The sequence below is a fragment of the Mesoplodon densirostris genome, chromosome 3, assembly GCF_025265405.1.
Source record: "Mesoplodon densirostris isolate mMesDen1 chromosome 3, mMesDen1 primary haplotype, whole genome shotgun sequence".
In the NCBI taxonomy this organism is placed as follows: Eukaryota; Metazoa; Chordata; class Mammalia; order Artiodactyla; family Ziphiidae; genus Mesoplodon; species Mesoplodon densirostris.
Window position 1 is genome coordinate 29,406,201 of NC_082663.1, and position 135,642 is coordinate 29,541,842.

A 135,642-nucleotide genomic window follows, 5' to 3' on the forward strand; every position below is an offset into this window, starting at 1 on the left:
CCCAGATCAACTGTCCCACATACAAATTTTAATAAACGTTCATTAGCAAGCATGCAAAGTTTATGCAACCTGTTTCATAAGCTCAGTGAAGCCTTACTTCTCTGTTTCGGCAGTTTACCCACCACTTTCCATGAAAGGTCCACTTAGGGCAAACCTGACAATATTCCAGAGATGGGATTGTCCTAATCCATTCAGTAACAAGCAACCGGAAATCTTTGGACAAAATGGCAGGAAGTAAGACCATTTAGGGGGGTCAAGCCTTATACACCAGGCCTAAGGGTACAGGCCACAGGCCTCACTAGATTATTGTATCCTTTCCATGCAAGGATGGGGAACTACTCTGAAATAATTTAGTTCACATATCCTGAATACCTCTAGTTTTACCAATGAGAGCCACTACTATTAGCTATTACACTGATCAATGAGCTATTAATTTCCAAAAGAAAACCTACTTCAAACATTTACTCTGCTAATTACCGAAACTTCTGGCCATGACTAAGATGTGGATGCCAGAAACACCTGTAACAGCCGCCTGTGGCATTTCTGATTAGAGCACGAGCTGTCCACTGCTGGAGTGAGAAACCCACAGTACAACTGCCAACTGCCTGGCGCAGGGGTGAACGTAGCCTGACACGTGGATAAAAACGCTACTAATACATACTTGGGAAAAGAGAAAATCCTATACAATTTCCCTAATTTCTCAGGACCCAACAGCTTTTGTTTCACGTGGGGACAAGGGCCAGCAGTGTGAAGACAGGAAGGGGAGAAGGGAGTCTACACTGTTCTGAAAACCCCTCACCCTAAGCTACAGGGAACGCCAAATGCTGCCCTTTCAGCAACTGTAACTAATTCTTAGCAGGACTACTCGATAGCACCACAGAAATTCTGTGGCTTCTTGTAAAAATGATTATGTTACAAGACTTATTTTTATTAGAACAATAGAATTTAACAAATCATTTTATTTTTATTGTTTTGAATCATTCATTCTAGGTGGAAACACATCAAGTAGGGAATAAACGAATTAAAAAATGGAAAAAATAGGGGCTTCCCTGGTGGCGCAGTGGTTGAGAGTCCGCCTGCCGATGCAGGGGACACGGGTTCGTGCCCCGGTCTGGGAAGATCCCACATGCCGCGGAGCGGCTGGGCCCGTGAGCCATGGCCGTTGAGCCTGCGTGTCCGGAGCCTGTGCTCCGCAACGGGAGAGGCCACAACAGGGAGAGGCCAGCATACCGCAAAAAAAATAATAAATAAAAAAATGGAAAAAATATTACCTACCTATTCCTGGTAAGCACAATTTTACTGGAAAGAATATGAGATAAACTTCAAACAGGCAAAGATAATCTTAAAAATAAGATTACAGTCTTCTATATGTGACACATGAACTGAATTTGTAGTCACCAAAGCATCCTGCTCTACCTGAGGAAGTGCTCCTCCTAGTGGTCTTTCATAGGAACTTGAACAAAGTTAAACTAGACAAATAGAGCATGCATAAAAAGAAAATTCTTTATTAAGTCACACCTTGATGTCAGGGTGATTTAGAAAGAATTAAATTCATTAGTTTCTGAATTCTAAATAACTCCAGATACGTGCAGCTAAAATAATAGTCTTAAATGTGCAAAAAAGTCTTATTAAGTTGATACATGTTTTAAATTCTTTATAGGTTCAACTTGAAAAAAATACATTAGGTCAAAATAAATTCAAACCGAAATAATGGAATTAAATAGTGACTAATAATCTGAAAGTGGAGGTTCTTTCACCTAACAAATATTATTGCATCCTAGGAACTGTTCTAGGTACTAGACGTGCCAATGAAAAAAAGAACCGCCCTATTTTAAATTTAAAGGAAAACTGTAGTCCTTGAAGTGTTTACTGATTAAATATTTTCATAATTATGTTTTAGACTTGTTTGATCTTGTGTTTATCCAGACAAAAAATATTTGGACATTTAGTAGATTTAATCATTTCCTTCTCAAACATATACTATACTTCACAAAACTCCAACTTCTTTTGTACCAGCTGGGCACCCTGAGATTGCCTGGAAGATTTATTAGTTATCAGGTACTCACCCTGGACTAGACACCCAGAATTGCACAAATTGTACACGTGCCTGGAAGCAGTGCCTACATAATGTTCTGGAGGAGCTTTTCCCTGAAGTGCTTTGCTGAAACACTCTCCAAAGGCCAAAAGTGCCTGGCCACTGAGAGACACTGAGCTGTTTTCACATGGTGCAGAAACTTCATTTTAGTTATATACTTTTTCTAATAGAAAACAAGTTAGATAATTTAGTGTTATATTTTCTTAACCTACATACCACGAAATTATTTCATTGAAAACTACCTAAGAAAGTATAAAATCACTTAATAAATGGTTTTGTACACCTTGGTTTGATTGAGAAACTCTTATAGGCAAACAGAAGGTATCTAATAAGTACTTACTACACTGAACAGTTTTCAGAACAAGATGAAAATCTGTAACTTTTAAGACTATTTTATAGCCTGTTCACAGATGTCTTCAAAATGTACACTTGGAAAATAAATCATATAATTATTCAGACTTGTTTGACGAAGCCTAAATTTCAGAACATTTGTGAAGAAATCACAGTTAAAAGCAGTCACTTTGATGCAATTAAAGACTATTTTTAAAAAAGTATCCTTTAAAACAGTGATTCTCAAACTTGAGCACTTGTCAGAATCTCCTGGGGGGAAGCTTTTTAAACTACAGATTGCCCACCCCCAGAGTTACTGACAAGTTTCCAGGTGATCTAGGCACAACACTCTGAGAACCGTTGCTTTAAGACAGATTAGCCAGAATTCCAACTAGGGAGTGATGCCCGTATGCCATTGCTTTTTCTAACAGTAAATAAATAAAAGAACATTTCAGATATGGCTTCACCAAACTTTAAATTTTTAGACACTTGGAATGCCCTGCTTAAGTAGAATAAAACATAAAACTTACTCATCTTGGCTCATAACGATTCCCATGAGTTCGAAAGACAGAACCACAGGCTAGTCCAGTATTGGATAATCTGTGACTACGTGAAAACATTACTTATAAAATATACAGCAACTATTAGGGGGCAGGGACTTAGCTCCTATCTCTTCCAGGCTTCTTCCCCTTAGAAAATCCAATAAGAAATCACAAAGAGTGCTACACTCAGAATGAGAACATGACCAATCATGAATGTGTACATAAATAGTACAGTGGATTGCCATACTTAAGACTAAGATTCAGGAACTTCTTCATTAGGACAGCAGTAATATTCCACAAAACATATTTGTCCATCTTCATTTCTAATCATATACTGTAATGAGAGGAACCCTCGGTTATCTGTTCGAATAGATACCTTACAAGATAGGACTAATGCCTTTGTAGAGGGTTTCAGTAAAGAAATCTTGTATCTGTAGAAAAATAAATAAAAAGCTGTTATTTGGACACACTTAAAGCAGTGCTCATAATTCCAAGTAAAGGACAAAAAATAGCCAAGAACTACCAAGTAGCAAATATAAGAATAAAATCAAATACTTGTCCAATTTGCTAGTATTTTCTCTTCATTTTAAAAATTTCATCCACTATTGCAATCCAAAATCCCCAAGTAAACCCAGCAACCTACTATTTATTTTTCTTAATGCTATACTTTTATCTACACATTGAAAGTTTTAAAAAATTTATTTAATAGAAACGTGGTATTTAACCTCAGCTTCATCACCAGTGGCAACCTCTATATTAAGAACTGACCTGTTGACCTGGGTCTGATTACAGTGAAATGATTCCATCAAATCAGAATCTTTGGGATAGTCAAGGTGGGAGCTTCCTGCATTCCCAAAAGTAGATAACCTATAGTAGAAAATGAGCAACTCGTTTATTCATTGGTCCAACAATAAGCCACATTAGGATCCAAATAAGAAGACACTTCCTTAAGAAAGCTCATTCTGGTGAGTGAAACAGGTATGTAAACACTTGTTGACAAGACACTATAACAATTACATAATAAAGATTCCCGTAGGATGCTGTGGGAATACAGGAGAGCTAGCAACTAATACATGGCTTTGAAGAAAGCCAGTCACAAAAGGAATCCATAGAGGTTTGCCTCCATTTCATTACCTGAATTCTACTCTGATACTGTCCTTTCCTCCTCCTGAAATCAGAACCATATAACAGGAGAGAGCTGGGGAGTGACAGAAGACCCTGGTCTTCATCGGCTGCAAGCCTGGGGTCCTGTTCCCTGTCTCTACTGCCCCACCAAGCAATTAGGGCTTTTCTGTACCCCAGACTGTTCTTCAGGCTGTTTTATGGTTTTCTTTGTTTTTCTTTGTCTACAAACTGCTGATTTGTCTACAAGTCAGCAGTTTGTAGACAATTTATGAGTGTTTATATGTTTACTTAATCTGCATGAACGTATTGATCATTTGCTTTGGGGTTAACATGTGGATGGATGAGCACTATATGAGCACAGTGATAAAGACCTAGATGCTGGCTTTCCCCAGGATCCACCTTTTCTCTCGTCTAACATCACCTCTTTCTCTCAGCTATGTTGTCCATGCCCAGCCATGCTGGTGGCCCCCAAATCTAAATTTCCAGTCTAGCCCGATCTCCTGAGCTCTAGATCTATATATCCAACTACTCCCTAGTGTTACAGGCTCCTCAAGTTCAACGTATCCAAAAAAAAATATTTCAACTTCCAGATCCCCACCATCAAATAATTTCCTATATGGGAGATGAGAGATATCATGATCCATCTAGTTACTCATGCTGAGAGATCATTTAGATGGGGAGCCTCTGGAATACTGTTTAAGTGCCTGGAATTTTAATTCATATCACTGCTTAAGTAGGGTTCCACTGATTTCCATTTTGATTTAACATTTTAACCAATCTTGAGCCAAATTTTTAACTGCCTAACCTATGAGAAAGGCCTGCAGTTCTTCTAAAGTAGATACAAAAAGAACAATGACACCTCTCATACTATATGTATTTAACTCCTTTACTCTTTAATATTCTGAAATATTTCAAAAGAGAAGACATTTAAATTCTCTCTCTAAATTGATTCTAATCATGAAAAGAGTTTTGCCATTTCATAATCTGTTGGGTCAAAACATGAGAAGCAGCTTGATAGTTTTTGACACTGTATTCCTGATGAAAATTGCCCTCTCTTAGGAAGCTCACCTCTACCATTCCTGCCTAAGTGCTGGTTCCCTAAGTATTTATGTATACTACTTTGGAACTTAATGGCATGTAATTTTGTTCCCTCTGAGCTGTTTCACATATATCCTTGTCACCTTGATTTTAAGCTGTTCCTTCCTGTAGTGCTTAATAAGGCAAATGTGCACACAGTAGGTGATCAATAGATACTTAGAGTGAATGAACCATGTATGGAAAACACCTATTTCCTTTTGCATCCTGTACTAACTTGAAATGAAAGAAAAAGAGATGCCGTATACTACAAACACCTTTTCCAAAAGTTTAAGCCCAATTTTCCTCACAATGCAACCTATCTCCAACAGTTAAGTAGTACAACAATGAAAGGACCACTAGGTTATGAACTAGGAGACTGGGCTACTCTTCTAGAAACCAACACTACCTATGAAGCTTTAAATAGTGAGTTCATCTTTCTGGGTCTTCCTAGTGTCCTGACCTAAAAAAGTATGAAGTAAGAGTAAAAGCTCTCTGAAGTTCTGAAAATTCTAGTAACCTGGATAATAAAAATTCTGCATCCTAAGCAAATGTGTAAGTAGGGAGATGGAGTAAACTACATTAACTATCACTGTACTGCTTTCAAGTACCTGAAATACGGTTTATCTGGAGACATCGTGATCTGTAGGACCTCACTTGTCATATCCAATTCGGAAAACGCTTCACGGAGTCCCTCTGACTGCAGAATAATTTTATTAATGACATTGGTGCTGCAGAAATCAAAATCCAGAGTCTCCTCGGGCTCCTGAGTATTGATTTTACAGACTGTCACCACGCCTCCTTCTTCCAGAAACAGCATCAAAGGGTAACCATAACCTTGGTAACACATCCTAAGTGCAGTTAAAGTCCCTGCAATGGAAACAAATCATACTTGGGGCTTAGCTTTTTACCTCTGGGTTCAGCTTCTCCTCAAATGATGCCTAAAACTCCTCAAGAATATCTTATCCTGTCCATTTCTAGCATATATGTATGTATATCCTTATAAGAAGGGATCACATCTTCCCTGATGATAGCTGTCTGTAGACAATTCCAAAAATAACTGTAAAAAATTGGGAACAAAATGTAATGGAACTCTTTGAAATCGTTTTCCAGGTTGCCAAAAAACACCTCAGAAATAGTTAGCTGATTATATATATACAACTTCAGGATGGAGAATCTATATGGTCCAATACTTCATGTAATAACTGTTGTGGAACAGGCTATGCTATTAGTGAACGTTCAATTTGTGCAACGATGGATTGCTTTGATATTGTTTTACTATAACATCAGTGTATTCACTGTTATAAGGACCCTTCCAACCTTTTCTTTTGGGAGATAGTCTTTACATTTCCTCAAATTTTAAGGTCTAATTGGGAGAAAAAGGATGGTTACTGGTGGTTAGGGTTTTACCTCTGCAAACCACTAGAGAGAAGGAGGAATATGACAGGACACTCCAGTTCCTCTTCCTTACTGGGTGGAGAACCACAGTGAGGAATGGGGGAAGGCAGATGCTTTTATGGAAAACTAGCTGGGGAACACTGCATTAGAAAATATAATTTTAACCAGTTCCAATAATAATGGAATTGTCATTACAAAATCAAAATATATTTTCTAGAAGACCATAACTGAATTTTCCCTAGCAAATATCCAGATTCCTTTCCTATGAAATAAAAAATCATTCTTCTAGGGATTCCTTGTTGTTTTATATCTAGAGCAACCAAATTCACTATTCCTAAAAATATATAAATATTTTAAAGGAAAGCATTTAAGAAAATAAACATAATGTATAAATAGAGATTAAAGAAAAAAAGCAAACAAATTTTGAACACAGTAAACTGGGAGTCAGGACAATTGGTATCTATTCTGCCACTAACTGTAATTCTAGACAAGTTAGAAAAAAGCAATTAAAACATATTTCTCAATGTTAAAGATATTTAAGACATGTTCAAAGTCTTCTTTTGATTAGTTCAAATTTAAAATCCTAAAATCTTCATAAATTAAAAAAAAAGATGAATGTAAATACTTTTGCAAATATGAAAAGAACCGTAAGCACACTTTCTATTAACACTGTGAAAAATCAGAATCCATGATTGTGGCAAATGAAAAATAAATTGGCAGTTAATTTTCTAAACAAATGTTTATATTACTTATATTCTAATAACTTTGCCTGTATTTTTCTAACCATTCTATATAATGCTTTTATGTTATAATGATAATAAAATAGTTCACCTGGCATAGGGCTTGATCCAAAAATAGATAAACAGTCTAAAAGGATGGTTAAATTAATTCGAAAAGTAACAGACTCTTCTTGAACTCTAAACTCTTGAAATATTCCAGCCTATGAAAAAAAGTAAATGTGAAAATGTATATATATTAAAGAATGAGAACTCACATATAAGGTTCTAGATTTCACTTTATATGTTTTTAAAATAACAATATTGTGCTAACCCCATGAAAATAATTTCTGATTATCAATCAAAACATCTTAAACTTTTTCAATTGTGATCCATTAGAATACTGCTACTCAACAGTTGAAAGTGTAACTGATTTCAGTACCGTGAGAAACTTTATGAAAGGTCCTTCATCTAGCTTCTTGGAGCTAAACTATCCTCCACATGACTCTCCCTTGTCTCCATTTTGTGCCCATCAGTTCGGCGAAGGTCATTTGGAAAACAGCCAATTAGATACCGCATGAGTCATACTGGTTTTCAATTTCTTTTGAGGACAGGAACCATGTCTTATTTATCCCTCTGTACCTGAGGTCATAATGTGCACTTAGGTGTTCTAAAAAAATGCTGAATTAAATCTGAAATCCTATCTGAACCATACAAATATTACTTTGTAAGAACAAATAGATTATTACCACTACAAGGAAAAAAATTAATAATAGGAAGGTAGTGCAAAAGAGCATATACTATGGAAACAAATGTTCTGGGTTCTCATCCCAACTATGCCACTTGCCAGCTGCAGGACAGTTGGCAACATAAAACACTCAGAAAAGTGCTCGCCTATAGTTTAGCTTAATATATTTTACACATTATTATTATTAACCATTATCTCTGTAAAACACGATGGGGAAAGAATTTGTTACCAGAAGAGAAAAATAATTCAAATAATGATATTTTGTTCTCTAACTTAAATGATGTCTATTAAGACTCTCGGAATTCACTGAGCTGGGTGAAGAATATCATATGTCACAGGCTTAAAGGTGCCTACTTCCATACCTGAATAAAAGCATTTGCTTGTACACACTTTGCGTTTTCCACTGTAACCTTGATTCCATTTTTAGTAGCGAAACACGTGGCATGTTCTCGGAAATGAATGGCCTTCAAGACAGTGGAGAGATTTCTGACGTTGTCAAGGCTAGCCACTAAGCTGTAATCATTCTCATCTGGGATCTGCTGGGTTAGGAGGGGCATTGTCCACGGCGCATTCGGCCCCGAGGGATGTTCCAGGTGCCAACACCCGCTCCCGCGGGGTCACGAAACACCTGATGAGATGCGACAGATAAAACTCCGCGTCAGTGCTGACGAGGCCCGCGATTTCAACGGGCGCTGAGCCGAGTGCAAGATGTCTAGACGTTGGACTCGGCGGAGCAGGGACTGAACCCCACCTCTCTGCCACTTAACTGTCTCTAACTTGGGGGGAAATTACTGTCTGTAAGCTACGGTTTCGTCGTCCTTACTAAGGAGACAGTAACACACGAAAAGTTAAGAAAGATAAAAATAGGCCAACTAACACGGTCATTCGGGGCCAGCTTCAACCAAACTGGGGCTACGTATCCCCAGGATCGGTTTTGAGGTGTCCCGCACCTCCAACCTTACTCCTAACAGAACAGGCGATAGAGGGGCGGCCTTGAGTCCTCGGAAGGTCCTCGAAGAGTCCTAGACAGGGCGGCTCACCAGCCCACGGCACCCGCTTACTAGTCTCGGGATCCCGAGCACCCAAACCTTACCTTTGCGCCGGGACAGGACGCAGCTCCCGGAACACTGGGGAAGTGGAGCGTCTCCCGCCACTCTTTTCAGATGGGCCGACCAGCTCGGCCACCGTCACCATAGAGATAGACGAGGCCTAGAGAGCCGAGCGAGCCGTACCACAGAGACGGGAAAGAGGCACCATAGAGCAGGAGGAGGGCAGCCGAGACCGAGCCGTACCACAGAGACGGGAAAGAGGCACCATAGAGCAGGAGGAGGACTGCCGAGCCCGAGCCCCGGGACCATAGAGATGGGAAAGCGGAGCGAGCGGCTGAGCCGGAAGGAAGGCCTAGAGTGAAGGCGGAGAGTAAGATGGCGGTGGCCAAGAGGAAACGGCGTGGAGGCCCGGCGTTTCAGGCGAAAAAGCTAAAAAGAAACGAAAAAGATGCTAAGACGCCTGCTAAGCCGAGCGACGTAGCAGAGGAGGCGGAGGAGGAAGAGAGAGATCGTATTCCAGGCCCGGTTTGCAAGGTTAGAGGAGGCTCTACGGCCGTGGCTTCACGCGCCTTCGTTGGAGCTGCTTACCACCTGATGGCTCTGCGGGTTTCCGAGTTGCACGGGTGTTTCGGGAGCTCGGTCCCATGTCTCCCGGCGGGACTCCCTACAGCGTTTACATTTAACTCTCGTGCACGTGGCCGCAGTCTTGGAGGCTGCGGGCTGAGCAACAGGGCGGACTTCTGAGCTCTTACCCGGCTCACAGGAAGCGACTTACGGGGACTCAGTTACAGTGTTTGGTCTTCCAGTTACTCCAGTTTTTGTTGTCGTTGGAGGATAGTACTTTTTCCCTAAAGTTGTTTCTCGCTCTCGAGTATATCCCTTCCAGTGATGAATTCCAGTGAATCCCTTCCAGAATTCCACATTCTGCCATAATGAGCTGCGGTCAGTTAGGGATCCTGAAGCTTGTTATGCGGTCGTTTAAAAGTTGCTCTTCTTGGGCCTCCCTGGTGGCGCAGTGGTTGAGAGTCCGCCTGCCGATGCAGGGGATACGGGTTCGTGCCCCGGTCTGGGAGGATCCCATATGCCGCGGAGCGGCTGGGCCCGTGAGCCATGGCCGCTGAGCCTGCGCGTCCAGAGCCTGTGCTCCGCAACGGGAGAGGCCACAACAGTGAGAGGCCCGCGTACCGAAAAAAAAAAAAAAAGTTGCTCTTCTTTGGGACTATGATTTTGACTTGTTTGATCTTTAACTCTCAAGGGGTAACGAAAACTGGAGTAGATAGTATGACCTTTACGTATATTCAACAGAGTTTTAACGTGCCAGGCACGTAAGCTGTTAGGTTTCCCCTGCTTTGGGATTGCAAAACTAGAACATGACCACTTCCTTCTAACATGTTGGAGTTTAGAAGAAAACTAAGAACTCATATGAGTTGATGGTTTTTATTCAAAAGAAGGCGAACACAAGTTGTTGGACTTAACTTTCAGTCAACTGAGAGCTCTGTAAGCTAGATCAGATACTGTGGAGACAAGAATTGTGTTTGATTTATTAATTTCTGTCTCCCCCCGCTCCCAAGCGTAAACCTCTTGTCTACCACGTAGTGAGTGATAGATCAGTGACCCTTTGTGGTGGAGTGGCAAGCACTGGGAAAGGAGTTAGCTTTTAGTAATGAAAGCTGAGCTTGACTTCTAGCTCTGGTATTAATTATCAGGGACGTTTTGAACTCTTTGCTCACCTGCAAATTAAGAGCAAGGAAATGTGATTTACTGTTTGTGAAGAATAAGCTGGACTTCTTGTAGATTTTCTGTAAATGTTCGCGTTCTCACTCTTCCCTTTAAGAGCTAGAAAGAAATATGATAGTAGCAATGATCTGAGTCACAATATAAAAAATATTTCTGAAGTGCAAGAGATAAAGATTACTTTAGGATAACCAGGTAAGGGATCATGAAGGATTTAGCCTTTGAGCTGGATCCCAAGGTAAGGGCAAAATTCTGATATTCAAAAACGAGAGGGAACAATATAAGAGGGAGAGAGCGAGAGAGAGAAAAAAACTAATCAAAGGTGTTGAAGTGGACGAAATGCTGACAGTTTAAAAAGTACAGCCAAATTGGCTAAAGTGTAGGGTTTATTTGGGGCAATAGTGAGGTAGAAATATAGATGTATTTTAGAACCCAGTGTTAAAGCTGTGTCATTTTGGACTTTGTTTAGAAAACCCTGGAAGGTAAAGATGTGATTGGAGCATGTAGGCGGTAGTCTGCCTTGTCTGTTGGAGGAGCTTCTGGCTGGAAAGACCAGCATTTAGAAGATGTGCAATTGATATGAGATTAAGAATATGAAGCTTGAAGGCAGTATCACTAGGAGAGGACTAAGCTGTTGCAAAGAGAGATTGATAGCATTTACTAGTGCTTATGATATGAGAGAACAAGGGCAAACAGAAGAGTCAAAGCGTGGGGGACTGAAATGATGGTGACATCATCAGAAAAATAAATAGCAAGGAAATTTACCGGATTTTAAGGGTTGGTATTCTAGAATTGAATTTGAGGTAAGCCAAATACTTGGATTATTAGGGCTAGCAATAGACAGAGTTCCTTACCTTTCTGTAGAGTTAGTTGACAGTCAAAGCTGTGAGAATGATTGTGAGAACTCTGTCTTGGAGAGATCAGAAATAAAAAAGAGGGCTAAGAAAGAATCTTTCGAGTCAGGAGGAGGAATTGGAGAGATTGAAGAAAAAAAAACAAAAAGGGAAGCCAAGGAGATTTCTGGGTAGCAGCTGGGGTCAATGAGTGCTACAGAGATATTGGATTAAAGATTAAGGTCAGGGGCCTCCCTGGTGGCGCAGTGGTTGAGAGTCCGCCTGCCGATGCAGGGGATACGGGTTCGTGCCCCGGTCTGGGAGGATCCCATATGCCGCGGAGCGGCTGGGCCCGTGAGCCATGGCCGCTGGGCCTGTGCATCCGGAGCCTGTGCTCCGCAACGGGAGAGGCCACAACAGTGAGAGGCCCACATACCGCAAAAAGAAAAAAAAAAAAAAAAAAAAGATTAAGGTCAGGATTGTTTGGCTTGCTGCTTGGATGCTTAATCTGTAAACAAACAAGATAGACTCACTATGAAATGTTAAAATTCATCTCACTTTTTTTCTTTAGGGCAAGTGGAAAAATAAGGAACGGATTCTCATCTTTTCTTCTAGAGGAATAAATTTCAGAACAAGACATTTAATGCAAGACTTGAGAATGTTGATGCCTCATTCTAAAGCAGGTACCTTTATATCATATACTTTAAAATTTTGTATTTGTAAACTTGCCTGTTTATATGTTTTCACTTCGAGTCACACTTTGTTCGTTCACCATGTCAGGTAAAGAACCATGACTTCTCAGAAGTGTATGTTCAGTGCCAAGATTTTTCCAATTAATATTTTGTTAGAAATTCTTTGCAAAATTCATTAAACATTCTCTTCACTTTCTTAAACAGATATCCCAACTAGCAAAACATTTCTTAAAGGTCCAGGAATGCGTTCAGTGTAATGTTCTCAGAGGTCATAAGCTGGTTTGTCCTTCTAAATGATTTGGGACTGCCATGTATTGCTTTCTGTATTTAAAAAAACTTTTTATTAAAAACCTTGATGCGCCAGGAGTAGGATTTCAAGCACCTTCAAGTTGGGACTCAGTCTGGTCCTAAGTGCCAAGCTTTTCTTTTTAGTAATGGGGTATCTTACAGGCAAGTGAAGAACACCTAGTTTGGGCTTTATAACTGTGACAGCGCCCTCATGCAGGTGTTTTTGTGCCTGTGTTGGGAGGTGCTTTTGATTTTAATTCTAGGTAATAACTTCGTTCTTTAGTTCTTCAGTGTTTCTCAAACTGAGGTCTGCTGTTAATCTTCAGGACTCTGAAACTAATGAGAGAATTTTAATTTATGAGCTCTAAATGTGGTTTGTGAGAATTTTCCCATTTTTGAAAGGGATTCATAGAATTCAGGCATACCTCTTTTTATTGCGCTTCGCTTTATTGCAATTTTTTCCCCTATTTGAAGGTTTGTGGCAACCCTGCGTCGAGCGAGTTTCTTGGTGCCATTTTTTCAGTGGCATTTATTTGCTCACTTTGTGTCTGTGTCACATTTTGGTAATTCTTGCAATATTTCAAACTTTTTCATTGTTAGCATTTTTTAGCACTAAAATATTTTTAAATTAAGGTATGTACATTGTTTTTTTAGACATAATGCTATTGTATACTTAACAGACTACAGTATAGTATAAACGTAACATTTATATGCACTGGGAAACCAAAAAAATTTGTGTGACTCACTTTATTGCGATACTCGCTTTGTTACGGTAGTCTGGAACTGAACCGGCAGCATCTCTGAGGTATGTCTGTACACAGGTAAGAGACACTGCTTAGAGCTTTATAATTCTTGAGGACTATTTTTAATCACTCATGTTTACATTTCTAAAGAACAAGATTTTTAAAGAGGTCATGTGTTTTCAGATCTAATTATTTTGAAGATTAATAAAATCTCATTTAAACTGAAGATTATAAAAATACTTAATATTTGATTTCCTAGAAAGTATGTGTGACTTGATTGAAGTAGCTTTGAAATTTTTTGTTTACTTACCTTTTTTTCTTTTTATAGATACTAAAATGGATCGTAAAGATAAGTTATTTGTGATTAATGAGGTAATTTTAGTTAATTTTAATTAAAGTAAAATATTCTAGCAACATTGTATTTAGGAACACAATATTTGGAACACTAGAAATAGTTCATTTAAAAAATAAGTCATTCAGTGACGTTTAAGTTTTGTATAAGATACGCAAATTTTATGAACTTTAATTATCTGCCTTTTAAATTTTTATAGTACTCGTTGTCTATTTCACACAGTTTAGTGCTTCAGTATATATTATTTCTTGATCATTCTTATATTTGTCTTCTCTCAACAAGCATACTGAAATTTCCTGAGGACAAGGATTATCTCATTCTTTTTTTTCTCATTATGTCTAGTACAGTAGTGCTAAATTCATAGTAGGTACTCATAAAAATTATCAACGTAAATAAAATAAAAAGCCCATTAAATATTTTTTAAAACTCATTGAAAAGTATTTTGCCAGTTTTAAAAGTGGTGCATGTGATATTTGCTCTTGAGATATTACAAACTAGTAATATGTTAAATTTTCAAAATATTGTTGAAGACTAAACTTGGGTTTTTAGAGCAGATTTTCTTTTAAAACTTAGAAGAATTGTTTTAAGTTAATTCTCTTTAGCTATTAGAAAGGCGTTATTTATTTAGCACAAATGTTTGAAGTGCTGCTCTATCATGGCATTATTCTATAGAAACAGTGTTTTTAAAAATGCCCCTGTCATCATGGAGCTTACATTCTAATGGGGGAGACAGGCCGTAAACAAGTAGTATAATTTCAAGTGAAGGTAGGAGAAATAAACAGGATATAGGTTGCCAGCAACTAAAGCTCACAACTTAGTGTGTAGTTGTGTTTATTGAAAGACCAGTAAGGAACAAAAGCATTGGACTAAAGAATTCTTAAACCTCAGGTAGTGTATATGTATTAGTTTTTGAACACTACAATAATATAGGACTTCATTCCTTTTGTGTATTTCTCAATTGTGACTTTGTAAATCTTTAAGATGTTGAAGTTTAATTCAACTTGAAATGGGTTTTGTATACTTGCCTTTCACCAGCTCCTTAGTGAGTTTACAGAACCAAATCACAGAAATGGTAGTACAGATGAGGAAGAAAAAACAGATTTCTTGAGCTTAAAATCAAAAAGCTAAAGAGTTAAAAATCAAAGTAACCATTATAAAGGATGTTTTTGGTTCTGTAAGGACTGTATTTTTCTACAGTTGGTGAGGCTAATTGTAATGTGCTTTATCCCTGGGGCATTTGTTTTAAATCTTTGTAGTTTGTACACAGGACCATGGTCAGAACAAGAGGTTCCCCAGGGGAGGCCAGTAAAAATGCTAGGCCAGAAAGAGTAGCTCCTTCCACCAAAGAGGTGGGCAGAGCACAGTTTACCCTGGACAGAACACCTAAGAGGAACCTTAAACGTTTCCCTGAATAAATTTACCTTGATTTAGACCTTTGTAGCCTATTAACCTGCTTAAGTATTTTTGAAGGCATCTAAATATTCATTGCATTGAATTGCTTTAGATCTTATTTTTATTATCCACTTCATTTTTCTATACTTTGCTCCTTTCAGGTTTGTGAAATGAAAAACTGCAATAAATGTATCTATTTTGAAGCTAAGAAAAAACAAGATCTCTATATGTGGTAAGAGAATGTATTAAATAAGATTAGAGAATATGTGAATATTATTAGCACATTATGGTGTCTCCTAAACTGAATTGGTAGTAAGCTTTTACTACGTTCTAAATTTTAATTAGTTGAAAAAGCTTTTATATTTTTTAGGCTTTCAAATTCACCTCATGGACCGTCTGCTAAATTCCTTGTTCAAAATAGTAAGTTGACTCAATTTAAAAGTTTTTGTGAGAAAATTGAAAATAATCTTTTGGGATAATCATGCCAGAGTTATAACTATTTTTGTTGCTGTTGTAATTTTTCTAGTTCATACCCTAGCTGAGCTAAAGATGACTGGAAACTGTTTGAAAGGTTCTCGGCCCCTCTTGTCTTTTGATCCTGTAAGTTTCTCATTTAGTGTATGAGGTCTAATTTTCTTACTGTGCGTGGTTGCTTTTTGGTGGATAGAGTTGTATAATTCAATTTAGTTAATATAAAAACACAAACAATTTTAAACGAAACTAATGTTGTCAAGTAATATGTTCACTCTATTTTTATAGGCTTTTGATGAATTACCACATTTTGCTTTGTTAAAAGAACTCTTAATTCAGGTAAATATCTTTACTAGAAACTATTTTTAGTGAAATATTATAAATGAGTGTCTTCCTTTTAATTTAGCTATCTAAAGCACAGATGGTATGTCATAGAATACGGAACTAATGTGTCCTTTTTCCCACTAGATCTTTAGTACACCACGGTATCATCCCAAAAGTCAACCATTTGTGGACCATGTGTTTACGTTCACTATTTTGGATAATAGGATATGGTTTCGGAACTTTCAGGTTAGCTTTAATTAACTTTTAATTATACTTTGAAATAAATTAGGATATATTGCTTTTATAGACATGGAAAATGCAAATGATAAATTCAATTCTTTTCTTTTCCGTCGCTTTCTTTTCCCCACAGACTTGTAGTAAATAACCTTTATCTCATAACTTAGGTTCATGGCTATCAGCTAATATGGTGTATGGATTTTCTAACAAGCCACTATATATTGAGTAAAATATAAGTTTCTGTTCCAAGAGGTTAGAATCTACCAGGGGTGAGGTGGGGTTTAAGACTTTGAAAAACATAACCCCTGTAGGAAGCATTCAATGAGAACTATTAGATGAGTCAGTCATACAGTGATTCATCCAGGAGGAGAGAGGTGATTCTGGAAATCTGTGGAGAGGTGGAAGAGAGCAGCAAGGCAAAATTTCAGACAGCTTATGAAGTAAACTGGGCTCTTTCCTGCACGTTGTTGTTATATTGGATACTTTGCAGTGTGAGTTAAACATATCCCCTTCTTAACCCCTGAGGGCAGGCATACCTTAACCAACTATAGTAATATTTGTAGTTCAGAAGTTGTCTCTTAATTCCACAGTCAGTAACCATTCAAAAATAAATTTTGCCAATGTCTTTTTATCTGCCTTTTAATCTAATTTGAATTAAATTTATAAAAACAATTTAGGGGTTGATTTAAATTTTGAAAGGGTGCCCCATAGGGTGCTTTAATCCATTTTGTTATCATGGTTGCAGTTTTTATTTATTTATTTATTTATTATTGATTGATTGATTGATTGATTGCGGTCCGCGGGCGTCTCATTGCTGTGGCCTTTCCTGTTGCGGAGCACAGGCTCCGGACGTGCAGGCTCAGCGGCCATGGCTCACGGGCCCAGCCGCTCCGCGGCACGTGGGATCTTCCCGGACTGGGGCACGAACCCGTGTCCCCTGCATCAGCAGGCGGACTCACAACCACTGCGCCACCAGGGAAGCCCATGGTTGCAGTTTTAAATATTCATTTAACCACAATTTTTCAAGAAGATGCACATTGTGAGAAGCAAGATACAGACCAAATTGAAGCGACTCAATTTTAAAAACACGCTGAAAAAACATTTATATTTTCCTATGACAACTATCTGTAACCAGTAATGTATTTCAGAAAGTATCGATGATTTGGCACTTGTCAAGTTTCACTTCCACCTTAACTTCATTGGTTATCAGTTCTTTTAGGCACATTTGTAATGAGGATATAGCCTGTATACGTTTTAGGAGTAGTATATCCAAACCAAAATGAAATGTTTCCTTTTTATTAAAGATCATAGAAGAAGATGCTGCTCTTGTAGAAATAGGACCCCGTTTTGTCTTAAATCTCATAAAGATTTTCCAGGGAAGTTTTGGAGGACCAACTTTGTATGAAAATCCTCACTACCAGTCACCAAACATGGTAAGCTGTTTTTGTTCAGTGGTCCTTGATGTCCCAGAACTCTTGGGCCAAAATAATTCTGTCAAGTAACTATTCTGTTAACTGTGAAACTGAATTTGGTTTTTGCTGCATACAGTCTTACAAATTGCCTTTTTTTTGATGACACAGGGTGAAGGGAAGTAGGGTTCATAAGTGAATGTCTTTGCCATATATAAAATGTTTATTTTTATTTCAAAAGCACCTTTAATATTTTTTTGTTTCTAGCATCGGCGTGTCATAAGATCCATCACAGCTGCAAAATACAGAGAGAAACAGCAAGTGAAAGATGTGCAGAAGCTGAGAAAGAAAGAACCAAAGACTATTCTTCCCCATGATCCCACTGCAGATGTTTTTGTTACACCAGCTGAGGAAAAGCCGATAGAAATACAGTGGGTAAAACCAGAGCCAAAAGTCGACTTGAAAGCAAGAAAGAAAAGGATTTATAAAAGGCAAAGGAAAATGAAACAGAAGATGAACAGTGGGAATGCAAAATGAATCAATGGATAACTAATTTGTTCTCATTTGTTTTATATTTATTTTATGTTCAATGTGTAAGTACTTTTATTGTTCGGGACGACCTTATATCTAATTAGTGTGACATTTAAAAGAGAAAAATTAAGATTTTGTGGCTTCGGGGGGTCGGGTCCTATGTTTTTCTAAATAAAAGATCACCAGAACTCTTCACTTAATTTCTGTTTTTCTTTTCAAAGCTTGTTTGTATTATTAAAAACTTAGCACACTTAAGGTTTAGGCCTGCTCTCTTGGATTAAAATTTTGAGTTTAGCAAAGCTGAAATTCAAACATTTATCGGATCATTATTACATGTAAAACAGCATTAGGCACTTGGAGAGCATACTTTCAGGTGGTAAAGTTGGGGTAGACTGCTAGAAGGGAAAGCATCTTACTGAGGTTTGAGTCCCTGAGTCACAAATCAGTGAGGCCCCAGAAAAGCCAACCTCTCATCTTGTTTTCTTACCTTGAAAAGGTATGCTAAAAATACTTAGGTTTTGGGCTTCCCTGGTGGCGCAGTGGTTGAGAGTCCGCCTGCCGATGCAGGGGACACGGGTTCGTGCCCCGGTCCGGGAAGATCCCACATGCCGCGGAGCGGCTGGGCCCGTGAACCATGGCCGCTGAGCCTGCGCGTCCAGAGCCTGTGCTCCGCAACGGGAGAGGCCACAACGGTGAGAGGCCCGCGTACTGCAAAAACAAAACAAAACAAACAAAAAAAACCTTAAGTTTTGCAAATCAAATGAGTTAATATATGTGTTGAAAGCTTTTTGTAGATTACAAATTTAATTTAGAAGCAGTGCCTGTAAATTACTTATCAAATTAACAGTAAAAGGAAGAAAAACAGGACAGTTGTTAAGAGGGCACCAGAAGATTTGAATTTCTCCTGTTACGAAAGAACTTTACTTGAAGTAAAGAGCACTGGGCTTACCACCCTGGAAGTCGATTAGTAATGGAAAGACAAGATTCTGAGTGCAAGTGGCCAGGGATAGGGGTCATGCATGTGGTGTTTTGTCACCCACTAATTTCATGCTAATCATTTTCTCCTGTCTTTCTGCAGCGTGATTAGTAATTCCATAGTACTCCACTCTGTCACAGCTATCTAAGCAGTCCCTTGTTGGATATTTGCGTATTTCACTTTTATCTTTTTCTGGTATAGATGCTTGCAGCAAACTTTCTATAGATAGTTTTTACAATATTTGTGGTTTCCTATAAGTAGAACTCTGGTCAAAAATTATGAACCTGTTCCCGTAAATATTGTACCTCACCAGAGGTTAGTGTTCATTTCCTTACACCCTTGCTGAGATAATCTTTGTCAATTTGATAGGTAAAAAATGAATACTGTTTTTTGGCTATGTACTGGGTTTTCTTTTGTGACTAGTCTTTTGTGTGGTAGTTACATGAATTTGTAAGGGCTCTTTTATATACTGAGGTTTTTCTAGGCATCTTTCCTAGTTTGTCACTTGGGTTTTGATTTTGTCTTTATTTTAGATCTGTGTAGGTAGAATGATCAGTTTTTCCATTTCACTTTTTCCTAATTTTCTGCTAAGAAAGGCCTTCTTGAGTGTATAATTAGGCTACTTTATCTTGAAATGGTCTAAGTTAAGCTACTAACCTTGAAATTTAAGTAAGTCAGAGGTTCACTTGAAATATTCAATACTTGTATGTGGCTAATGAAAGGCAAATCTGGTTAAGTGCAGGGGAAAAAAGGCCATTATTTAAGCGATAGAATATAGGCTGAAAATTAGCTGTATATTTCCCTTTCGTAATCATTTATATGGATAACTCATTTGAATGAGAATTCCTCATCTCCCAAGTCCATGTTCATTGAGAAGTCAGCCTGTTTAATGAAGATCATCTTTAGACTGAAATTTATATGCAGTGTAATTGCCTTTAAAGTTTGATACAATGTTATAAGTAAAAATAGATCCCTTTTTCCCTCAGGAGGAAAAAAAGAGGTAGCAAAACCAGATGGAGTTGGAGGAAGAAAAAAGTACTTTGTTTTTTCATTTTTTGTCCAACCCCCCCTTGCCTAATTCCATTCTCAGATGGGGAAAGGTCCTGTTTTTCATTGCACTCAAACTTCTCAATCCCTACCTATTACCAATTTACAATCCAAGACCATATAGTATCTTCCTTCTTTGGAAAAGAGGCAAGTATGAATTTTGAGTAGTGCGTTGGACAGTGTTGTGCCTAGAAACTTGATGAGGTTTAGAGTTGGTTGGTTTTGATTGTGCAGGGGGCAGGGTATTAGGGAAGAAAGGGACAGCTTCCTAAACTTTGGATACCCAACCCTGTACAATAGATATTTGTTAGCAACAGAGCCAACCCTTCTCTCTAACCGTACGTGGTTGACAAAGACAACCTACATCTAACAACTGATATATGTAAACATTCCACATTACAGTGAAATATTATGGTGTACTGAGGCATTTAAAAAACTTTATTTATTTTTGGCTGTGTTGGGTCTTTGTTGCTGTGTGTGGGCTTTCTCTAGTTCCAATGAGCGGGGGCTACTCTTCATTGTGGTGCGTGGGCTTCTCATTGCGGTGGCTTCTCTGTTGCAGAGCACAGGCTCTGGAGTGCAGGCTCACTAGTTGTGGCGCACGGGCTTAGTTGTTCCGCAGCATGTGGGATCTTCCCGGATCAGGGCTCGAACCCGTGTCCTCTGCATTGGCAGGAGGACTCTTTAACTACTGTGCCACCAGGGAAGTCCTATACTGAGGCATTTTAACGACAATTAGGATAGTATTTTGACATCTTATCAAATTGCTTGCTTGGAACCGTTGTTCAGATCTTACATCCCATAATACAGTGTATCAGTTAGATCAACCAAAACCTATTGGTTAAATACTATTTCTTGACTGCACTTTTTTCTTTTCTTTTTTTTTTGGCGGCCCGCTGGTCTTGTGGGATCTTAGTTCCCCTGACCAGGATGGAACCCGGGCCCTTGGCAGTGAAAGCGCCATGTCCTAACCACTGGACTGTCAGGGAATTCCCTTAACTTCATTCTTAAAGTAAACCAATCTTGGAAATGTAGGTTCAGAGGCCAGAAAGTTAGGATTAAAGAGTGATGGATGGGTGGATCAGCACAATTTCATTCACATTGGTGGTAAAACATTTAGTACTATGTTACTTCAAAACGTGTTGATGCTCCCCTCTTAAATTGTTTCAGTTTAAGTCATTTACTCTTATTTCTCATGCACATTGGTCAGGACAAGCAATATTAGAGATCTCATTAAGTGGTAACCGAAGACACCTGAAAAGAGTTAAAAAACCTGGATCCGATCCAACCGAATCCTGCCACTGATTGGTTGGGGAGGCTTGAGCAAACCACTTGCCTGAGTGTCGTCCTCATCTGTAAAAGCGGGGCTCACATTAAAGAACCAGATGTTTTCCAGAATATCATCCCATGAGACTCCTATCTCAGCTCTCAGGTCGGCTGTCAAGTTGGTGTCACTCTGACTGCCCCCTGTGTCCCTCACAATAACACCCACCGTGGCCCCGCCTCCCTCCCGCCGCGGCTCCGCCTCCCTCCTGCGCGGCTATTTCCGGGACAGGGTCCTCCCCCAGCCCATGCGGAGCCGCGGCCTCCGGCAACGCCCCCTCCGCGCTCCCGCGTGCCGCAACCGGCGCCGCCTTTCGCCGCCGCGCGCCGCCGTCGCTGCTGCCGCGCTCGCTGGCTGGCCCGGTGCGGGCGCCGGGCTCCTGCCACAGGATCTGAGAACCACCAGCGCCACCACCACCACTTCGGCCCGGGCCCGGGCACCGGTCCCGCCCCGGGCCCCGGCCTGAGCCCCCCGCCCGGCCGGGCGATGGAGTGTCTCTACGAGGCGCTGGGGGTGCGGCGCGACGCCAGCGAGGAGGAGCTCAAGAAGGCCTATCGGAAGCTGGCTCTGAAATGGCACCCGGGTAACTACTCCGCAACCGCCTTGGCCCCTCGCAGAAGCCTTGGCCCTCGCGACCTTTCTCACCCCTCTCCCTAGGGTAACTCCAGGAACCTAGCTGTGCCCGAAGCTGCCCGCTCGGTAACTCCCCTCGCCCTGGAAATCGGGCCAGCGCCCACCCGGCGCCCGGCTAGGTGGCCCCTGCGCAGTCCTGGCGATGAGCGTCCTCGGCTCCTCTGTGGACGCAGCCCTCCACCCCCAGGCTTCACTCGAGCCCCGAGCACCTCGTCCCTTCCTAGACGCCCCCCACCCCCGGTTCCCGCGTGGCCACTGGCTGGGGAAAGATAAAGTCCTAGAGACTTCCCTGCCCCTCCCACTCCTTCGCAGACGGCCCCGAGCGGGGAGGAGTCGCGAGCTCTTAACCCAGTCCTGCCTCAGGCTTGTCCCTTGCTGGACTCCCCTGCAGCTCGGCTTCCCCGGGCTTCTCGGCGGCCCTTAGCTTCATCAAGGAATCCCAGCTGCTTAAGTGTAATTAAGACAAAGGAGCTAGTGAAATGTCTTCTAAATGGCTATGCCTTTTTTTCCCTCTCTTTTGGTAGGCTGAGTGACCCTGTAGTTCACTTCGGATGTTCTGCAGATTAAGAATTTTGAGTGTCTTCCCTAGTGAAGTTCACGTGTTTACTTAGAAGTATGCTTCCTTTGGATGTTTTATTTGGTTGTAGTCCAGGCCTTTGTGACTGTCTTGAAGTAATTTGATCTTCTAGACTGGGGAACTAAGACAGAATTTGAATCTCAGCTTTTTGAGGTTTATAAGAAGCTTTCGTATTAGTACTAGTCCATAAGCATGTTTCTAGAGTCTCTGAAATGCTAAGATGGAAACCTCAGAGTCTTGTTTGGAAAACATGCCTTACACACACGAAAAGTTAAATACAAATGCAAAGAAAATAGCGTAGCATATATAATTGGTAGCTGTGTTGATAGAACAACTAATAACTGCCCCAGGAATTCAGGGCAGGGAGTTTTCAGTATGTACTGAAAGGCAGTGAGGCTCCCCCTTGGCAGAGGAGTCTAGCCATTAGCTGTATCCTGGAGGAATGGGATTGAGAGAAGTGAATATAACAGTATGGGAAAGAGCACTGAGTGGCCCAAAGATGGCCTAGGGGACAGTTCGACCGAAGGCAGTGTTTATCGGAATTCTGAAAATATGGGTTGAGAGGAGAGCTGAAGGAAGGGCTCGGGACCCAAAGTCAGAAGGTAATGTTTATAGTTGATGGAACAGGAGGTATGGGTTTGTTGCTTAAAGTTGTAATGATGACCAACAGAGGAACTAAAAAAAATCTGATGTATATTGGAAGGGAAGAGGTAAATGAGCTAAATGTTCATTAAGAAGTCATTAGCTATATCCAAAATTAATAGGTCCAAAATTAATGTCGAAGCATATTCTTAGAGTAATAGGGGTTACCGTTAGAAACTGAGTTAAGAATTTGTTGACTCTGGGTGGGAAAGGGTGGGAAAGAGGATTACTGCTTGTCACTAAGTGCATATATCATTTTGATGACAGTATTAAAACGTTTTTGAGTAGTAGTTTGAGATTAGATTGTAAAGGGCTTTGAATGTTAGGCGAAGGACTGTGAAATTTGTTTATCCAATAGTGGAGAGTTGAGGCTGGTTTTATTAAGATGTCTTGGGAAGGTGCTATGAAGGCAGCTTAGTAGTATGAGGCGGGGTGGAGACAGAAGTCAGGTAGAGTCCGCCTTGGGCACTGATGGGCCAAAACTAGGCTTGGGGTCAGTGGGAGGGGTAAGGCCTGGGATGAAGAGAAGTTGCAAAAGAAAAATTACCAGATTTGGTGACTAGTTGGAAGTCAGTGCAAAGAAGAAGGCAAATGTTACTAAAATATCAGTTAACTACTTTGAAACCAAATGTGTTAGTAACTAAATGTGAATAGCTTCTTTGAATGTCATCAGAATTCATAACATCCTAAATATCTTGGTTTGAAAATGCCTATACATATGAGGGATAAATACTGTCCCAGGAGATGCATGATTTTGATATGCTTTGCTTTGCTGGCTCATTAATTTGTTAAGTCTGACACTTGTTTAATTTAAGTGTTAAGTCTGACAAATGTTCAATTTCATTCTGTGTGTAAGGTACTGTGTTAGATGTTAGAAGACATATGGGCTGTGCTTCAAAGACTAATATGTACCTCATATAGAAAGGCTGCCCATTTTCATTGTTAAAAAAGAAAGAGATTACCTTTATTTCTGTTATTGAGGAGCTGAGAATGATTTCCAGTAGGGTCAATAGCACTGCGTAGTGAGGTCACTCCTTGTGAAAGCCAGGCTTTCAGTAATGCATCTGATGAGTGTTCCCTGAACACCTTACTGTGGAACGAGACAGGAGTGGTCCCTGCCCTGCTGGCCCTGCTGTCTTCTGGGAGACACAGAGGAAAGCAGTCACTTTTCATCCGGTGAGATAAGGGCAGTATGAGGGCAAATACAAGGTGCTTATGAGCACATGTACCAATCTGGACTGGGTTTTCTAGTGGGTGGGATAGATGTGCATCCCTGAAGAACTGACATCTAGGTCGAGACCTAAAGCGGGAACACAGGGAATACAGGAGGTGGAAGGCACGAGAGGGCACGGCAGAGTCTAGGAAGGGAAAGAGGTGAGCCTGCCCAGGTGAGCAGCGGCCCGGTCTTGAAGGTTGTGGTAACCTGCACTAGGCAGATTGGGTTTTAACCTAAGGGTGTTGGGAAGCCATTGAAGGGCTGGAAGCAGGGGAAATGATAGGTTTGTATTTTTCTAGTATCTCTCTGGCTGTAGTGGGGAGAATGGATTGGAGAGGGCAAGGCTGGAGGTAGGGAGACCAGTAGGTCCAGGGACACTGACATGACTAGGATGACGATAGGACCTGGGGGTGGAGACTGAGTCACGTGCTAAAATCCTCAGTGAGTAGGGGGAGTAGTTGGGAGGCGAGTGGACAGTGAGAAGGAGGGGAAGACGGAGAGATGGCCAAATGGTCTGAATCTCGACGGAATGCTGGTTTGTCCTCAGGGGTGAATAGAGAATCAGTGACCAGGAGGATGTCAGCTTTACCATCAGACCTGCTGTATGACAGCTGTGCTGGAGCCCGAGAGGCCTGTAGGGAAGTGGTGTTCTCAGGGAACCTGGCTTCAGTCAAAGCAGGACTTAAAAGGCACAGTCCATGAAACGTTCTAGAACGTAGTGTAAAAACATTTGGGACAAAGTGGAAGACGGTGTGAATGGATCAAGAGAAAAGCACAGAGGATAGTATGAGAATGCCTTTTAAACTTTAATGACTGGATTTGCACTACCTGTGGCTTTTGCATTTGGCTAATAATTAAGGCGGACTTCCCATTTTTTATGATTGCTTGTTAACTCAATTACAGTCATGTTCAACATCCTAGTCAACCAGTTACAAGTATATTTAAGTGAAATAAAAAGCCATATGACAGATTGAAAAAACTAGTCAAAAAAGAAGCTCCAGCAAGTGATTAGATCTTACTTTGAGATGGTACATTGGTGGGTTTTTAGGTTTAAAAGCTTTAGCTCTTACCAGACTTCTTTGAGGGAGGAAGGAAGGGAGTGGGAAGAAACAGGACAACAAAGTACAGATGAAAAGGGGAAGGCAACCACCATGTACCACCCCAAACGGCCGCCTTTTTTGTCTCATGTCAGGAGATTCAGTTGCTGTCTTTCTCTGCCTTTCTGCTTTAATTTTTTTTTTTAATTTCACATCTTCATTGGAGTATAATTGCTTTACAGTGGTGTGTTAGTTTCTGCTGTATAACAAAGTAAATCAGCCATACATATACATATATCCCCGTATCTCCTCCCTCTTGTGTCTCCCTCCCTCCCACCCTCCCTATCCCACCCCTCTAGGTGGTCACAGAGCACCAAGCGGATCTCCCTGTGCTATGCGGCTGCTTCCCACTAGCTAGCTATTTGAACTATGCTTTTTTTTTGTTTATCTGACCAAAATGTTATTGATGATTTGACGAAGACACAGAAATCATGAGCTGGACTGTCACCCTGGAGGCATATCAGGATTTTGTTCAGCTGCACGTGACAGGAAACTGGCAATTGTGGTCAAAACAAATAGTCATTTTATTTTCTTCATGTAGCAAGAAATCCAGAGGTGGCCCATCTTGGTAGCCCCAGCTGCTTGATGAAGCCACCGAAGACCTGGTCCATCATCCTGACCATAAGACTTGAGTCCTTGCATCAAGTGTAAGCAATTAAGCCTCAAAGAAGTTCATTACTCATGTGGAGGTGCAGAGAGAGGCAGGTGAGCCCCAGTGTAGCAGGTCTCCTCCATGAGGTCCTTGGACTGTGCTCAGCAGCTGTCAGATGAGGCCTCACTCACCATCTGAAACGGCAGCAGGGGATCCCAGGCAGCAGTGTGGAGGAGGAAAGATTAAAGCAGGGACAGTGTGTGTGCTGGTTGCCTTTCAAGGAAGTCTTAAAAGCCACCATAGAATACTTTTATAGATTTTATTGACCGGAGCTTAGTCACATGGTCATGCCAAGCTTCAAGGGAGACTGGAAATGGAGTCTTTATTTGGGGGATCAGGTGCCCCCATAAAATCAGGATTCAGTTGTTACCGGAAGAGGGGGATGAACTAGCAGTCTCTGCCTCAGGCCTCATAATCTGCCTGCAGGCAGTATACCTGGGCTTTGGGCAGGACACAGGGGATGAGTTAAGGGCATAAGGTGAGTGCCAGCCAGGCCCATCCCTTTCATCAGGAGAAACAATCTTCTCCTAGGAGCTTCACTTAGTAGATTTGTGTTTGTATCTGATTGGCTAAAACTGGGTCACCTGACAACCCCCAGAAAGTCTGGGGAGGTGAATTTTTTAAGTGTGTATATTACCACTGTGATCAAAATCAGGTTTTGTTAGGAGAAAGAGGGGAATGGATATCGAGTAGGCAGCTAGTAGTATTTGCCACAGAGTAGTAATAAAAATCTAAAAGAATTAAATCTAAAATTATCAAAACAGGATACTGGGTGTCCTATGTTTAGAATCTAATTGCAGCAGGGCCACAACAAGGTGGAATTTGATAGTATGCATTGGAAATAATGGAAAACCTAGCCACAGTGGCTTAGTAAGTTAAGAATTTATTTTTCTCACCACAAGGAGTTTTGGAGGTAGGTGCCTGCTGGCATTGTTTCAGTGGCTAAGTAATGTCACTGTGAATCTCTTGACTTTTCCTTCATGGTCTCAAGATGGCTGCTGAAGCTCCAGCTCTCATGTCCATGTACAAGACAAAAAGAGGAAGGAAAGAAAATACACTAACAGACTTCTGCTTTCATCTCACTGGTCAGAACTGTGTCACGACCCTTCCTAGCAGCAAGGGAGGCTGGATAAGCCAAAATACTTGCTTACTTTTTAGCTTATCCAGCCTCCACAGTAAAGGCTGCAAAGAGAGAAAGGAGGGGGAGGTGTTGGATGATCTAACCTTTAGTATCTCCCACAGAATGGATTGAGTACTATGTTTAAGTTAAAAAAATATTTGTTATACAGTTATATTGGCTTGTCAGGAATTTTTTTTTAAAATATTTATTTATTTATTTAGCTGCATCAGGTCTTAGTTGTGGCAGGAAACTCTTAGTTGCGGCACGCATGTGGGATCTAGGTCCTGACTGGGGATCGAACCCCAGCTTCCTGTATTGGGAGCATGGAGTCTTAACCACTGTGCCACCAAGGAAGTCCCTCTTGTCAGTAATTAATATGAAAAATACTTGAAAGTTTGTCACCTATAAATTCAGTATGACTTACTGTGATATTGTTGCTAAAAGCTAATATAATTAGCCATAGTGATTAGAGTAGAATGTTAAGGGATTAATGAATGGCTCCTTGATGATCACTGTCTTTGACTGCATTTGAAGTAGAGGGTATTATAGTGTGCATAAGAAATGGGAGATTCAGTCCAGAGAAGAGCTAGGCTAGGAGCTGACCCGTGGGCTGCTCTGTGGAAGGGGAGTTAGACCAGCATTGTGTTACTTATACAGCTAGGCTCCTGAGATGGAGTGGTTTTTGTTTCTGTTTCTTACTTTTTTTTTAATTCCAGGGGAGCATGATTCTATATCTAAAGCTTTTTGTGTTAAAGCATCTTAGTAAAAAGAGCTATGGCAAATTGCTGCACTTGAGAAAGTGTTGTCCGTGTCAGTTGTTGAGCAGAAGGCCGCTTGAAGGACTTGCGACTGTGTAATGGTATCTGAAAAGAGGAGGTAGGGTACCCTTGAGGGCCTTGTTTTAAGACTACTTCTGTCATATTTTTTTTCTTCGAGGCAAATATTGAGTTGTAGCTTAAAGAACATTGACGTACTCCATAGTAGGTTCAAAATATTTTGCTTTCTGAGTGTATTAGTTATCTATTGCTGTGTAACAAATTACCGAAAACTTAGGGTTTAAAAACAACAAACAGCAAATTTTTAGCAAATATTTTCATAATACGGACTCACACAGTTTCTGGGGATCAGAATCAGAATGGTGTCGCTGGGTGGTTTGGCTCAAACTTTCTCACCAGGTTGAATCACCATTGTCTGGGAAAACTCACTTTCAAGCTCACCCCCACAGTAATGGCGGGCCTCAGTTCCTTGTTGGCTGTGGGCTGGAGGCCTCCATTCTTCACCACGTGGGCTTCTCATGGACCACTGGAGTGTCTATGGCAGCTGGCTACTCCCAGCAATCCAAGACAGAGCGAGCGCCCAAGATGCAAACTGCAGTCTTTCATGATCTAATCTTGGAAGTAATGTCCTGTACCGTCACCACTCCTGCCACCTGCTTTCGGTCACAGAGACCAACCCCGGTGACATGGGAGGGGACCACACAGGGCGTGAATGCCAGGAGATGGGGGTCCTTGGGGGCCATCTTGGAAGCTGGCTACCACCCTGAGGCAAAGATGCTTTCTGAATTCCACGGTTAAGGAAGCACAACTAAGGGAAAAGTAATTAGTTAGCACATATTTTTTAAACTTTATAAGATTTATTTTGGTATATGCTGGTAAGAAAGAAAACCTTAAGGATGGTGGTAAAGATGGATTAAACATAATCTAGCACTGAATAGTAACAGCCTTTCTATAAATGATTGATTTATGTATTTTACTCCTTCTAGAAATAAAATGTGTAATACTCAGCATTTTCTATTTGTGGATATCCAGGTTGAGTGCTGCTCAGTGACGCACTGAGATTTAGAGAAAAGCATGAAATTTCTACTCAAGTTGACACTTATAACAGATCCTGATTATCAGCTGTCATCCGTTTTCTGTTTTTCCTTATTTGTTTTTCTTCGTTTTTGTACACTCATCTATTTATGGCATTTCTGATGTAAGAGGTCCCTTTTAGAGTCTGTCCTTTACTTTTTTGATGACTGAATTTCTATGCCTTTATTTTAACAGATAAAAATCTGGATAATGCTGCAGAAGCAGCTGAACAATTTAAACTAATCCAAGCAGCGTATGATGTGCTGAGCGACCCTCAGGAAAGAGCATGGTGAGCATCACGCTGTCCCTCCTTGTGTATCTTGTTGGGAAGAATGGTCAACAGAGGGTTTTTAAAAAATTTAATACGTTAAATGGTTTGGGGTGTTTTCTAAAGCACCAGTCACCTATTCATTATATAAAATGCAGTGTGTTGGTAGGAAGGAACCTTAGAGATGATTACTCCAACTCTGATATTATAAATGATGAAACACAAAGCTTGGCAATCGTAGATAGTTATAATTTTGATACTTATGAAGTGCCTTCTCTTGGAATAAGGTCTTTTTGATGTCTGACAAATTTACTGATGTCAGAAAAGGAAGAATGTTGACTTTTCCTTAAAAAGCAGATACAGTGTTTTCATCAAGCATTGTAATATTTTCCCAAGAACTACTTTATATAAGAAATTGAGTTAAACTTCTGCATCTATGACAGATTCTTTTAACTCATGATGACCTGATCATTTAATGTCATTTCCAAACAAAAATTTCTACGTTTGAAGTTCTGGGTTTCCAGATTCTCAGTGAACTTTTTGCTACAAAGCCCTGACGTAACTGTGCAAGATCCCACAGAGCAGGTGGGTGTTCAGTTCACCTGTGCAAGTCTTCTGTGTGATAGCATACAAGCACGGCCAGCTGTCAAGAGAGAAAGGCTGTAAAGAAAATTCTTTTTTTTTTTTTCACTTGGTCAAGGTTTATTTCAAGGCCTGAAAACACTGACTAATCAAAAATGGCCCTACTGCAATTTCTTATAATATATAAATAATATAAAACTTAAAAAAATGTAGACACTATTAACTAACTCCTAAAACACACACTATAGGCTTTTCAAAAGCAATAGTTATTTAACAAAATGTAAGGTGACAATATCAAAGAAATTTCACACTTAATGAGGACACAATCTGTCACAAGCTACTCACACAAACACAAATCTTTTTTACACTTTCCATGTTTGTTTTTAACTTTGCTTCATAGAACCACTGATAATTGAGGCTTCTTTCAAGTATAGGATTTCTAACAATAAATTACATTTTCTAAGTATTTCTATAAAGAAGAAATGAAAAAGACACATACTACATTATTTGCCATAAATTCATACACCCAAAAGTCAAACGATCCAACTGAATTTATTCCTGCTTCCCCCTTCTCCACCATTAGCTTTAGATGTTCTTCTAAATATTATATAAACAGTTTTGTTAAAATCAGTTCTCTCGTTTATGCAGATTAGGGGAAAATGGTTTTATAAGGAGTTATCTTTAAAATTCTAGATAACACTCTTTAGCCTTAAATTACATTGTGCACACACAACTACAGCAGTTTGCATTTGCTCGGGAACATATAATCACATTAAAAACAAATAACTTTGTAGTTCATAGTTTAGTTGGCTCTTAAATAGTTTCCCTGGGGGGGAAACAAGTACTTTGTGTTGTTTAAGAAACTGATATAGATAAATGAAATGCTAGGTGTTCGTTTAAACTTCGAGGAAACCTACAGATGAACGTTTGGGTGTTTTTTCTAAAATGCAAGAGATACGCGCTTAATCGCTGTTCGTATAGTGAAGGGATGGGATGGCAGATACAGACGCAGATGAAACTCTACATTTTGTAAATGTAGAGTTGGATATTCTAAATGGAAGAACTGACACAGTTGTTTACAGGAAACAACGGTTAAGAAAAATGTTGAAGAATATCCACTCTTAAAAAGAGAGAAGTGTTTTACAACACAAAAATGAGAACTAGAGATTCGAAAAACACTCATTTTACTGTTTTAAAAGAGAAACAAAAAAATAATAGGGAGAGCGTCTAGACCGATGAGAACGGAGGTATAGCTGTAACACAAATGGGACCCAGTGCAGTGATCTGAGCCCTGAAAGGAAAGGACTGACTAAAATGAGATTTCACGTGTCTTCATGTCTGTACTAATAAATAAACGTGCAAAATATCAAAAATACAAAGTCTGGCTTTTTCCCCTTAGGTTTGTAATACACTGTCAAACCTCTGCTTAATATAGTTACCTTTATAAGCCTTCTGACTAGCAGAGCGTGCTCTACAGGTACATGCATGCTAGAATTTTACCATGAGAGTTCTAGTTCTCATCTCAAGCTAGTGACTTGCCTGTTACCCATATTTATATATATTTCATTCCCATTATAAAACACTTACGGCCTTTCTAGTGGTACATTTTAATCAACATATTACATGAAAAAGAATCTTGATTTTTAAAATGAACCTTTTCAGTACTGTAACATGATGGGTTTAATTGAACAGCTGGAACATAATACGGTAACTACACTGTACTGTTTAATTCACAGCTGAAGGAAAATATTTGATTTTTAAAATATAACCAAGATGAGACTGTAGACTTATGAGCAGTAAAATATTAGAAAACAGTGAATGAATAAATAAGATGCTTTTCCATCAGTGGCCATTCATTATTTTGCTTTTAGGAACCTGGAGGAAATTGTCTTCTTCGAGTTTCAAATGTTCTGGTAAATCTAGTCCTTTCTTAGCTTCCTCAGTATCACCTTGAATTGCTGAAATAAGTGAGTCTAAGGAATCAGTTCTTTTCTGGTCTGAGGTAGCGAGAATTTCCCCATAGAAGTCCTCTTTGAAAGTATGCATGATATGAGCTTCCATGGACTTTCTTGTATTCTTGTAATATGGGTTCCATCCTATGCTCACCACCATCTTATGGACGTCTACACTTCCAACACTGGCCCAACCATGATATATGCCCGTGGATGCATCCGGAAGATTATCTACTACTTGTTCAGGGAAGTTAGCTGTAGGGATGCCCAGGTGCTTGGGGCCGCGACCGAAGCCCCGCACCACCCGGCCGCGGCAGAAGTACGGCAGGTGCCTCATGACGCCGTCCGTCGGGGCGGTGCCCGGACCCCCCCGGACCAGCCGGGGGACACGGGCGGGAGCTCCGCAGGCCGGGTGGGCGGGCGAGCGCACGGGCGTACAATGGGCCGAGCAGCGCGGATGACGCCTCAGCGAGACCTTCACGCCGCTGACCGAACAGAAGGTGCGGGCGACTCAGAGGCTGCGTCTGGAGGAAAATTCTTATTAAATTATCTTTTATATAAAAATCAGAGAATACTAAATTTTTCTCCTCCTGAGGAATTTGGAGATCTGGCCTTAGAAATGCTTTTGCCTTCCTTTGGAAACTTTGAAATTCTTTCCTGCCTTCCGTTTGCTCTAGCTCTTCTCTAGATCTTAGGTTGTTTTCTTGTCCCGAGGATTCCCTTGTCTTTTTTTTTTTTTTTTGCGGTAACGTGGGCGTCTCACTGTTGTGGCCTCTCCCGTTGCGGAGCACAGGCTCCGGACGCGCAGGCCCAGCGGCCATGGCTCACGGGCCCAGCCGCTCCGCGGCATGTGGGATCTTCCCGGACTGGGGCACGAACCTGTGTCCCCTGCATCGACAGGCGGACTCTCAACCACTGCACCACCAGGGAAGCCCCTCCCTTGTCTTTTTGTTTAAAGGCCCTGCCTATTAACTCTCCTGTCATCTGGAGGCAGTACTGCCCAGTGGCGAGGAGCGTGGGCCTTCTGGTGCAGGACACGTGGTTTTGAATTCTAGCTCTGCTGCTTGTTGGCTTTATGACTGTGGACAATGTTATGTAATATTGCTGAGCTTCAATTTCCTGTTATATCAAACGAGGGTAATAACTAACTTTACAGAGTGAGAGGTAGTTGTATGTGTGTGAAGCTCCTAGATTGTTTACATAAACATTAGAAGAGTTTTATTCTGGTCAATGTTGGTAAATTCCCAGATCCCAAATGTGTAATTAGTCTGTGGACCAGATGATGTCCACTACTGTCTTATATAGTAAGGTCTCTTTCGTGTGAAAGTGCAGCTACCTTTCTGGGAGAGTCATGGACTGGCTCATTAAATTCCCCTCTTCGTATTGGCTAGTACCGTATACTGCCTGTAACGTACTGGGAGTTGCAGTCATAGTTTTAATCAGCACTTCTGTGAAAGATTATTAAGTCTTTGCCTGTTGATACTTTTCTTCAGATTTTTTGGTTGTGGGTTGACCACGTTAAAATGTGCAATAATTATATTTTGACTGTTTCAGAGTAAGGAATCCTTTTGAATTCTTATTTATTCAGCCTTCACTGATGGCGCTAACTTTTTTTGTTTAGGTATGATAATCATAGAGAGGCTCTGCTTAAAGGTGGGCTTGCTGGAGAGTATCAAGATGACAGCTTAGATTTGCTTCACTATTTCACTGTGACCTGTTACTCTGGTTATGGAGATGATGAAAAGGTAAGAAATGAACTCACTGATAATTTCTTATCAAGCACTTAAGTAAGACTCTCAAATGCAAAGAGAATTCTTAAAATTATTCTACAATAGAAGGTGAAAGAATGTTCATTTTGGAAACTGAAAAACAGAGCCTTCATATTTAAACTGTCAGCATATAAAGACCTTCAGTTGAAAACTAAATGTACTTGCAGTGACCGAGCTTGGGACTGTAATTCTGTAACATTAAAGTTTTTCATGTTGCATTTTAAAATCTTATTCTATAATTAAACTACAAAAGTGTTAAGAGTTTGTGTTTCTGTTACTGTTTTTTAGGGCTTTTATACAGTGTATCGTAATGTTTTTGAAATGATTGCCAAGGAAGAACTAGAATCTTCTTTAGAAGAGGATGTTGAGGATTTCCCAACTTTTGGAGACTCCCAGAGTGACTATGATACGGTAGAAGAAAATTCATTGCCATTTTGTAATTAGCATTTGTCAATGTATCTTTTCCCCATTTCTTTATTTTTAAAAAAAGTGTTCTAGTTCTCGGTCTTTTACTGTGACTCTCTTCCTCTCTTTTTTTTCCTGATCACCTCCCGTCTTTTTACTATTTAGTGATCATGGTCCCATTCCATTAATTTACTCATCAAATTCATTCTGAAGAGTTATTTTGTAAAGCCTTCAAAGGACTGTCTTCTCTGTTGATTAATAGTAAAGTTGTATATTTGAAGAAAGGAGGTTAGATGTTTTGCAGCAGCAATATTTGCTGCCTTACTAAAAAGGAAATCCAAATAAAAATCTAGCATTTTACCTGTTTTCTTTGTCACTAGGTAGTCCATCCTTTCTACGCTTATTGGCAGAGTTTCTGCACTCAGAAGAACTTTGCTTGGAAAGAAGAATATGATACACGACAGGCTTCGAACCACTGGGAGAAACGAGCCATGGAAAAAGAGAACAAAAAGATTCGAGACAAAGCAAGGAAAGAGAAAAATGAGCTTGTCCGTCAGCTGGTAGCTTTCATCCGTAAAAGAGATAGAAGAGTGCAGGCTCATCGAAAACTTGTGGAAGAACAGAACGCAGAGAAGGCGAGGAAAGCCGAAGCAATGAGGCGGCAGCAGAATCTAAAGCAGGCCAGGTACGTGGTGCTGGCTGGACCCTGCCTATAAGTAGGTGCCGGTCATGGGAAGCGTCAGTGGATACCTGACGTGGTGCTTTCATGGGGGGTTTAATCCTCATTCTGCCTTCATCCTTTTCTTTTACATCCTGGCATTGGACGATGTCTTTTCATCTACTGTGAAAAAATTTTTCTTTTGAGTTGGACGTTTTCCTTCAGAGGCCCTTTATACTTGAGATTCTTTTCAGACTCTTGTAATGTTTCATAATAACTAATGTTAATCGAATTCTCATTCCGTACAAGGCCCTGTTGTAAGTGCTTTTCTTGCAACAATTCTGTGAAGTACGTTCTGGTTTTTATCCTTTCTTTTGAGGAAGTGAGGCCCAAGATCACATAGCTGATAAATTGCAGAGGTGGGAATTGGACCCTAGAAGTCAGCCCAGTGCCCTGCTTTTAAGTACCACACAATACTCTGTCAGTATACTATTAGATATTTAGTTCACCTCAGTGCCTTTAAAGTTTTGTTGTTTTGAGTCACTGTAAAGGCATTGTGTCCAGAGCATTATAGCATTCTTTAAAAAACTATTCACTTCTTGAAAGTTCTACCCACCTCATCTTTGAAAAATTAGCACTTTACATGACACGGTTTAAAACCACCTGAAGCCTTTTTTTTAAAAAATAAATTTTATTTATTTATTTATTTTTTGCTGCATTGGGTCTTCGTTGCTGCGCGCGGGCTTTCTCTAGTTGCGGTGAATGGGGGCTACTGTTCGTTGCAGTGTGTGGGCTTCTCATTGCGGTGGCTTCTCTTGTTGCGGAGCATGGGCTCTAGGCCCGTGGGCTCCAGTAGTTGTGGCTCATGGGCTCTAGAGCGCAGGCTACGTAATTGTGGCACACGGACTTAGTTGCTCCGTGGCATGTGGGATCTTCCCAGACCAGGGCTCGAACCTGTGTCCCCTGCGTTGGCAGGGAGATTGTTAACCACTGCGCCACCAGGGAAGTCCCCACCTGAAGACTTTTAGTAAGTTGCGAAGAGTTATATTTTTCAAAACCCATTGTCTAGTGGAGCAATTAAAATCAACCACATAACAGATAACAGATTTAAGTGACTTTGCCTGTTTCAGCCAAGCACAGGTTTTAAGTTTGTAGGCATGGACAATTTGGGAGGAAGAAGCTCTCCAGGGGATGGGTTTTCAGCCCCCAAAATAAATGAAACCAATGCAGAGACTGTGCTGTGTGTGTCTAGACTGGCAGAGCAGTACAAAGAGCAGAGCTGGATGACGGTGGCCGATTTGGAGAAGGAGCTCAGGGAGATGGAGGCGCAGTATGAAAAGGAGTTTGGAGATGGATCAGGTGAAGATGAAGCGGAAGAACAGAAACCCCAAGACGGACAGGATGGTAACTTCCTCCATTCATTAAGAAACTAGGAAATAAATGCTTTTGTGCTCAGGGGTTGTGCACTCAGGATGCTCACAGATGTCCGTAAAGGGCTCAGGTGTGAGACAACAACGAACGGGAGGGCAGATGAAAATCTGGAGACACCTGGCTTCCAGCCGACTGTTGCCAGTTTCATGTTTGTTTGGTTTGTTTGTTTTTAAAGTGAGGTTGGAAAACTGGATTTTTATGTGCCATCTCCCAATTTTTAAATATGGCAGATAATTGAAAAATAATTTGGCATGGCCAAGTGAAGGTAGTCTATGGAAGTAGTATAATTGCAGTAATTTCATTAACAAACTCTCTTCTGACCATGTTTTGAACCATTTGGCTGCATAAATATATTGAGAAGTGGGCATATTGTCAGGTGTAGCTGGTTATTTTTAAAAAATGCAGTTAAGCAGTAGGTCAAGTTTTAATAGTAACTCTTTCCAGAAGAGCCGATACTGTGCAGGACTCTTTATCTGGTATATATAAATTGTCTCATTTCTGACTTGTAGAGGGGCTTCTCTTGGTGTCCTGAAATGTGTCTTTTCTCTTTCTCTATCATTAGAGCACAGGCATGTGACTACCTTAAAAGGAGAGGATTGGGCATTGTTGAGAATAGTGATTGATATACCTGACTTTCTCCACTGTCTCTGGCTGTTCCATGAGAAATAAAAGTAAATGATCTAAACATAGTTTACTTAATTTTACCTTACTTACAAATGTTGGTTTTCAGACTAATAGCTCAAATGATAAAATGACAGACTTTTATTTATTCCACATGATTAGGAAATGAAATGTTTTCTTAATGAATTGCAAGTAGTATGTGTGAAAGTACCTTGATAGTTGTGAAGCACTGTGTAAATGTGAGGTGGCATAATTATGTAGAGTTTTACAGTTTATAAGGTGCTTTCACATATAAGATCTTGCTTGATCCTCACACTGTGGCCGTTATATGTAGGTTTTGCTCATATCGTTATCTCTTTGTTACTGAGAAGCTCTGGCATATGTCTGAGAACATATGAGAACATTCTTAGATCCAGATTTTGACTTCAAATCCAGCATTCTTTATTAACTATTTGAATAATCAAACTATTTGAAAGTGTACACATAATTAGAAAGTATCTTATACGAAACATTGGAGGTATTTTGATCATTTATGATTTCGGTGAGAATGTCCTTCAGAATCATATTACCTTTACTTATTATTAAAAAAAATGTAGAATATAGAAGAGATACCTTGGGTTCTTTATCGATCCCATAGTAAATCCAAAATGGCAATCAGTTTACTTGTTTATTTCTTATAAAGATAGAATATGGGATTGTGCAAAGACTTTCAACTGAGCTTAGATTTTGTGGTCTATATTGATAATAATTATTCCATTGTAATAAAGCTTCAAGTTTATAAAAGTCTGTAAAGATAATGTTAAACTTTACATGTAATATGCTATTTTATGACCTATCTTTCTAATAATGATGGAATGTCGTAAACTAAGCTTATTTAAGCATTGAAGGGTAGATTACAATTATACATGTGTTCACACCAAATCTTGCTCAAGAGGTAAACTAAAACACCTTTGTTGAAAAAACTGCTTTGTTGTAGAACTGTGAAAGTGACATTTGATTTTCTGAACTTAGCTCACACCTAGGACTCAGAATTTTTTGAATTTTCTTCTAAGTAGGCTGATGAAAAGAACTTGAAAGGTAAAGTGATCTGTTTGGAAGCCTTCCCTTATAATTCAGTGCTGCTTTTAAAAGGCCAACTCAAATCCCGGTAACATTGTTTTTTCTTGGTGAGGACGCAACAAATTTTAGTTTCTGATATGTGTGCAACTCTAGATACTTACTGAAGAGATGTTACTTGTTAACATGTTTTAGATTGATGTTCTAATCAAACAGGATTCTTACTGTAGGCTTCCCTCTCATAGGTAAAGATAGTGACGAGGCTGAGGATGCAGAACTTTATGATAGCCTTTATTGCCCAGCATGTGACAAATCTTTCAAGACGGAAAAGGCGTAAGTTTAATACCTTTGAACTCACCTCCTCTTTTGAGGTGAAGTGTAGCACTTTGAAAGTCCTAAAAAAAATGCTCGTAGCAGTTGGTCACTGGCCCTCACCTGTCATCTTGGGGGATATCTTCCCAGCAGGGGAGGAAGAAGGATTTGTACCAGCAGTTAAGCCTGTTGTACTGATTCTCATTCATGTGATGTTCCTGTGTAATAGCTGCTTTTTAAACGGGTACGCTGTCTCCAGAAAGAAACGTTGCTTGCTTTGGTGAGGAAGGCAGAGTCACACAGGCATGGGGGCTAAACTGAGGCTAGTCATCTTTCTCCACGGTTGGTGCAAACTCACTTCCAGCTGTCACGCTCCCGTGCAGACCGTTGCCGCCAGCCCGAGAACTTCAGATGTGTCCTGCCTATAGTATAGTTGCTGAAGTCGAAGGACTTTATCTTAGGGGAACAGTCACGAAGAGAGAAGTATTAAAAAGGATACTATCATAAGGCAGGCGGGGAGGGGCCGGCTAGAATGTGGGAAGAAATGAGAGTAGAGTTAGCAAGGGGAAAAGAAGCAAAACACGTGCAGTAAAGAAGGAGGAGGCAAAGGATGGAAATGGAGCTTGGGAGTCCTAAGTGGTATCACTGTGTAACCCCAGGGAAGAGGGATAGCATAGCCAGAGGAGTGGCGCAAGGCGGGCAGAAACAAGCAAGGAAACAAAAGCAACGATGAAGGAGGCTTTAAAAATAATTTTTGTATTTGGAAAGGACGTCCAACTTACCGACAAGTTGCGTGAATAGACTGTAGAGCGCCCGATTCACCTGTTGCTCACATTTTGCCCCATTTGCACGTGCTCGTTCTCTCTCCACACACACAGACAAGGTTTTTTTCTGAATAACCTGAGAGTAAGTTACATACATAGTCTCCTTTACCTCTGAACACTTCAGTATATATATATTCCTTAAGAATAAGGACGTTCTTTTACATAATCACAGCCATCAACTTCAGGAAATTTATAACGTTGATGTAGTACTTTTATTCCATTTACTGCCTATATTTCGCTTTTGTCAGTTGATCCTGTATTAATGTCCTATGTAGCATTTTCCCAACTTCAATACAGGATCTCGTCTAGGATCATGTATTGCATTTATTTATTTAGTCTCATTTAATCTGGACCAGTTCCCGTTTCTGTGCCATTGACATTTTGGAAGAGAACTGACCTTTAAAATGTTTTTTAAAAATAGAATATTTCTCATTTGGGTGTGTCCATTTCCTCATGATTAGATTCAGGTTGTGCATTCCTAGCTGGAGTACTGTGTAAACATGTGTTGCTCTCGGGGTTTCTATCTGGAAGGACAGAAGTCTGTCTGCCCCTCATTGGTGGTGATCATTTTGATCATCCAGTCAAGGTGTTGTCTTGTTTTTCCACTGTATAGTTAGTATTTTTTCCCTTGCAGCATGTTTAGTATGTGGGGAGACACTTTAAAGCCATGCAGATATCTTTCTCTTCATCAAAGTTTCCGTCCTAGATTTAGCACCCACTGATGATTTCAGCTTGTACCAATCTTCACTATAATCATCTCAAAATGAGGCTTTTCCGGTGCCAGTGCTCCTACATCATAAGTCATCATTTGACCTTCTGCTGTACATAAGAACATTTATCTGTCTGTTGTCAGTATGAATTTCATTTCAGTGTTTTAAAATTCATTGTTGCCCTTCTCATGCTCAAATTTCCCAGATGTGGTTAGTGAGAATTCCTTCAGCGTGGCTCCTGTGTCCTTTTGACATGTCCCAGCCATATTTTTGAGCACTTACTTTCTGGCACAAGATGTTCCAATTTCTCTAACGAACCTCGGTCTTAAGGAGAGAATTTTAGTGGGAATGAAAAGTAGGCAACCCCAACTAGAAAAATCCAGCTCTGAACAGGAGGAGATAAAATGGTGACACAAGTTTTCTACTTTTTAGTTTGTATAACTCTCATAGCTTAAGTGTAGTCAGTTCTATTTTGTGAAGTGTTATTTAGTTGCCCATGGGGGCACTGAACTAGACATTGCTTATGGAGTTTCACACAGAAGGGTAGAGATGTGTCTTAGTTTACACTTAGGGTAGTGGCAGTGAGAAGGGAGACCCCTCTTGAAAAAAGCAAAAGGAGGTAAACTACTCTTGTGAATTAATCCCGCTGCAGTCACTCATACCAGCTTGTTCTTTCAGCATGAGGAATCATGAAAAATCAAAGAAGCATCGGGAAATGGTTGCCTTGTTAAAACAACAGTTGGAGGAGGAGGAAGCAAATTTTTCAGGACCTCAAACTGATGAAAACAGCCTGAATGCCAATTCTGAAGAAGAAATGGAGGATGCACCAAAACAAAAGTACTTCTAAAAATGTCACTACACCTACTTAGCACATTAGAGATTGCATTTAAATGCTGTTTTATCTCAAAGAAGTTATGCTGTTATGCTAATATTTTCTGCGTTTCTTCTAGTTAAGAGAACTTTATAGTATTGAAATGGTTAAAGACATGATGTCAGATATAATTTTTATAGACTATATTTTGACTATTAAAAGCGGTTTTATAACTGGGTAATTGATATGCTAACTACTATCAATTGAACCACTGTTACATTTTTCTAAAATGATAGAATGTGGATATTTTTCTTTTAATGCTTTATGATATTAAATATGTTTTAATATCATTTCTATTTGTATCACTAGTATTTCAGTATTTTTTCTTTCCACTTAGTCAAGTATTTGACGTTTTGATTTATGTTTGTTCTTAGGCTTTCTAAAAAACAGAAGAAAAAGAAACAGAAACCAGCACAGGTATGTTGAAAAAGTTTTATTAACATTTAATATCAGATGTAAAGTTGGAGTGCTCTTGTTTATTCAGTATAATCTGTATTGAGGAGAGGGACTGTTGCTCCCTAATTTCATGTTGATTATAAAACAGATTAAAAGGAGTTGAAAATATTTTGGTTTTTCAGTGCTTTACCTCTTCATATATATGCGGTCAATTTACCTAGTTATTGTTGTCTGTGTGTTTAAAAATTTTGCATGTGGAATTCCCATAATACAGATAAGCTGAGGGGACCATATTAAAAAAATATTTGGACACATGTGATGCCAAGATTTTTAAATCAGTATAACAGTTCAACTCAGAAATATATGAAAATCTGGGGGTTGATCATTGTAATAATGTACATGAAATTTTGGAAAGGGAACATTTGCTTACCCACTCCTGGGCATGGATCTGGAGAAAACTCTAATTTGAAAAGATACATACACCGCAATGTTCATAGAAGCACTGTTTACAATAGCCAAGACATGGAAGCAGCCTAATTGTCCGTCAACAGATGAATGGATAAAGAAGGTGCAGTATATATACACAATGAAATATTACTCAGCCATAAAAAGGAGTGAAATAATGCCATTTGCAGCAACATGAATGGACCTAGAGATTACCATATTAAGTGAAGTAAGTCAAAGACAAATATTATAAAATATCACCTATTTGTGGAATCAAAAGAAATAATACAAATGAACTTACTTACAAAACAGAAATAGAGTCACAGACATAGAGAACAAACTTATGGTTACCAAAGGGGATAGTGGTGGGGGTGGTGAGGCAAATTAGGAGTTTGGGATTAACATGTACACAGTACTATATATAAAACAGATAGCCAACAGGGACCTACTGTATAGCACAGGGAACTATATTCAATATCTTGTAATAACGTAAATGGAAAAGAATCTGAAAAATAATATATATATATGTATAACTGAACCACTTTACTGAACACCTGAAACTAATACAACATTGTAAATTAACTATACTTCATTAAAAAAAAAGGAACATTTGCTTAGAAACTTGTAATGATTGTGACTCTTGAAAAAAAATATTTTTTCAAGTTTAAATATTTCACACTGGGGGGTCCAAACTTAATCTCTTATCTTAAGAATTATTATTAAATGAAAGGGTATTGTGTTATATGTATAACACAGTCTTGTGGAGTTTTTGAATCTATAAAAACAAAATGAACTTGCCATTTTACTAAGGATATTTGGTGGTTCTCCAGGGAATGGAATTGATTTCTGTGCTATTTTAATATAGTCTAATTGTATTTGCTTATATTAAGTATTAAATGTTAAGTGTAGCTCTTTTTAAAAATTGGAAATGTTTTTAAGAAAACTTAGGTAACACACTAATAATTTTTCATAAATCTTTAGGTTTGGCTTATTTATCCAAATGGCTATAATACGTTTGATAATTTTGTCTTTCATATTCCAAAATGATACATGACACATGAGTTAATCACTATTAAAATTGTGACTTGGAACTTTTTGCCTCAGTTACAAAACCACATAGCAAATTATATGTTCCTTTTATAAAATGACTCATATCATCTTCCACCCAAAGACTCTGTAGTCATTAGTTTAGAACACTTTCTCTCTTCTTGTGTGTCAGAACCACTGGAGTAAAGACAAAATAGAATGGAGAGGGACTTATACCTGATAGGTCCTAAAGATTGCAACAATAAGCACATGTATTTGTATTCTCTTACCAAGGAAAATGCTTCTGTTTACCAGCCCATTTTTTCCCTCCAAAGCTATATGTATTCCTTGATGATACCTCCTGTTTATGGTTTCTAATTATATCAGGGAGAAAGCCCCAATTCAGATCAAGTTTTATGCAGCACTTTCCCTGGATATTTTCTAAGCTCTTTTTGAAGGGGAAGGTAGTGTGGAGACACGTTCGGGTAGATAAAAGAGCAGGAAGCAGCAGATACTGAGACTCATGAAACTTCAGATTGGGAGTTTTCTGTATTGTCAAAAAGATTTGCATAAGCCGGCAAGGATTGTAAAAGAAAACCCCCAAAACTGAAATTGAATGTAAACAAACAAACCCCCCTTGGTGACAGCAAGGAAGAATTAACGCAAGAAAGTTTTGAATGCGGTACTCTGAACACCATCCTTGGGACATGCTCTAAAGACAGAATTAACTCTAAAAGAAGAAATCTTGAGCTTTACTTAGGGGATATTTTGGTGGTATTGGTGTGGTATTTCTGAAACTATTTTATGTGTATTGTAGGATAGAGCAAATATACTAATGTTGTTGGGACCCAGATTCTCTTGTGGGAGAAGGGAAATACAGGTATCCATTGAGGGAAAGAGAGAGGAAGAACACTCATGCTGGACTGGAATTGGGGGTATCAGTATGAGCTCATGATGTAAAAAAATAAATAATACATGCATGAGCAGTATATACTGAGGGCCCCGAAGCAGTGATACCCAGGAGCAACGAGCATATGTAGTTCACACATCTTTGTTTCTAAATCCCCTTCCCCGGTAAAAGGAGTCAGGGCTTGGTCCTTGGAGAAATGGCTGATTCTAGGGCTGAGACAGGGAAAATACAAGGTAAGCCTGCATTATTTATCTATGCTAGAAATATAAGGGGTATTCAGAAATTGACGGGGTAAGTCAGAAGTACCCAGGAGTCAGCCTAAGGGCTTGCCGAATATGGGAAAATTTGAGTCATCAAGAAGAATAGTGGTCATAGATTTTTAGACATTGATTTTATTTAAAAAAAAAAAAGTCGTGTATCTATATTGAGCCTAAAAAAAGAGAGAGTTGGAGAAAGGAAGCAGATGGGAATGCTTCATTCCAAGAACATGAATTAACACAAATGCAAATGGCAGGACTAATAGAAGCAGAAAAAGCACTGTTCTGTATCCACCAGTGTAATAAATGGTTCACATAAGAATCATCAGTAGATGCCAGATCCATTGGGTAAGTAGTTATTAGGGAACAGGATATTGACACAATCTCAAAGTAACACTCTGCACATATTAAAAAAAGAAAAAGGTGCCTAACGGTAGAAAAATCTGGCAATACCATCTTAATCAAACGATGAAACTTTAATCACTGAAAAATGGGAACTGACATTTTGCTTCCTGATATAATGTATTGAGGACACAGAATTATCTTTATAATATTCCTGCTAGAAATGTTTAACCTGAATCTAATCACGAGGAAATAATTAAAGTCAAACTATGGGACATGCTACAAAACAGCCATCAAATTGTCAATATCATGAAAGACCAAAAAATGGAGGGGGGGTACTTTTCTGGAATAAAGGTGATTAAAGAGATATGACAACTAAATGCAACATTGGTCCTGGACTATATCTACTGTAATCCAGGGGTTACAAAAAAGGACATTACTGGAATGTGAATATGGATTGTGTAACAGATAATGTCAGTGTTAAATTCTTGAGTGTGAAGAGGGAATTGTGGATATGTAGGAGAGTGTTTCTGTTCTTAGGAGATACATGAGATGTACCTGCAGCTTGCTTTCATAGTTGGAGGGTGGGTGCAGAGAGAAGGAACATGGGAAGAAGAGAGGGAGAAAGCAGACATGGCAAAATGTTACCTGAGACAAAAACAAACCGGTTGTACTTAGCGGAGATATGTTAGTCAGGTGTTTTTTCTCTTATCATGCCTGTTTGTTGTTGTTTTCTTTTTTTCTTGATTGTAAAATAGTTGCTCATTGCAGATCATTTGGAAAATACAGAAGAGTATAAATATCATCCCTAATTCTGCCTATAAATATTACTTAATGTTGAATTGAGTTGTAATCAGAGGTTATATATAATTTTCTCTCTACCATTTTTGCTAATATGTTCTATTTTTTCACATAATTGAATCAATATCTTTGGAAACATGATTTTTTTTAAATTAATTTATTGGGTCTTTGTTTCTGTGCGAGGGCTTTCTCTAGTTGTGGCAAGCGGGGGTCCACTCTTCATCGCGGTGCGTGGGCCTCTCCCTATCGCGGCCTCTCCCGTTGCGGAGCACAGGCTTCAGACGCGCAGGCTCAGTAATTGTGGCTCACGGGCCCAGTTGCTCTGCGGCATGTGGGATCCTCCCAGACCAGGGCTCGAACCCGTGTCCCCTGCATCGGCAGGCAGACTCTCAACCACTGCGCCACCAGGGAAGCCCCTGGAAACATGATTTTTTTTTTTTTTTTTCTTTTTGCGGTATGTGGGCCTCTCACTGCCGTGGCCTCTCCCGTTGCGGAGCACAGGCTCCGGACGCGCAGGCCCAGCGGCCATGGCTCACGGGCCCAGCCGCTCCGCGGCACATGGGATCCTCCCAGACCGGGGCACGAACCCGTATCCCCTGCATCGGCAGGCGGACTCTCAACCACTGCGCCACCAGGGAGGCCCTGGAAACATGATTTTTAAGAGCTCTATAATTTTCCTTCATATAGTCAACCATTCACTTATTGAATATTTGGATTGTTTCCAATTTTCCCTAATTTAATATTTCTGTAATGGGCATTCATGTTCTTAAGTTATTGTCTGCCTCTCCTTTTTATTTCCTGAAGATATCCTCCTACCAGAGTGTACAGCACATTACCATTGTTTATTGTAGCTATTTGGCAACATAACATAAAAAGCCAGTAGTATTATAGTGTTTATTTTGTAATGGCACACATGTTTTCTTACCTAGAATTATGATGATAATTTCAATGAAAATGGAACTGGAGAAGCAGTAAAGGTTGATCCAGAAGATAACAGCCTAAATCAAGACAGTACCAAAGAATTGGAAGATAGTCCCCAAGAAAATGTCGGTGTTACAGAGACTGTGGAACTGTGTGATGACCCCAAAAGTGAAGCTAAAAGGTAAGTAAGTCGGAGTTGCTTGTTGTTTTCTAATTACTTAATGCTGGTGGTGAGGATGGCTTTTCATCTATCAGATAAAACCCCCTTTCCCGTGATGGACGCCATGAGTCAGATGTATCTGTGATTTACACCTACACACACAAGTTTACAGAGGACGGCATTGGAGGGAGAATGCTAGACAGTGTGCTTAGACATTGCAGCAACATGGCCCGAAGCAGAAAGGAGTCACGTGGACCCAGTTTTTGTTCCCCTTATCCTGCTGAGGTTCTTATTTTGCCCAGGGTCAGTAATCCTTGGCACTTGCCTGAGAACAAGACTGCAGACAAGACTGTGCCCCATTCGCCTGAGTATCGCTGACCAAACCTCCATGCTCGGGCCAGTCATCCTGCATTCAGCCCCCGTGCAGGTCATCAAGGCATATGTGCACAGCTTGGGGCCCTCGTGCTCTAGAGGCCCAGGAGTCCTGGCGCTGCACAGGCCACAGTGGTTGGCCAGGGGAAGGTCTCGCTCAGGGCAGGTGGCAGTCCTTTTCCCCTCCTCTCCTTGTCTGACTTCCTCGCTCCCATCCTCCTCTGTTCCTCTAGAGCGGATAATTTCTTATTCCTTGAGGAAGGATCTGAACAGTAGGCAGCCACAGGTTCCTGTCACAGGACCATGAAAACAGAGTTCAAAGGACAGAGTGAGGTGGAAGGCTGAGTTGAAGACGCTCAACGCTGGAGTAACAGTGAGGGCTGTGGGATTTAGGTGCCACAAATGAGGGGAGAAATGCCGTGGAAGCCTAGAGTAGGCCTGGAGCTGTAGGAAAAGGAGAACAAGGAGCTGCATAAATGGGGAATGTGGACACCTGCCTTTGAAGACTCTGGACAGTGGAAAGCTGGAAGGGGAGGCTACACACTACTCTGATGTGTGGTGTGTGTTCCATGTTAAACATGAGGAAGCTGAGTCTGGGTTAAATGACTTGCCCCAGAACAAAAGCTGGTAAGTGGAAAAGCCGGCATTTAATCCCATCTGCCTGATGACTTGAAGGACCAAGTTCAGCTAACTCCATGGGGCCCAAGCATCCTGTGAAGGTCCCTTGGAAGCTGCTTGGGTGTATGAGGGATGGGCCAGAAGGTGGGCTCCAGGCCCCTGAGCACCTCCGTCATCTAGAGTCAAAGTATTTTCATTCATTTTCCATAGTACCTCCACGTGGGATTCATCTGGGGGAGGAAAAAGGGTTCTCATTGCTCAAACTCAGACTTTCGCAACTACTAATGAAGTAGCGAAGTTCAGCTTTCTCACTTAATGATGTGAGGAAAAGAGTCAGAGCATTCAAATGACGTCTTCACTGCTGAGGAGTGGCGGGGCTGGGGTAGATAGCCCGCCCTCACCGGCAGGTGTCCAGACCCCCTTTCTGCTGGACCCCTCTGCTGCTGCTCTGCAGTGCGTGGATGCTAGCTACCTAAAACGCGTGTGTGTATCTAGGGCACGTTTTTATTTTTTTTCCTTTTTATTGTTTTATTGAAATATAGTTAACATACAATGTTATTTTAGTTTCAGGTATACAACATAGTGATTTGACATTTATATACATTACATTACGAATTGATCACCCCCACAAGTCTAGGAACCGTCTGTCGCCACACAAAGTTATGGCCGTATTATTGAGTATATTCATATGCTGTACATTATATCCTCTCTAGAGTACTTTTTAAAGATAAGGTCTTAGATATTAGCTTCAGAGATGTAGCTGCTACCTTTCATAATAAGGTAAATTGTTATTTGGGAATATTATCCTGAATTTTCTGGGATATATTTGTGGCCTATCTGTGATGATATTCTGTAAATTAGTAAATGTTAATCTGTTGCCTTTTATGTCATTGTGTCTTTTTCTTGATGCTTTCAAACCTGGCTGAATACTGCATAATGCTGTGCTGTACTCCTAATCAGCATCGTGTAACTGTGTAGGCCATTTAACCTAATACAGACTCCTGGGTTCTGCTCGAAGAATGGAATACTCAAGTGCTTGGCAGCATTATAACTCATTGGTTATAACCCATTCCCTCTGTTCTGTAAATTCGGTTGTGCTCAGATTTTACCCTAAGAATTTGGTCAGCACAAATGAGGGAAAAAGTATGAGAGGACTAAGGAAAATGAAAATTCATATAGAAGATTAAGCAGAGGGATGATCTGGAGCTAAAGCAGAACAGGAGGAAACTGACTATACTGGCTGGCAATTTCTGGGTTATAGAATACAGGGGAGAAAACCCCACAGATCAGCAGAAGGGACATAATCTTAATAAAAGAAAATTCTTTACATTTAACAAATGTAATTCTACAAAAAATGCATTACAGTTTTTTTCTCATTTCACTGTGGAACTGATGAAATGTTTGTCATCAACTAGATCAGGTTTAACAAGTTGTGTCTTTGGGGAAGCACACTTAATGTCAGATTATTTGTGAGTACTACTGGTTGGCCGTGAAGATGGTTTGCTTCAGTAAATGGAGTATTAATTAGCTTTTTTACAAAAATACACCATATAAAAGTTCGAAGCTATTTTAGCATTCTTGTTTTAGCTTGTGTTTCAACTTTTAAGTAAATTCCTTTGTTTTTGTGTCAAATTTGATATCTGATGATCTCTAAAGTTGTTTTTTAAAGCTGTTCATTTGAGATGTGAAAATTAACTTACTTGGCCATTAAAATGAATAAATTAGCCTTTAAAATGCATGTCACTCGGGCCTCCCTGGTGGCGCAGTGGTTAAGAGTCCGCCTGCCGATGCAGGGGATACGGGTTCGTGCCCCGGTCTGGGAGGATCCCATATGCCGCGGAGCGGCTGGGCCCGTGAGCCATGGCCGCTGGGCCTGCGCATCCGGAGCCTGTGCTCCGCAACGGGAGAGGCCACAACAGTGAGAGGCCCACATACCGCAAAAAGAAAAAAAAAAAAAAAAAAAAAATGCATGTCACTCTTTTGAGTCTTCTTGGGAGCAAGGTGACAGTTAAAAGGGGTACATTATTATTGGATTATACTGAATTCTTTCATTTTTTTCCAGTGTTTCTAAACCCAAAGGAAAGAAAGCCAAAGATACTAAAAAATCTGTCAGAGTACCTGCTGAACCACAGACAGTGGTAGGTCAAAATAATATTGACAACTCTTCAGTGGACTTTGTTGTTTAAACAGTATAATCTAAATTCTAATTCTGAAGACGTAAGTGTGTATTTGGTGAGCCCTTCTGCACCTGCTGCATAGATGTGGTCCATCAGCAGTTTTCCTTGACGAACGTAGAATTTATGTATGTGCCACTGACATTTTTTTCTTTAAAGTAAGCAGAAGCACACTGGACATAACAGATTGTACCGGAACAGTTACTGTTCTGTTTTCCATTACTCTGAAATCCAAAGCCTTATCCATGTGGTACGTCCTGTTGAATGTCTCAGGACCCTTAAAGTTGACGGTGTTGGTTAATGGAACTCGACTTCCAAGAACAACTGCCTCTGTTGAGTCTGTCTTAGTAGTTGTCCATTGTGTTACAAGGTCTTTATTTTGCAATTGTTTGATATTTAATCTCAACGTGAAAACACTGCTCTCAGATAATAATACTTGCTTTTATTTGTTTGTTTGTTTGTTTTTGTTTTTGTTTTTCCCTTCTCAGAGAGATGTTCTTATCAGCTGTACAACCTGCCATAGTGAATTTCCATCCCGGAATAAACTTTTTGACCATCTAAAGGCCACAGGGCATGCAAGAGCACCTTCATCATCATCTTTAAACAGTGTAACAGATAGTCGAAGCAAAAAAGAGAAACGTAAAAACAGATAGAAATCCTGCCAGTGCTTTATCTTTTTGATTGTCTCTAGATTTTGACACCAAAAACTGAACTGAAATCATCTCAAGAGTTAAAATTTCAGTCATCTGCAATTTATTGCATTGTGGGAAATTATTTTTATCTTGTTAAAACATTTTTTTGTTTAATATATATTTTTTAAACATTTCATTAGTGATTGAATTCGACTTTCGCCATCTGAATTGATTTGAATTTCTCAGAACAGGTAAATATTGTAAAGTATGCATTCTTGAGTTCTCTTGGATCATGTGGACAGAAATGTACAGGGAGAATTAAATTATTTTAACACGTACAAATGCTCCGTTCTGTTTTATTTTGTGAATTTCACATTAAGTGAAAGTATTTTTATATGATAAGCATTTTTGTATGATTCAGTGGTTTTGTGTTTTGTTATGCTTCCTGATCTGTTGAAGACTCAGATCCTTTAAAAATCGTCATGGATTTTTTCCACCTGATACCATGATTCCAGTTCTGATTTTAAAACTACTTCTAAATAACCTGTTGTTGATTACTGCATTTTTTCCCCCTCAAGGACAATGATAAGTAGAAACTAATTGAACATACATGGTTGTTTTTCAAGAATAGTATCTCTTCAAGGTATAATTATATTGATTTAACTTGAGATTTTACTGGTAATTATCAATAAGATATATCTTTTAGTTTTTCACTCTGATTTGTTTCATGGAGATGGAACAAATTAATTTACAGGGTGTGTCCTCCTTAGGCATAGGGACAGCTGAAAAGCCTGATGGATCAAGGTAGCCCATGGTTCAGAATTTATTCTGACTATTTAACAAGGGATATTCTGCCTTGGGTTTTTCACTATTTTCAGAAGTTTTTTTGTTTTGTTTTTTCCATCATTCAGTGGAGAGAAACTTTTTTCCTTTTTTTTTTTTTTTTTTTTTGCGGTATGCGGGCCTCTCACTGCTGCGGCCTCTACCATTGCGGAGCACAGGCTTCGGATGCGCAGGCTCAGCGGCCATGGCTCACGGGCCCAGCTGCTCCATGGCATGTGGGATCTTCCCGGACCGGGGCACGAACCCGTGACCCCTGCATCAGCAGGCGGACTCTCAACCACTGCGCCACCAGGCAAGCCCCAAGAGAGAAACTTTTTTAATGAAAGATTTTTCACTAGGGCTGATATTTATGCCCTAGATTATCTACTCTGTAGCAAAGATGAATATTAAAAGAAATACAGAGAATCTTTATAAGTGAGTGTGGTCAAGTATATGGATCAGTGATGAGCCGGGTTTTAGGGTGGATTAAATAGGCAATGCTTTTAGTTGGTCTTGAAAGTAACTTTGAACTCACTAGCTTGAAATAAGTACTTGCTGTTCAGTGAATTTATTTCTCTCCTTATATCCTTGATCTTCAAATGAAACAGTCTTCAGTTATGCATAAGTTCTAAAACACAGGGTCCCCGAGGGTGAGGTCTTTTCTGAAAGCTTCATGGATAGTATTGATGATATGGATCATTGTGTGAGATGGACTTGAAAATATGCATTTGTAGCTTAATTTTTAGTTTGTTTCTTTTTCATTTAGATAGATGTTTATTTTCTTTACCTTCTTCCCTTTCTAACTTCTAATGCTAATTCCTCCTAATTGTTTTCCCCCCTTTCTTGGTCCCTTCAGGGGAAATGCCAGCCAGTTTTCTATCTTTGGTCTTTTCCTCCCAGCCTTCATCTGAACACTCACCACCTTCCTCTAATTTGAACTAGATGAATTGGCCATAATTATGAATAGGAATATTAGTCATATTAGTCACATGTTATTTATTGTTCAGTAAAAAATAGGAAGTCATCTTGAAAGGTAGAGAATGTCCTGCAAATGCCCCTCAGATCTTCCTTGCTTTCCCTTGTACCAACCATGCAGGCATATTTAAATTTATTCCTGCTACATGTGAGGATTGATTGGGGTTTCTTGTCACGTTTATTCTCATTGACAAAAGCCATCCATACTTTTTAAGAAATCTTCATCAGTTGTGATTGGAAATTAGATTTCAGTTCTAATCCTGTGGGTGATGCTGATAAGTCATTTAACTTCTCTGAACTTCGCTTTCCTTATCTCTAACACAGTTGTTAGCATAATAATATTGTCTCCATTTATCACACAGGATTATTATGAAGATCAAACAAAATAGTACATATGAAAACGTTTTTTAAATACAAAAGCTTTATACACAGTGTTATTGAATTTAGATTAGTTAAATCTTTTTCAGTTAAAATATTTGCAGATAGAACTGTATGTGCTGAATTAAATGCGCTTTAAGTTTTATGGGAATTTCCAGTCTACTTTGGAAGAGGAAAACAGAAACATATGTTATGCCAAGGGTAAAATGTTATTTTTGGTGGATCACAGACATTCGATTTTGTTTGTCTGAGGCAGAATATTCAAAAATACATGAGCACATATTTTACGTTAATCTCATTCAAGCTCAGTGGTAACTACCATCTTGATTGAAGTTAGCTCAAGTGTAGAAGGTGCATAGCTTGAGGGTTCTGGAAGGAGAGGGTTAGGGGAAGTCCCGTTTATTCCTCCATCATTCATTCAGTGGTACCAAAGCTAGCGTTCTCCATAAAGCCCAGTGAGACTTGCCCTAGTTCAAAATGGGAACAGTATCCTTACCAAAAGCACAGCACTATAGGAAAATAGGACGGCATCAAAATGAAAACTTCTGTAGAACAATAGGCAACATAAGTAAAAAGACAAGCCTCAGACTGGGAGAAAATGTTTTGATACATATAACTGACAAAGGATTAGTATCCAGAATACATTAACGGCAAAAGAACCTCCTATAAATCAGTGAGCAATTGTCAGTTATGCATTAATACCAAGCAGTTCTCAAACTTTTTGGTATCAAGACCTCTTTACACTCTCAAAAATTGAGAACCCCAAAGTGGTTTTGTGTATGTAGTTTATATCTACTGATATTTACTCTATTAGAAATGAAAATAGAGGAATTTTTGAAGTATTACCTTATTTAAAATAATACATATTAAATAACATTTATGGAAAATAACTTTTTTCACAATGAAAGTTTAATGAGAAGAGAGGCATTTGTTTTACATTTCTGAAAATCTCTTTCATGTCTGGCTCAATAGAAGACAGCTGGATTCTGATAGCTGCTTCTTCAATCAGTCTGTTGCTGTATGTTTTGGTTAAAGTATGTGAAGAAAATTGAGCCTCATGTGGATAGGAAATTGGAAAAAGAAGGACCTTGTGGATCTCCCAGGGTCCTCAGACCACACTTAGAACCGCTGCATTAGAAAAATGGATAAAACATATGAACAGAAAAAGCTCGAATAGTCAAAACAGTATGAAAAGGTGATCATTGTCACTGATAATCAGGGAAATATGACTTAGTTGTTTCATGTTTTCAGATTGGCAAAAGGCAAAAAGTCTCACAAGATCAAGTGTTGGTGCGAATGGAGAAATGGGAACAATTGCTTCAATTTGATGGTGGCTATGAGAGTTGAAGACGTACCCCCTGACCTGACAACTCCAGGGGTATACCTAGAGTCTCACAGTGTCTGCAGAGGCACGGCATGGGCTCTACCTGAGGACTGTCACCCAGGTCCTACTCCGGACCTGCTGAGTGAGAATTTGCAATTAACAAGACTTCTCAGGTGACTCGCATGCTTCTTGCATCTTGAGAAGCAGTGCTCTCAGGAACCCAGGCGCGTGTGGACAAGGAGTCTTAGTGGCTGATCACAGCTGAATTGCTTGTATCTGGGAAAGGTTGGAGATGGACCCTAAATCTCCGTGAACAATAAAGTGGATAAATTGTATAATGGACAATAAGATGGCAAACAAGCAGTTCAAATGAGTGAACTGGATATGTAATACCAATGGGTAGCCTTAAAAAATATTGAATGAAAACAAGCTGTCAGAAGGTGACATGTATGCCACATATATAGTTTTTTAAAGTACTGTTGTTATTTATAGAGAGAAAATATAGAACCATCAATGGGAAACACATCTCAGAAAAGTAGTTGCCTCTGGAAAGGGAGGGAGAGCGGTGGAATGGGGGCGTGGCAGCAAAGGGGCCTCATCTGAGCCAAGGCTTCTAATTAAGATCTGAAGGAAGATGTTAGCATTGATTAATTCTGGGTGGTGGATAATGAGGGTTTATTACTCTACTAACATGTTTTCATGAAGTACTTCAAATATCCAGAGAAATACAAATTAATGTTCCATTTTTTGTTAATAGAAAATACACTTGCACGAAAGGGGAGATAAAGGTTTTCAGGTCTACATTTTATTCCTAGCATATTCCATAAGCTCACTGTGGCAGAGGCTATTACTTGTTTCTCTCAATATTCATTCTCTCCTTCTTCCTTATAATTCTGATTTTTCATTGGGCACAAAGCCACCTAAAATCTTACCTTCCTAGCCTCCCTTGCAGCTAGCAGTCTGTAAGTTCTGGCCAGTGATCTGAGCAACTTCGGGGACATGTCCTTAAAGATGTGGGATGTCCTTATTCCTTCCTCCGCCAGCTTCAATGAACAGGTAATGGTTGGCGCTCTACCCCTGTCTGGGACCATGAATCCTCACAGGGCAGAGAAACGGAAGCCCAGGAGCTTCCATCCTTGACACGTAGAGGGACCCTATAAGCCCGACAACCTCCTGCATTCGAGAGAAAGAAAACTCCTGCGTTACTGAAGCCTCTGTTGTTTTGCATTTCCTGTTGCAGGTGACTCACGTCCTGATTGCTTTTTTTTTTTATTGAAGGATAGTTGGTTTATAATGTGTTAATTTCTGCTGTACAGCAAAGCGATTCAGTCATGCATATATATACATTCTTTTTTATATTATTTTCCCTTACGGTTTATCTCAGGCTATTGAATATAGCCAAATCACTTCTTATTTCACCGTGTGTATTGTTCCCTCCCCATATGAGAGAGAGCTTCAACAGTGGCAAGGATGTGGACTCTCAGCTCTGAGAGGTCTGGGATCAAGTTACAGTGGCAGCACTAATTATGTGATCTTGGGCAAGTCATTTAAACTCTTTAAACCTTTTTATTTTTTTTCATCTGTAAAATAAGGGTGAAATCAACCTTGCCGAATTGTAAAGGTGAAAACTTAAGTGTGAGCACTGTGCCTGGCACATGATAGGCATTCAGTAGCTATTAGCTTTTACTTATTTTCAATAATCTCTTCTGCTTATACGTTTTCTTGCTTTATTTAACTGTTCACTTTGGTTTCTGAAATCATCTAATGGAATGGTAATTTGCAGAGAAATCCATGATTATATTGACCCTATGGTGTTTTTTTTTTTTTTTTTAAGTACTAGTGTATATATTGAAATTCTTTCTGGCTCAAAATTTTTACATGCTAAAGCTGAAAATATGCTATTTCACTGTGGTTGTGTGATACCAATGGAAACTGTCTTGACAATCACTGATCCTAATTATATTAGAAGACTCAGTGCATTTGTACAGAGAATTACTTTGCCATTAAAATGAGACAGGGTCCCAACATCACTGATGTCCCTTTGGATGCAAAATGCCTTCTGAAAACAGGAAGGGTTCAAATGATCCTTCGCAGTATAAATTATTTGAATGTCACTTAAAGTTTCTAACAGTTTCTAAAACAAAAAGGTCATGGTGTCTCTCCGCATTTAGATAAAATGGTATGTAGTTAATATATCTTCAGGTACTTTTCTTATTTTCAAATTTAATAATAACTCATACTTTTGTGTACGAGGTAAGAGTAGTCTCAGCATATATGAAGCAGAACTTCCAACAGTTCCATCCAATAGTGGAATCCGTCTCTTAGGACGTTCCTGTAACTGTCCAGTCAGGGTTCTCTGCTGGAAATGCCATAGAAGGATGCCTGCCCTGGGGGTAGGGGGATTCCCTGAGTGACAGCAGGATCCTGGGCTGGGGTTCTCTACCTGCTGCTCCAGGGAAGCCCAACAGCTTGATGAGCGCTCTGGTGAGTGAGCTCACACCACTCTCCGCTGGACATCTTTTTAAAAAACCGGTGCTGCGTGCATGTGCTTTTTCTCCAAGCTTGAATTGGGTTTTGAAAGCGCAGGCCCAATGCAGATGGCAAATCACTGCAAGGAGATTGAGGAGAAAACTTATCCCAAGTGGGCGGGCCCATCTGCAGGCACTTTTTAGCTGAGCTGTGTGTGTTCTGCGATCTGGGCTCACCTGAGAGAAAGCTGTGCAGCTGGAAAGAGACGTCTTTGGTGCTCTCCACACGCCCTCTGTAGGTGCCTTTAAACCAGGCCCCCTTTGTCTTCCAGAATTCGGTGCCCTCCGGTGGCTGGAGGTGGGCCCAGGGAGATCCAGTCTCTGCTCCCTAATCCCAGCCGCTCTTCCTGGGGCCTTGCCAGCCCTATTGCCCAAGGACCCTGCCCGCCTCAGGTCCTGGATAACTGAATCCTGAGAACAGCAACAGTTTGAGAATCAAGGTAGGCATGCGAGGGAGGCTTTTGAGGTTGCCTGAAAACCAAAAGACAGAGATGGTATTTCCTCCACTTATACAGGAGATCAGTGTGGAGAGAGTATGGGTCTTGAAGTTAGATTCACATAGGTTCAAATCCCAGCTCCAAAGTTATGAGCTTGTTAACTAGGATATATCACACCAAAGCTTTGAGCCTGTTACCTTTAAATGGGGATGGTAATATCCATGTCATGCGTTAGTGGTTAAGATAAGAAACTCTCACATACAAAGAGCCCAGCAGAATGCTTGCTGCACGAAGGCTTGCCCCAAATAATGCCACTCACTATTAAATCCTGGTTCCCATTCTATTTTGTTCCCTTTCCCCGTGAAGTACCCCAAGGGACATGGGTTTACTTGCCCAGCTCTTCACCCAGTTCCCCCTGTGCAGAGTGTTTTCCTTGCACTCACACTGGGCCCACCTGGATCACCCAGGATAATCTCCTCAAGACCCTTCATCACTCTGCAAAGGCCTTTTTTGCCACGTGAGGAAACGTTCATGGGTTTCAGGGATGAGAAGGTAGACATCTGGGGGGCAGGAGGTGCACACGCTGCCGACCACGGGGTCCTCACTCGAGGCGTTGTCGTAGAGACCGAAGTGACGGTGCCGGTGGAACGCGGCGCTCTGCCCGCTGCACAGCTGCCCTGCTGGCAGGTCTCGGGCTTCAGGTAGACTGTGAACTTCTTGAGGGCAGAGAGCGGCTTGTCCTCCTTTCTGTCCTCTGTCATACTTAGCATAGTGCTGGAGCCACAGCACGGCCTCAGCAAGCCGCTTGTCAGGTTTTTTTTCTTTTTTCTTTTTTCTTTTGTGCGGTACGCGAGCCTCTCACTGTTGTGGCCTCTCCCGCTGCGGAGCACAGGCTCCGGGCGCGCAGGCTTAGTGGCCATGGCTCACGGGCCCAGCCGTTCCATGGCACGTGGGATCCTCCGAGACCGGGGCACGAACCCGTGTCCCCTGCATCGGCAGGCGGACTCTCAACTACTGCGCCACCAGGAAAGCCCTTGTCGGGTATTTTAAGTGCAGAATCCTAGAGTGGCTCCGCTTGCAGGTGGGTCGGTTCCACAGTCACGGTCACTCAGCGGAGCCGGGTCCTAGCTGTGCTCGCTCAACACGGGCATCCAGCGAGTGTGCCCTGTCTCCGCCAACGGAAGACAGACCCTCACTCACTCTATACACACTTGGTGAGAAGTTGAACCACAAAGACCTCCTGAATATTCAAACTACGAGGTCCGTGGGAAGCCAGCGTTCTCCCTCAGGCTCGGGATGGAACACAGTTTCCTCCATCAGTGTTGGCATGACCCTGCTAAAGCAAAATCAGGCAGCTTTGAGATGACGGAAGCATCCAATTTGGTTTTCTTTTAAAGGAAATTTGAAATTTACCAGCTTCCTAATACTCTCCTCAAACTCTCTCCTACTTTACAGGAGACAGACTCGGGATCCAAAAGAAATGCTTATGGATGAGTTCTAGAAAAAAATAAAGATAAATGAAAAATAGATGACTTGCATTAAAAATGTAACTGGAACAAAATAGAATAGGGAAAACATGACTCAACCACAAGACATGGAAATGAAGTGGGGATTAGCGTTGACGGCAACATCCACGTGAGACTGGGTGAAGAGGAATGTCCGCTGCCCTTAGGACGAGGTCCTGCTCTGCCCACCCTGTGCTCAGTTCTGGGTGCTGCACCTAAAGAAGGCACCTTGGGCAGGAGCACTGAAAGTGGCAATGTCAGGAATAGTTGAAAGGTTTGGGAACACTGATTCTAGAATGTAATGGAAATTAATTAAAATACTTAGCAATATTTAGCTGGAGAAATGACATCCCGAGGGAGTCAAACTAGGAGTCTGTTTTGTTCTCTGCATCCCACCCGTCTGAAACCTCTCCTCCTCTCCGCTTTTCCAACTCCTACCCTTCCTTCAAGTCATACTTGAAGTGTAGGCGCACCCCTCGGATTCTTGGGACCTGGGGGAGGAGAACAAACGGACACCCACACACCGTATGTTGAAATGTTTCAAAATTATATCAAGCTGACAAACGATTGAGTTAAATATGCTTTACCCTCCTACATTGGTCATTATGACTTATAAGCATCCAAAAGGCCGGGTTCAAACTTTCAGTTCTCAGATACCTTGCATTTCCTACCAGAACGTGGTAGCATGGAAAGCCTGACCTCTGACCTCTCCTCGCCCTTTCTTCCCATGCTCAGCTCTATCCTGCCTCATGTGTGTCCATGTAGCTATCCTAGCTCTCATGTCCAAGCATCTAAACTCCTGCAATCAGCTGCACCAGGAGACCAAGGTAGGCCCTGCACTTGAGCTTGGAGCCATTTGGGGGCAGGGGCTTCTGGAATTCTGGGGTCTGTGGATTCCTTACTCCCTGGAGAAGGGCCTGGCCAAAGGAAAGCCAGAATGGGACCCCTGTAAAACTGGGGGCCCAGAGCAGGGGGCCCTATTACCTGAGCTTTCAAGCAATGTTATTTAAGTGACTCCTTTTCCATGAAGCTTTCCCAATATCTCCTCTCAATAAGTGTTTCTTCCTCTGACCTCCTTGACCATTTGATACTTACTATATGCTGCCACAAGAACAAAACAATGGAACTTTTGGAAGGATACACCCCATTCCTTACTGCTGGGGGCCAGCTCTGGAATCACTCTGTACTGGAGGCAAGAGGCAAACAGAAATACTTAGTGAAGGCTGCTATCTGTTTTGACCCCATGATCCATTTTCAATGGAAACTTCAGCTTCTTAGACCCTGGGTCTTATTTTCTTTAAAATTTAATTAACTGCAAGTTTAATTCTTTATCATCCTATCAGTATTAGCACAGCCATACTTCAGGAGAGAATGCAGTCAGGCCTTCCCCCAAAGTAATCACCTTATGGGGGAGGGGGCCCTAATAATATCATTATACATTTTTTAAATGAATGTATTTTGGAATTGACTTATTGGAATTTTAGGAATTGATTCATGACCCCTATGGAAGCCTTAATGTCTAAAGTTTTACTATTTATTTTTAATGCACTGTAATGTTATTAAGCAAAATTTCCCCTTCAGCTTAATCATTTATCATTTGTGTCTGAGGTTTAACTTATGTGCCATAAACACTTCATTACAGGATGAAGTTCCGTGAGACTCACTTTCCAATTTCTCACGTCATTAGCGCCACTCCAGCATCCTTAGTCACTTAGGAGTGCGCCTGTTTGCCAGGAGTCTGCAAAGCCCCGAAGCCACACAGCTCAGACTCTTTTGAGAACTCACTCACTTCCACTCTGTTTCCAGGAAAGAATATATAGAAGCCTTCTTACTGTGCCATGCTGCTGCTTTACAATTTCAGAGAGTAGCAAAACGCTAGAGCGGATAGGGACCTTCGAGCTTATCTATCTAGTTCAACCTACTCGTTTTACAGATGAGAGAGTTTGCTTTGTTCCTTTCCTTGTTCCAAGAAGGATTGAGACCAAATGTCTGGTATTAAGAAACCCATACATGAAGAAAAGGCATGAGTTCTCTGTGCTACAGTGAACATTTTTCTCACCCAGGTATGGAGAAGTGAGGCCTATTTGCTTTAATGCAACCAAATCTCTCTATCATTCCATTCATTTATGCATTCTAAATCTCTCTATTAATCCTTCACTCTGTCTTCATTGGAAGGAATGTTCTCATACATGGATATATTCTTAAAATTTTTTTTTGAAAATTATGAAATTTACCATGTTAACTATTTTTAAGTGTACAGTAGCGTTAAGCACACTCACAATGTTGCATAGCTATCACCACTGGCCCATTTTCAGAACTTTTCATCATCCCCAACAGAAACTTTTTACCTATGAAACAATAATTTCCCATTCCCTCCTACCCGCAACTCTTGGCAATATTTTTCCTTTGTGACTGGCTTGTTTCAGTTAGCCATATTTTCAAGGTTCATCCATATTACAGCATGTATCAGAATTTTCTTCCTTTTCAAGACAGAATACCATTCCATTGTGTCCATATACCACATTTTGTTTATTCATTCATTCAATGATAACATCTGAGTTGTTTCCATCTTTTGGCTATTATAAATTATACTGCTATGAACATGGTTGTGCAAATATCTGTTTGAATTCCTGCTTTTAATTCTTTTGGATCTATACTCTGAAGTGGAATTGCTGAATCATGGGGTAATCCTGTGTTTAACTTTTTGGGGAACTGCCATACTGTTTTCCATAATGGAAAACATTCCCACCAGCAATGCACAAGAGTTCCAATCTCTACATATCCTTACCAACACTTGTTATTTTCTGCTGTTTTTGTTTTTTGTTCTTTTATATAATAGCCATACTAATGGGTATAAGTGGTATCTCACTGTGGTTTTGATTAGTATTTCCATAACAGATAGTGATGTTGAGCATTTTTTCATGTGCTTATTGGCCATTTGTATTTCATCTTTGGAGAAAGGTCTATTTAAATCTTTTGCCCACTTTTGAACTGAGTTGTTTTGTGGTTGTTGAATTGTAAGTGTTCTTTTTAATAGATTCTGGAAATTTAGCCCTTATCAGATATATGATTTTGCAAACACATTATCCCATTCTGTGGGCTATCTTTTCACTTTCTTGATAGTGCCCTTTGATGCACAAAAGTTTTTAATTTTGAATATACCCAATTTTATCTATTTTTTCTTTTCTTTCCTTATCTAAGAAATCATTGCCAAAACTGATATCATGAAGACTTGTACCTATGTTTTCTTCTAAGGGTTTTATAGTTTTATCTCTTAGGTTTAAGTCTTTAACTCATTTTGAGTTAATTATTGTATATGTTGCAAAGGCAGGCTCCAACTTCATTCTTTTGCATGTGGATAACCAGTTTTCCCAACATCATTTGTTGAAAAGATTATCCTTTCTCCATTGAGTGACCTTGGCACCCTTGTCAAAAATTAACTGACCATATATGCGAGGGTTTATCTTCGGCTCTCTATTTTATTCTTTTGGGCTACATTTCTGTCTTTCTGCTAGAACCACACTGCTTTGATTACTGTAGCTTTTGTAGTAAGTTTTGGAATAGGAAATCTTAGTTCTCCAACTTTGTTCTTCTTCTTCAAATAGATTCTTTTTAAATTGCATACGTAGACAGCATGCATTTCTGAAAGATATTTTCAAAAGTGGCAAAATCAGAATCTTTAAAACTTTAATACAGAAACTAAACTGTTTTCTTTCCTTTCTTTGCTGCACTAAACAGGCTAACTGACAATACATCTTGCTTCCTTGTTCCAAAACCTAGCTCCTCTCCCCACAATCTCTCTGGAAGTGTTAGAGGAGTAAGGGAGGAGTTGATTCTGCTTGAAGAAGCAGGAGAAGAGGTGAATAGGTCGAGGTAGGCAATGCTCCTGAGAAGGAAACGAGCTCCCTGCTAAACAGAGGATGGAGGGTAGGATATTGCTAAAAAGAAGGAAGCAGAGGGTTTACTGGAGATGGCTCCCAGGGTCTAGGAGTAACTCCAGGGAAGTTACCAAGAATAAAGAGGACCCTCCTGCCCAGGTTGGTGGAATGGGCACAGGACCACTGAGGAGCATCGGTCAGGCCCCTGTGCCAGGTTCTGGTGTGTGGCAGTGCTGAGTGGAACTAGTTGGAGACCAGCTCAGCCGGAAGAGTTGTTTCTAATGACACCTCTGCTAAAGTTCACTCGCTACATCGATGTTCCCCATACCCAGTACCATCACAGGAAGAAAAATATTCCTAAAAATATTTTATTTCTGGCATAATTTTCACTCTCTCCTCCTACCTCCTTGCTTTTTAAAAGTTTGCATCAAGTGGCAATCAGTGATGCCTGCAATCTGGGACTTTTGCTGGAGCAGAGAAAGAGTTAGATAACAGGAACAGCCAGCTGCTTAACTCCTCCTAAGTGAGGATGAGGTAATGACTTTCAGGCTGGGCAATGAGACAAGAAAGGCAACAGAGCAATAAGTAAGGCAAGGAAGGCCCAAAGTGGCCAAGGGCCAGCAATGAGACTCCCAATCAGCCATGACAGCCAGGTCCGGGCAGTTAGAGGAGGCAAGAAAGCTGTAATCAGGGGGAATGGGGCAGCAAAAAATGATAGCAGGGAGGCAAGCAAGAATCAGAAGTTTGGTTAAGACTGGCTTGGGGGAGTGGGGAAATTACTGGCACCAGGCATCTACGGCAAGAAGGTAGTTGGCTCAATCAATACCTCCTGAGGCCAGGAGAGCATATGTGCTCCAGGGGGAGGAAGAGAACGCAGTAGGTACCCAGGGAACATGTTCAAAGAGCTGCTGACAATGTGAATCTGTAGGCCAGAAGGAGGTTGCCCTGGAGATGTGCTTGGGAATCATCAGCATCTAGATAGTAAAGCCATCATGGATAATGGATGAAATCACCCAGATAAAGTATATGGAGAGGGGAAAAAAAAGAGGTCAAGATAAAAATCCTGTGGGTACACCAGCATTAAGGAGCAAACTAAAGAAAAACCAATGTATGAGAATGAAAAGGACTAAAGAGGTAGTATGAGGGACTTCCCTGGTGGGCCAGTGGTTAAGACTTCACCTTTCAATGCAGGGGGTGCAGGTTCGACCCCTGGTAGGGGAGCTGAGATCCTACATGCCTCGTGGTCAAAAAACCAAAACATAAAACAGAAGCAATATTGTAACAAATTCAATAAAGACTTAAAAACAAAAATGGCCCACATCAAAAAAAAATCTTAAAAAATAAAGAGGTAGTACAAGATTGGAAGACCATGGTGCCATTAAAAAAAATAGGAGAGGAAGATGACCAGTCTCAGATGCCACAGAGATGCTAAGTGAGGTGAGGGCTGAATTTGGCAGTTAGAAGGTTATCTTAGTCAGGATTTTTCAGAGAAACAGAACCAATAGGAGCCATATATATATCTATATCTATATATAGATAGATATAGATAGATAGATATACAGATATATATAGAGAGAGCTATGTATATAATGATATACATATGTGTATAAAGTGTATAATGATGTGCACAGCTACGTAGATGGAAATAGTTATATATCAATATCTACATATCCATATGTTATCTATATCTATATTTATTATAAGGTATTGGCTCATGTGACTATGCAGACAGAAGTGCCCTGGTCTGTTGTCTGCAAGCTGGAGACCCAGGAGAGCCAGTGGTGTAGTTTGAAGACCCAAGAGCCTCAGGGACTGCTGGTGTAGATTCCACTGGGGGTCTGAATGCCTGACACCCAGGGATGCTGAGGGCAGAGGAGATGGATGTCCCAGCTCAAGCAGTCAGCTAGAGAGGGCGAATCCAAGCTTTCTCCACCTTTTTGTTCTATTCAAGTCTTTAGCACATTGTGTGATGCCCACTTACCTTGGGCAGGCCATCTGCTTTACTCAATCCACCAATCCAGATGCTAATCTCTTCCAGGAACCCCCTCACAGGCACATCCAGAAATAACGTTAATAAGATATCTGGGCACCCCATGATCCAGTCAAGTTGCCACATAAAATTAACCATCACAGGAGTTGTAGGTCACTTTTGCAAGAATAGGTTCACAGAAGCCAGCCTGAGGAGTACTGAGAGAGAGGCAGTGGCGTGGCAGTGCCCCAAGGATGTTTTTCTTAGAAGCATCACTTTTAGGAAAAGGATATATATTTGAAAGAAGTTTTTTTCTATTTTTTTTTTTCTTAATGGAGGGAGAGGCATGTGTTTAGGCTGAGAGGAAGAAGAAAGAAGAATATAGAAACTGAAAATCCAGAAGAGAATGAACAATTCAAGCTGTAAGATCCTGGAGAATATGTGTGTGCTGGGGGGAAGGTTTATGTACAATAATAACCTGACCATGAATGTGATTATCAGCTCTGTGAAGGATGAGGAAGAAGTAGCAGGTGAAGAAGCCTGAGGGCTCTGGGAGGAGAGAACACAGTGCAGCAGCCCTGAGATAGGCAGTGGATAGGGGGGGCGGCTGGAGGGCAGCATGACAGGCGTGCAGAAGCCAGGGAAAGGTGAAGGGCCACCAGGCCAGGACGCAAGCCAGAGACAGGCCTGAGGGAAGGCATCAAACAGGTATTAAGCAGGAGAGTGATATGATCAGAATCCTTGCTGGATAGTTTCAATGTTCTTCTGATAAACAACAGTCACTTATTGAGAGTGAGAAGAGCAGGGGTGTGAACTGGGGGTCTGAGGAGAGTGCATAGAAGTGCAGCCCCCTTGGAGGATGAATAAGAGACTCCTGGGAGCCCTCTCCATTCCACCTTCAGATATTACGACCTCACAATTCATCCAAGAGTGGTTTCCTTTTCTTTCTAAAATTACCTCTGGTACTTTATTACCAAAATCTAAATATATATATAATTTCTAAATACAGATTTCTTTATATATTATAAGTCTCTAATTATATATACGTTTCTAAATATATATTATGTATTTCTAAATATATATAATTTATATTTCTGAATACACACATATGCATGTCAGATGACTAAATTTTTTTTAACATCTTTATTGAAGTATAATTGCTTTACAATGGTATGTTAGTTTCTGCTGTATAACAAAGTGAATCAGCTATACATATACATACATCCCCAAATCTCATCCCTCTTGCGTCTCCCTCCCACCCTCCCTATCCTACCCCTCCAGGCGGTCACAAAGCACCGACCTGATCTCCCTGTGCTATGTGGCTGCTTCCCACTAGCTATCTATTTTACATTTGGTAGTGTACACATGTCCATGCCACTCTCTCACTTCATACCAGCTTACTCTTCCCCCTCCCTGTGTCCTCAAGTCCATTCTCTACGTCTGTGTCTTTATTCCTGTCCTGCCCCTAGGTTCTTCAGAACCTTTTTTTTTTTTTTTAGTTTCTGTATATCTGTTAGCATACGGTATTTGTTTTTTTCTTTCTGACTTCACTCTAACAGTCTCTAGATCCATCCACCTTGCTACAAATAACTCAGTTTCATTTCCTTTTATGGCTGAGTAATATTCCATTGTATATATGTGCCACATCTTCTTTATCCATTCATATGTCAGTGGACACTTAGGTTGCTTCCATGTTCTGGCTATTGTAAATAGACCTGCAATCAACATTGTGGTACATGACTCTTTTTGAATTATGGTTTTATCAGGGTATATGCCCAATAGTGGGATTGCTGGGTCGTACGGTAGTTCTATTTTTAGTTTTTTAAGGAACCTCCATACTGTTCTCCATAGTGGCTGTATCAATTTACATTCCCACCAACCTTGTAGGAGGGTTCCCTTTTCTCCACACCCTCTCCAGCATTTATTGTTTGTAGACTTTTTGATAATGGCCATTCTGGCCGGTGTGAGGTAATACCACATTGCAGTTTTGATTTGCATTTCTCTAATGATTAGTGATGTTGAGCATCCTTTCATGTGTTTGTTGGCAATCTGTACATCTTCTTTGGAGAAATGTCTATTTAGGTCTTCTGCCCATTTTTAGATTGGGTTGTTTGTTTTTTTTAATATTGAGCTGCATGAGCTGTTTATATATTTTGGAGATTAATCCTTTGTCCGTTGATTCATTCACAAATACTTTCTCCCATTCTGAGGGTTGTCTTTTTGTCTTGTTTATGGTTTCCTTTGCTGTGCAAAAGCTTTGGAGATTCATTAGATCCCATTTGTTTATTTTTGTTTTCATTTCCATTACTCTAGGAGGGGGATCAAAAAAGATCTTGCTGTGATTTATGTCAAAGAGTGTTCTTCCTATGTTTTCCTCTAAGAGTTTTATAGTGTCTGGTCTTACATTTAGGTCTCTAATCCATTTTGAGTTTATTTTTGTGTACGGTGTTAGGGAGTGTTCTAATTTCATTCTTTTACATGTAGCTTTCCAGATTTCCCAGCACCAGTTATTGAAGAGACTGTCTTTTCTCCATTGTATATCCTTGCCTCTTTTGCTGTAGATTAGTTGACCATAGGTGAGTGGGTTAATCTCTGGGCTTTCTATCTTGTTCCATTGATCTATATTTCTGTTTTTGTGCCAGTACCATATTGTCTTGATTACTGTAGCTTTATACTATAGTCTGAAGTCCAGGAGCCTGATTCCTCCAGCTCCGTTTTTTTCCCTCAAGATTGCTTTGACTATCCGGGGTCTTTTATGTTTCCATACAAATTGTGAAATTTTTTGTTCTAGTTCTGTGAAAAATGCCATTTGTAGTTTGGTAGGGATTGCATTGAATCTGTAGATTGCTTTGGGTAGTAGAGACAGTTTCATAATGTTGATTCTTCCAATCCAAGAACATGGTAAATCTCTCCATCTGTTTGTATCACCTTTAATTTCTTTCATCAGTGTCTTATAGTTTTCTGCATACAGGTCTTCTGTCTCCTTAGGTATGTTTATTCCTAGGTATTTTATTCTTTTTGTTGCAGTGGTAAATGGGAGTGTTTCCTTAATTTCTCTTTCAGATTTTTCATCATTAGTGTATAGGAATGCAAGAGATTTCTGTGGAATAATTTTATATCCTGCTGCTTTACCAAATTCATTGATTAGCTCTAGTAGTTTTCTGGTAGCACCTTTGGGATTATGTATGTATAGTATCACATCATCTGCAAACAGTGAGTTGTACTTCTTCTCTTCCAATTTGGATTTCATTTATTTCTTTTTCTTCTCTGATTGCTGTGGCTAAAAATTGCAAAACTATGTTGAATAATAGTGGTGAGAGTGGACAACCTTGTCTTGTTCCTGATCTTAGAAGAAATGGTTTCAGTTTTTCACCACTGAGAATGATGTTGGCTGTGGGTTTGTCATATATGTCCTTTATTATGTTGAGGAAAGTTCCCTCTATGCCTACTTTCTGTAGGGTTTTTATCATAATGGGTATTGATTTTGTTGAAAGCTTTTTCTGCATCTACTGAGATGATCTTATGGTTTTTCCCCTTCAGTTCGTTAATATGGTATATCACATTGATTGATTTGCGTATATTGAAGAATCCTTGCATTCCTGGGATAAACGCCACTTGATCATGGTGTATGATCCTTTTAATGTGCTGTTGGATCCTGTTTGCTAGTATTATGTGGAGGATTTTTGCATCTGTGTTCATCAATGATATTGACCTGTAGTTTTCTTTTTTTGTGACACCTTTGTCTGGTTTTGGTATCAGGATGATGATGGCCTCATAGAATGAGTTTAGGAAGGTTCCCCCCTCTGCTATATTTTGGAAGATTTTGAGAAGGATAGGTGTTAGCTCTCTTCTAAATGTTTGATGGAATTCACCTGTGAATCCATCTGGTCCTGGGCTTTTGTTTGTTGGAAGATTTTTAATCACAGTTTCAACTTCAGTGCTTGTGATTGGTCTGTTTATATGTTCTATTTCTTCCTGGTTCAGTCTCAGGAGGTTGTGCTTTTCTAAGAATTTGTCCATTTCTTCCAGGTTGTCCGTTTTATTGGCATATAGTAGCTTGTTGTAATCTTTTATGATCCTTTGTATTTCTGCAGTGTCAGTTGTTACTTCCCCTTTTTCATTTCTAATTCTATTGATTTGAGTCTTCTCCCTTTTTTTCTTGATGAGTCTGGCTAATGGTTTATCAATTTTGTTTATCTTCTCAAAGAACCAACTTTTAGTTTGATTGATCTTTGCTATCATTTCCTTCATTTCTTTTTCATTTATTTCTGATCTGATCTTTATGATTTCTTTCCTTCTGTTAACTTTGGGGTTTTTCTGTTGTTCTTTCTCTAATTGTTTAGGTGTAAGATTAGGTTGTTTATCTGAGATGTTTCTTCTTTCTTGAGGTAGGACTGTATTGTTATAAACTTCCCTCTTAGAACTGCTTTTGCTCTATCCCATAGGTTTTGGGTCAGCATGTTTTCATTGCCATTTGTTTCTAGGTATTTTTTGATTTTCTGATTGATTTCTTCAGTGATTTCTTGATTATTCAGTAGTGTATTGTTTAGCCTCCATGTTTTTGTATTTTTTACAGATTTTTTCCTGTAATTGATATCTAGTCTCATAGCATTGTGGTCAGAAAAGATACTTGATACAATTTCAATTTTCTTAAATTTACTGAGGATTCATTTGTGACCCAAGGTATGATCTATCCTGGGAATGTTCTATGAGCACTTGAGAAGTAAGTGTAATCTACTGCTTTGGATAGAATATCCTATAAATATCAATTAAGTCCATCTTGTTTAAAATATCATTTAAAGTTTGTGTTACCTTATTTATTTTCATTTTGGATGATCTGTCCATTGGTGAAAGTGGGTTGTTAAAGTCTCCTACCATGATTGTGTTACTGTCGATTTCCCCTTTTATGGCTGTTAGCATTTGCCTTATATATTAAGGCTCTTCTATATTAGGTGCATAAATATTTACAATTTTTATATCTTCTTCTTGGATTGATCCCTTGATCATTATGTAGTGTCCTTCTTTGTCTCTTGTAATAGTCTTTATTTTAAAGTCTATTTTGTCTGATATGAGAATTGCTACTCCAACTTTCTTTTGATTTCCATTTGCATGGAATATCTTTTTCCATCCCCTCACTTTCAGACTGTATGTATTCGTAGGTCTGAAGTGGGTCTCTTGTGACAGCATATGTACGGGTTTTGTTTTTGTATCCATTTAGCCAGTCTACGTCTTTTGGTTGAAGCATTTAATCCACTTACATTTAAGGTAGTTGTTGATATGTATGTTCTGATTACCATTTTCTTAATTGTCTTGGGTTTGTTATTGTAAGTCTTTTCCTTCTCTTATGTTTCCTGCCTAGAGAAGTTCCTTTAGCATTTGTTGTAGAGCTGGTTTGGTGGTGCTGAATTCTCTTAGCTTTTGCTTATCTGTAAAGTTTTTAATTCCTCCATTGAATCTGAATGAAATCCTTGCTTGGTAGAGTAATCTTGGTTGCAGGTTGTTCCCTTTCATCACTTTAAATAGGTCTTGCCACTCCCTTCTGGCTTGCAGAGTTTCTGCTGAAAGATCAGGTGTTAACCTTATGGGGATTCCCTTGTATATTATTTGTTGCTTTTCCCTTTCTGCTTTTAATATTTTTTCTTTGTATTTAACTTTTGATAGTTTGATTAACATGTGTCTTGGCGTGTTTCTTCTTGGATTTATCCTGTATGGGACTCTCTGTGCTCCCTGGACTTGATTGACTATTTCCTTACACATATTAGGAAGATTTCCAAGTATAATCTCTTCAAATATTTTCTCAGTCCCTTTCTTTTTCTCTTCTTCTTCTGGGACTCCTATAATTTGAATGTTGGTGTGTTTAATGTTGTCCCAGAAGTCTCTGAGATTGTCCTTAATTCTTTTCATTCTTTTTTCTTTATTCTGCTCTGCAGTAGTTATTTCCACTATTTTATCTTCCAGGTCACTTATCCATTCTTCTGCCTCAGTTATTCTGCTACTGATTCCTTCTAGAGAATTTTTAATTTCATTTATAGTGTTGTTCATCATTGTTTGTTTGCTGTTTAGTTTTCTAGGTCCTTGTTAAACGTTTCTTGTATTTTCTCCATTCTCTTTCCAAGATTTTGGATCATCTTTACTATCATTACTCTGAATTCTTTTTCAGGTAGACTGCCTATTTCCTCTTCATTTGTTTGATCCGTTGGGTTTTTCCCTTGCTCCTTCATCTGCTGTGTGTTTCTCTGTCTTCTCATTTTGCTTCACTTACTGTGTTTGGGGTCTCCGTTTCGCAGGCTGCAGGTTTGTAGTTCCCGTTGTTTTTGGTGTCTGCTCCCAGTGGGTAACATTGGTTCAGTGGGTTGTGTAGGCTTCCTGGTGGAGGGGACTGCTGCCTGTGTTCTGGTGGATGAGCCTGGATCTTGTCTTTCTGGTGGGCAGGACCATGTCTGTTGGTGTGTTTGGGGGCGTCTGTGAACTTATTATGATTTTAGGCAACCTCTCTGCTAATGGGTGAGGTTGTATTCCTGTCTTGCTAGTTGTTTGGCATGGGGTGTCCAGCACTGTAGCTTGCTGGTCCTTGAGTGGAGCTGGGTCTTAGCGTTGAGATGGAGATCTCTTGGAGAGCTTATGCCGTTTGACATTACATGGGGCTGGGAGGCGTTTGGTGGACCAATGTCCTGAACTCGGCTCTCCCACCTCAGAGGCTCAGGCCTGACACGCGGCGAGAGCACCAACACCCTGTCAACAACACGGCTGCAAACACAGAGTCACTTCCAATCTCAGCTCCCAGATGGCTAACTTTTTATTTCAGATGGGTAATTGCTGCCTTAAGCTGTTGGTGGCACTGTGCCACCTATGGATAAAATGCATACAGTACCATCAGGAGTTAGTCTTTGACTTTCAATGAGGGATACTGTGTTAGGCCTGATGTATATGAGGATGGAGAAGACAAGGTCACCTTGCCAGGAGTTTAGAGTTTGGTTAGGAGATAAGATGTATCCACAGGAATCAACATTATGCCAAGATGGTGAGAGCCAAGTGCAACTAAGGAAGTTCTGTATCAAAAGGAAAGTGACATTAACGAAAGAGTTAATATTAATTGAGCAGCTGTCAGTGTACTTGCCTATTTAAATCCTCCCAAGGGATCCATGGGATTATATTATCCTCTTTTTTGGACCCAAGGAAGCTTCAGCTCAGAGAGGTTAATTTGCCCAAAACAAATCAGGTGGAGAGCTTGTGCAGGCTCCCTCTGTTGCACGTTGTGTTTTCATTAGTTGCTGTCTGCAATGACCCCCCCAACCAGTTCTTGATTAAATTGTGTTTCTGATGTCTCTCTATGTTCTGCATCCTGGATTACTGGCACAATGCCTCTGGTTCTGCCAGCACTCCCTACGTCTGTCACCAGTCAGACCAAGCTGACCTACCTTTATCTGAACTAAACCTAAAAGTATTGACATAATTGAGCCTTTGGTTCTGTGTCTTCACTCTTGCTAAGTTAGGTGGCCCTTTTGTTTTTGTTGAGATACTTTGTGGTGTTTTGTTCTAATATTCCTGTTTTTAATGGGCAAAGCTGCACCATTTTTACTGTTTGTGCCTCAGCTGGAAATGAGGCTTCAGCTTTAATTAACCCGAGCAATCTGCTGCTGCTCTGACCAGAGTCTTCAAACCTACCTTTGAAACTTGACTGTGATGCTCTGGAATTAAGTGATGATGAAGTGGACAATGTTGATGAGATTTAAGTGGGATTTAAAGGTGGAAGAAGGATCAAGTCCTCCCATAGTTTAGAGATACCTTTTGAGGTTACTTTGAATTACTGGAAAGTTAAAAACTACACTGATGGAAAAGATGGAGCTTTAAAATACAAATAAGAGCATAGTTTATTACTGTATTACCAATTTATCAGTGTTATTTTACATCTCTTTATAATTATTATTATTAATGGTATAATCAAAGTTTGATGTGTGTTTTTTTTAATTACTCCCTCCTGAGTGGATTGTCATTTCAAGGGTTTTTAAACAGTTGCCAACATTTTAATATTATATTCTCATTACATGATAACTGTCAATATGTTTCTTGTGTGGAAAAAGTTTACGTGAGCTGAGTGTTCATTATCTTCACTTCAGGCAGTTTCAACAAGAAAGGAAATAAAAAAGAGCTTGGCAAGCATATGGGCTTCTTGTCTTATGTAAGCTGGCTTACATCCCACCTCCTGTGGGTAGAGCAGAAAATGGAAGGGCAAGAAATGGTGGTGCTAAACTCCTACCCATGGTTCCAGATGGAAAAGAGTAGGAATCCATCATGTTTATAAACTAGTGAAAGAAATGAATACATGCTCCAAGGCCACAATGTTTGCCCTTTCTGCTCCATACCTCCGATGGCTTACACATTTTAAATCCCCAAATGCTCTTCAAGAAAGAGGAGCAGTTTATCCTGGTCAAAGCACTTAGATAGAGTTATACAAACTTCATAGTCAAGAAATGAGACCTAGGACCTGGCTACATTTCAGAATTCCATTGCTGGCTTTTACTCTACAAAGATTCCAGAAGGTGGGAGACTAACAGGGTGTACTCCTAGATGTACACGAGATCCTGTAGGACTCAGGAAGCCACAAGGAATATGTTCTATGAATTTATCTGAACAATTAAATCCCTCAGCCTCCTTCATCCAGGAGAGGGTGTCCTGGCAGGGATCTTAGTCTAAGCATGAAAACTTTTTTTGTTTTTATTTTGTTTTAAATTTGTATTTTGTTGTTTTCCCTTCATATTTTATTAAATTTCTAAACGGTTATCATAAATATTATTTTCAATGTTTCCCCGTTTTTCTTTTTTTAAATTTATTTATTTGGTTGCACCGAGTCTTAGTTGCAGCAGGCATACTCCTTAGTTGTGGCACATGTGCTCCTTAGTTGTGACCAGCGGGCTCCTTAGTTGTGGTATGTGAACTCTTAGTTGCAGCATGCATGTGGGATCTAGTTCCCTGACCAGGGATCTAACCTGGGCCCCCTGCACTGGGAGTGTGGAGTCTTAGGCACTGAGCCACCAGGGAAATCCCTCCCCCTTTTTCTTTATCTTGAAAGGAAAGAAATACTGAAAATGGGAAGGCCTTGAAGAATAACAAAGAAGTGTTGGCTTTCTTGTCCAATCTCCCTGATCCCATAATTTTCACTCACAAAAAGAGCAGAAGAACTTATCACGTAGAGTGAATTATAGGAGCTAAGAACCAATATACATGACATGAAAGGAACAAAGGGAGTAAAGCATGAAAACTTGGTCTGGGGACAAGTTGTGAAGGCTCTTGAATGTCATAATAGTTGGAATTTGGACTTTGTTCCATGAGTAATAGGGAGCCCTCAAAGCCTTCAAAAGATGAGAGATGTGATCATACTTATTCTTTAATTAACTGACTTTGGAATCAGTGTAGAGAATGGATTAGGAAGGCGTCCAGAATACCAGTTAGGAGGTGGTTGAAATAGTTCAGGAAAGAAGATGACGGCACAAATTAAGGCAGTTTTGGTATAAATGAGCCATATTGGAAAAATTATGTTGGAGAAAATATTTATGAGACTTAGTCATATGAAAGGCAAAAAGGTAACTTGGAGAAAAATAATGCCCTAAATGATGAGCCTGAGACAAAAGTCTCATTAATCAAGAAGGAATTCATTGTAGGAGAGAAATTTAGTGTGTTTTGTGTTAGAAATGTTGAATTTGAAGTGTCCTTGTGACATCCAAATGAAAGTGTCCAGACAGTTAGAACCTTGGAGTTGGGGTTCAGCAAAAAGGTTGAGACTGAAGATGAATATTTGCAAGTCATCAGTATAGTCAAGATAGGGGAAATCTCCTAAGTGGATGAGCTTGCCCATAGGGAGAGAGTCTAGCATGGAGGAAGAGATGGCCCAGGACAGAACCCTGTCATGGAGGAGTTGCCAGGGGAGACTAAGAAGGTGCCATCTGAGATAAAAGGACCACATTGCAGAAGCCGAGGGAATCAACTCAAGAAGGAGCAGTTGTTTAGAAAGAACATTCCAAGGAAACGTTAAGTTTTGGCCATAAGGAAGTCACTGGTGGCCTTTTGAGAAGGCAGTTGTCAAGGAACGAGGGGCCAGAATGGGGTCTTAATTGTTGAGGCATGAACGGGAAGCAAGGAAGCATACAGGAGCACAAAGGCTGCTCTTGGGAGACTCTGTAGTGAAGGAAAGAAGGGAAATGTGGCTTGAAAGGAAGAAATTGCTATTTGCATAGTTCTATAGTTTGCAAGCACTTTTCCATCTGTTAGGCTACTTGATTCCCAGGACAACTCAGGAGGTAGGAAGGGCAAGTACTGATCTGACTGGGAACAAAATGAGGTTAAAAAGAGATTAAAGATCTTGCCCAAGGTCATCTGTAGCAAATAAATGGGAGAACTGAGTTTAGAATTCAGGTTATTTGGCTCGTAATACAATCATCTTTCCACTGCGCCCAGAGCATTTCTAAAGTGTTTGCTCTATTTGGATATTGGATACTAGAGGGCATTAAGCTCCTTCTCATAGGGGTTTTGGTCTTATCTGGGGGGCAATGGGGGGCCACCGGAAGGTTTTGTGCAAGAGAAGGACATGTTTAAGTCAATGCCCGAGGGAGACAAATCTGGCAGTGAGGTGTAGGTTATCTTAGTGGAACAGACACCTCAGGGGTGAATCATTAGAACGTGGCTTCAAACTGGGACACAGCTTAAATAAACATCAAATTACATGCTGAGAAAGTTACTTCCCATTCAGTTCTGTGGATCTTCTTCTGTTTGTGTTAAGGAGAGGGACTCAGCTTGCCAGTATCTTTTTTTTTTCTTTACATCTTTATTGGCGTATAATTGCTTTACAATGGTGTGTTAGTTTCTGCTTTATAACAAAGTGGATCAGTTATACATATGTTCCCATATCTCTTCCCTCTTGCCAGTATCTTTTTACACCCCTCAAACACTCTGTAAGCTCTTTTTTTCCCCCAAACTCCCTTTTGAACAAAGAGAGAACAAGCCTCATGCTGAGAATGTCTTCAAGAAACTGTATTTTGCTAGACCTGAATTACATCGCTTTGTGTTCACTCTATTTTATGAGCACTTTCCAGTTGTGACAAGTAGTACTGATTTCTCATCAATTATAATGATAGAAACATTACTATCAAATACATCTAAGTAAAAAAAATCAGATTAAGGAAAAATATTAAGTCAATTATAAGATAAATAGTGCATACATATGGGAAAGAAGCAATATGAATGTGCATTCTAATGACTATAAAGTTTGGGAACTTCTGGTCTTGGAGACTATTATAATAGGAGCAACGAGAATTTAGTCCAGGGTGGGATGATGGCAGTGGAAACAAAGGAGGCTCTGATACACATTTTAGGGGAGTTAAAGGAGAGGACAGTTATCTACGTGGGGTATTTTCTGCATCATTTCCCAGGATGCTTATGGCTGCAATAAGAGAAAACTTAAATGAAAAAGGCTTGTGCGATGCATTGAATTTATTTTCTCATATAACAAGAAGCCCCAAGGTAAGGGGGCTCCAGGATTGGTTAAATCAGTGGCCCATTGACGTCACTAAGGACTCAGCTTCGCTCCAACTTCCAACCTCAGCAAATAAGCTTTGTTCTCAGGGCCGCAAAGTGGCTGACGGTGGTTGGAGCAGTCCTATCGTGACATCTGATGCTTCAATGCAAGACGAACACATCTCTTCCGGAGATGAAGAGCAGAGGGTGAAGAAATCTTTTCCTGAAGGCACCTCCACCAAAAGATTTTCCTGCAGGAATCATGTCCCATATCAGGTGTCCATTCACCACAAAGGAGAATAAAATTAGCATAACTAATCTAGACTAATTAGGATTTATTCTCTGAGCTAGGGATACAGATCCTTTCCTGAGGGGTGGCTTTCTCAAGGTAACAGGGGCTCTGTTAACAAATATGGCTGGTAGGCAGTCAACCATTTACAACTTATACCAGTGGTTCTGAAATTTCTCAAATTAACCCTTGAACATAAGTGGGAAGTTCTTGAGGCTCGTGGCTCTTTATTTTCAAAAAATTATTTGTCTTGGCTCTCCAAGTGTTGGATTAAGGCAGAACGGAATACTTCCACTGCAAAATCAACTTCTGGTTTAGTGATGCACATGGAGGGTGCGATGCGGAATGTCTGAGGAGATAAAGGAAAATAGAGCAACGGATCATCATAGAATCAACTACGACTTCAAGGAAATGCACTAGATTAAGAATCGAACACCTTGTTTTCATGACATTCCTTATATTTCCCTCAAGGGTTCGTCTCCTCCCTCCCCCATGCTGTATCCAGGCCATTCATCCTCTAGTCTCAAAAATTCTGGTACCATCCGCTCGGCCCCATTTCCTTTTTGTCACCTGCTGACCTCCTGGTCCTTCCACCACCTCCACTGAGGTCTTAAGCCTCTATCTACCCTCCGTTTCTGCCATCACCGAGGTTGCCTTCTGTGTCCCTGTGTGCAGCCCAACAAACTAGCGTCTCAGTTTCTTGATCGCCACAACTCCAGGAACCTTCATCTGCATCCACTCACACCCCAGGCCAGCACCACGAGCCTCCTCTTCACTAGGGATCCTTCAATTTCTGATTCCCACCGCATCTGCCCTTCCCGTGAAAACTTCAGTCTCCTCCTCCCTCCATGATCTTCAGGTCTGTCACCCCGCTCAGATCTCGTCCTCCTTTTCTTACCCAGCTTGGAGCACAGGGTTGAGGATATGAACCCCTCTCTCACCTGCCCCCTCAGTTTGCTTGCCTTCCTACCCTTCTGCTGCTGAACACACACACAGCAAAGTCCCCGGTCCGATCAAAGCTATAATAGAACTGCTTTGCTCCAACATAGAGAGCTGAGAAGTGGTAAAGAAAATCACACCGCTGGTGGACAGACACCACAAGGAATGCAGGGTCCTACTTCTGTTGGTATCCTAAATGTTCAGGTCCTCTCTCCTTTGCCATTCTAATTTCCATTCCTCTCAATTTCCTCACTCAATTCCTACACCCCTCACTCTGTTTCATAGACAATCTTGCCTCATGCTTCTCAGAAGCTGTCAAGCAAGACCTTTCTATAAACTTGCTTGCTCCCACGTGCATTCTTATATCCTAGCCTGAAGGTTCAAGGAACAAACCATCTACGATTCGACTCCAAATTTTCTTCCTGTGCCTTTGGCCCTTGCTTCTCCCATCACCTTCCCTCTAGGCAACATCCCTGCATTCTCTTGCATCTTCACCTTGTCCTCAACTTCCCCTCAGCCTATAAACAAGCAGGCTTACAGCTCTCATAATCTAAATCCAAACCACACATAAAACCACAGATAAAAATGTGTTGACCCTCCTGGTCTCTTCCAGCTACCATACAAATACTATCCTTCCTTTCATCAAACTTGTAAAAATAAAAGGACTGGTTGATGCTATTGGCCATTATCTTCCACTCTGCCTTCCCTCTATTCACATCTCAACTCATTGCAGCCTGGTTTCTGTCCCATCAACCTTCTGACCCCACCCTGGCTAAAGCTGCCAGTAAGGTGCTCAGTGCGGAATCCGACGGGCACATTCCAGCCCTTATCCTTTCTGGCCTTCTCTTCTGCATTTGGCACTTCTGTCGCTCCCCCTTCCAGAACCTCCCCACTCTCTGGCTTCCATGACTCCACACCCTCCTAGCTCTCCTCACAGCTCTCCACCCGTTTTGTGTCTCTATCTGCATACCTCTTATTCCACCTGCCCTTTAAAAGTTGATGTGACCCAGGTGTCTACCCTCATCTCTCTGCATTTCGCGTCTAGACTCCCTTCCCAGGAGATTTCCTCCTCTCCCCACTTCTATGCTGACGACCCCCAAATTGTGTTCCTCACCTCGATTCTTTCCTCTGAGCTACAGACTTGTCTATAGATAGAAGGAGAGCAAGTTCAAAGCTGCACTCATCCCTTTATACCCAAGTCCTGGGCATTTCACTGCAAGATTGCTCTCTGGATGTCTCCTCTATCCCTACGGCTGCTGTTCAAGTTCGGACAGCATCATGAGCCTCCACCTGGACTCCCGGCCTCCAGTCTCGACCCCTTGGGTTTACTCTCCTCCGAGGACAGATTCAGAAATCAGACTGCCTGCATTTGGATCCTGGTTCTGCCACTTACTAACTGTGTGACTTGGGCAATTTACTTAGCCTCTCTGTGCCTCTTTTGCTTCATCTGTAAAATAAGCATAAGAGTACTTATTTCATAGGCGTGTTAAGAGCATTAAATAAGTCAACATATGCAAAGCATTTAGAACAGCGTATACTATCCCTTCGTATGGTTATCGGCAAGCTTACTAGATTGTATTATCATTTTCTGTTTAAGTCTTTCTCCTCTGCCAGTTCCATGGAGGGAGGGACAGACCTTATTTCTCATGGTAGCTCTAGTATCCAGCCAAGCAGTGGCTGCTGAGGACTCAAGTGTGTGCCGGATGACTAAGGACTGACTAAGCAAGTAAACCATGAATTGTTTTCTGTCTTTATAAGTAGCCCGTCTTAGGATTTTGAATCATTAACTTACTCTGTCTGATTCATATAGAAAAATATCTGGGACCAGGACTAGAAAAAAGTCAGCATTTCCCAGCAAAAGCGCTCATTCTGGTTTTGTTTGCTGTGGTTTGGTTTGGGCTGGAAGAGCTTTCAGTCTGTTTGTTCACAGGCTGAGGGGAAGTTGAAAACAACTGCAGAAACAAGAGAACACAGACCTGTTTCCCTAAGTGGAGGGAGTGTGGAGGGTCAAGAGCATGGAGAGACATCTCATTCTCTAACCTTTAGGGAAGGAGGTGGGAAAAGGCTCGGGGGACGGATGAGCTTCTATAGGGATTTTGCCTGATAGTTTCCATTTTCTCCGAGAAGCACCAGGTGAGGGTGTTCGCTGAAGTTAAGTGAGAGGCACCAGTGAAGCAGGGAAACTAGGAAGAATGACGCATGTTTAAAACGGGAGAGAAGGGGGCTTCCCTGGTGGCGCAGTGGTTGAGAGTCCGCCTGCCGATTCAGGGGACACGGGTTCGTGCCCCGGTCCGGGAAGATCCCACATGTCGCGGAGCAGCTGGGCCTGTGAGCCATGGCCGCTGGGCCTGCGCTTCCGGAGCCTGTGCTCCGCAACGGGAGAAAAAAAAAACCCCAAAAAACAAACAAACAAAAAACCAAAAAAACAGGAGAAAAGGATGCCAAAGGCCAAGAACAAGTTAGGGGAGGAGTAGGAGTGACCCTACATCTTAAATCTCGGCCCCGGAGCGAATCCCTGGAGAGGGTCCTGCTGGTGTGAGGGATGGAGGGGCAGCTCACTTTACAGTAGCAGCCCATGCCCACGGCAGGGCCACACCAGGGTCCCGACTGTGGGGCTTGTACTTGGCTTTCCCAGGAAGGGGGCAGGGAGAGCTTGTTCTCTGCCTCTGCCAACCTGAGAGTGAAGGGAACTGGGAGTGGCTGATTTTGAGTTCTGCATTCGGGACCTGGCCAGGCTGCCAGCACCATGACGTTGCTCCTGGCCACAGCGGCCACTAAGGCTTAGCAGGCTTGCGGATCACAGAGTCAGAGCCCAGGGCGGAGTTTAAGAAGACTAGGATTGCGCTTTCAGAGGTTAGAACTAATTCACACGTGAGACAAACTGGGTACGCAGGACTGTTATGACACTATTATGACCTGTCGTGTAAGTCCTCTGCTTTGTCTGTGCAGCTTTTTCTGCCTCCTTAGACTGTCCTCTGTGTATATTCCCCGCCGACCCGCGGTAACCAAACCATTTCACACAGCGCCCTCTAGTGGCCCGAGGGCTTCACTGTCCCTTTCTTTTGAAAACGTCTGAGCACTAAGCCTAGAGGAAGCGGAACTGGGTCCCCTAGCATAGGGGTGAAGAAAAGGGGCCAGCACTGGGACCTCAGGGAGGTGCCCACCTAAAGTGATAGGTAAAGGCCAGCCTTCTTGTTACCTGAGAAAAAGTGCCACCCCTGCCAATCAGAAGCCCCATGCGTTTGCAGTCCTGGTGGATTTGATTTACTTCTTCACGGGGAAGAGGCTGACGGCTCGTCTGTAAATACATTTTAAACATATTTGGCATTTGAATGATTCAAGACATTATTTCTAAGAGGAATACAAAGCAACTCAAGCAATCAATGCTCTTCTCTCCCTCTCAACCTCTCTCCCCCTGTAATTGAATAAAGCTATTAATTGCTGAATTGGATTTCTTTCTGGGGGGGCTGTTATTGAAAATATTTGTTTTTATCCCAGTTCATCCTAAATTCCCAAAGACAAGATGAAGCTGAATGCAGACCGTCAGTGAATCTTGACTCTGCAGTTGGTTACCCTGGGAGCTTGGTTCTTTAATAGCCGTATTTGGAGTTTGCTTTATTTATGTGGAAATTGTCCTCAGCTCTTCACTTTGTTTTGTCCATGTAAAAAATTCATTTCCAAGTCCAGGAAATGGCTCTGAAGTTGCACAAGGGCATAAACGGTCCAAGCTTTCTCTGGGCCATAGTATGGCCTGGGCAACTGGGGTGGGTCTGTTTGTCCTCATCTTCCCTGCTTGTGGAATTTGGTCTTTCTCACCCAAGACTTAATCCTCCAGGGTCAGGAAAGGTAAGCTCTCTGGAGCCTAGAGGCTGTTTCAGGTCACTTGGCAACTGAAGGTGGTCGCTTCCTGTGGGCCCAGGTATTCCAGTACCCTTTTGATGACACTGGGCTGGGGACTTCTGAGTCTGGGAGCACAAATGCTCCAACTTAGTCAAGTCTGTTGTGAAGCATTAAGATAAAGAAAATACTATTCAGACTTTCCCACTACTAGATAATGGAGGACCAGGATGGGGAAAAGACCAGCATTTCCTCATTGATCCTAAAATGTCATCCTGCTTGCCCCTGATGTTCTCATGAGGAAAGACTAGAACACGACAATATAATTTAGGGCTAAACTGTGAAAGCTGGAAAGAAGTCAAATATGGTTTGGGGGATGAGAAGTCAGAGGTCAGAAAGGGACAGTTGGGTTGGTGGGCCTTGGTGGCTATCAAGGGTCTGGAGAGGTGGACTTTGTTTGACTTTAGCCTGGTCTGGGCCAGCACCATCCCTGCTCCTTTGTCCATTTTATTACCCCCTGGGCTCAACTGCTATGACTAATTGAACATCTTGTAGGCATTCCGAAGAGAAAAGCACGGTCAGAAAAGCTAATGAGGCAAAGCCACAGGACAGCCTGCCTGGGCCCTGTGCTCGAGTCTAAGTCCCAATCACTCCATAATCAAATGTTAGTAACTAACCTCTTCTCAGGGATGTAATGTAGCTTCATGTTTATTTGTTTATTTATTTATTTATTTTTTGCCTTTTTTGAGGGATAAGTCTTCATTTAAACAATTATAAAAGTAATGCAGGGTTATTGGGGAAAACTCCTGAAAGTGATATGGAATTGCACTAAGTAAAAATGAAACGTTTCCCCTTCTCCAATCCTACTCCTAGGGATACCGCCTGTTGGTAATTTAGTGGGAACTAGACACTTTTTCTATGCATATACATACATTTAAATGCATATTTTAAAAAAGTCATACTTTATAATGTTCTGCAATTTGCTTTGAACAATTTACAATGTATCCCTAACATCTTTCCATGTCAGTGTATTTGGACCTAGTCTTCTTTTTTTTTTTAATTTTATTTAGTTATTTTATTTCTTTTTGGCTGTGTTGGGTCTTAGTTGCAGCACTCAGGATCTTTCATTAAGTCTCCCGGGCTCTTCGTTGTGGAGCACGACTTCTCTCTAGTTGTGGCTTGGGGGTTTTCTCTCTGTAGTTGTGGTGCGCGGGCTCCAGAGTGCATGCGCTCTGTAGTTTGTGGCATGCAGGCTCTCTAGTTGAGATGTGCAAGCTCAGTAGTTGTGGCGCATGGGCTTAGCTGCCCTGCAGCATGTGAGATCTTAGTTCCCTGACCAGGGATCGAACCTCTGTCCTCTGCATTGTAAGGCGAATTCTTTACCACTGGACCACCAAGGAAGTCCCTGGACCTAGTCTTTTTTTTTTTTTTTTTTTTTTTTTTTTTTGCTGTACGCGGGCCTCTCACTGCTGTGGCCTCTCCCGTTGCGGAGCACAGGCTCCGGACACACAGGCTCCGCGGCCATGGCTCGCGGGCCCAGCCGCTCCGCGGCATGTGGGATCTTCCGGGATCGGGGCACGAACCCGTGTCCCCTGCATCGGCAGGCGGACTCTCAACCACTGCGCCACCAGGGAAGCCCTACCTAGTCTTCTTAAAGATTACCTAGTATTTTGTTGTTTGTTGGTAGAGAAATTTGTTTAATCTCTTATTTTTGGACATTTATGTTATTTTCAATTTTTGTTTATGATCATAAGGAATGCTGCAAACATCCCCACTCATTTATATCTTTACACACTTCTGTGAATATTTCTTTAGGACACATCACTCTAAGAGAAATGGCTAGGTCAAAATGTATACATTTAAAATTTTGATAGCTACAGACAAATTTCTGTCCAAAGGGCTGTATCCAATTCACATCCTTACTAACTGCTCATGGGAGTTTTGATTCTGGGTTATACTGTATAGCATTAAAGCCAAGTTCTGAGCTGTTTTAATTACATGAATGTGGTCTGAAGTGTTGCAGGGGAACAATCAACAAACATGGATAAAGCACTCACTGTCTGTGTATTTCCTGACCTCAAAAGTGTACAGTTTATTTAGGAAAAGAAGGTATTTATACGTGGAAACCGAGTCAACAAATAGATGATTTGAAAGAGCCTTTCAAAGGAGTTCTTTAGACAGTGAGTGTGAGAGAGATTCTCTGAAGGCTGCAGCCCCGTCTATGGGAGAAGCAAAGGCAAGCTGCAAGAGGAGATGTGGTGAAGAGTTGGATCTTGAAAAGGCCTAGGATTCTCATAGCTAGAGACAGAGAGGAGAGGACTGTATTCCATGCTTAGGGAAAAGTTTGAGCGATCTTTGGATGTAGGAAAGTGAACGGTATTGAGGGGACAATGAATAGAATTAAGGAATGGAGAAGCTCTTTCAGAGCCCATGCTTAAAACTACTGAAGATGTGAAACAATTCTACTCCAATAAAGTTGTAAAAAAAACCCAAAAACTACTGAAGGGCAGAGGGAAGAGAAAAAGAGCTCATTCTATGCATACTATTTTATAGCTTGCTTAATTTTTTCCATAATACAGTTTGCACATTTTTCCATGTCACATATGTTTCTATGCCATGTAGTATGGACGTACCATCCTTTAGCTTGTTCTGTATCAATGGGATTCTGATGTTTTACCATGACAGCTCAAGCTCTGAAGAGCCTCTCTGTTCACACGTCTTGGAGTACGCAGAAGTTAGCTTTGGATTAGTGAGAAAGGGACGAATGCCTCCTCTTTCATTGGGCTTTCTTTGGTGGAGTCTGGGCTTTGAGGCATCTAGGTATTCTCGAGGGACCTCTCGTGGGGGGGAACTGGGATGGACTCTTCTGAGCATTAAAACAGCCCCTGATGGAGCCCCAAGCTGAAGGTAAGTATGTTACGGCCTGTGAGCCAGGGGGCTTAGTCTCACATTACTCTTATTTTCCTGCTGTCTTCCCTTAGCTTTCAAATCTGGTTCAAACGTTCCTGCTTTTCACTGGCTCTGCTGTGTGGTATGAATGGGAGAGCGTTATATCCATGGTCTAGTCTGAATATTGAGAGAACTGAACACGGTCCTTCTAAACTAGGGGGGTGTGATGAGAGCAAACAGCAAGAAGTCACCCACGGGTAAGAATTAGGGTGAAGGGGCTGGTCTGACTATTCCTTCCTGTGCCAAGATTCCCCTGCTGTCACTCCCCTCAGAGGATCTGGATTTTGGGTTGATGGAGGGTTGGGCCAATTTCCTACTGACACGGACCCTAGGGGCAGCAGTGATAACAGAGGAAAAGATTTGAGAAACACGGCAAAGGAAGAATCAATAAACCTTGACGTTAGAAATAAGGAGAGGGAAGGAGGCACAGATTATCTTGTGGTTTTGAGGCTAGGGAATTGGGAGAACAGTGGAGGGTGAAAAACAGACACAGTGACCTTGGGAAGAATCACTGGCTTAAGGGAAAGGCTAAGTTCAATTGTCATATCGAGCTTGAGGTCACCTGGCAGTAGGTCATCAGAAAGTCACATTCCGCCCTTGTTACTTGGGAGATTGAAGTCCATTCCCAAACAAACAAACAAACAAACGCAAAGCCCTATAAATCTTTAACAGCCTCACCCCAAACCAACACCACAACCTTCTCCTGGCCCTTCCCCCTTACTTCCGCCAACTCTCTGTTCCCCTGCCCCTCCCCCAATAATTTCCTCCCTTCCTTATATTTCTCATTCAAAATATTCAGTCATTACCATTGCTCTTTGCCTTGTCTGGCGAGAATAACATCAGCTCCCTTTTGCAAATGCTCTTCTGCACTCTAGGACTCTCGATGACCAGCTAGCCTGTCGTTCATGCTCAACACTCCGGATTCATCGCTAATGAGCTTTGCTGAGTCTTGCTGTCCTTGTGTGCTCTCTTCCTGAGAATGAATGAGCTTGTAGCTGAGGCTTCCTACTTTAGCTCTTGCTGCCCCCAAGAAGCTGCAGAGAGAACAGCAGATCACAACCTACCTTATCCTTCACCATCTCTATTCCTATCATGAGGCCTTTGCCTCGGACGTCTCCGACGATTTCAAATTCATCCCTCAGCTTAGCAAACTTCAGTAACATATAGGTGCCAACTTCCTGGCTGTTTTCTTGTAGATTTTCTTCTTTAATCACCTGTTGAGAGAAAGCCCCAAATGACATTGCATTAAAAAAGTTTTAAGAACTACCATATGACCCAGCAATCCCACTACTGGGCATATACCCTGAGAAAACCATAATTCAAAAAGAGTCATGTACCAAAATGTTCATTGCAGCTCTATTTACTATAGCCAGGAGATGGAAACAACCTAAGTGTCCATCATCAGATGAATGGATAAAGAAGATGTGGCACATATATACAATGGAATATTACTCAGCCATAAAAGGAAACGAAATTGAGTTATTTGTAATGAGGTGGATGGACCTAGAGTCTGTCATACAGAGTGAAGTAAGTCAGAAAGAGAAAAAGACAAATACTGTATGCTAACACATATATATGGAATCTAAGGGAAAACATGCCATGAAGAACCTAGGGGTAAGACAGGAATAAAGACACAGACCTACTAGAGAATGGACTTGAGGATATGGGGAGTGGGAAGGTTAAGCTGTGACAAAGCACGAGAGAGGCATGGACATATATAAACTTCCAAACGTAAAATAGATAGCTAGTGGGAAGCAGCTGCATAGCACAGGGAGATCAGCTCAGTGCTTTGTGACCACCTAGAGGGGTGGGATAGGGAGGGTGGGAGGGAGGGAGACGCAAGAGGGAAGAGATATGGGAACATATGTATATGTATAACTGATTCGCTTTGTTATAAAGCAGAAACTAACACACCATTGTAAAGCAATTATACTCCAATAAAGATGTAAAAAAAAAAAGTTTTGAAACAGACTGAGAAACATGGAGAAATAAATGTATGTGACCCTCTTTACAAAAACTTGACCAGACATGGAACCCAAAGTCTAGTATGGCCATAACTTGTCTTACAAAAAGATCTGCTGTAGGGAGAAAAAAAATTCTTGGTAGAGGGAATGCTTCCCCCCTACCCTCCTCATCTTCAGGGGTGGGTAAAAATTTAGGAAAAAATAAAAGAGATGTCTCAGTGTTGAGCTCTTTGTGGGCCCAGAGTCAGGGCACCTGAGATATATATTCAATAAAAGGATTTTCACCTACTTCCACCCATAGCAGAGACCTGTGATTCCTGACCAAACACAAGCAGTATACTACATTTATAACCAGCTGATAATAATTGCATGACTCCAGGCATAACCTGATGTTTTTAAGACCTACTTGTTCACCTAAATCCTCTCTATCTGCTAAATTGGTTGAGGTGACGCAGGACTTCAAAAATGTAATCTGGCAATGTCTACAGAATGAAATAAATGACACATCCTACCTACACTTTCTCATTTTGAGATTTAATCATATTTGAAGATACTTTTTAATTTTCAAGGGCAGCTTTTACTTACTTATTTTTATTGAAAAATAGTTTTAAATTTATTTTTTTTGAATAAGTGAATCATGTGCCTCATTCAAACATCAGAAAGTACAGAAGCATAGAGTAGAATGAGCCTCACTGATCCCTGTTCCACAGCCACCAAGTTTCCTTCCCCACAAACAACCATTGTTATTAATTTCTTGGACATTCTTCCAGAAATAGGTTACACTTTTAAGCAAACGTTATTATACACATAAGCAAGGGCATTTAAAAAATCTTTTCAACAGATGAGACCCCAGGCAAAATCAATGGCCTGGAGCTGAACCACAGCTGAATCACCTTGTTGGAATTGCATAGAACTCACTTGCTCTTTACTCTTTTAATTTATGTCAGTACAACAAAAATAAGGAAGCATATACAAGACAGGACCAAAATTAAACTGAAATCAAGGATAGCCATTGGTAACTATCCATAAAATACCACTCAAATGACAAAGAAATTTCAGTGCTACCAGCTAGCTAGGGAAATTCTTTTTTTTTTTTTTTTTTTTTTGCGGTATGCGGGCCTCTCACTGTTGTGGCCTCTCCCATTGCGGAGCACAGGCTCCAGACGCGCAGGCTCAGCGGCCATGGCTCATGGGCCCAGCCGCTCTGTGACATGTGGGATCTTCCCGGACTGGGGCACGAACCCGTATCCCCTGCATCGGCAGGCGGAGTCTCAACCACTGCACCACCAGGGAAGCCCTAGGGAAATTCTTATATTTCCCATGTGTGTGGGGTTTATTACATATTAATTCATATCCAATACTTGAAGCACTCACAGTAGATCTTAAAAAGGGGGACTGGGCAGAATAATAACTGGAAATCTAACTTAAATTCATGGACTAGGAATTAACTCTTCACTTTAATCATGAAATGTGGTAGAGTTCTGATGATGTGTGTGTAGTTTTGAAGTAGTCGTTTGGTGAAATGAGTGATGTTGATGCGGTTGCTGGAAAGTACCTCAAGCACCGATGATCCAATGGCGCAGGCCATGGGGTTCCCTCCGAAGGTATTGAAGTGAAGCAGGCGTTTAGCCAAAGACTTGGCAATCTCTGGAGGGGGTGGAGAATAAAAGTGGATAAAGGGTGACACATTCCTATCTGTAATCTCCCATCATGCATTTGGATTATATTTACCTTCATGTTGTATATGTATGTGTAATATATTTCATGGCATCCAATTCATTCTTCACTCACCAGATAGTGGATGTTATGGTTGGAATTGTGTTTCTTCCATCCTCCACCCCAATTCATACGTTGAAGCCCTAACCCCCAATGTGACTGTAATTGAAGGCAGGGCCTTTAGGGAGGTAATTAAGGTCATAAGGGTGGGGCCCTAATCCAATAGGATTGGTATTCTCCTGAGAAGAAGAGACATCAGAGCCCTTTCTAGCTGTGGAAAAGGACATGTGAGGACACAGCAAGAAGGTGTTCATCTGCAAGAGAGATCTCACCCCAAACCAACACTGCTCATACCTTGATCTTGGATTTCAGCCTCTAGAACTGTGAGAGAATAAGCCCAAGCTGACTAATACAATGAATAAGGAAAAATTGCTTATTTATTCAATGAGAAGTTTAATAATAAAAATCTTTAATGTGTTGTATGAATTGAAAAGTACTTTAAAACTTGATTTATGGGAACTTATGTGGAACCTTCATTAGCTAAGCTTATTTTCTATATTCCACTCTTGGGACTAAGAAGGAAATATTTTTTAAAAAATCTCATATCAAGGATTTCATAATATAATTTCAAGATTGTTTCAGGGTTAGTATATATTTGGTTCATTATACTTCACCTTCTACATCCATATTTTAGTACCTTTCTTCATTCAATAAAAACACTGAGATATTACAAGGCACTTAGTTATCCTTTGGAGCCTCTCTAGTATGCTTACTATTGGTTGGAAAAACAAATGAAATAATTTTAAGATTTTCAACACTAAATGGTTCATAAAATTCTTTTCTGTAAAACCTCAGTAAAATGGGAAATACAGTTAATTCTAATGTTCATTTTATAGAATGTTATAGCTAAGTGAGATTGTATTGTCTTTAGCTGTTTTGTTGATGGTAAACAGAGAAAACTATCACCTGGACCTTGAGTCTATAGCTTATTGGTGTGGCAAGACTAGGTCAGGGTGTCCTTCAAGAATATGATTCCCTTGGAAACTTCAGCACTGGTTTTAGGTTGTTTAGCAAGGATCTCTTGTGTTGGTTTTGTTTTTGTGGCACGTTTGCCTAGACCTTGTCAGTAGAGTAGAAACCTGCATTTCACTGTGGGTCTGGGAGAATTAGTCTTCTCTACAGCAAGAGCAAAAAGGGCTGATTTTCTTCCATCTCTTCAACCATCTGGCAGACAGTTTCCCTTTTTCATTGCTTGGGAATCCCATCACTGTCTCTAGCCCACACAAGGTCCAATACACATGTTTTCTACCATGGCTGATGCAGGAGACCCAGAAGCAGACACAAACTGCCTGTAGTTCCTACCTGGAGTTGTGACAACTGCTGCCATGGGAAAGCCATTCCCAATCCCTTTAGCCATGGTGACAATATCCGGCAGGACACCATGCGTTTGGAAGCCCCAGAAGTGAGAACCCAACCTTCCAAATCCTGTCTGCACCTGTGAAAACAAGTCCCAAATCACCATCCTCATACTATTATGGAGAAAGCACTTATTCTGCGCCTGACCTTTTAGGCACCAAAAGCCAGTTACTAGCATTGTGGGATTCTAGACATGGTTTTTAACTCCTCTGAATCCATGTTAACTTTGTTGAGTGGAAACAATAGCAATACATCACAGGGCTGCTGTGAGGGTCATATACGTAATGCATGTGAAAAAGGTGATTGTGATTAGCAATCCTTGATAAGGATCTCCTGTGTGTAAGGCTGCGTCTACCCCAGGCTGGGTGAAGCAGGAGTTACAGTAAGCAAATTGGCGCTGGGGTGCCCACCACCCAGCCCAGACAGGCTGGACGTCCTCTTCCCTGTGATTTCTTTTTCCTCTTGAGAGTTAGTCATGAGGAGGACCCAGCTGAGTCAGTTAAGTCAGGATGGAACTAAGTTGAACTTAGTTGTTTTATGCATGCTGTTTCCTCTTTCTAGAAAGCCCTCTCCCCGCTTCTTCATCTCACTATCTCCTTCAAAACACAGTTTCATCATTATTCGGGATAGGAAGATTCTCCTGAGCCGCGCTAGGGCCCCTACTCAAGACACCTAAGCTGCCGTCAGAACCTCTCACCTTGGACTATTATCACCAGCACACACGTATCTTATTTTTCTCTTTATCCACAATACCTAGCAGAGTGCCTGATAAAAGTAGACAGTGTTTGTAGAATGGATAAAAAAGTGGCGGAAGTGCCTAAGTGAATAAAGCCACACCAATATTTCCATGCAAATTTTCTCCAGAGCCTTTTTGGTGAAGGTTCCTTGATCTCCTTCTGGTTCTCAGTCTCCTGGGCTGTCTGTCTATCTCTCTCTCTACACATACACACATTGCAGGTCTGGGGTAGAGGTGTGGACACTTGAAGCTGATTCTGAAATGCACTTGAAAGAGCAAGGGTCCTTCTCAGGCTTCCTGATTATTTTCTTGCTCTCTCCAGGGTGCTGCTGCAAAGGCAGATGTTGGGGGTTACAATTAGACGAGAGCGAACAACATAGGAGAAGAGCTTAGACGTGGGAGTCAGACAGATGTGGGCTCGAATCCTGGGTCTCCGACTTCCTAGTTATGGGTCTCTGGACAAGCTGACAAATTTGCCCAAATGAGATAATGTAGGAAGAGTTCATGGCAAATCCATCCATTTTGCCTTTCTGCCTATCTTAATTTTTCACTTCATCTATCAAAGTACCATCAATAAACGGTGAAAGATCAGACTGCTTGGACAACACGTGAAATTATGTAGGACCATAAACCATGTTTAGCCACCTAAGAAGTATCAGTTCCACAGAATCGTTGAGTCGAACAGAGACGATTCATTCTAAGGTTCATAAACTCAAATGTCTTCAGGGATGAGGAGCATATCATCTTGAGAGAAGCAGGCTGGGTCTACATCAATGAGTGGGGATGGAACTATGGGCATGCACACCCTGCCTAAAAGCAGTGAATTTAAAATTTAAACCCAGCCCATGCCAGACAAGCAAAGACTGAGGGCCCATTGTGGTCCCAGCAGTGGCCTATTTTTATTCAAATTCCATATTCTTCATTTTAAAGAAGAGAAAGCCAAGGTGAGCTGATTAAGAAGACATGTCAGATCACAGAATGGCAGCATTGGCCCCACGCTCAGAATTTTCTTCTGCTCTCCCTCATTTTCTGCTATCTTTGTCTTTCTACACTGCTGTTCTGTCATTCTTTTTCTTTTTTTTTTTAATACAGCAGGTGCTTATTAGTCATCAATTTTATACACATCAGTGTATACATGCCAATCCCAATCGCCCAATTCAGCATACCACCACTCCCACTCCCACCACTTTCCCGGCTTGGGGTCCATACGTTTGTTCTCTACATCTGTGTCTCAATTTCTGCCCTGAAAACCGGTTCATCTGTACCATTGTCCTAGGTTCCACATATATGCGTTAATATACGATATTTGTTTTTCTCTTTCTGACTTACTTCACTCTGTATGGCAGTCTCTAGAAGCATCCATGTCTCAACAAATGACCCAATTTCGTTCCTTTTTATGGCTGAGTAATATTCCACTGTATATATATACCACATCTTCTTTATCCATGCGTCTGTTGATGGGCATTTAGGTTGCTTCCATGACCTGGCTATTGTAAATAGTGCTGCAATGAACATTGGGGAGCATGTGTCTTTTATTTATTTATTTTATTTTTTTGCAGTACGCAGGCCTCTCACTGTTGTGGCCTCTCCCATTGAGGAGCACAGGCTCTGGATGTGCAGGCTCAGTGGCCATGGCTCATGGGCCCAGCCGCTCCGCAGCATGTGGGATCTTCCTGGACCAGAGCACGAACCCACATCCCCTGCATCGGCAGGCAGACTCTCAACCACTGCACCACCAGGGAAGCCCACATGTGTCTTTTTGAATTATGGTTTTCTCTGGATATATGTCCAGTAGTGGGATTGCTGGATCATGTGGTAATTCTATTTTCAGTTTTTTAAGGAAACTCCATACTGTTTTCCATAGTGGCTGTATCAATTTACATTCCCACCAACAGTGCAAGAGGGTTCCCTTTTCTCCACACCGTCTCCAGCATTTGTTGTTTGTAGATTTTCTGATGATGCCCATTCTAACTGGTGTAAGGTGATACCTCATTGTAGTTTTGATTTGCATTTCTCTAATAATTAGTGATGTTGAGCAGCTTTTCATGTGCTTCTTGGCCATCTGTATGTCTTCTTTGGAGAAATGTCTGTTTAGATCTTCTGCCCATTTTTGGATTGGGTTGTTTGTTTTTTTTTTGATATTGAGCTGCATGAGCTGTTTATATATTTTGGAGTTTAATCCTTTGTTTGTTGATTCATTTGCAAATATTTTCTCCCATTCTGAGGGTTGTCTTTTTGTCTTGTTTATGGTTTCCTTTGCTGTGCAAAAGCTTTGGAGTTTCATTAGGTTCCACTTGTTTACTTTTGTTTTTATTTCAATTACTCTAGGAGGTGGATCAAAAAAGATCTTGCTGTGATTTATGTCAAAGAGTGTTCTTCCTATGTTTTCCTCTAAGAGTTTTATAGTGTCTGGTCTTACATTTAGGTCTCTAATCCATTTTGAATTTATTTTTGTGTATGGTGTTAGGGAGTGTTCTAATTTCATTCTTTTACATGTAGCTGTCCAGTTTTCCCAGCACCACTTATTGAAGAGACTGTCTTTTCTCCATTGTATATCTTTGCCTCCTTTGTGATAGATTAATTGACCATAGGTGCGTGTGTTTATCTCTGGCTTTCTATCCTGTTCCATTGATCTATGTTTCTGTTTTTGTGCCAGTGCCATAATGTCTTGATGACTGTAGCTTTATAATATAGTCTGAAATCAGGGAGTCTGATTCCTCCAGCTCCATTTTTTTCCCTCAAGCCTGCTTTGGCTATTCGGGGTCTTTTGTGTCTCCATACAAATTTTAAGATATTTTGTTCTACTTCTGTAAAAAATGCCATTGGTAATTTGATAGGGATTGCATTGAATCTGGAGATTGCTTTGGGTTGTATAGTCATTTTCACAATTGATTCTTCCAATCCAAGAACATGGTATATGTCGCCATCTGTTGGCATCATCTTTAATTTCTTTCATCAGCATCTTATAGTTTTCTGTATACAGGTCTTTTGTCTCCCTAGGTAGGTTTATTCCTAGGTATTTTATTCTTTTTTGCAATGGTAAATGGGAGTGTTTCCTTAATTTATCTTTCAGATTTATCATCATTAGTGTATAGGAATGCAAGAGATTTCTGTGCATTAATTTTGTACCCTGCAACTTTACCAAATTCATTGATTAGCTCTAGTAGTTTTCTGGTGGCATCTTTAGGATTCTCTATGTATAGTATCATGTCATCTGCAAACAGTGACAGTTTTACTTCTTTTCCGATTTGTATTCCTTTTATTTCTTTTTCTTCTTTGATTGCCGTGGCTAGGACTTCCAAAACTATGTTGAATAATAGTGGTGAGAGTGGATATCCTTGTCTTGTTCCTGATTTTAGAGGAAATGCTTTCAGTTTTTCACCATTGAGAATGATGTTTGCTGTGGGTTTGTCATATATCGCCTTTATTATGTTGAGGTAGGTTCCCTCTATGCACACTTTCTGGAGAAAAGCATAAACTTCAGTTTGGATGTTTAAGTTCTGCTGTACTTGATTAAATGGACAAACTAATCCAATAACAAACTAACCAGTCAACTAGCCAAAGCTTCATTAACTTATACCCAAGTCTTGGAATCCCCAGAGTAGATGCTTTCTGCCTGGACCACAGAGGAGGGTTTAAAGAAGTTTCTCCTTGTGCTTTTCCTGTCCTGGCTGCACTGAATCTCACCATGACCACTCACTTCATCTGCGATGCACACGCCTCCCCGCTCACGCACCAGCTCGAAGGCTTCCTTTAGAAACCCCTTTGGGTACTGGACAACGCCATTCACCCCCTGCAAAAGACCAAACCAAGAAGACTTAGAGTAACAGCACAGCCCTTGAAAGTACTAAAAGGGAATTGAAGATGGATCATGATCAATATTAGCATTAGTGATACTAGCAATTTTTAAAACAGTCTCTAGGCTTCCCTGGTGGTGCAGTAGTTGAGAGTCCGCCTGCCGATGCAGGGGACACGGGTTTGTGCCCCGGTCCGGGAAGATCCCACATGCTGCGGAGCAGCTGGGCCCGTGAGCCATGGCTGCTGAGCCTGCGCGTCCGGAGCCTGTGCTCCTCAACGAGAGAGGCCACAACAGTGAGAGGCCCGCATACCGCAAAAAAAAAAAAAAAAACAGTCTCTAGAACTGTTTCAACTATGGGTGAAAAGAGGGGCCATTACTTTTATGCCATGCCTGCTGAAAAAGGATGCAAGCATATTCTTTCCTGAGAGTAGAGAAAAAGTAGATTAAGGTGATTTAGTAAGATTATAGAAAGGCTCCCCCTGACAGTGTGGGTGATAAAGAACTAAAAATTGCTGGGGTTTTCTATTTTTACAGATTTAGGGATTCAGTAGTTTCATCTATCTCTCTGTTCAGTCTGGGAGTGCAGGAGATGGTTTTTTCAAAGGTCAACTGAAAACCAGCACCCCCCCCCCTTTTTTTAAGGGGACCAATGCAATGAATTAAGTTTGGAGAGGGACACAGCAGTGGTCACTGAAATAATTTGGAATTCTCTAGAATGTATGAGTTAAAAATCTGATAATTTAGAACTGAGCTCAATTAATGTTTGGTTAATACACTCACTTGAATTGGCTCTGCAAAAAATCCAGCAATTGATTTGGCTACAGAAGTCCTCAGAGTATCTTTGAATTGTTCAATATATTGGTCTTTAGCTTGGCAGCAGTCTGCAACAAACAAACAACAACAGAAAACACAGCATTTGAAGATGTGAGAATGGCATCCAGAAGAATGGGGGGAAAACAGACAAAAAGAAAACAGGACAGTAAATTGAATAGAGTCCCTCAAGATACAGTAAACTAGGATATGAGGATATAGGTTTCTGAATGTTCTGAACATTCTGTCAGAATGACTCATACTTTGTTTCGAGCAGCAAGACTAGCATAGCCACAAAAGCATAAACAAACCACTTCAGTTGTTTCCATCTGGAGAAGCAACGCTCCAAAACATCATTGAGTCTGGTATAGATAGCTGTTTTACCTAAGGATACTGATCCTCTCAACAGTGTAGATTTAATTCAAATGTAATTGCTGTGTGGATTTAATCTATTTGGAAATAACTATGTTTACCTTTCATTGCTACTTAATCTGATGTACAATTTTAAAGCTACAAAGTATCTCAGTCTTTATGGTTAATAAATATGTTTATATAGCAATCAGAATTCAGTCTAAAGAGGAATGTACTACTGCCTTTCATCCACTATAGCAAGGCAGAGGAAGCTTTCTCCTCTGGAATACCAAAGGTCCCAGATCAAGTACATCCATATATGACTGAACCTTCAGAATTTTTATCCACACCTGTAACTTGGTTCTAAACAGCATCACATAGTCTCTGAATCTAAACCCACATCCACGGACAGCAGAAGAGATGCAGAGAGAGAGGTGGGTGTGATGGGGAGTTTCTGCTGAAAGCAGTCTGGGCGGCAAGTCGCCATCTACCATCATGATGCTTGCTTAGAGGCATGGATGCGATCCTGTCTCCTGAAGGCTAGAGATAAGGAATGGAAACCTTCAGTTATCATCTTCAAAAGTGAACCATAAATATATTTTATATTGAATACTTCAGCTCTTCATTAAAAAGTGAGAAAAACATGACCTGGCCCCTAACATACTTTGAGGCTACATGCGATGTTTGGGAAAGCTTGCTTGACAGAGTTAACTGATCTTTAGTTAGTTGGAATTGAGGGTTGGGGGTTTGAAGAAGGAAGTAATGAAATGAATAGCAAACCCAGAAAGTACATTTTTTTAGCATCACTTATGTTGTATGATGGGTAGGATATAGTAGACAAATAAATCTGTGCCCCTAGAGGTTGAAATTTCCTATTATTATTAAGAAAGGAAGAGAAAACAACCTTGGATGACCCTAAAGGATGAGTTAGACATATGTTCAAAGGATATAATTTGGGAATTTAGTAAGATCATTTGTAACTAGAGAAATCAAAGGGTGGAGCAAAATCAACCCTAATGGCTTAAATTTGGACAAAACCAAACCATGGAGAAGGTTTTGCTTGAACCTGCGCTAGACCTTTCATAATTTCCCCCCCCACTGCCCATAAATTCAGTGATGAGAGGTCATCGACTGTCATTGGCTTTTTCCTTCATTTTGCATTTACTTCATTGGCTCATTGCTGTGACTTCAGGTCAAGTCGCCTCTGAGAGACTTGGTGCAGTAGTGTCACCATGACAACATCAAGCAAGTGGAGAGGGGATGCTCTCCTGGATGCTATCCAAGCAACGGAGTAGAGAGGGAAGAGTTTTCATTTTAGCTGGTGGTAAAGAGAGAGTTAAGCCGAGTGAGACGCCAAGAAAGAGCAATTTTTTAAGAAAAAGGAAACTTGTCTTGCAAAAGGAGAAAGAGAAATGACATGATCAGTACCAGGTTTGGAACATTGTGGGGTAGTGGGTTGAGAGGTGCTTTTCATCACAAGTTACATCTGAAATTCAGGGACTGGAATGACCAATGGGAAAGAAAATATCCTGAGGAGCGCGTGGAGGAAGGGAATGAAATCTACCACATAAATATCTATATTAGGCTCAAAAATGGATGCCTATGTGGGGAATGATGACATACTTCTGAGGTGAAAATAAAGCCGCCAACCAAGACTGGCACCTGGATGTGCCTACTGAATGAACTCTAAGAGGAATGGAGAACTGGAACCTTCTATACTCAGAATAATTCACACGTTGGGATGCATTTATAAACATATATGAATATGTCTTTTTAAAGCAAATACCAAACTCTTCTCAGGCCCTAACAGCACCAGAGGAGGCTGAAGTCCCTTTTTGTTTAAAGATATGATATCAGTCTTGTCTCTTGAAGATATGCGTTAAGAAAACAGCTGACTTCAGATGTGCCAAAGATCACAGTTCCGAGAAGCAGAAATGTCTGCCTGTCACTATCATTTAACATCTAGAGGCCACTAGAGAGATGACTCTGGGCCTCTGGTATATTCCAGTTGGCCTTGGTAGAGAAGGCCTCAGAGGGGGAGGGACACAGGGCTGGGAGGGAAGAAAGTGACCATGTCTTGAGGGCTTCTGCCGCTGAAGCTCTGCGCTGGTGCTTTTGACGTCTGTGAGGTTCATCCAGCTGATCTTAGTTGTTGGTGCCATGTGGATACGAGATACAGGCATGGCTGTACCTGGCATCGCTATTGTCTACCTGCCTCTACAAAAGCTCTCTTCCTTGGTCTCTTGAAGGTCTGGGATGAGGAGCCATGGGGGCAGGTATTGCCACCTCCATTTCATAGATGAGAAACGGAAGCAAAAGATGGAACTTTTGCTTGCAGCTTAGCCACGGTAGGGCTGAAAGTCCAACCCAGGGCTCCTGACTTCATGTGTCTCTTCAATCCTGGCCAGCAGAGCAGGAATTATTTTTAAGCCTGGGTTCCTCCTGCTGGCATATCGATGTGAACAAGGGTGGTCATGGCTGGGGAGCACTGGCTTTGAGGGCAGAAGAATTGGGGTCAAGTCCTAGCTCTCAGCCTCCTAGGTGTAGACGTGTTTCTTCCTCTTTAAAATGGAGAGTGTGAAAGATAGCTTTAAACTTCCCCATGGTTTTAAGTTCTGTGACTATAACATCTTGTTCTAAAGCTCATTCTTTCATTCTCCTACCTCCGTATTGCCATTATCCCATCTGAATTTTAAGATGACTGTGAATTTTCTTCCTTTCAAAGCTCATTTTTAAGGCTTCCAGTTACATTCTTCCTCTCAGCCCAGTGACACCCTGTTCCATTAAAGATCTCTCAGTTGGAGCGTTTAGTGATTTCCTTCAGCACTGCTTAGGGGCAGCTATCCAAAGGGTCCTGCACTGAGATGACAAGTGCGAGGTGGGGCTTGCTGATGAGCAAAGAACAAATGCTGTCTCCATGCCTCCTCTCTCTCCTGTGAAGAAGAGGTAAAGAATGTAATAACAATGTGTTTGATGAATAGTGGCTTTCCTTGTGAGGACGCCTTTACAACTTTGGAAGAGATGTCAGCAGTCTTCAGGAATGGCCTTCTGTTTTGACAAAGGCTCTCATTTTGGCTGGTATTCTGAGTCCCTGGGGAACTTCCTGATTGGAGTTTTGAGATTTCTAAGTGTTCTTACCCCTTTCCCCTTCTCCCATTGGGAATTGGCAAATAATCCCTCAAAAAAACCTTGTTTTCTTTTACAATTGGTAGCAGAGCTATTGCTGGGAGAGCTAAGAGAGCGCCTTTCGTGAAACACCAGGTGATAGTCTGTTTTTGGCTTAGCTCTGATAGCATGAGATGCTGAGATGCGTTTCCTAACAGGAGATGGATGCTCTGATGGTATAGTGGTCATAGGCATAAGAGGTGTTAGTTCAGTGAGGGGTGATTTCCTAGTTGTATTTGCCTTGGCTTTCCCTTTCCCACTTTTTCGAATCTGTTCACCCAGGAATGGTTCTGCCTCTCTCCACATTCCTTACCCCTCCTGACCTTCCACCATGTGCCTCCCCCCCTGCCCAGCTGGACCTGGTGCACAGCTGCATTTCCTAATTGTTTGCACTGGAGAATCTCGGCAGTGGCTTCCTCCCCAAGGGCCACAGAAAACATCCGGGCACATCGTCTGCAAATGACAAAAGAGGGAGTTTAGCAAGATGTGAACACAAGACAGCCAATGGGGCAACCTATGGTACCAGTTAAGGCAAGAGGGCTTCTTAATTTGATACTAAGATTCCTCCTTTACTCTTCTCCCACTTAGGACAAAAACCTAATATTCTGCTTTGAAGAGATAATTTTTTTTTTTTTGGAAATCAATTAGGAGGGCACTCTACAAAGCAAACTGATTTCAATGTCAACCTGGAAACAATTTGCTCAAGAATTTGGTCGGTAAGGGCATCTGAAAGAATAAGAATAATTAGGTATCTGATTCTGATGCTGAAAATGTGGAAACAGTGAGTGAGAACAGAAGGTGAGTACAGGGACAACTCTATGGAAATTTTATGCATTCAAGGCTCTGGGAAGTTATTTCAGTGCATTTATTTGCAGTTTACTTGATTTTATTTAAAAGCAAAACAAAATTTTAAAAAATCTCTGTCATTAATTATTACTCAGACTCTGAAGGTCTTCCTAAGAAACATTTCCCTTAAATGGTCTTTAATTTGATTAAGTCAAATTGAGCCCCTGATTAATTATAGTTATATAATATAAGCTAATTTGTATTAGTTTCTAGTCCTAATACCTGGAAAATCTGATAAATGATTCCATACACCCAGGAGTTTTTAGAGAAATATGACAAATATCTCAAAACTTACTGATTGGCAGCCCATCCCACTGGGGAGTTCCATTTTGTAGAACCCTACATTTGTCAAGCCAAGTGTGTAAGGACTGCATCCATGGTAGGCTCCTCTGCAGACAGAAAACAGTGGGAGGACTGGGTTAAGTTTACTTTTCTATGATCACTGGCATGTGGAACACTGGGTAGGACAAAAAAGAAAGTCCATGTTGGCTATTCAGGCTATGGCTCCTTACCATAAGCAGAGATGAAAGTGGGCCCAGTGTCATATGGCAAAGTCATGAGCTTCTGGGGGTGCAGACCAATCAGTCACTATTTGGCATAGGTCATAGTCAAAGTCATACCTTTTTCTTAACTTTTATTTTTTTATTTTTAATTTTTATTTTATATTGGAGCATAGTTGATGAAAAACGTTGTGTGTTAGTTTCTATACCATATCTTTAAAGTTAAAAAGCTGTCATGTCACCTTCTTTTTAATTCCATAGGAGAATCTATGACAAAACTGGGACTCCAAACTCTTGGTTACCTTGGTCAGAGACCCCTACCTTGGATCAGGCCAATTTGGATGGTGTTATCCAGACATAAAATTCATTTGACTGAACCTACCCTAAAATCTAAAATTAGAAAAACACCCTGGGAAAGCCCCTCTCCTGCTCTAGGCTATATTTTAAAGATAAACATTTAATATTGGGGTGAGTCAATGTTAAAGTTGAATGTTCCAAGGTGTGGTTACCTGAAAGAAATGATATCTGTGTTATTTGAGTGTGCTCTGGCCATCAGCATGGCTAGGTCATTGGCTTCTGAGCCACTGTTCATCAGGAAAATGACCTGGAGAAAAAAAAAAGACACATGGTCATGAGACACTTGATTACCCAATTCATTCGAAATTGTTAAAGACAGTGTATCCCAGCCTCTGATTATTAAGGAGAGTTCCCTTCGTACCAGCAGTCCCATCATTGAATTACTATATTAATTCTACAGCTATTCACTGAGAATCTGCTAAGCACTAGAGATACAAAAATGACTATGGGATTGTCAGAGTTGTGAAATATTCCAGATTTTCATTGGTTTTACCTGATGCTCTGCAGAGTGCTAAGATGGAGAGACTTGCTGAGACATACAGTGGTTAGTGGCTGAGGGGATCTGAGGACCAGGTCTCTTGGTTCTTGAACCTGAACTGCCCCACCTGATTCTGAAGGCTTGAGACAAGGCAGGCTCTCAGAGGAGCCTGTTCGGTGTTCGTGAATGTTAAAACAAACGAGCAACAAACAAAAAAGTGCAGCTCATCTTGGTTGAAAGAAAGGGGAGAACAGAAGGGTACTAGATCCTCCAGGCTCGGGGACTGGGAGGCCAGGGCTGTGCCCTTGCGGGCTTCCTCGCCTCTACTCATCCATGAGTGTGCCTGCCCTGAACTGAGGTTGCAGCTCTTGCAACTTCCTCCATCTCTTGTAGATAACATAGTAAATATGGTACCTAAATAATACAAGAAGATGGTCATAATAGCTAACACCAGGTACGGCACACTGTTCTAAATATGTATTAACTCATTGAATCCCGAAATGCAAACCTTGGCAAACATTTTAACATCTCAGTTCAGTTAAAAAATTCAATCATTTCAGATGCAGAAAAACATCTCATTTAGCAGAAATATCAAAGTGCGTCTCAGACCAAATGAACTTAATGGTATATTAATTTTCTAAAGAAATGGCCCTACTCTTTGTTAAAGAAGAATGGTTAACCAGCAAGGACCTACTGTGTAGCACAGGGAACTCTGCTCAATATTATGTAACAACTAAATGGAAAAAGAATTTGAAAAAGAATAGATACATGGTTATGTATAACTGAATCACTTTGCTGGACGCCTGAAACTAACACAACATTGTTAAGCAACGCTACTCCACTATAAAATAAAAAGTTAAAAAAAAAAGAAGAAATGCCAATGACTTTGCAGAGGGGCTGTGGAGCAAAGAGATGAAAACTTCCTGAGGAACACAGAAGAGAGTGTCAGGAAGCCTGGGGCTCCCGCTAAGTGATTTTTGCAAAGATGTGGTGGTAAGGAGAGTGACCAAGGAGAGGCAGATGTTTGGAACTGATGAAGTGAACATCGGCTGGTTTCACCAGTAATTCATCAATTCCTTTCTTCTCCTAGAGTGCTTTCCAATATGGCCACTAGCGCACTCATTTCGGATGTTCAAAGCACAGACCAGATTCCCACCCATACTCTCATTTCCTAGGCCAGCTTCCCTGGGATCATGAGACTCCTATCCTTTTGAACTGGAAGCATCAGACCTTCAGAGGTTCAGGAAGAAGCGCTGAAAGCTTCTCTGCATATTCGTGGATCGGAGGGTGGAAGAAGACGGCACTTGTGTGCCATAGGCGGCCAAGCTGCTTTTGTGCCACTGCGTTTACTTTCCTGGATAAACAGAAGAGCAGAGTTACCCACAGTGCCAGCGGGCACGTCTCTCCCAACACAACACAGGTCAATGAACTCAAACCCACAGCTATTTCTCAAAGAGTTTCAAGAGGCTGATTTCATCCCCACACAAGAAAGAGCTTCTCTAACCACCAGAGGTATCTGACAATGGGATGTGTTGCCTCAAAATGTAATGAATTCCTCACCAAGAGGAGTGTTCAAAAGGAGACTTATGTGCTGGGGATTTTAAAAGAGAAATTCCTAGTATAGAAAGAAGTTGAACTTACAATCTCTTCTAACTAGATTTTCTTATTAACTACACTTTGAACAGTTTGGAAAATAGAGACAACTAGAAGTAAGCCTGAGTGTCTTCCCATTTTATTCTAAAGAATTATAGATCCATCAAGCACATGTTTACAAGATCAACAGTTTTTCCTTTAAAGAAGATTCCAACATTTGGGTCTTAGTAGTGGTCAGCGTTGATGAACACTGACTGTGTAACCACATTCTCTGAAGGATCCGAAGGTTCATGTTGAAGGGCAGTAGGAACTACGGGTAGACAGGTAGGTGGGACCTGACTTGGAATGCTTCGAAAAGACAGGCCGAGGTGTTTGAACTTGATCTAAAGGAGAGCAATTGCCGAAGTCTGTTACACACTAATTCTGTTTTTATTAATAACTGGCATACCCCAAAAAAATCATCAGTTCAGTGGTTAAACAATTTTGAGAAATACCAGATCAGATTTCTTTACGGCAGGACTTGTCAGTACCTTTAATAGGCTAATGTGCACTGTGTCTCCTCAGGAGGAAGATAGAGTTTAAAGTGTTTCCCAACCTTATTTTCTAATGGGATCCTTTACCAATGAACCTCTCCTGTGATCAGTGTCCCACAGAACTCACTTTGGAAAATTGTGGAGTATCAATAAACTCTAAAATAGAAGAGACACTTGACAAGAGCATTGTTTAGCAAAGTAAATCTGAGAACCACAAGAAGGTAGAATGGAGGGGTAAGACTGGTAGTGGTGAGGCCAGCTGGGAGGGCATGGTAGCCTTCCAGGTGTGGGAGGAGCAGAGCTCCTAGGAGACTGGGGCTACTGGGAATTAGTGAGAGGGTTTACTAGAAGAGGTATTTCAGCAGAGGGAAAACTAGACCTCGGTGTCAGGTTGGTTATACGGAATGAAAGGCAGAAAAGAGTCAAAGATGACTTCAATATTCTTGCCTGTAATATTGGGGAAATCCCAGGATTGGTTGAGAAACACAGTCGGTTGTCTTAACTACCCAGCTCCTAGCAAGGACTTTTGCAGAGGAGGTGGCTCATATGTGCTCCTAGAATAAATGAATGTGTGAATAGAAAGAGTTTTGTGGAAAGCATGGTGGATTTGGTCTTGGCAATGTCGAATTTCAGCCGATGGTGGAATATCATGGTCAGGGGTGTCCTGGAGGCTATGGGAAATATGGGGCATCTTACAGCCCACTTTAGGTGTCTTAGAGCTATTATCATAGCTTCGTGAGAGGCCAAGGCTGAAGAGTTGGGTGAGGCTGCTGAAAATGTAGGAACTAAATGAGCAGACGTGGGGAGATGAGGTGGACCAATTCTATGGGGGAGATGATAAGAGATGAAGGGAGCATAGAGATAAGAGCAGAGGGCTCAGGAAAAAGCCCGAGACACTCAGAGTTAGGGGGTCAGAGGCACAAGCTGAAAGGTCAGGGGGAGATCAGGAGAAGCACCAAGGACATGAGAGCCAGTGGGAGTTGTTGATTCACAGGCATAATGTTGCATGTTATTGGGAGGATTCAATGTGAATGTTTAAATGTGTTCTCTACTTCATTTTTGTTTACTTACTTCATTCATGTTTGTCCTATGTTTTAAACTGCATCTGAAATTTATTTTGCATGCTCCTCAGGACCTGGTATGTGACTAGTGCCTCCTGAAGATGCAAACAGGAAGGAAAAGGCTATGGGAGGAACGGGTGAGAGCTGGACCTGGAGGTTTAACTCCCTCCTCACGGGTGCTTGTGGAGAAGACCTTTTGCCCTTGCTTCCACAGAAGGGCCTGAACCTACACAATTTATTTAGACTCGCTGCTTTATTTTTGTCCCACGTACTATGAGTTTTATTGGTCAGATTATTAAAGGCAAGCCAGAATAGACCTTAAAATTAGATGGCTCCACCCAAACCAAAAGGACAACAGAAGGACCTGCCCAGGGCATCTGTGTGTGCGGACTGATAATCAAGGTCACAGAAAATCTCAAGATTAATGGAGCCATCCATTGCCGGTGTAAATTTCCAGCTCTGGTTACATTTTTCTCTTATCATCTTTTCTTTCCTCCTTCATGGCTCGAAGTTGATGAAGAAGAGCTAGAAGTGATTTCTCATCTCTCATTATCTCCCACCTGCCACCTGCTCTGTGTTCTCTGAGAACCACTGGCCTTTCCCTTGTTGTTTGCCTTTTCCTCAGTGCATTCCCTCTCTTTGGAAAGCTGTAGTTACTGAGGAGACACATACTCACAGCCACACTCCAATCACATGGTACAGGCCTCACTGCATGTGCCATGAGGATGACAAAATCTTGAATTGTCAAGAAAAGGTAAAGGACAACGTTAAGATTATTTTTGTTACCCAGGAAATAACAGGGAGCATCATGTTAGTTGTAAACCAGAATGCACCTAAGGAGAAAGAATTTTTAATTGAGGTTCTTTTTTTTTTAACATCTTTATTGGAGTATAATTGCTTTGCAATGGTGTGATAGTTTCTGCTTTATATCAAAGTGAATCAGCTATACATATACATACATCCCCATATCTCCTCCCTCTCGCATCTCCCTCCCACCCTCCCTATCCCACCCCTCTAGGTGGTCACAAAGCACCGAGCTGATCTCCCTGTACTATGCAGCTACTATGCTAGCTATCCATTTTACATTTGGTAGTGTATATATGTCCATGCCACTTCATCTCAGCTTACCCTTCCCCCTCCCCGTGTCCTCAAGTCCATTCTGCACGTCTGCATCTTTATTCCTGTCCTGCCCCTAGGTTCTTCAGAACCATTATTATTATTATTATTTTTAGGTTCCTTGTATATGTGTTAGTGTACGGTATTTGTTTTTCTCTTTCTGACTTACTTCACTCTGTATGACAGTCTCTAGGTCCATCCACCTCACTACAAATAGCTCAATTTCACTTCTTTTTATGGCTGAGTAATATTCCATTGTATATATGTGCCACATCTTCTTTATCCAGTCATCTGTCAATAGACACTTAGATTGCTTTCATGTCCTGGCTATTGTAAATAGTGCTGCAATGAACATTGTAGTACATGACTCCTTTTGAATTATGGTTTTCTCAGGGTATATGCCCAGTAGTGGGATTGCTGGGTCGTATGGTAGCTCTATTTTTAGTTTTTTAGGAAACTCCATACTGTTCTCTATAGTGGCTGTATCAATTTACATTCGCACCAACCGTGTAGGAGGGTTCCCTTTTCTCCACACCCTTTCTAGCATTTATTGTTGCAGATTTTTTGATGATGGCCATTCTGACTGGTATGAGGTGATACCTTATTGTAGTTTTGATTTGCATTTCTCTAATGATTAGTGATGTTGAGCATCCTTTCATGTGTTTGTTGGCAATCTGTATATCTTCTCTGGAGAAATGTCTATTTAGGTCTTCTATTTTTGGTTTGGATTGTTTTTTTTTGGTATTGAGCTGCATGAGCTGCTTATAAATTTTGGAAATTAATCCTTTGTCAGTTGCTGCATTTGCAAATATTTACTCCCATTCTGAGGGTTGTCTTTTCGACTTGTTTATGGTTTCCTTTGCTGTGCAAGAGCTTTTAAGTTTCATTACGTCCCATTTGTTTATTTTTGATTTTATTTCCGTTTCTCTAGGAGGTGGGTCAAAAAGGATCTTGCTGTGGTTTATGTCATGCAGTGCTCTGCCTATGTTTTCCTCTAAGAGTTTTACAGTGTCTGGCCTTATATTTAGGTCTTTAATCCATTTAGAGTTTATTTTTGTGTATGGTATTAGGGAGTATTCTAATTTCGTTCTTTTACATGTAGCTGTCCAGTTTTCCCAGTACTATTTATTGAAGAGGCTGTCTTTTCTCCATTGATTCTGATCTGGATTCCTTTTATTTCTTTTTCTTCTCTGATTGCTGTGGCTAAAACGTCCAAAACTATGTTGAATAAAAGTGGTGAGAGTGGGCAACCTTGTCTTGCTCCTGATCTTCGTGGAAATAGTTTCAGTTTTTCACTGTTGAGAACTACATTGGCTGTGGGTTTGTCATATATGGCCTTTATTATGTTGAGGAACTTTCCCTCTATGCCTACTTTCCAGGGGATTTTCTATCATAAATCAGTGTTGAATTTTGTCAAAAACTTTTTCTGCATCTAATGAGATGATCATATGGTTTCTCTCCTTCAATTTGTTTGTATGGTATATCACATTGATTGATTTGCATATATTGAAGAATACTTGCATTCCTGGGATAAACACCACTTGATCATGGTGTATGATCACTGTAAGGTGCTGTTGGATTCTATTTGCTAGTATTTTGTTGAGGATTTTTGCATCTATGGTCATCAGTGATATTGGCCTGTAGTTTTCTTTGTTTGTGACATCTTTGTCTGGTTTTGGTATCAGGGTGATGGTGGCCTTGTAGAATGAGTTTGAGAGTGTTCCTCCCTCTGGTCTATTGTGGAAGAGTTTGAGAAGGATAGGTGTTAGCTCTTCTCTAAATGTTTGATAGAATTTGCCTGTGAAGCCATCTGGTCCTGGGATTTTGTTTGTTGGAAGATTTTTAGTCACAGTTTCAATTTCAGTGCTTGTGATTGGTCTGTTTATACATTCTATTTCTTCCTGGTTCAGTCTCGAGAGGTTGTACTTTTCTAAAAATTTGTCCATTACTTCCAGGTTGTCCATTTTATTGTCATATAGTTGCTTGTAGTAATCTCTCATGATCCTTTGTATTTCTGCAGTGTCAGTTGTTACTTCTCCTTTTTCATTTGTAATTCTATTGATTTGAGTCTTCTCCCTTTTTTTCTTGATGAGTGTGGCTAATGGTTTATCAATTTTATCTTCTCAAAGAACCAGCTTTTAGTTTTGTTGATCTTTGCTAGCATGTCCTTCATTTCTTTTTCATTTATTTCGGATCTGATCTTTATGATTTCTTTCCTTCTGCTAACTATGGAGTTTTTTTGTTCTTCTTTCTCTAATTGCTTTAGGTGTAAGGTTAGGTTGTTTATTTGAGATGTGTCTTGTTTCTTGAGGTAGGATTGTATTGCTATAAAGTTCCCTCTTAGAAGTACCTTTGCTGCATCCCATAGGTTTTGGGACATCATGTTTTCATTGCCATTTGTTTCTAGGTATTTTTTGATTTCCTGTTTGATTTCTTCAGTGATCTCTTGGTTATTTAGTAGTGTATTGTTTAGCCTCCATGTGCTTGTATTTTTTAGAGATTTTATCCTCTAATTGATATCTAGTCTTATTGCATTGTGGTTGGAAAAGATACTTGATATGATTTCAATTTTCTTAAATTTACCAAGGCTTGATTTGTGACCTAAGATATGGTCTATCCTGGAGAATGTTCTCAGGCACTTGAGAAAAATGTGTATTCTGTTGTTTTTGGATGGAATGTCCTATAAATATCAATTAAGTCCATCTTTTTAAATGTGTCATTTAAAGCTTGTGTTTCCGTATTTATTTTCATTTTGGATGCTCTGTCCATTGGTGAAAGTGGGGTATTAAAATCCTCTAATGTGATTGTGTTACTGTCTATTTCCCCTTTTATGGCTGTGAGCATTTGCCTTATGTATTGAGGTGCTCCTATGTTTGGTGCATAAATATTTACAATTGTTATATCTTCTTCTTGGATTGATCCCTTGATCATTATGTAGTGTCCTTATTGTCTCTTGTAATAGTCTTTATTTTAAAGTCTCTTTTATCAGATATGAGTATTGCTACTCCAGGTTTCTTTTGATATCCATTTGCATGGAATATCTTTTTCCATCCCCTCACTTTCAGTCTGTATGTGTCCCTAGGTCTGAAGTGGGTCTCTTGTAGACAGCACATATACAGGTCTTGTTTTTGTATCCATTCAGCCAGTCTATGTGTTTTGGTTGGAGCATTTAATCCATTTACATTTAAGGTAGTTATTGATATGTATGTTCCTATTACCATTTTCTTAATTGTTTTGGGTTTGTTATTATAAGTCTTTTCCTTCTCTTGTGTTTCCTGCCTAGAGAAGTTCCTTTAGCATTTGTTGTAGAGATGGTTTGGTGGTGCTGAATTCTCTTAGCTTTTGCTTGTCTGTAAAGATTTTAATTTCCCCATTGAAACTGAATGAGATCCTTGCTGGGTAGAGTAATCTTGGTTGTAGATTTTTCCCTTTCATGTCTTTAAATATGTCCTGCTGCTCCCTTCTGGCTTGCAGTTTCTGCTGAAAGATCAGTTGTTAACCTTATGGGGATTCCCTTGTATGTTATTTGTTGCTTTTCCCTTGCTGTTTTTAATATTTTTTGTTTGTATTAACTTTTGATAGTTTGATTAATATGTGTCTTGGTGTGTTTCTCCATGGATTTATCCTGTATGGGACTCTCTGCACTTCCTGGACTTGACTGACTATTTCCCTTCCCATATTAAGGACGTTTTCAACTATAATCTCCTCAAGTATTTTCTCAGTCCCTCTTTTTTTTTTTGCTCTTCTTCTGGGACCCCTATAATTCGAATGTTGGTTTGTTTAATGTTGTCCCAGAGGTTTCTAAGACTGTCCTCAATTATTTTCATTCTTTTTTCTTTATTCTGGTCTGTGATAGTTATTTCTCCTATTTTATCTTCTAGGTCACTTATCTGTTCTTCTGCCTCAGTTATTCCACTCTTTATTCCTTCTAGAGAATTTTAAATTTAATTTATTGTGTTGTTCATCATTGTTTGTTTGCTCTTTAATTCTTCTAGGTCCTTGGTAAATGTGCCTTGTATTTTCTCCATTCTATTTCCAAGATTTTGGATCATCTTTACTATCATTACTCTGAATTCTTTTTCAGTTAGACTGCCTATTTCCTCTGCATTTGTTTGGACTGGTAGGTTTTTACCTTGCTGCTTCATCTGCTGTGTGTTTCTCTGTCTTCTCATTTTGCTTAAGTTACTGTGTTTGGGCTCTCCTTTTCACAGGCTGCAGGTTCATAGTTCCTGTTGTTCTTGGTGTCTGCCCTCAGTGGCTAAGGCTGGTTCAGTGGGTTGTGTTGGCTTCCTACACAACCACGTGGAGGGGACGACTGGTGTCTGTGTTCTGGTGAATGAGACTGGATCTTGTATTTCTGGTGGGCAGGATCACGTCTGGTGGTGTGTTTTGGGGTGTCCATGAGCTTATTATGATTTTAGGCAGCTTCTTTTCTAATGCATCGGTTTGTGTTCCTGTCTTGCTAGTTGTTTGGCATCGGGTGTCCGGCACTGTACCTTGCTGGTCATTGAGTGGAGCGGGGTCTTAGAGTTGAGATGGAGATCAGTGGGAGAGTTTTTGCCTTTTGATATTACGTGGAGCTGGGAGGTCTCTGGTGGACCAGTGTCCTGTACTCAGCTCTCCGACCTCATAGGCTCAGGCCTGACACCTGGCAGGAGCACCAAGACCCTGTCCACCATATGGCTCAGAAGAAAATGGAGAAAAAAATAGAAAGAAAGAAGGAAATAAAATAAAATAAAGTTACTAAAATAAAAAATAAAAAATAATTAAAAATTAAAAAATTAAAAGTAATAAAAACAAAGAAAGAAGAGAGCAACCAAATCAATAAACAAATCTACCAATGATAATAAGCTCTAAATACTAAACTAAGATAAACATAAAATCAGAAACAAATTAGATGCAGAAAGCAAACCCCAAGTCTACAGTTGCTCCTGAAGTCCACCTCCTCAATTTGGGATGATTGTTGTCTATTCAGGTATTCCACAGATGCAGGGTACATCAAGTTGACTGTGGAGATTTAATCCACTCCTCCTGAGGCTGCTGGGAGAGATTTCCCTTTCTCATCTTTGCTCGCACAGCTCCCGGGGATCAGCTTTAGATTTGGACCCGCCTCTGCGTTTAGGTCACCTGAGGGCATCTGTTCTTCGCTCAGACACGACGGGGTTAAAGGAGCAGCTGATTTGGGGGCTCTGGCTCACTCAGGCCGCGGGGAGGGAGGGATACAGATGCGGGGCGAGCCTGTGGCGGCAGAGGCCAGTGTGATGTTGTACCAGCCTCAGGTGTGCCGTGCGTTCTCCCGGGGAAGTTGTCCCTGGATCCCGGGACCCTGGCAGTGGTGGGCTGCACAGGCTCCCTTGGGCTGCACAGGCTCCCGGGAGGGGAGGTGTGCAGAGTGACCTGTGCTCGCACACAGGCTTCTTGTTGGCGGCAGCAACGGCCTTAGCGTCTCATGCCCGTCTCCGCGCTGATAGCCGCGGCTCACGTCTGTCTCTGGAGCTCCTTTAAGCAGTGCACTTAATCCCCTCTCCTTGCGCACCAGGAAAGAAAGAGGCAAGAAAAAGTCTGTTGCCTCTTCGGCAGCTCCAGACTTTCCCCCGGACTCCCTCCCGGCCAGCCGTGGCGCACTAGCCCCTTCAGGCTGTGTTCACGCAGCCAACCCCAGTCCTCTCCCTGGGATCCGACCGAAGCCCGAGCCTCAGCTCCCAGCCCTGCCCGCCCCGGCGGGTGAGCAGACAAGCCTCTCGGGCTGGTGAGTGCTGGTCGGCACCGATTCTCTGTGCGGGAATCTCTCCGCTTTGCCCTCCATGTTGCTGCGCTCTGCTCCATGGCTCCGAAGCTCCCCTCCGCCCCCCGCCCCCCCGTCCCCCCCCCCCACGTCTCCACCAGCGAAGGGGCTTCCTAGTGTGTGGAATCCTTTCCTCCTTTGCAGGTCCCATCCCTATTCTTTTATCCCTGTTTTTTCTTTTTTCTTTTGCCCTACCCAGGTACGTGGGGAGTTTCTTGCGTTTTGGGAAGTCTGAGGTATTCTGCCAGCGTTCAGTAGGTGTTCTGTAGGAGTTGTTCTACATGTAGATGTATTTTTGTTTTTTGTGTGGGGAGGAGGGTGATCTCCACGTCTTACTCCTCCGCCATCTTGAAGGTCCCCCCTTAACTGAGGTTCTGAATCCTGAACATGATCATTAGCCTGTTTTCCGTATATTTTTCTGGAGTGAAAATCCCAGAATTTTAAGGATACTCACGGGTGGCAGTGACCAACACTGACAGTGACAATCCCAGAAAAGAAATCCAGGTATCTGTTTCCTTCATAATCAAAGAGCCACTCCATGTGCCCCTGGTGGAGCAACAAGGGCTCTGAGAAATAGGCTGTCAGCACAGGAGAAAGATGTTGCTTGTGGATCTCCAGGACTCGATTATAGGCAAGGGACTGTAAGTAGGCAAGATTTAAGTGTTTAGCATCTTCCTTATCCCGACATCGCTTACACCGTCACTAGCAGGTCCACATAGCAGTGCCTGGCCTCCCCACCAACCCAGCACAGGGCTGCTGCCCTTTGCCCAGTGACCTCCTTGCAGGACACACACCCAGGTCCTTCCTCTCAAGTGGAGGAAATTATTCATGTGGCCCTTTAATCCCTTTCTATATCAAACATGGAGAAGGGGGCTGGAATTTTCTACCTCTCAATGGAAAACCTTGGCTTTGAGTTAATTCTAGCTGTGAAAAAAAGTAAAAGACTTTGGAAGTAAATGTCTGAAGTAATGTGTTTCTTTTCCTCTGTAGTTTTTTTTTTTTTTTTTTTTGAGAATAAAAGAATGGGGCTTCCCTGGTGGTGCAGTGGTTGGGAGTCCGCCTGCCGATGCAGGGGACACGGGTTCGTGCCCCGGTCTGGGAAGATCCCACATGCTGTGGAGCGGCTGGGCCCATGAGCCACGGCCACTGAGCCTGTGCGTCCAGAGCCTGTGCTCCGCAACGGGAGAGGCCACAACAGTGAGAGGCCCGCGTACTGCAAAAAAAAAAAAAAAAAGAATGAAGGACTTCCCTGGTGGCGCAGTGGTTGAGAGTCTGCCTGCCGATGCAGGGGACACGGGTTCGTGCCCCGGTCCAGGAAGATCCCACATGCCGCGGAGCGGCTGGGCCGGTGAACCATGGCCGCTGAGCCTGCACGTCTGGAGCCTGTGCTCCACAATGGGAGAGGCCACAACAGTGAGAGGCCTGCGTACCGCAAAAAAAAAAAAAAAAAAAAAAGAATGAAGTGCTTGTGGTGTTTATGTCTTTAATTACAAAGCCTCTGTCCTATAGTTCTCTTCTCTGTGGGTCCCTCCTGACTCTATTAATTCTACAATTTCTAACTTATGAATATTATGTAGGATGAAGGGGTGTTGGGGAGAGAGGGAGACAGAGACACAGAGAGGGAGAGAGAGAATGAGTCCAATATTTATTAGCCTGAGAGCAAAATAGCCTTCACATCTGTGATCTATGTATTTCTTTGTGTGTGTACATCTATGCCTACATCACTGTGATACATATATTGTCAGGGACAGTCTCTTCCTTGTATTCTCTGTCTCCTTCTGTTTTGTCTCTCCATCTCTGCCTCTGTCTGTCTCTGTCTCACACACACCCCAACTCATGCAATGCCACTGAATGGGGTAAAAGAGTTCAGATGCTCCCAGTGGCTTAAGGGATAGGACATCTGAGATGGATGGCTCAGTGGCAGGCAGGGCCATCTGTTGTTCCTTCTTGAGGAAGCAACTATGTGAGGCCTCCCAAGAAGAACCACCTTGTTGGGATATTCCTAAAGCTCTTACTCTCACCTGGTATCTTTCAGGTGTGAAGTCACACGGAGGCATGCTGGGCTTTGTATGAAGACCGAGCTTGGTTACAGATGTCCAGAAAGCACCTACTGAAAGTGAAGTGAGTTAGTGTCCTCAGCTGAACATCACACAAGAGCGTTCGTAAGAATCATCTATAGTTACCTGAATCAAAGTTCTGAGAACTTTTGTTTATTTCTTATTTAAATCAGCCTTTGGATTTAAAACTGAGGTATCTTTTTTTTTTTTTTTTTTTTTTTTTACAGCTCAGAAAGAGTTTTACTCACAAGGCAGCCAAGCGAGGAGACTGGAGGACAAGTCTCAGAACTGCCTCCCCAGTTGGGATATTTATGGAATAAGCAGGGTGGTCTTAGATGTGGGGAAAGGTAATTGGAGGTAGGGAAGAAGGTGAGGTAATTGGTGCCCTGCGCAGGTGCATCTCGGTTACGAAGTCTGCATATTCAAAATGGAGGCGCCGAGCGGGACGGATGGTGGAGTTTTCCAGCCTCTGACATCACCAGGCCAGTGAGCGCAGGCCCCAAACTGAAGTATCTTAATAATGAATTTTCTTAAACAACAAGGTCCTAATGTACTGCACAGGGAACTATATTCAACATCCTGTGATAAACCATAATGGAAAAGAATATGTAAAAGAATATACGTGTATAACTGAGTCACTGTTGTACAGCAGAAATTAATACAACATTGTAAGTCAACTATGCTTCAATAAAATTAAAAATTAAAATTAAAAATAATGAATTTTCTGGAGAAAAAAAGAGAGCTCCTCTCAAATCTAGTCAGGAAAGGCACAGAGGATACTGGGGGAAGTCATGGTTTCTCCCACCTGGGTCCCTCACAAGCTTGGGAAGTTCCTCTCTCTGCTGCCTGTATGGACTGTAATTCTCTGTTCGGTTCAAACTTCTGCCAGGGCTGGGGGTTGCAGGAGTCCATTCTCTGTCCATAGAGGTGCTTTCTAAGCTTTGACCTTCCTAGTCCCTGAATCCCAGTGCCTAGCCCAGTTCCCAGTACTGGGTTGGCTCCAATAAACAAAGAACAAATGGCTTTTGACTATTCTTGTAGGGGATGAGGAGAGAGAGGTGCTAGGCCATGTACTATAATAATAAATACATGCAAGGAGATCCAGAAGACAAAACCTTCCTGTAAAACACAACTTGAAGTTCATGACAACACAAGACCATGGCAAAGAAAAGATAAGCTGAGCCAGAGGAATCATTAAATATTTGAAGCTAGAAGGAAGCTTAGTTTTTTTGGGGGGGTGTCAAGATGCTCATTTTATAGATGTAGAAACCAGCCTAAAGTGGTAAGTTGATTTGTTTAAGATCACCAAGCTAGTTAGCTGCAGAACAAGAACAAAACTCCCAGTTTCTGACTCCCAGCCTGGTACCGTTTCACTCATTCACTGGCCACCTCCATTCTCCTCTGCTAGCACAGATATTGACCCCTCTATAGCAGTGGGATGGAATAATAGAATCAGAGAACATCGGAGCTGGAAGAGTTATCTAGAAACTTTATAAGTACTCTTAGAAGAGAATGCTGCTAATTTTGAGGATTCAAGGTCAGTATCGAGAAAATTTTACAGGTGGAGAGAGCTGAGGAAATGATGTCTCTTGTTCAGCATGAAGGTTTGAATCCATGGATGTAATGTTGGTGTTTTGTGTGGCTATAAAGTCACCCTCCTGAGAAACACAATGAACAATTGTGTTTTTAAATGAATCTGGAAAGTAATGACACTGACTCTGTTTCTTTCAGAAAAAGCTCATCCACTTTTCTGCTCTAAATAATCACGAATGTCGTTAATTTGCTCTTACTTTAAAAGCAAGTGGCTTTTGGCTATCCATACATAGAAATGACCCAAAAAATAATAGCTAAGTTTTCTGAGAATTTCACCTTCTCAAAAGCTTTTCATTGTGTCTCTCTACATTAGTTACTGTTCTGATATGGGGAAAAAATTCTGAGTGTTTCTAAGAATTCTAATTCTCTTCACTCCTGCAGTCTCATTTTCCTATCTGCAAAATTGGAGTTACCCATTGAGGAGGCTGAAAGGTCTCTTGACTCCAAAGTTACAGGAAATTATGAAAGTAGTCTGGATGGGGAAGAAAGAGAGTTAGAAAAATTTGATAAAAAAAGCTTGAATTTTAAATGGTCAAGTAGGTATATTCATTCATTCATTTGTTTGTTCACCAAACTGATAGGAATATGATGGCTGAATGAGTGCTCAAAATGAAATACATAAAATTCTGCTCTCAGGAAGGAAGGAAGGATGGAAGGAAGGAAGATTAGCAAGCAAGTAGGAAAAATAATAAGTCAGTAAGTGAAATAAGTCTAGATTACATCTCACACTTGTATGTGGAATCCAAAAAATGAAACAAATGAATGACTATAACAAAACAGAAACAGACTCACAGATATAGAGAACAAACTAGCGGTTACCAGTGGGGAGAGGGATGAGGGGGAGGGACAAGGTAGGGGTAGGGCATGAAGAGGTACAACTACTAGGTATAAAATAAATAAGGTACAAGGATGTATTGTACAGCACAGGGCGTAAAGCCTGTATTTCATACTAACTTTAAATGGAGTATTATCTATAAAAATATTGAATCACTACGTTGCACACTTGAAATTAATATAGTATTGTCAATCAACTGTACTTTGATAAAAAAAGGAAAGAAGTCTAGACAACATCTTCGAACAGCTGAAAACCTCTCTCGCTAAACAACCCAAACTCAAAAACAACAGTACATATAATAGTTGATTGACAAAAAGAAAGAACATGCTTCCGTTTTCATTATTTTCTGGAAGAAATTCAAATCTAAACATGTTGATAGTTGCCTGCGTTCTTTATTCAAAATAGCCTATGTTTTGAGGATGACATAGAGTTGAGGGTTGATAAAGCTTCTCTTGGGCTTCTGGAAATTGTGTGTGCGCGTGTGTGCACCTGCCTGTTTGCATGCCTGGGGCCTGGGTGTGTGGGGCTAGTGGTGGTGGGGGGAAGACAGCACCAAGGGGGTCGGGGAAGGGAGAACTGAAATATGGGTTCATAAAACTGAATCCCACGTCTATTTCGGCATAGAAAATTTTTTTTCTCTCTTTTATCATTTTGGCTGGTCTGATGTTGCCTTTTTAAGCCTGATGCTGAACATGGATGACAACTAATGATTTTCATTAAATTCATCAACTTCCACTCAATTCATTTGAACAACTCAAGACATTTAAAGATGGCATTTGGGGTGGGGAGGGGGAGGAATAAATTAGGAGCATAGGATTAATAGATACATATCACTATATGTAAAATAGCTACACAACAGGGATTTACTGTATAGCACAGGGAACTATATTCAATATCTTATAATAATCTGTAATGGAAAAGAATCTGAAAAAAGGATACATGTATAACTGAATCACTTTGCTGTACATCTGAAACTTATACAATATTGTAAACGAACTCTACTTTAAATAAAAAGATGGTTCGGTTTGGAGACCACCACCACTCTTGACAAGTGGGTAACTAGATTTAATTTTCTGGCTGCCTAATTCTCACCAACAGAGTTCCACCACAGACAAGTCACCTTAGCTCTGTGTTCTTTCTCCCAAATCATAGTATCAAAAAGTGAAAACCTGTTGGGCAAGGTAAGTGAGAGAAATCCGTTTTTGTAGACATTTGAAAATTCTAGGGGAAATTCTCTTTGTAATGACGAAGATTTTTCTAATATCCACAACCAGCTTTCAACACAGGGTGGGTATTTATTAAGAGCCTGTGTCTCTTTCAAATAAAAAAAAAGGTTATAAAATATTTGAAAATACACAATGGGCATACTTGGTAGAACATTAAGGGAATTTATTAAAGTGCTAACGATGCCTTATTTCTGCATAGCATATTAGGTCACTTTAAAAAAGCTTGTCACTTTGGGTATCTCATCTGATACTTGGGCTAGCCAGCGAGTTAGGAGAGGAAGATTTTATCACTCACCTTAGAGCTGAGGCCGTGATTAAACGTGAGGTGTTCGCAGTTTTGAGGTTCCACCCTCACCCCCCCATGGGGCTGAAGGCCTGAGGCCACCTCCTTTCTCCCTTCATAAGCTGTCCCACAGTCTGCAGGAAGTTACGGAAGATGCTCATCCTTGATTGAACTGTGTGCTCTAAGTGAGCGGATAATAATACCAGCTGCCTGTCTCCCGCCAGGGAAGCCAAGGGAAGGGCGTGAGACCTCTGAAGGTCTCATATCTGAATCAGATGTCCCTGCTTCTGAAGTCTTTTTTTTTTTTTTTGCGGTACGTGGGCCTCTCACTGTTGTGGCCTCTCCCGTTGCGGAGCACAGGCTCCAGATGCGCAGGCTCAGCGGCCATGGCTCACGGGCCCAGCCGCTCCGCAGCATGTGGGATCTTCCCGGACCAGGGCACGAACCCGTGCCTGCATCGGTAGGCGGACTCTCAACCACTGCGCCACCAGGGAAGCCCTTGGATCTGAAGTCTTGAGCAAAGGACCTGGATGGAGGGACTAGCTGGAGGTTCTCATTAGAGCCATGATGTGCTTCCGAGGCTGTTCCTGCCTGGAGTTCCTGCTGTTTCCACGGGGCTTTCCCTGGTAACTTTGCACCTCCAGTCCTGCCCACCTCCTCACCTTCCTATTGATTCTTATAGCCCCTCCCACCTTCCCTCTGTATCCTTCCAATAAATGTCCTTTTCCCTAAGTAAACCAGGGCCAGTTGCCATTGTTCACCAGCAAGATTCCCAGGCAGGTGGCTCCATCCTTCCTTTGGTATTTTTGGGAGCAGGCCTTCTCTGAGCCCCTCCTGGCCCTCTGCTGGGCTTAGGTCAGTCCACAGATGGCAGCAAGGATGGCCTGGAGGGGCAGGCAGGACACCTACCCTTAGGGCTAATTTGAATGTTTTTTTTTTTTTTTTTTTTTTTTTTTTGCGGTATGCGGGCCTCTCACTGTTGTGGCCTCCCCCGTTGCGGAGCACAGGCTCCGGACGCGCAGGCTCCGGATGCGCAGGCTCAGCGGCCATGGCTCACGGGCCCAGCCGCTCCGCGGCATATGGGATCCTCCCAGACCGGGGCACGAACCCGTATCCCCTGCATCGGCAGGCGGACTCTCAACCACTTGCGCCACCAGGGAGGCCCTAATTTGAATGTTTTGCTTAGAAAAGTCTTTGCAGGAGGCTTGGGAAGTTTCTCAGGTGGAAACGGGTGTTATTTGCAATCCACTTGCCCTCCTGTGCAACCCTCCTTGTGGGAGAGAAGGCAGGTGATAGCAAAATGGTATGTTTGAGCATACACTCCACCTGCCTAGACATGTTATAAATTTAATAATCTTTAGCTAATTAGTAAGAAAGAAGGCATGGCTGAGATATTTTCTCCATTCTTTTATCCTGAAAACAAATTGCTCCTGTAACTTTGTGGACATAGTGGGCCTAAAGTGATTGTGCCTATCAAACAGAGGTAAGGCTGAACATTGTATGCACACATATATCACATAATATACATGCAGGTGATTGTGACATACTCTTTTTCTTGGCTGCACCATGCGGCATGTGGGATCTCAGTTCCCCAGTCAGGGATTGAACCCTCGCCCCCTGCAGTGGAAGCTTGGAGTCCTAACCACTGGACTGCCAGGGAAGTCCTGTGACACATTTTTATTTTTGCATATCTGACAGCTTTTTTTTTTTTTTTTTTTTCGGTACACGGGCCTCTCACTGTTGTGGCCTCTCCCGTTGCAGAGCACAGGCTCCGGACGCGCAGGCTCAGTGGCCATGGCTCACGCGCCCAGCCGCTCTGCGGCATGTGGGATCTTCCCGGACCGGGGCACGAACCCGCGTCCCCTGCATCGGCAGGCAGACTCAACCACTGCGCCACCAGGGAAGCCCCTGACAGCTTTTAACACCAGGTGATCTTCCTGTCTAACGTGGCCCCTGCCTCCCCCTCTGCCCATTTTATTTTTCTATTGCCTCACCATGATTTGGCTTGATTTACAGCATGTATCTCGACTGGATTTCATTTTTTACATATTTACCTGTTTATTTGTTTATGCTCAGTCTCCCCCACTGAGGTACGTAAGGGCTGAGATTTTGTTTTGCTCAGGTGTGTGGTAGGTGCTCACATACTTATTGCCTAATGTCTATTTGCACCCCGCAGATTCTTAAGAAGGGTGTGTTCAGTGAGTGTGTGTTTGGATGAACAAACAAGCAGGCAGGTATTTAGGACTAGTAGGTAAGAAAGTAGAAGCCAAGTCCCAAAGGTTTTGGAAAGACCAGGTAAAATGTATGACATCCATGTCTACGTGTGCTGGGTTTGCAAGGTTACTTTTCCCTGGTAGTGCCCTTGGTGGAGCCACGTGAAGGGGTCCTCAGTGAGCTGATCAAGATCTCTAGGCACGGAGCCTCACCTGCCATTTCCCGGCCCCTGCTCCCACCATCAATCCAGCTCCACAACCCTCAGGGCAGGGGTAGGAAAGGGGAAGAGGCAGCAGAGAGGGCATTTTCTCTTACTTTGTCAACAACCGGTACTTTTAGGGTAGCGTCCTCTTTACTGAGCATAAGACTCTGGGTATAATTCTAGCTCCTTCTCAGGAAATGTTGGAGTTAAATAGTGTTCTGGCAAAAGACCCATGACTGGGGGAAAAGACAAATCCAAAAGGGTGGGTAAGAAAGGGCCTGGTGGAATCGCTCTGACTTTGGAGCGAGACAGACCTGGCTTTGAACCCCAAGTTGTCACTTCTATGTTTCTGCCTTTGACCAAATTTCTTAATTATCCTTTATTCTTCTGTCTTCTCATCTGTGAAATGGGATAATAGTACCCCCTAAGAAGTTTGGTTGAAGATGAGAGGAGATAATGCATTTAAAGCATCAGATATGTATTACGTTTCAAAGAATTGCAAGTGTTAAGGGGGAAAAAAGCAAATGGAAGAGGAAGGAAGGAGACAGGAAAAGGAAAGATGAGGAGAGAATGAAGATAAACTTGATCATGATGGGCAATGGAAAAGGGTCCCCTGTGTTTGTTCGGGGCCTGTGGGGCACAGGGTCCCACTATGACACATCAGTGTGCAAATGCCTACTTACGCTCGAGTTTGCAGCAGGGAAATTGGTGAGGAGGTGGTAGGCTCCTAGTGAAACAAGATAGATGTGAAAAATCAGGAACACAAAGGCACATGAAGCCACCACCAGACCTGGCTACCCCAGGTCTGTTCCTGCTGGAGAAAGAGGAGAGTCTGAGTGGAAGAAGAGGGCTCAGGGTCTAGACCTGGCTTCAGTGACTTTGGGTAAATGACTACACTTCTCTGAGGCTGTTTTCTTGTTAGTAATTGAGGGGGTGGTACCACTTTCTGGAGTCCCGGAGGAAATTTGTGTGGATGCTTTTATGTTTTTTAAAATAGTTATCCTCAAGCATCTGTATACTACAGTTAATACTTTATTATTTTGAATTGCTTTCTTTTTCTTTCTCCTTTATGTTACTGTGACTGTTTTTATTTTGAAATTGTGTATAGTTAGGTTTTATTATCCATGAATTTCATTTCAAGATGAAAGGAAACATTACAAAATATTGGACAGGAGAAGGGGGTACTGGGTCTGACAAGGTGAAGTCTAGCTCACAGGTCTTAGTTGACTTGTCTCTAAGACCCTATCCAGGTCTAACATTCCAGAATTCCAGGCAACAGGCTCTGGAGCTCAGCCCTTCCCCTCTCGCTGACCCTCTGCTGACCCACATCCCTCTGGTTTCCACTCACCTTTGGGGGAAGGGCGTGTCTTGGGAGTCCTGGGAGTTGAGCTCTCCAGGTACAAAGCTCTCAGCAAATGTCTCCAGGCTAGAGTCATCTCTCCCAGTCAGGAAGCAAATCCCCGTGGAAACAGGTCTGAGGAAGGGCTCCACTGCTCACTGACCAGCTGGACTTTGAGATTAGGACGGAAGGGGAGGAGCTCCCCAGGGGAGTCCCGGAGGGGTTACTGCTTCCACTTCCGGCAGGTCCCAAGGAGAGAGAAAGAGAAAGGGAGTGGGAGAGAGGGAAGGAGGGAGGGAGGGAGAGAGAAAGAGAAAGGGAGTGGGAGAGAGGGAAGGAGGGAGGGAGGGAGAGAGAGAAAAGAGAAGGCAGGCAGGCAGGCACAGCAAGGGTCTTCTGGCTATTTTGCTAGTTTTATGTCCCATCAGGGTCTCATCAGGATGAGAGTCTCTCTGCGGAAGGGTGGTGATGGGCCTGGGGGAAGGGGTCAGGATATAGTTGCAGGGGTCAGAGACTTAGAAAGGAGAGGAGTGAAAAAGAGAGAAGGAAGATATCCATGAATTAAATGGGTAAAGACACTGGTTTTCGTACTGGGGGTCTTGAAGGAAGACAAGAGGGATAATGGGGAAGGAGGTAGTCCACGGGAAAGGAGAAGGGCACCAAAAAGCTAGGGACGGCTCTGGACAGCTGCGTATCCCCTTAGGTATCTGAATAGGGCAAGAAGGTGAGAGCTAAGGAGTTAGGGTGCTTTATTTTTATTGTTTTAATTTCTTAAATTCCCATTTGTCACTCCCGACTCCCCTGCACCCCTAATCTCCATAAGCAACTATTTTGTGTGTTTAATATATACCTTTTTGTTGGTATGTATTCTTGTAAAATGTTTATTGTTTGGGGTGAATGCATTAAAAAATTATTTGTTTTTGGCTGTGTTGGGTCTTTGTTGCTGCACGTGGGCTTTCTCTAGTTGCGGCGAGCGGGGGCTACTCTTCATTGCGGTGCGCGGGCTCCTAATTGCAGTGGCTTCTCTTGTTGCAGAGCACGGGCTCTAGGTGCATGGGCCCAGTAGTTGTGGCTCGTGGGCTCTAGAGCGCAGGCTCAGTAGTTGTGGTGCACGGGCTTCGTTGCTCCACAGCACGTGGCATCCTTATGGGACCAGGGCTCGAACCTGTGTCCCCTGCATTGGCAGGCAGATTCTTAAACACTTTGCCACCATGGAAGTCCTATGCATTTTTAGTTTATGTCAATAGGTGTGCTTTTTTTTTTTTTTTCACTCAGAACCTTGTTATAAAAATCCATCCAGGTTGCTGTGAGTAGATCTCTTCCGGGTTTCCAGCTGCTCTGGGCTGGGTGTCCATGTGCCTTTGCAAGGCAGTGCCTAAGAAGGGAGAGTGACAAGGGCAGTAGGAGCTGGGAGGGTGAGGGAGTGTTGGGTTGATAACTGGCTCCCATCCACAGAGGGCAAGGAAGAGCCAGGCCTCTCCTCAGTGGTAGGTGGCAGATTTAATAAACAAGGGAACTTATGAGGCTTGTCTTGGGAGAGTAGGTCTCTGCATCTGCCCACTGGAATCTTAAAATTTTATATAGAGGCCTTAATTGGGTTCAGTAACCTACACCATCCAATCATGTACACATTACTCTCTCAAGGCTGCATCCTTGGACCAGCTCTCACTGTGCTAATGATGGGAAGAATGTATATTCCAAGGACAGAGGAGGGGGTGAGAGCCTCTGAGTGCGTGGATCCAGCTCTCAACTTTCTCCTCCAACAGGGTGGGACTGGGGGAACAGCATACAAGGTGTACATCTTGTATCACCTTGCACAGGGGACAACTGGCTTGGCCACATCCCCCACATCTGGGAAATAACCTTTTATCCCTAATGCCCATAAGAGGTGAGGTTACCAGGTAAGCACAGAAAGGTTTTAAATTCAATGTCAAGTGTCCCCTTTTGCGTGGGCTCCCAGCTCCCAGCCCATCCTGCTCTGGGGCTGTAGGAAGTGGTTCTGTGATCTGGCTGGTCAAGTGCTGTGGGAATGACACATGTCAGCAAGGCCAGTGGTGAGGCGAGGCCAGTGGAGATGCAGCCTCTCCCTGGGGTGCCCAAGCTGTCATGGTGTTGGACTGAGGTGAGAAAATGCTGAGTTCCTGAGGGCTGGCATGTGTTCCTCAGCTCTACTGGGCTGTGATCTATTTTGCTTCTGCGAGCACTGGAGGCTGTAAACTCCTTGGATTTGAGATTTTTCTTGGGCTGTAAGTTTAAAGGCTGTTATGGTGAGAAGCGCCCAACAGCATCAGGGGCTGCCTAGGGTGGGAAAGCAAAACACAGCACTCTGAACAACTTCACAGCGAGAAGTTGTACCTTCTTTATTTAAAAGGAAAAATGTTTATTTTGATCACTGTAATGTAATGTATGCTTTTCGTGAAAACAACAAACTCAAGCCTAGAAAACATGAGAGAAAGTAACCATCACAAAAAAACTAACCTTTATATTTTAGTAAAGATTCTTTCAGAAAATTTTTTTCATGTGTGTACCTGTGTATATACATGATGTTTCATAAACTGCTTATAGTCAATAATATAGCTTTTCATTCACAAAATATAGATCTGGATCATCACTCCTAATTCTTTCATAATATTTCTTGATATATTTTATTTAATTTTGGAAAATTCTTGGCCACTGTTACTTCAATAGTTTTTTCCTGTTCTTTCTTCTCCTTCTGATATTTCAATTATACACATATTACACTTTTAGAAATTGTCCCACAGTTCTTGGAGGTTCTGTTATTCTTTTCCCCCCACTCTATTTTCTCATGGCATTCTAATCTGGGAAGTTTCTATTACCCATCTTCAGAGTTCACTGATTATTTCCTCAGCCATGTTCATTCTACTGATGAGCCAATCAAAGACATTTTTCATTTCTGTTTGTTGTTTTTATGTGTTTTTGATTTCTAGCATTCCTTTCAATTCTTTCTTGCAGTTTCCATCTCTCTGTTTATATCACCCATTTGATATTACATAATATCTGCCTTTCCCATTAGGGCCTTGAATGTATTAATCATAATTATTTTAAATTGTCTGATAACTCCAGTATTTGTGTTATAGCTGAGTCTGGTTCTCATGTTTACTTTGTCTCTTCAGACTGTATTTTTTTTCCCTATCATTTTAGCATCCCTGCAACTTTTTAATGAAAGCTGGTTGTGATGTATTGGGTAATAGGACCTGAGGTAAATAAGCCTTTACTGTGAGGTTTTATGTTAATCTGGTTAGAAGCTGGGATGTGTTTGTTTTCTGTAGCTGTAGGTGCCAGAGGATTCAAATTCCTCTAGTGTCCTTGTTTTTGTCCCCTGTTATCTTAGGGTTTCCTTAAGAAATTCTCTTTAAATAGAGCCAAGGCAGCTCTTTCAGCTGTAATCCACTGTTACTATACTGGAGGCTTCAAACTCTTATGATTAGATCTTAGTCTTTTAGTGGGCCTATGTCCCGGGACTGGGCTGTGATCTTCACAAGTATTTCTCGATAAATTCTCTGTAAGTATAAACTAAAAAAATTTTCCGCCCTCGACTCCCTCCCCTGGCTTCTTTTTCCCAGTTTGCGTCCTTGAAGCCCTGACCCCTTTTGACTATGTTCTTTTTTTTTTCTCCCTTAGGTGAGGTAGGAAGCATAGAGGTAGCTGCAGTGGGAGCAATGCCCTTCACACAGCTGATACAGCGTTCTGACAAAGTCATCTTTGTTACATCTTTGTTAACAGAGCTTTGTTAAGGTGAAGTCTCCGTGCACATCATGTGATAGTTACTCTTCCCCTTTCCCAGCCAGTGCAATGAAGGGATATTCACCATGACAATGGATCTTTACCTGGTGATGTTCCTGTAAGTAAGGCCCAGAAAAGTTAAGGGTCCTCCTAACACTCTGGCAACCAGGGAGTTTCTCATTCTTATGCTAGTCCACACTCAGCCTCTAGCAATTTGTCAAAATTACTGTTTAATGTTTCTACCAGTTATGGCTCCAGGTTAAGAAGGTCTTGCCTGTGACTTTGAAGATCTGCCTGTATTTCTAGATTTCAGAGTGACAATTCACTATGCAACCTCACTGCTCTGATGGGTTCAAGAAAAGTCATTGGTTTTCAGTCTGTTCAGCTTCCTCTTGTAAAAATGGGAGTGATATCTTCCAAGCCCATTACATGGTGGAGAAGCTGGAAGTCTACATATATTTTATTTAGTGAGTCCCTATCGATGGACAGCTATATTTTCTCCAGCATCCTAGGACATAGAACTTTGTGCACTAGATTAACTATTTTTTCCTTTGGAGAAATACTTGAAGGGGGATTTCTAGGTCAAAATGTATGTCTGTTTTAAAGGCACTCCAGTAAGTTGGCAGTTTATAATTCAACTAACATGGCACAAAGTTGTTTTCCAAGATGTTGGGTCTTTTGATCTTTTTAGAATTGGAATGATATCCACTGAGTCTGAAAACTGGGATGAGGAGGAAACTTGGGTTCCCTCCCAATCTAGGAGGGATTTGAAATAACACTCCAAGATCTTCCTCTAGTTTTAGAGGTAAAAAGACTATTAAACAGAAATTATTTCCAAGTTATAAGGGATGTTAAGAGACTTCTGCTCTGGTTCTTTTTGTTCTCTCTCCCTCAAGCAGATCAGGTGTAATTTTCTTCATTTTCTATAAGACCAGAGAAGATGAAGAACTACCCCATGACTGGTAAATAGGAAGGACAGGATATCAGTCAAGAGACTTGCTATCTCTATTTCCCAAATAATGAATTACTTTGAAGATACAGAATATACTTCATCAGCTAGGAAAATATTGGAATTTCTCTTTGAAAAAGATAATTGGCAAAGGAGGAAACATGGAAATTCTGTTGTCATGTTAATAATTATAGGGTTGTTGTTTTTTTTGTACACAGGTTCACTAATGATTTATCAGTTAAATCCTGAGTGAACTTTGCTCTTTGACTCCAATCCTTCTGCCAATACCAGAGCAGGGTCCGTAAGATAACAGCTTTTCCAAAGTGATCTTTTTTCTCTCCTAACTCATTTAGGAGTGACGGATTGAAGGAAAGGGAAACATTTTGGAAAGATTTCAGATAAAATCCAACTTACATGAAACCTCCTGTGACAGGTATTCCATTTCAGTGAACGGACTCTGAAGGAGGGCATGTGCAGGTGTTGAGACTGAGGGACAGAGACGGCAGGTGTGCTGGGGAGAAGAACTGCATGGAGATGAGGCTCAGACACTGCAAACCTTAGAGTTTCAGGTAGCAGTGATTTTCTTGAAAAATGGTGCAGAGTCAAAGTCCTTCAATTTAGTTATTAGGATGAACTCTTTGAGCAAAGCTCATCTGGCATTATTAGAGTTAATTTTTTGTTTAAGTAAATTTATTTATTTATTTATTTATGGCTGTGTTGGGTCTTCGTTGCTGCATGCAGGTTTTCTCTAGTTGCGGCGAGCGGGGGCTATTCTTTGCTGCGGTTTAGGCCTTCTCATTGCAGTGGCTTCTCTTGTTGTGGAGCACGGGCTCTAGGTGCACAGGCTTCAGTAGTTGTGGCACGTGGGCTCAGTAGCTGTGGCTCGTGGGCTCTAGAGCGCAGGCTCAGTCGTTGTGGCCCACGGGCTTAGTTAGTCCGTGGCATGTGGGATCTTCCCAGACCAGGGCTCGAACCCGTGTCCCCTACATTGGCAGGTGGATTCTTAACCACTGTGTCACCTGGGAAGCCCCGAGTTAATATTTTTTAAAGTCAGCCTGATAAGACTTGGAGACACAGTGGTTACCCCAGCCTTCCCACTAGACTGTGATCCCCAGGAGAGCAGAAAGCATGTTCCTAATGCTTCCTGAATCCTAACACAGTGCCTGGCACACATGTTTATCAAGTGTTTTCAACAGTGCATATAGTTGAATGACTAATAAACCACTTAATTGAGGAAGTGTTAAAAGGAGGGTATTGAATGTTCAGATTAATTCCTTTTTGGTAGAATGTATGGCAGAAACATTTTTGTGCGTAGGCCCCTTAGCAGTTGGATTTCTCCAGTTGTTCATTCCCTTGAACTTCATGAACAAAACATGATGTCTCTCCCAATCTCAGCAGGATGAGATTTGTCAGAATTTGGCTCACTGTGACTGGGGTTGATTCTGCAGGGGAGAGAAGCTGCCCTGAAATTTGGGCCCTCAGATACAGTGAATTAGCTGACTAGGGCCTTTAATTATATCCCATTCCTATGATGATTGTTACAGAATTGTTTGATTTAAATGACAAATTGCAAATAGATTCAGATTGCAAATGAAAAATGAAGGAAGATTGCATCAAATGTGAAAAAGAGAACTGATTTATCATCTAAGAGAAAAAATTCTCAAGTAGAATGAGAAAACAAAATCTAGCTACATCGTGTTTATAAAAGAAACATTTAAAACATAATGACATAAAACAATTGAAAGTAAAGGAATGGAAAGAGATTCATCAGAGAATTACCACCCAAAAGAAAACTAGTGTAGCAATATCAGTATCAGAAAAGAAAAATAAGGGTTTTAAGACAGAGTCATTAAGGATAAAGGGGATCATATTTAATGATGAAAGGAATAATTTGTTAGGAAGATACACCTAATAATATGGCCTCAAAATATATAAAGCAAAAATTGATAGAATTACAAGGAGAAAGAGGAATTTCTATAATCCTAGAAGATTTTAACTTATTTACAAATCACCTCAGAAAATTATATCTTAAGCAGCACAAAAGATGAATCTCATAAATGTAAAATTCTTAAGTAAAATGTTACCAAATTGAATGCAGCAAAGATTGCAAAAATACATCATGACCAAGTAGAATTCATTCCAAGAATGTGAGGGTAATTTAATATTAAAGTATTTTCTCTAAATAAATTCTTTGTTATAATTTACATGTTAACTGAATAACAGAGAAAAGTCACATTATCATGTAAATAAATTTGAGAGCCTTTAACACCACTTCAAGATAAAAAAATATTATTAGCAAGCAAGGAATAGAAAGGAGTTTCCTTAACATAGCCAAGTGTATCTGCAAAAACCTAAAGGAAACATACTTAATGGTGGACTTTTAGTAGCATTTTCTCTAATATTAAGATCAACAAAGAATGTGCACTACTCTGCTTCTATTCAACCTTGTACTGGAAATCCAACCCCAAGAAATAGATCAGGAAAAAGATAAAAGAGTTATAAGGATCAGAAAATAAGAAAACCCAGTTGTTACATTCTGATGACATAGTTGTAAAAATGGAAAATCCAAGAAAACTTACAAATTACAAGGATTAATAATTAGAGTTCAATAAGGCTTCAGGATATAGGATCAGTATTAAAAAAATCAGTGGTTCCTATATACAAGCAGCAACCACTTAGAATAAGATAATCTTTAGTAAGATACCATTTGCAATAGCAACAAAAATATTATGGTGCATAGGAATGAATCTAATAAAACACATGTAGACATTTATGAAGAATAGCATAAAGCTTTATTAAAAACAGAAGTAAATGAAGTGATATACCATGTTCATGATTAGGAAGAAACAATATTATAAAGATGTGATTTCTCCCAGAATTAATACATAAATTCTATTAACAACAATTTGAATCCCAGAACAAGTTTTTAGGAAAGTTGATAGGCTTATCTCAAAATTCATGTGATGAGTAAATGGCCCAGAATTGCCAGAATAATTTTGAAGAAGGTATGGAGGTGTAGGAATGAATTTACCAGATAGCAAGACTGCATAAAACTAGGGTAATAAAACAGAGGACATTGGTACATGGATAGATAAAGAGACCACTGGACTGGAATAGAAGCCCAGACTTAGGACTTAACGCTTATGTAGAGACTCAGAAGATGACAAAGATGGTATAAAAGATAAGCAAATCAGGGATGAGTTATTCAGATCCAGAATGGATTCATTAGGACAATGAAAATTAAAATGACAACAATAAATTATTTTATGCTCATCAAATTGTCAAAAATTAAATATCTGACAATACTAGGTAATGATTAAGAAGTGAACTCCTACACTGCTGACTGGGGTAGACATTTGTACAACGGCTTTGAGAGCAATTTTATCTGTATTGAGAAAATATTAAGATATGTGTCCCATATGATTCAATAATTTCACTTCTAGATGTACATCCTGGAGAAAGTCTTGCAAACACTTAAAATGTGAAACTTGCATAAGAATATTCATTGCAGAGTCATTTATAATAGTGGAAATGGAAAGTTGATCAACACGGGGATTAACAAATAAATTTTACACATGTACACAACTGCATACAGCAGATAAAAACCAATCAACTGGAGCTATTTGGATCTCAAAAACCCAATGCTGAATGAAAAACAAATCAAGGTGCATAATGATATATGTTATTATCTATGTAAAATTTATAAACACCCGAAAAATTATATATATATTTTTTATAGATACGTATGTATGAAGTAAATGCATTTTTAAAATGGCCAGGAAGGATATACAACTGCAGGATTGTGGTTAACACTGGAGAGGGAGATAGATAGAGAATTTGGTTATTGAGGGATGCCTGTTCCTGCATCCATCATGTTTCATTTATTAAAAAGAAAAGGTATGCAAATGTAAAATAGATAGCTAGTGGGAAGCAGCCGCATAACACAGGGTGATCTGCTCGGTGCTTTGTGACCACCTAGAGGGGTGGGATAGGGAGGGTGGGAGGGAGACGCAAGAGGGAGAAGATATGGGGATATATATATGTATAGCTGATTCACTTTGCTATACAGCAGAAACTAACACACCATTGTAAAGCAATTATCCTCCAATAAAGATGTTAAAAAAAAACAGAAAAGGTATGGAAAAAAGGTAATATTTGTGAAATTTGGGTGTTGGTAAGTGGATCTTTGTTGTATCATCCTCCCTAATTTTCAAGTGTGTATGAAATATTTTATGCAATAGACAAAATATTATAAATAGAAGAGTCAATTACAGCTGGACTTCTAAGTGGAGACATGGGATAATTCCAGGTAGGAGGAAGCAAACAAAAGAAAATGTGTATTGTCAGTGCTGAGATTTGTGGCTTAAGCTTCATTTGGGAGAGTTGGTTGTTTATCAGATTTGGAACCTCTCATCTTCGTTGTTCTCAGAAGGCCCAAGGAACTTCTGAGTGCTTCCAAGCATGTTTGCATTTTTAAAGCTTGGGTCTGGCAAATGGCTGAAGACTGGAGGAACTTGAGAGCAGTGGAAAGGGAAGATGTAGAATTTAGCTGGGTTGGAAGCAAGATGTCAGTTTTGATTTAGAATTAGTAGGAAATAAAATCAGAGAATATGTTGAAAGAGGAGTACAAGAATGCATGCCTGGAAAAAAAATGCCTTGGATGAGTGTTCTAAGCCAAATATTTTAGCATGTGTCTGCGTTAGTATTTAGATTGCTGTTTTTTTCCTTCTTTAAAAAAAATATGTCCTAATAAATTTTGTTGAAACAAAGAACCCCCCCCAAACTTACATTATATATAAAATACGTGTTCCACATATATACAAAAAGACCCTCCAAAAATCATTGATTAGGAAGTAATTTATTGATTCAATTTAAATTAACCATTGCTACCATTGCAAAAGCAGTTGCTCTGAAAAAGTATCGAAAAATGTATCATGAGATTACATAGTTCAGTAACAATATCAATATTGATTATGTGAAGCAAAACTACTGGCAAATGTCATTGAAGCTCATTTTATAATTCTAATAATTTATGCAACAAATGTGCGTCACCTTAAAAATGTACCTGTGACGTTTACAAATTCTTTCAAACACATTTATAAATACAGTAATAAAAATTCCTGAGCTCCCTTAGCTTATACCAGTGTTCGCCAACCAACAATCCATGTGGTGTTTGACTAACACCCTCTAGCCTTTACTTAAAAAATATTTTGTCGCATTCGTAAAAGTATCTGTGCTTCAAGTCTGTTTGTAAGTGTAAGTTTTAATGTGAACCTGATCATAATAAGAGAAAAATGCTTAACACTTGTATGGGCAGCAGGAGTTGAGGGGTGAGGTGAGTAGGTGAGGTTGTAGTCAAAAGAATCCCAATTTAAGTGTCGAGACCTCCAAAGTAGAATATGTTTTATCGTATGGGTTTTGTCTCACTTGCATTCTTCAGAAGAATTCTCAGAAGTAAATCTGCAAGAATCTGCTTCCCTGGCCAGTAAGGTCTTATTGGAGGCTTTTCAATAACCCCATTTCCTATAGTCCTGCCCTATCTCCCAGCCCCAAGATTTCAAGGTTTCTGTTAAATAGATATTATATCTCCCAGTCCCTCAAAATAGTGGGGGATTTAGAATGTGTAAAAGTTGGTTAGTAAGTTGTAGAGTTTAATGGGGTTAAGGTTTCAGATATGGTTCTGGCAAGATGTGGCAACATATAATTTCTGTTTTCTTTTGTGAAAGCACATGCGATAATTTTGGAAAATTAGCTACACATTACTTTTCCAACTCGTCATTAATTATATGAACGCCGTGTCTGGTGACTAATACTACAATTTTTTCCAGCTTAAAAGTAAAAGTGTGTCCAGTAATTAAAGGCAGATGGCACCAATGTAAGCATGGGGGAGTCAGTGTTTCTTTGACAGAAGCCAAGTTTCAGGGAGTGATACTCACTAAATGAGAAATTTCTCATTCCCTGGTAAAACATGGCATTAGGGGATTTAGGAGGCAAAGAAGAATTTGTAAAGAAAACCACACACCATCCCACAATTCTGTAACACAAGCAGGAACAGTAGGTAAAGGTTTCTAGATCTAGATCCATTAAAAGTAAAAAGTTATCATTTTACACTTAATCCAATGAATTTGGTCAGAAAATATGTTGTTAGTAATATGGATGAATCATACTGTTCAAAAGCATTCCATTTTTTAATGGCTTGGTTTTACCTTTATTTTATAATACTTAAATGAGCTTCTCTGATCTGATCCCCATGTGCCTGGTTCCATCTCACGTTATTTTTTAGCAGCTTCTTGTGTGAGGGATGGGTGAAGGAAAGAGATTATGTTTTGCAATCATATGGAAGGGTGAAGAGAAAGGAGGAGAATTGTTTTGGTCCAATTTACATAAACAATTTCTGGATTATAGATCCTTAGCAGCAAAAATCCATCAAGAAAATTGTTTCAGTCATGAATGTGTTATTTTGCTATTTATATATCAAATAAAAATAAATAGAGGAAGGGGAGGCAAGGGGAATAAACATTTATTGAGCCAGGCACTGAGCTGGGTGTTTTCAACAGCATGAATAGAAATATAATGATCATATGCTACTGGGATGATTTTGTTTGGCAAGCATTGTTTTTGGAGTGTAGTAAAAATGAAGATGTTCTGGCAATAACAATTAGCAGAATCTCCCATACTGCTGACAGGATTTAACTGTCCATGTTGCCCCCTCAAAATGGAAGGAGACAAATGAATAAATCCATGGGAAAGAGAAAGCACAATGTGCAATAACCAAAGATTTACAGAATTAAAGATGCAAGATGAATCAGGTGACTATAGTCTTCTATAATTCTTTAAGGCTAAAAAAAAATAGGCATTACAATAAGTTCATGTAGAAATGAGTTTTTAAAATCAAAACAAGATTATTTCTGATATATGGCTGATTTCCCCCATACCATAATATCTTTGATGGTTAAAATCAATTAAGGAAAAGATTTATTTCTAGGGGCTTCAGGGAGGTCAAATTGTGAGAAATATCGCTATAGTGGCTTTGGGTAACCACCTTGAGGTGACTTAACGGTTGGGAAAAAATCTGCATCTATAGTTTTGTTGGTTTTTTACCTGGTGAATTACTATGTATTCTTTCTGGCTCTTATTCATCAGCCAGTTTTTATAAAATGGAAAAATGGTTATTGAGAAAACCTAGCATAAACCTACTGACTGGTGAATTACAAGGTGTATTCTCATGTAAAAACAAAACAAAACCCCAGTAACATATTGTAACAATCACTTCTAATTTCCTATGTAGTGTTTAAGAATTTTGCTTGGCACTTTCTAGGAAGAGAGAAAAAGCAGAGGTAGTGGTAGCTTTGAAAATATGGAACCTTTTTCTATTCCATAGCCTTCACTTCAATATGGCTTTACAGAAGACACAGATCACCTAACAGTCCGGTTCTATAGGTTGTTTCGGTTTCCGTGTGAGACACATAAATTGTCTGAAATGACTGATCAAGCAGAAGAACAAGCCTCATGATGCATATAACATTCAAGAAGTATAAGAGGTCACATGAAGCAAAGCTGGGGGGGTTGACTTTTAAACAGTTGTTGGATTGTACTTTAAACACTTACCCCAGAGCAGCTGTACAAGGGCAACTTATACTACTTCTAGACAAAGATTAAGAAAAAAATTAGTACATTCATGGTTTCATCAGAAAGATATGATTACATATTTTTTTCAGTTTTGTTTTCCAGACATAGAAACAATCATACTGAAATACATATAGATAGATTCTAAGTCATTAAATAATTAATTTCCTTTGTATTACATGGTGAGTTTCACAACAGGAGGATTATATATCTCAATGTGTCATACAGTTTTTGAACCACATAAAGCAATATAATATAAAATCATATAACAGTTACTTTAAAGTCAGGAATATCACAGAGCAAATACACAACTATGGCACTGAAAATAGTCAAAGTGGGAGATGTGACATCTTTCATTTCTAAATGATAAGCAGTTTGAAGGAAGGATATTAGAACAAGAAGGGAGGTAGTTGCTTTTAAAACTTCAAAATCATTTTATCAGGAATTTTATAAAACAAATTGCTGTTCAGGAAAATCTTTGCCATATGGTTTTTCAATTTCAGATAACACAACAACAAGATATTTCCCCACCTCAGGATTTGTGAAATTTGCATGGAAAAAACTCAGACTGGATTTTGAAGTGTATCCAGGTGAAGCATAATTTGACCATAACTATTAAACTATCATTTTGATATTACTACTTAAGTAGCTAAAGTTTTTAGAGTTAATTGTTTTTTTTTAATCAGCAGCAGGTAAAAAGTTAACTAATAGACTGTGATTATCTAAGGGTCTCTCTCTTCACTGACAACAACCATGTAAACAGTACATGTTTTTCCCCTTTACACATCTCAGTGCTTCCTGACATGAAATCAGAGCATAAATCAAAGGAATCAATGTGGACAAAACAGTCATGGGCATATGGTATTGTGAGTTACGTACATCTCTTAGCCATAAACTCAGAACACTGAATAGATTATAGAGTGACTATGTCCAATAAAATTTGGGTTTAGCAGGCTACTCTCGGCATTTTGTGGAATCCTAAGCTGCCCAAACATTTGGAAACACCCTATCTTTCTCTTTCCTTTTATTGAAATAGATACCATGTAATGGTCTCAGACCAAAAATCACCTTCTTGAAAGACACAAATCTAGGGAGAGAACTCCTGTTTGATTTGCAGATGACATGTATACTGATCATGAAATAAGTCCAGGCCATAACGATAAGTAGAACTTCTGGTTAGGTCATAAGCTCTCAAGCAATCATTCTGTATTTGTAAGTTTCTGCTTAAGACCTCCATGACCGAGTCGTTAATGTAGCTGGATTTATTTATCGCCTTTGAATGAATGAATTGGGCTAGAATATCTAAGCCTGAGGACCTTTAAATGGGGTAACTTGTGACCCTCAACCTGGGCCTTGATATCTGTGTGGCTGACTTAACTTTTTTTTTTTTTTTTTTTTGCAGTATGCGGGCCTCTCACTGTTGTGGCCTCTCCCATTGCGGAGCACAGGCTCCGGACACGCAGGCTCAGTGGCCATGGCCCACGGGCCCAGCCGCTCCGCGGCATGTGGCATCTTCCCGGACCGGGGCACGAACCCGCGTCCCCTGCATCGGCAGGCAGACTCTCAACCACTGCGCCACCAGGGAAGCCCTGACTTAACATTTGACTCAGTCCTTTGACTCAGGCCAAGGTCATCGTTTATGCATAATTTAGTTTCTTGCAAATCCTATGGTTGCTACTGCACATAATGAACTCTCAGGAAAAATAAAGGCTCTGGAGTGAGAGCATAAGAAGCCTACAAGATGGACAGCTAAGAAGAAGAAAAGAAGCAAGGATGCTGAATGAGATCGATCTGACTTGGAGGAATGGATCTGTTTTTCTCTTCAACAGCGTCACAGCCACATTGTCCACTGCTTCAGGTTAAGGCCACACCAGCAATATTTCCCTGCACTGTCCCTGGGCCTTCTACGGAAACCCTGGACTTTACTTAGATCATGAGCATCAAAGACAGTTAGAGCCGGAAGGGGTCTTAGAAACATTTTAGGCCAATGCACTCGTTTAACAGGTGAGGGAACTAGTGGCTAGAGTTTAAAGGACTTGCCTAAGATCACACAACCTGTTTAGTGGCAGCAGGATGACCTCGACCTGGAAATTGAGTGCTCAGCCCACTACCCTAGCAACAGCACAATGATGCTTGGGTTGAAAAAGGAGAAAAAGAAATTGGTTCACTGAAGTACACACGAGGCTTTCATCAATGACAAATCTACGTTAGTAACTCTGCGGATGGTAATCCAGAGGCCTTTACATCTTTCTGCATGTGTGCAAATTTCCACGGTGCATGCATTGCCCTTCTCAGGCCCTGGCATGCGAGTCCAAGCCATTTAGAAGTACATTAATATGTTTTCAAATTGAGGGTCTCAAGTAACAGGGTGGCAGGCTTATTCCAAAATCCTAGCCAGAGTCAATTTCTTGTCAAAGTAAGTTACACTATTCACATCAGCTCTGTGGCAATTCAATTAAACAATAAATTAAAATCCACTCAATAGTTGCTGATTGGACCTTCGACTGTTTAGTCATTCTCTTTCTGGCTTTTTCATTCATTTATCTAAAATGTAAGATTTACTTTCTAATCGATACACTTTTCTTGTGAAAAGGAAACTTCAAAAAAAAAAACAAAAACAAAGAAAGGCACTATGTAAGATGTGTACAAATCTGTTTCTTTCATGTCTACTCTAAGGACATAGTGAAATTACTACAGGCAGCGTCAAGTCTTTCTGCCAGTGATGGGCAGCCTGGAGAAAGAGGCAGATTTGGGGATGGACCCTCCTTAGCCAAGCTGCACCGTGGGGCTCAGGTGCCTCTGGTTGTTCATTGGATTCTCCCGTTCAGTTGGGTCACTACAGGACAGTCAAACTCCTTCATCTCGTACAGATGGTAAGGGATTGACCAGCTTTGGACCAAACCAGTGAAAGCAAGTATTTAGTACATAACTGCCTACCAGGATTGGCCTTAGGCACTTAGGAGATGGAGAGTCTGTTAAATGTCAGTGACATGGCTGATTATAACTTGTGCTCATTTGAGGTGCCTTGTACCCATTTGCTAAAACTGACCAGAGAAGATTTTGCAGTTTGAGTTATAAGCTTCCATAAATCATCCATTGGCTATCCCTTTTCCGTGTGCTTTGCAACTTGAATATTTAGGTGTTTGTTTATAAAAATATGACCTTTATGATTAAGAGCTTAAGGCTTTTAAAACCAAATGTGCAATGGTGGTACATAATCCATGGGAGAAAAAAAAAAAAACCAGAATCAGCCGCCTGATATAAGAAAAGTGTTTTTCTTTCTAAAAATCAAAGCCTCTTTCAATGTCTTTTAAAAAATATCTCATGCCTCTTCTCTCTACACACATATTTGCACATAATCTTAGACTATGATTCTATACCTACATGATTTATAAAATGCATGTGCAATATGTTAAGATCAGTTGGACTTGATGATTTGCGAGTGAAATAAAATGAGCACATCACTGAAGAGGACTTGTATTTCTATGATAAAGGGCAAGTATTTGTTAGCTTAATTATAATACAAGGCATTGGTTAATTATCTTTGCTGGACACTATTCAGTGAATCATGGAATCAAGGAGTCGGAGTTTAAAAGGACATTAGAGATTATCCGGCCTAACATTTCCTTCAGAGGAAACTGAGGCCCAGAGAAGGGAGTTGATCTGTCTAAGGTAACATAATTAGCATTAGAAGCTGGGTCTCTTGACCCCCAATCTGCATACTTTCATTCGACTAGGGGATTCCTTGACAGAAAATAGGCTAGACCATAAAAAAAACGTAGTTTATTAAAGAGTGCTAACTGACCATAGAATTATAGCCTTGGCTTTAGTTAACAAGTGGTAGTAATTTACTTGCTAACAGGTGTTTTTTTTAAGGATTTAGAGTCTTCAGCCATGACATTTTTTTCCATATATGCCAAATTATATATCAAAAACAGACTAGTTTTGAATTTTCATACTATCAGAGTGATTGATATACATCTTGGAGGAGATTGGACTATTTTGGGGAAAGGTTTAGTCTCTATCGGCTTTGAAGTGCAGAGTCTTTTGTCCATGCCTCTCGAGGTGGAATATATTCCCTGGCCCTCTTAGAAGTTGTGTGTACTTTTTCAGGTCATTCGCTACCATTATGGGAATCCTAAACCACTAATATGTTTTAAAAAATGATGCCTTTTTCTTACAGTACTGTTCAGTGCAAGTCAAATAGACTCAACCTGTACTTTCCAGGAGAGGATTGTTTCATGCACTAAAATAAGCTTTAGTGGAAATGATCATCTAGGG

General features: G+C 40.9%; 5 protein-coding genes across 6 annotated transcripts; 2 read left to right on the forward strand and 3 right to left on the reverse strand.

Annotated features, from left to right (window-relative positions):
* Positions 1-985: 985 nt before the first annotated feature.
* Positions 986-9,489, reverse strand: RAD1 (RAD1 checkpoint DNA exonuclease). The gene is made up of 6 exons (XM_060092793.1): positions 9,122-9,489; positions 8,391-8,656; positions 7,396-7,504; positions 5,778-6,036; positions 3,736-3,834; positions 986-3,398 (listed from the first exon to the last, which is right to left on the reverse strand). The coding sequence occupies exons 2-6, from the start codon at positions 8,583-8,585 to the stop codon at positions 3,221-3,223; spliced, it is 840 nt and encodes a 279-aa protein (XP_059948776.1). The 5' UTR covers positions 8,586-8,656; positions 9,122-9,489; the 3' UTR covers positions 986-3,220.
* BRIX1 (biogenesis of ribosomes BRX1) lies at positions 9,078-18,278 on the forward strand. The gene is made up of 10 exons (XM_060092792.1): positions 9,078-9,611; positions 12,216-12,327; positions 13,696-13,739; positions 15,273-15,343; positions 15,482-15,531; positions 15,638-15,711; positions 15,871-15,921; positions 16,051-16,152; positions 17,448-17,576; positions 17,820-18,278. Exons 1-10 carry the CDS (start codon positions 9,453-9,455, stop codon positions 18,087-18,089), a joined length of 1,062 nt encoding a protein of 353 aa, XP_059948775.1. The 5' UTR covers positions 9,078-9,452; the 3' UTR covers positions 18,090-18,278.
* Positions 18,279-21,741: 3,463 nt separating this feature from the next.
* On the forward strand, positions 21,742-50,071 carry DNAJC21 (DnaJ heat shock protein family (Hsp40) member C21). Its single transcript, XM_060091622.1, has 12 exons — positions 21,742-22,013; positions 29,413-29,506; positions 33,641-33,764; positions 34,077-34,199; positions 34,574-34,878; positions 36,104-36,255; positions 38,205-38,292; positions 40,484-40,642; positions 41,051-41,093; positions 45,782-45,954; positions 48,986-49,061; positions 49,586-50,071. The coding sequence occupies exons 1-12, from the start codon at positions 21,917-21,919 to the stop codon at positions 49,748-49,750; spliced, it is 1,599 nt and encodes a 532-aa protein (XP_059947605.1). The 5' UTR covers positions 21,742-21,916; the 3' UTR covers positions 49,751-50,071.
* On the reverse strand, positions 31,910-32,439 carry LOC132485147 (riboflavin kinase-like). The gene has a single exon (XM_060091621.1). The coding sequence runs from the start codon at positions 32,354-32,356 to the stop codon at positions 31,910-31,912; it is 447 nt and encodes a 148-aa protein (XP_059947604.1). The 5' UTR covers positions 32,357-32,439.
* A 25,512-nt stretch (positions 50,072-75,583) lies between the features above and the next one.
* Positions 75,584-119,139, reverse strand: AGXT2 (alanine--glyoxylate aminotransferase 2). Of its 2 annotated transcripts, none has more exons than XM_060091624.1 (14): positions 119,052-119,139; positions 111,315-111,400; positions 109,748-109,932; positions 100,436-100,559; positions 98,880-98,974; positions 98,166-98,259; positions 97,384-97,477; positions 93,479-93,579; positions 92,600-92,692; positions 88,110-88,242; positions 86,587-86,678; positions 84,132-84,281; positions 79,481-79,579; positions 75,584-75,691 (listed from the first exon to the last, which is right to left on the reverse strand). In XM_060091624.1, exons 1-14 carry the CDS (start codon positions 119,137-119,139, stop codon positions 75,584-75,586), a joined length of 1,542 nt encoding a protein of 513 aa, XP_059947607.1. The 2 variants fall into 2 exon arrangements, with proteins under 2 accessions (XP_059947607.1, XP_059947606.1); XM_060091623.1 differs by having other exon boundaries at positions 111,315-111,403.
* Positions 119,140-135,642: the final 16,503 nt, after the last annotated feature.

Bases quoted from the DNA above. Each gene is read 5' to 3' on its own strand.
- RAD1 (XM_060092793.1), bottom strand. From the start codon at position 8,585: ATGCCCCTCCTAACCCAGCAGATCCCAGATGAGAATGATTACAGCTTA. The intron at 7,505-8,390 runs GTATGGAAGTAG...TTTTTTTCATAG, and splicing joins AAGCAAATGCTTTTATTCAG to GCTGGAATATTTCAAGAGTT. The intron at 6,037-7,395 runs GTGAACTATTTT...TTTCCATTGCAG, and splicing joins TGGATCAAGCCCTATGCCAG to GGACTTTAACTGCACTTAGG.
- BRIX1 (XM_060092792.1), top strand. From the start codon at position 9,453: ATGGCGGTGGCCAAGAGGAAACGGCGTGGAGGCCCGGCGTTTCAGGCG. The intron at 15,712-15,870 runs GTAAGTTTCTCA...CTATTTTTATAG, and splicing joins CCCTCTTGTCTTTTGATCCT to GCTTTTGATGAATTACCACA. The intron at 17,577-17,819 runs GTAAGCTGTTTT...TTTTGTTTCTAG, and splicing joins ACTACCAGTCACCAAACATG to CATCGGCGTGTCATAAGATC.
- DNAJC21 (XM_060091622.1), top strand. From the start codon at position 21,917: ATGGAGTGTCTCTACGAGGCGCTGGGGGTGCGGCGCGACGCCAGCGAG. The intron at 22,014-29,412 runs GTAACTACTCCG...TTATTTTAACAG, and splicing joins GGCTCTGAAATGGCACCCGG to ATAAAAATCTGGATAATGCT. The intron at 40,643-41,050 runs GTACTTCTAAAA...GTTTGTTCTTAG, and splicing joins GAGGATGCACCAAAACAAAA to GCTTTCTAAAAAACAGAAGA.
- LOC132485147 (XM_060091621.1), bottom strand. From the start codon at position 32,356: ATGAGGCACCTGCCGTACTTCTGCCGCGGCCGGGTGGTGCGGGGCTTC.
- AGXT2 (XM_060091623.1), bottom strand. From the start codon at position 119,139: ATGACTCTAGCCTGGAGACATTTGCTGAGAGCTTTGTACCTGGAGAGC. The intron at 98,975-100,435 runs GTCTGATGCTTC...TTTTTTCTCCAG, and splicing joins TTCTTCCTGAACCTCTGAAG to GTCATTTTCCTGATGAACAG. The intron at 97,478-98,165 runs GTAAGTTTTGAG...TGTCATTTGCAG, and splicing joins GTGGGATGGGCTGCCAATCA to ACGATGTGCCCGGATGTTTT.